Source organism: Indicator indicator, chromosome 2 (assembly GCF_027791375.1).
Source record: "Indicator indicator isolate 239-I01 chromosome 2, UM_Iind_1.1, whole genome shotgun sequence".
NCBI classification, from domain to species: domain Eukaryota; kingdom Metazoa; phylum Chordata; class Aves; order Piciformes; family Indicatoridae; genus Indicator; species Indicator indicator.
In genome coordinates this window covers 24044006-24165549 of record NC_072011.1, presented here as the reverse complement: position 1 = coordinate 24165549, position 121544 = coordinate 24044006, and the positions used below count along the sequence as shown (strand labels likewise).

Sequence of the window (121544 nt, the reverse complement as noted above, 5' to 3'; positions counted from 1 at the left end):
ATACCCCATCCACCTACATCCAGTCTTAGGGACTCAAAGAGATATATTTAATCGCAATTTAGGCACACAGTTTGATGGTTCACTCCTAGTCCACTTACTCTTGTATTCATGAGAACAGCCCAATAATTCAGAACTTACTGGAAACCTCCTGTACTGAACTAGGAGCTTGCTCCATGGGAGAGTCAGGACATACACTTTACGAGATCACTCAGTCCAAAATACCTCTCTGGAGAACAGCCTGTCAGCTGTGCTGCCTCAGGCACAGGAAACCAGAGCATGACCAGTGTTGTTTGTATGGCTAGCCACACAGGTTGTAGGGTGACCATTTGTCCATCATCTGCTCAGTACCTCAAGACCCTCCACACACGCACACTGCCCCCATGTACACATGTGCAGGGACACACTACTTTTCCTCTACTTGAATTTGTGGCTCTTCCTATGAATGCTTCCTTCCCTTTGTCCTTGCTTTCATCTTTATTTGACTTAGAGGCTGAGCTTCCCCAGTCACTTGGTTAAGACACTTAACTAAATGCCTTAGTTTCAGCCCACTGAGAGTGGCTCTTCCACAGTGAGCAACCCTACCTTTACTTAGCCAATTTCTCCCAATTGGAGGGCAGACCCACTCCAGCCCAGCAATATCCCCATTCTGGATTTATGGTTCATCCACACAAAGTGCCAATTCCAACAATCTTGTTTCCTTAGTTGTAAAGTGGATAGGCATTCCCATAGCTATTTCACTCCAAAAGATGCTTGTCAAGAGGCAGCCAACCCAACAGATGCTCAAGGATAACAGCATGATCTCACTGAAGCATGTGGGCAACTTCTTCCCACCCACCATTGCCCCAAACAGGATATCTAATGGTGATCATCACCGTCCTATTGCTTCTTCCACCATGAATATCCACCTGCTGCTTAATTTATTTCACTGAAGGCAATTACCAAAGCACCTCCTGCAGCAGAGAAGGGAGCACTGAAGCCTGCTGGGCAACACATCAGGACAGTTACGTGCTGAAAGGGAAGACTCAACCATAAAACATTAGTCTCTATTTCTGAAGTCCTAGTCTAGATGGCATATATTTGACTTCAGCCTTGCCTGCTAGCTAGTTTCTTTGCCCTTGAATCTGACTTGTTTTAGTTATCTGACTAGCCTCTTTTAGTCTAGCCAATCCCACTGAAATTTCATCAGTCCTGGGGTTAAATTGAGGCAGAGTTGGCTGCATTCATGATGCGTCTGTAGCATCCAGCTCTGATTCTCTACCAAAGATCATCTGCACATCCACGAATGTTTGGTCTGCACATTCTCTTTAGACGTAAACTACTGATCCTTTCTTGCCATTTCTCCTTGACAGCTGTCTATTCTTACAGACTCTGAGAGACTGCATCTCATTTGTAGCTGCAACTAGAAATGTGCCATTATAAGGTTTTATCATTCCACAGAAGTGTAGATAGATGTCAAAAATGTTCAGAAAACAAAACTACAAGATATCAAACCTCAGGTTAAGAAATAGAAATAAAACATGAGAGCTGGAGCTCTCAACTTCTCCAGATGGGAAGACTTAAGAGCAGCTACTGTAATAAGCATTGAATGCCTCCTCCTTTACTGGGGCAGCACCTTACTTGCACTCGTATGATGTCAGAGGCAGCAGACCTAAACATGGAAGCTCACAGGCAAACGTGCCATTTTTCTGCTACAAAAGGGCTGATTTTACAAGCAATTTGAACAGAAGCAATAACTTCTTTCCCCACTCAGCAGAAAGCCCTTTTAGAAGCATAAATGTCAGGGTTAATAAAAATTGTGTAAACAAACACTGACAAACATGCATGAGAGCTGTGTGCATATGACAGTTAACCAAAGATGCAAGCTTGCAGAATATATTTGAACTCCTTTTGCCTTCAAAAAAATATGCTCAATCTCAGAGGCAAAAATACTTTCACTGAATCTGTTGCACTGATTAATCTCCAATTACCATTTTTCTAGGTAATTTTTAGTTGCTTCATTGCTTTTTTTAATAAATGTTGGGTCTGATTCCAAGCCTTCTGTCATGTGAAAAGTAACTTATAACTATGCCAGAAGAGATGGGGGTGTGCTCATTTCACAGAGGTGCTAAAATCGTGTTTTAACTGTGGACCATAAAGAAAATACAAGAATAATCTGCATAACGTTACTGAAGCTAAAGTCTTCTGGCATGGTGTAGGGAGTTCTGTAATTACCCACCATCTCTTGTCAGACCATATTCACACCGGGGATCCTAACAGTATTGTGGTAATACACAAGGAGCAGGGCTGTCCAGATTTCTGCTTTTTATTCTATTTGGGCTAGCTTGAGACAATCCAGCACTCCCACAATGATACTTTCCTTCCTCGAGGATTGAATAGGATTTCAGTAGATGTGACTCCAAGTACAGGAGGAGTTAGGAGGGTCTGCTGCAGATTGAGGCAGGACAGAGAGGTGAGTCCGGGGTCTTGGAAGAGGACCAATTGGTCTCAAAGGACAAGAAGAGTCTCTTATCATGCCTTCCTATTCCTTTCAGTCTTCCTAGAGTCAGGATACTTGATCCCAGTGCAGTCTTGTCTGATGCAACAGAACGTCATCCTCTCCTCTATGCATCCACACATTCCCTCAGAGAAGTACCCTCTTCTCCCTCTCCCAGTCTGACCCCACTGTGTAGGTGCTGCCCCCACTGTGTAGAGGTGGATAAAGGCATCATCCAGGGCAGAGCTCCAGAAATCAGGGATCCTCTGACACTGGAAATAGTGGTGGGATCTGCAGCTTCATTGTCACCTTCGCTCTTCTCATATGCTGCCCACGGCAGCAGCACTGGGATCAGAACCCCCACACAGATGGGAAGAGGGCATCCCCTGCTCTCATCACTGAAGGAAGGGCAGCCTCACCCCTTCTATCATCACTTTTAGCCTGCTCTGAGCTGGGGTGAGGTACAGGGGGTGGCTTCACAGAATGCCACACATCATGCTGTGAGGATGTGATACAAATGCAGTAACTCAATACATCATGACAGCAAAAGCTACCTTTGCCACCAGCAGAAATGTGTTATGCCTCAGCCATCAGGTTCACACTATCCTCACCAGTTTATCAAATCCCTGGTGTAGGATTTACCTTTGCAATACCTGTACTGTTTGCACTGCTTGTTTCATGTTGAGCCCTGCTACCCTTAGAGCCAGTACCAGCAATTCAACTATGCAAAAGAAATAATTTAATACTCAGAGTGTAAGTCCCCTTGAAATGGGACTTGCTCTTTCCAACTCTCCATTGCTGCTCACCAGGAAGCTGATGCTTTGAGGCCTGTGTGCTTCTTAGTCACATTTGCGGCTATTGATGGAGGTTGGATTGAGACATGGAGGTAACTGCAGACAACCTGTGCTGTACTGCTCCAGGGCTGGGAAGGCTAGTCTGGTCAGGTCCAGCTTCTGCTGCTGAATGTATTAACTCTAGGAAGAGTTTTGTGAAATGGATGGGTGGTCAGGCTCAGGAGGAACTTCTGATCAGCATTTAGAAACACTGTGTGTTTTTCTTTAAGTGCCTAGCACACACTCTGGACTCTGTTTTGGTAGTTACAGGGCTGCCTGGACTCCTTTACACCTGTTGGTAATCTATTATCGCTGTCCCCTTTGATAAGAGAGACTGTGCAAATTCCAAGCACATTGTGAGGTGACCTTGCCATCTCCTTGGGAAGTCAGAACAAAGAAACAGAACCCCTGGATCATATCACAGATTTAAAACAAGTCAAGCTGCCCCAGGGGCAATTTCCTATCCCTAAGAAGCACAAGCATAGAATCATAGAATAATAGAATCATGGAATAATAGAATCAACCAGGTTCATCCATTCCAAGATCATCCAGTCCAACCGATCACCCAGCCCTAAGCAATCAACTAGACCATGGCACTAAGTGCCTCATCCAGTCTTCTCTTGAACATCTCCTGCCATGGCGACTCCACCACCTCCCTGGGCAGCCCATTGCAACTGGCAATCACCCCCTCTGTGAAGAACTTCCTCCTAATATCCTGCCTATACCTCTCCTAGCACAACTTGATACTGTGTCCTCTTGTTCCTCTGCTGGTTGCCTGGGAGGAGAGACCAACCCCCACCTGCCTACAACCTCCCCTCAGCATCCCTCATCCCAGTTCAAAGAGCTCATCACACACGGCTCCATCAGTTCACGGACACAAATTCCAGTGGTGGAACTCTTGCCCTTGGCAAAATTCATACCACCTCGTGACTGAAGGAATTAAACATTCAAAGAACAAGCTCCCACAACACACCATGCTCTATGCCACAGCAAAAGCTGAGAGGAGTGAGGACTGCGCACTGAGCTGTCTTTGTCACTGAAGGACATATTCCTAGGTTGCACAATACTGAGTAGTAATTAGTGTTCAATGAGGAAATGAGCTCAAGCTGTGACTTTTGGAACTAGACATTAACTATCAGAAACTAGAGGTTTTTGCCAAATATACTGCAATTATCATCTAAGAAAAATGTGTTAGTAGTATGTGAGCCAACCGTAAAGTACACTTTATTTCCCTCAGCTGTAAAATACGTTCTCATGGTGCAATTAAATACCAAGTGCAAACACATGTTTGAAATAACATAAGCAGCCTAATAACAAGGTATGTAGGCTCCCTCTGTAGTCAGCTTTCAGATATCTAGCACTCAGTTCTGATCTCGAGGGCTGAGATCCCACGATACAAAACACTGGTGTACCACAGCCTCTTTGGCAAACCGAATTTGCTGAAATATTTTTTGACAGCCACCTTCCTCCCAGCAGGATTCTCATGAGTTCAAGTGTCATCTGGCCATCTGTAGTCAGATCTCATTGTAAGCTCAGCACTTTATGCCCTGGTTAATTTCTCAGACACATCACCATGTTTCAACACACTGTTCAGATTAACTGTGTCCTGCAGGTTGCTGCAACTGCTATTAACAGCTTGCACAGATCTGCTGTTAAGCATGTTAAGCACCACTGTAAGCTTCTGCTATACATGGATTTATATATATCACAGTATCACACTGTCACAGTATATCAGATGTTGGAAGTGACCTCAAGAGATCATCAGGTCCAACCCCCCTGCCAGAGCAGGATCACTTAGGGTAGTCCACAGAGGAATGCATTCAGGTGGGTTTTGAAAGTCTCCAGAGAAGGAGACTCCACAACCCCCCTGGGCAGCCTGTTCCAGGGCTCTGTCACCCTCACTGTGAAGAAGTTTCTCCTCATGTTGAGGTGAAACCTTTTATGTTCTAGTTTGAACCCATTGTTCCTTGTCTTATCACTGTGAACCAACGAAAAGAGCCTGGCCCCCTCCACTTGACACCCACCCCTCAGATATTTATAGACATTGATCAGATCCCCTCTCTCAATCTTCTCAAGACTAAATAGTCCCAGGGATCTCAGTCTCTCTTCATAAGGGAGATCAAGTCCCCTAAGCATCCTCGTGGCTCTCCGTTGGATTTTCTCCAGCAGTTCTCTGTCTCTCTTGAACTGGGGAGCCCAAAACTGGACACAGTATTCCAGGTATGAAGATACCTGTCCTTCTCTATTGACTGAACAGGCTTGATCAACACTGTAGACCAGCAGTGCTGAAATGTTCACTCATGCAAGACTTGTAGGAGAACACCTCAGGAGGCATCTGAATGGAAATACCTGCCTGAGGATATATGAGGGCAGCTCAGATGTCAATAACAAAAAACCTCTGGACATCAATGCAGTATCTGAAGCCAGTCAGTGGTCACTTTCACTGTAGGACAACACTTTGCTTACTGGAAATACAAGAGAATACTCAACTGACACTTGGGGTTTTCCAAGTGAAAGAATGTGGATTTGCCTCAAAAGCAGACATAAAACCTTCTGCAAGCCTAACTGGCATATTAACACAATACTTTTATTACTCTCCTCAATACTTTTATTACTCTCCTAAGCATGAATATACACTAGGTAGAGTCAGGAAAGGGAGCAAAACAGATGCTTTATGCCCTTCTTGTTGCATTTAATTTTATTTTGGCTGACCCAAGTTTTAGCTGTTAACGAATGCATACACTGCTGAGTGGTCTGTGCTGCTGGTGGGTGCGAGGTTTCAAAGCTGCTAGCGTAGTGACCTCCTTGAACATTAACAGGGGGAATAGTCCATTCCCTACTTCTGGTGTAGAAGAGACCTGAACAGAGTTGGCTAAACAATTTAGTTGTAAGCAGTCAAAGGTCTGGTGTTTCCTTAGCTGTGAAAAATGTTTATTGCAAAGTAGCAGCCCCATTTGTGATTCATGACAGTTCCTAGGTGTACACTGGTTGTTGCAATTCAGCGGACATGCTATTAATAGCCCTTTAAAATAGCATGTTACTTATCACCTTTGTTTTCCTCCAAGGTTAATTGTTTAGTTTTGTGCTTCATAAATCTCAGAGTGCTCCTCAGGGGAGATTAACTCAGGGGCAGCAGCTTGCTCAAGGGTTCCCTTCAGAAGCACTAAACAAGCTACAAAGTCACAAACTGACAGAATGGTTTGGGTTGAAAGGGACCTTAAAAACCATTAAGTTCCAACCCCTCCGCCATGCGCAGGGACAATTTCCACTAGACCAAGTTTGTCAAAGCCCCCGCCCTGCAAGCTGGCCTTGAACACTCCCATGGTGGGGGGGATCTACAGCTTCTCTGGGCAACCTTTTCCAGGGCCTCACAACCCTCACAGTAAAGAACTTCTTCCTTATCGCTAATCTAAATCTGCCTTTTTCAGTTTAAAGCCATTACTCATTATTCTATCGTTACATGCCCTTGTAAAAAGTCTCTCTCCGTTTGGTTTTGCAAGCCCCGTTTAGGTTCTGGAAGGCTGTCATAAGCCTTAGAAAGAAAGGTAATAAAATATGGGTTTTCCTAAGTGCATCAAGCGATATGTTGATCCCAGACCTGCCGGTCTCAACACAGAGAGCAGAGATACAACTGACAGACCAGTTGTAAGGAGGTGACCCACAGGGTGGGAGAAATGGCCCAGACCTGCAGAGCCGGAGGCTATTGATTGAAACATACATAATGCTACAGTTCCACTTTCCCACAGACTGCCTCCTTGAGCCCACTGATTTATCTTTATTTTAACAGGTGCCTCACTGCCCAGTTGCCTTCCCATGCATTTCAAAGAGGCAACACTTTGTTATTTTTCACTCCCATCCTTTTCTCACATGGTTTGGAGGTACAACATCTCTTATCACCTCCAGGGCGTCACAGACATGAAGGCCATCTAAACATTCCATTATCATCCCCTTTTGGGGTTCCCACAATAAAACCTCTCTGCAGAAAACTTGCAGACAGAAATCTTTGCCCATAGATGGGTTTTGTCCAAATCCATGCTTATCATGTTCAGCTGCACTGAAATTCTTCCAGCCTTCCATCATTACTTACATTGTTTGACAAAAACTAATTGTTTACAGTGCAGGAGATCAGGAAACAACATGAAAAGACCTTATGCAGCCGCAACTATGGGAACATGACATGAATCATTCTCCTCAGTAAAAGAGGCTGAGAATGTCTCCATTGCTTTTCCATATGAACAGTGTCTGACAAATTCACATGAAACAACTGTAAATTGCTGGTGATACAGAGTTATTTTACAGCAGCCTCTACCTGACACCTCCCCAGAGTGCAGGGCAGGAGGTAGAGGGCAAGGTGGGCATGCAAGGGCTGGTGACTGATCTTCAGACTACTCTCAGCTCCTTGGGTTTGGGACAGTCACATTTGAACTTCTACAAGTTCAGTCTGGGCAGTTCTGACTCAAAAGTGTCAGTGCTTACTGTAGTGACTGGATTGCTGCTCATTTGGAGCACAACAGTATTCTTTAGCTGTTAGGTATCTATAATCTGTCCTGTTGTGTCTTCTCTACTTGCAGCATGCAGGTGGTCGCTCAGTGTAATGCTGAGTATAAGCTTCTCCAGTTGTATACATACAAAGGAAAGAACAACAGTGCTTTCATAATATTTATGGCCTTGGACAAAGCAATTCTCACCTACAAACTTTTAGTGACAGACTGAAATGGTAATAATCTAAGATCTCAGTTTGGATGTGTCATATACAAAACAAAGTAACAGGCCAAAACGGGAGAGCCAAGCTGTGTTTAGAAATGGTGTTTGAGAAACAAAGGTTGTGATTCATGACTTGACAATTGACAAAGTTAATTAATTGTTTATGAGTTTTGAACAAACATTCTGGCTGTTATTTAAGCATGCAGTGAAGGGCAAAGCCCTGGAAAGCAACTGAGATATTTTAATGAGTTGCTACATACAAAGATGCCAACCCTGGATGATATTTTAGAGCAGATTGGAGAATTTGGCTTCTTCCAGAAACAAACCCTCTTTGTTTTATGCCTGCTGTCTGCTGCCTTCACCCCAGTATATGTGGGTATCATCTTCTTCGGGTTCACCCCTGGGCATTGCTGCTTCAGTCCTGGGGTGGCTGAGCTAAGCCAGAAGCGTGGCTGGAGCCTGGAGGAGCAGCTGAATCTCACAGTTCCTGAGTGGCACAGCCACGGGGTTGGCTTCAGCAGTTGCTGCAGGAGGTATGAAGTAGACTGGAATGCAACAGGTGTCAGCTGCACTGACCCCCTTGACAGCCTCATGGGCAACAGGACCACTGTCCCCCTTGATCTCTGTCAGGATGGCTGGGTCTATGACTCCCCAGGGACCTCTCTCGTGACTGAGGTAAGACACAGTTTGTCCAGCAAAATTACTCTTGCCTACACACCTTGAAGCTGGGCATCACTGGGTTAGTAAAGTGTGCTTCTGGCACAGAGCGTGAGCAAAGATTTATGTGGATAAATAATGGGAAACTATTGATTCTCCTGGCAGGATAGTACTGCAAGCCTGCCATCAGCTGGACGACAGCTATTCTCATAATTCAGTATTTCAGTCACAAAATTTAGGACAGTACCCTGTGGCCCAAACTGAGGAATTTCATGTTTGGGAGATAAACAGTGTACTGAACCAGACGCAGATGGGGCTGAATTTGAGTTAGCAACATTCTTTTTTTCCCAACTTACACTATTTGAACGAGTTTAGAAAGAGAAAAACTGCAAATTGTGCAAACCAGTATCGACAGTCTAAAAGCTTTGTAGACATCTGAAATATAGTAAGGACTTCAAAAGAGATCTTTTCTACTCCTCCAGTCCCAAACCTGTGTTAATTATACCTAAATCACCTAGCACCTTGCTCCTGTAACACGTTCTTAGTAAAACTGCAATGCTGGCTACTTCACAGCTTCCTGGGGCAGGGTATTCATATTCCCTTGCTTCACTGTCATCAGTGTTACAAAGCGACTTCATCTCACTGCCACCACAGCTGGGTGGGGGCAGAGAAGAGCATTCCAGCCCTCCTCTGCATCAGTTGAATCAGGGAAACCAGATATAAACTGTGTTGTACAGCCCCAGTAAACCCATCCAGGTTAGAAAGAGGTAAAAGAAGCAGCCAGAGACAATCAAGCTTTTTCTGGGCTGAAGTCCAATTACACTGGAATGAATATTTCCACCTATAGAGAAGTTAGTACCATTTTATCTCCCCTTGCTGGGTGATTGTTGGTAATCTGTTAATTGTAAACCAAAACCAAGTAATGGAGTAGCAGTTCACTGAAGACAAAGGTCAACCAAATCTTGGGCATTTTGCCAGTCCTAATGAAGAACAGGACAACCACCTCTTGTCTGGGCTCATGGCAGCCCTACACCTCTCACGCCTGGCACTACTTTCACACAATGAGATAACACACAGCTGGACCTCAGCACCTGGGAAGGAAATGATGCTCCAGTGTCCTCCAAATGTCAAGCAGATGGATAGGGCGGGGAGGAGAGATCTTTCTGAACTTTTTAATTTGTTAGTTTGGAGTTTCTCTCGCTTTCTCACTCTCCTGACAAGTCATTGTGCAATCATTTTCCAGGGTGTAACTTTTCCACAAGTCTGGGAAAATATGGACAAGATGGATTGCAGATGTCAATTTCAGGGTCTAGAGGGTTTTTTTACCAGAGCCCATTTTCCAGTTGTTTGTCTCTGATCTCCCTGCTGAATAGCCATGTTTTGTGTGTTAAGTGTTCCTGTTCTTCTAACTGTGGTTGCCCTTGCAGTTTAACCTGGTGTGTGAGGACTCCTGGAAGCTGGACCTCTTCCAGTCATGTGTGAATGCTGGGTTTTTTATTGGCTCCATGAGTACTGGCTACATTGCAGACAGGTAGGTAGTAGGCAGAGAGGTGTAAGATGAACCGTTCCATCTGGTTATATCTGCTTTCTGCATGCTGCTGAACAACATTCACAAGTCAAAGAGGAAAAAAAAAAACGCAATTAAAACTTGATTCAAAAGGCCCATGTGTCACTTACAAAGGTGTGGATGGTAGTTCCCTGTTTTCAAAGGCTGCTGTGACCAAGGAAGTAACTGAAACATCATGATGGTTTGCTCCACTTTTATGGCCTCTGAGTTGGCTCCATGGAGAATCATCACATTCACTAGCAAAGAGAATTTTTTCTTTCATGGTAGCAAAACACAAAGTGAACTCAAGAGTTTGAGATGAAATTTTAACTCAGGCACAAAGAACTATTTACCCATCTTTGTGGCAAATTTGGTTTACATCAATTTTAGCAGTATCCAAATGGCCCTAAATCAGTTTCAAAATAGGAAAGTTTCTCTCAGACCCAGAAATAGAGCACACAGTCCCCCGCAACATCCTTCTCTTTGAGTCCAGGAGGTGTGGATTCAATGGGTGGCCTCTTCAGTGGATGAGGAATTCTCTGGATGGTCACATTCAAAGGATAGTGGTCAATGGCTCAATGTCCAGATGGAGACAGGTGACAAGTGGTATCCCTCAGGGGTCCATACTAGGACGAGTGCTGTTTAATATCTTCATCAATGACATAGACAGTGGGATCAAGTGCACTCCCAACAAATTTGCAGATGACACCAGGCTGAGTGGTGCAGTCGATATGCCAGAGGGACAGGATGGCATCCAGAGGGACCTGGAAGAGTTGGAGAGGTGGGTCCAGGTGAACATCATGAAGTTCAACAAAGACAAGTGCAAGGTACTGCACCTGGGTCAGGTCAATACCCATTATCAATACACGCTGGGGAATGATAAAATTGAGAGCAGCCCTGCTTAAAAGGACTTGGGGTTCTGGTGGAAGAAAGGCTGGGCACGAGCCAACAATGCATACTTGCAGCCCAGAAGGCAAATCACATCCTGGGCCCCATTAAAAGAAGCATGGCCAGCAGATCCAGAGAGGTGATTCTGCAACTCTATTCTTCTTTGGTAAGACCTCATCTGGAATACTGTGTCCAGCTCTAGGGCCCTCAACACAACAATGACATGGACCCGATGGAGCAGATCCAGAGCAGGGCCACAAAAACAGTCAGAGGGCTGGAGCAGCTCTGCTACAAAGACAGGCTGAGTGAGTTGGGGTTGTTCATCTTGGAGAAGGCTCCAAGGAGACCTTATAGCAGTAACTGAAAGGGGCCTACAACAAACCTGGGGAGGGACTATTTACAAGGGCATGTAGCACCAGGATAAGGGACAATGGTTTTACATTAGAGGAGGGGCACAGCTGTCCTCCATAGCACTTCTGCAGTATCACAGATGGAACTGTGTTTGTCTCACTGCTCCCGGCTTCCACATTTCATTGCAGGCAAATGCATAATTGTTATAGGTTGTGCACACCATCTTTTTAGGGCTACTATAGTCCCAGCAAACCCCATCCTGTCCTTCCACGTGAACACACCTGCTTGTGAGGAAGCTCACCTGTACATGGACAGACCACTTTCCAGTCCTCAGTAAACCATTATCTTACTGCCAGTTAAAAGACCCTTTTTAAAAGCTTTTTGCTTAAATGGATTTTTCATCAGAAGACAGTGTTTTAGCCAAGTGACTCTTTCTGGCCACATCTTGCATGCAGTTACATCTTTGGCAAAAAGCTCTCTCAAATGAAAGACATCAAGTGGCTACAGCAATGCTGCAAAGACCCTACACCCAAGCTTCAGTCCTGGCCTGGATTCTTCTGTCTGATTTGAAGGACAAAGGTTGACATGTTTACGCCAATTTTTGCTTTTCTTCACATGCACTTTGGAAGATCTTGGTTTCTCTTTAGCACTAGAAACATGTGTCAGCCCTCCCTCTACTCTTTCCCTTAAATTCAAATCCTTGTTTTTTGGCCTAATGTTTTTGGAAGTATTCCACTCTTTTCCCCAGTACTCAGCTTGTGGGATGCAAAGGGGAGGATATATAGCAGCTACTCACCCAGGCATGACAAGACATGAAAGAGCAGTGAACAGATCATACACCCATCAGAGGCACCACTCTGCCTTTTCAGCACAGAATTAGATGAAGCAATCATGTTCACTAGCAAAGGCACTGCTTGGCAGCATATGGCTGTGACAGCCAATAGGAACCAGAGCTCTCCCTGGTTCAAAATGCTGAAGGATATTCTTACCAAGGTCTATTATCAAGCAAAAGTATGGAATGACATGAGGGACTAGGATGCCATTGCTGCTACGATAAAGTACATCTAGGGGGTGTCTACTGCTCTGCTTGCTGCCATCCTGCCCCAGTTCACTGTGATCCCTGCACTGCAGACATGCAAGAGCAATACAAAGCCCCATACACAGAAAGTGTTGTGCTTAGGGCAAAAAAAAAAAAAAAAGCCTCAAGTTTAGTAGAGGGACTGAAGAAAAGGCCCACGGACTCTGTGTTTGCTGGATCTGAGATATCCATCCCCTTCTTGTTCAATAGCCTGAGTGCAGCTGAGTGCTACTTTTAGTATGTGTGAGATTGCTGGAACCCACCACACTTGAGAAAACTGCTGTGAATGATTTAGGTGATTCAGGGGAGGTTTCATAAGTTCTTAACGTGTTCCTCTCTGAGGGATTAGATCTACTCATTTACTTAATTTGTCTCTGGACACGTATCTGGGAGCTGACTGACATTCAAGAGTCATAGGTGTCTCAAAAATTGGACTTCCATGTCCCTAGAGAGCTCCTGAGGTCAGTGCTAACATGCAGCATTGCACCTTTGCCTTTCAGAGCTGGGGCACTGGGAGAAAGCTCCTCTCAATGTCTGATAAAATTCTCTTGGGCTGGACTTTAAGGTAAGTAAAAAATGCCTGTGTTTCAGCCTCATGACAGGAGAAAAGTTCAAGTAATGGGATGCTGATGTTATTACAGAGAAAAGAAGACCTTTTTTTGGCTGGCATTTATTGTGCTATTTTTGTTAGTGGATATTGGCTAATACATCTCGTCAGCTAGAAAACAAATGTCTCTCCAGTGTTCCAGCGAGCTTGTTTCTTTTGGAAATAATTTATTTCTGACTATCCGTGAACCGCAGTGATACAGGAATAACAAATAACAGGGAGGTACAATACTCTCTTCAAGAAGAGTTTAAGATTGATGAAAAAATAGGTAAAGGTCACAGTTATCAAACAAGAGCAGTCATCAAGCAAGTCCATCATCAGTAAGTTTGCAGATGACACCAAGCTAGGAGCAGGTGTTGATCTTTTGGAGGGCAGGAGGGCCCCACAGAGGGACCTTGACAGGTTGGATGGGTAGGCAGAGGCCAGTGGGATGAAATTTAACAAGGCTAAGTGCAGGGTTCTACACTTTGGCCACAACAACCCCATGCAGTGCTACAGGCTGGGGACAGAGTGGCTGGAGAGCAGCCAGGCAGAGAGGGACCTGGGGGGTGCTGGTTGATAGTAGGCTGAACATGAGCCAGCAGTGTGCCCAGGTGGCCAGGGCACACTGGCCTGTATAAGGAATAGTGTGGCCAGCAGGACAAGGGAGGTTATTCTTCCCCTGTACTCAGCACTGGTCAGGCCACACCTTGAGTACTGTGTCCAGTTCTGGGCTCCGCAATTCAAGAGAGATGTTGAGGTACTGGAACGTGTCCAGAGAAGGGCAACGAAGCTGGTGAGGGGCCTGGAACACAAATCCTATGAGGAGAGGCTGAGGGAGCTGAGGTTGTTTAGCCTGGTGAAGACTAGGCTCAGGGGAGACCTCATTGCTGTCTACAACTGCCTGAAGGGAGGTTGTAGCCAGGAGGGGGTTGGTCTCTTCTCCCAGGCAACCAGCAGAGGAACAAGAGGACACAGTCTCAAGTTGTGCCAGGGGAGGTGTAGGCTGAATATTAGGAGAAAGTTCTTCACAGAGAGAGTGATTGCCCATTGGAATGGGCTGCCCAGGGAGGTGGTGGAGTCACTGACGCTGGAGATGTTCAAGAGAAGACTGGATGAGGCACTTGGTGCCATGGTCTAGTTGATTGGATAGGGCTGGGTGATAGGTTGGACTGGATGATCTTTAAGGTCTCTTCCAACCTGACTGATTCTGTGATTCTAAGATCCCCATTACACAGCTATTTCATCTTTGAAAGGTAGGCTGAAGAGCCATATTAGAGCATTTCCTGAACTCATTAGCTGAGTCAACTAGAAATGAGCAACAGCCTGAAAACAGAGGACAGGGGATTCCCTTGACCTTCCATCAAGTTGAAAAATATTGCAAAGGGAAGAGCAAATACAGACTCCCACTCAAAATGAACGGAGAAAAGGGAGACAGGGACCATCTCCAGCCTCTTCAAACCATTTGGTTTACCAATCTACCCTACCAGCAGCTAAGTTCGTTCTTCTTTCTTCTTTCCTTCTGCAGGTTTGACTGCAAACTCTGCCTCCTGGCCACAATCTTCATCAATGCAGTCTCAGGGGTTCTCATGGCCTTTGCACCAAGCTGCACCTAGGCAGTGATCTTCTATCTGATACAGGGACTGGTCAGCAAGGAAGGCTGGCTGATAGGCTACATCCTCAGTTACGGCTGCTTGCAATTACACGTTCTGGGCAGCAATCCTGTGCTTTGCAGCAGGGCTGAACCCTGCTTGTGCCATCCCATCTTTAAGGAACTGTAACAAGAGCACACAGTGACACTGTGATTTTCACTGCCAAATTGCACCTCTTTGCTTAAATGTAGTTGTATGAGACCCAAGCTTGCACCAAACTGTAAACATAAATGCAATGATAAGGAGGCAGCTCTGAATACTAGGGAGTGTCTGTACCTGGAGAGGAAGATGATAAAATGAAGGATAAGGCCTAGAGACAAGAAGTAATGAAAATGCTGCAAGGATGTATGACGCTTTTCTGGGAAAGGCAACAAGTGGTGCTGTGAGAGGTAACACTGGTGTTTCACAGCCTGGGTGCTAGAACCATTTTTGCTGTACTGTTTTGTCGCAAGACGGGGCTGCACACAGACCAATATGATCGGCAGAATCCATTTATTGAGTTCCAAGCTCACACTTATATATCCTTACAGTTAATTATGCCTACTAGTCAACTACTGATTGATTTACAGCTAGGTGTCAACCCCACCTCTTGTAGGTTAAACATTCCATTCGGCTTAATCACAACATCCTGTTTTTCTCAGGCCCGTTACTTTCCAGCTTTTCCCTCCTCTGCCCAAGGACACTGCAGCCCTGCAAGTTTGCAAGTCACAATGATTCAGCTAAACCCATCTTGTCCTAAGGCGCTGTATATCTTCTTCAGTAAAGTCCATCAGGCCTTCATGTCCTTTCTTTACCAACCATTCCTCAACACTGTTTCACATGTTTGGCAGGTAAGGAGGTTCTGTTCCCAAGCCGTACAGGAAGAGGGAACCAAAAGCAAGCAAATGCCAGTTATGTATTTCACTTTCCCATTTAGTTCTTAGCCAGAAGGAGTTGGAGGAAGAAAGTAATGTTTGCCCTTTATTAATGGGCGAGAGCCTGACAACCTCGAAGGCAAAGTCCCCAGGTGATCAAAGGAGGAAGGACTTGTCTGAGATTTACACTTTCCCCTCCAAAATCATGTCTGCACAGCATACCACAAGGGCATGGACACACACAGGAGCTTCACCTGTTTCTAGCTGGCAGGAGTTACCCTCCCTTGACTCTGCAAATCCATTTATTTCACTCTTATGATTTGTCTTTGCAGTTGCAGAATTTGTTGGCTCAAATTACCAGGGAGCAGTTGGCATCACTTACCAGCTTGCCTTCAGCCTGGGACTCCTTGCCCTCACTGCCCTGGTTTATGTGCTTCTACACTGGAGGTAGCTCCAGCTCACAGTGACACTGCCCAATTTCTTCCTCCTGCTCTATTATTGGTAAGTGACTGCTCTTAGAACTCACAGTAACAAGGAGCCCAAAACAGGGGACTGTAACTGGGTGCTGAGGCATCTGCTGCGGCACTACATGTAGGATTTTCAAGACTACAGCAGTTCAGATCTGGTATTTTTCTGTGGTTTTGTTGTCCCAGCCATTCATCACAGAATAAGTCCCTATTTCTTGAACAGTATTTGAGCTACTGTGAAATGCAAGTTTTTCTAATCATCAACTAAAAATAGTGTGGGGATTTTTAATGCAATCAACAGAGTTCTGTTAACTATTTGCAAACAAACTGAGTGAAAATATTTGGGTTGAGGGTTTTTGGTTTTTTGTTTTTTTTTTTTAAGTTTGATTTTAACATGGACAAACTGAAGAGTCGTATTTGCAGCCGTTTTGTTTTATATCCACAGGATATTAGCCATTTCTAAAACATGTCAACAAAATGTATCTTAGGATACTGTTACCATATGATTATAAACTGGTTTAGTCTTTAAAAAAAAAAAAAGAGGCTATGTTGTCATTCAAGTGGAGCACAAATCGGAGTGCAGTCACTGACAGAGTTACAATGGAATTCAATACCACCCTTAGATATTCAATACACACCAGGATGATAGTCTGAGAAACTCAGTTCCATTTTCATTTTCTATGTACTAGTAACTTGCATTTTCCCCCCCTGTAGCTGTCATATGTGTTGCAGGTGTCTGCCAGAGTCCCCTAGGTGGCTCATAGCTCAAAAGCAAAATGACAAAAGGGTGCAAGTTAAGTACATTGCAAAGGGAAATAAGAAGAAACTACCTCTCTCCTTCCAGGTGACTGCACTTGCTGCATATATGCAAACCTTGGGGCAAATAATGTTCTGGGTTTAGGATTGGTTTGGATTTAGAGCAGGGAGCAATTTGACAGCTAAAAGCATTGCAGTTCTCTAAAGCAAAGGCAAGTAGGTTTTTCTACCTTTGACTGCCTAGGACCATTGCAAAGCATATTTGGGAAAAGAAGCTTGCAAAAATAGACAACAGAAAAGCAAAATTCATCCTTGAAGTAGTATCAATCAACAGTAAATTTGCCAAATCTCATGTCTGAATATTCTAGATCATCCTTATTCATGTTTGGTTTTTTTTAAGCTGCTTCATCCCATGCAACATATACAGGAATGTACAGATATGAAATCTACATAAGTTTTCATGTTTCCCTTCCCCAAAAAACTCTGGAGAAATTATTTTGTCTTCAGTTCTTTAACTGGCAAATGAAAAATTTCATCCTCCCATTAATCCAGAAGAAAATTTGTTGCAGTGCTCACCACCCCTACCTGCTGTAATCTCTTGTCCCTCTGTCACTTGTGCTCCTAGAGGCTCAGTTCTGAAGGAAAAGATGGAGAAAAGCTGAAACAATTTTTAGACCTGATCAGGACACCTCAGATCTGAAAACATACCTTCAGTTTGATGTACAGTTAGTAAAGGAAGGCTTTTGCAGCCCAAATGAAGGTGTGTGATTCAGTGCCCTAAGTCATCATCTTTGATTTAAGCCTGTTTTGCTCCTGACCAGCTGCCAATCTCAGTTCTTTGCATAAACTCTCTCCCAAAGGGTTTGGCTTCATCTGCACCCTGGTTTCTGCCCAGGTTCACAAGCTCTGTCCTCTACCAGGGGGTGATCATGCACATGGGAATAGCTGCTGGGAATGTGGATCTGGATTTCCTTTATTCTGCGCTTGTTGAGTTCCCAGCTGCCTTCATCCTCATGCTAATGCTGGATCGCATTGGTCATTGTTACCCCTGGTCCATGGCAAACCTGATTGCAGGTGGTGCTTGTCTCCTTACAGTGTTAGTGCCAGACAGTGAGTCATGCAGACCTCCTCTGGCAATTAATTCTATTCCTGTCTCTTGGTTATTGCAAGGAAAAAGGAAACCAATCTTTGCTAACCTGGCCCATGTCGGTATTGTGATCCAATGAAGACAATACCATAAAAGCTAACGTATGTCCCACCATCAGCATTTATACCAGCTAGTGAGAGGCTGGAGAAATTGAATTCTATAATTCTATGATTCTATGATTCTGTGAAAGAATTACGTTTCCCAAATGGCAACAAATCAGATGGCCAGCTTGGACCTGTCAGAGCACAAGGCATGACATGTTAAGACTGCAATTTTTCTATGACATGAAATTTAGATTTGAATGCACAGCTCAGAGTTTTCATCCAAAAATCCCCATGGTTTCTGTTTCTGAAAAGGCAAATTGTATGGGCACATGCACACATTGCAAACACTATCTGGGTGCTTTCTACAGATCTACAGATCAACAGTGCTGCTGCCATAAATGCAGAATGTTGAGCAACCATGACAGGCATTTGGCTTTTGTTTAGCTAAGCATTCTCTCTGGGGGCCTAATCTCAAAGCATTATGCCCCTTAAGGGCCATTAAATGAAATCTTTCCTCTTACTTCATGGAATACAACTATACTGAAACCATAGACATAATAGTGCCAAACAACTATCAATTTGTGGGGGGGCAAGGCAAAAAACCCACAAAATTTTACAGAAAAATGTCATAGATTAAAAAAAAAAAAAAAGAGCCAAGATGTCCAGGCAATGTAAACTTACCTTAACAAGTGACTGGGGAGTGCAGAGTCTATGCAAGGGACCACTGGGCTTTGCTGGGAGAGTGCAGGGGTGGGAATCTCATGAGCTCACTGTTGCTGCCTGTGACAGGCTATGGAGAGCAGCAGTAGCTGGGTGAGTGCCCTGCAGCAGTAGACAGTCATAGCCAATGAAGACACTGCTACCAAGCTGGCTCAGCCCACCAGGCTTGACAGCAGCACCCACCAACAGAGACCCTAGACCTCTCACCAGCCCTGAGCTGAGCCACCCTCAAAGCCCATGGCAGCCCAGCTCTCCACAAAAGGGTTGTTTTCCACTCAGGCTGGCTCTGCAGGGGGCAATAGGGCAGACAGAGCCCTGGTGAGGAAGTAGGAATACTCCTGGGCTCCCACAGCTGCAATTGCTGCAAACCACATGCCACACTGCTATCTCAGCTCTGCCAGCAGGGCTTAGCAGCAGTAAAATACTGCCCTTGGCTGATGCAACCATTAGCTGGTTAAATGAGGAAGACACCATGCTTCTCATGCACTAATAGCTGAAGCAGCTGAAGCCACAATCCAAGGTCAATCTGGGGTTTAAAATTCCACATGGCATGCAATGGTGTCCTGTACTGACTCTATGCAGAGGGCTGAGATAATAATTTATTTACAGCAGCCATCTATAACTGCAGGTGTGAAAACAATTGTCACACAGGGAGACAGGGGGACAATCCGAACTTGTCCCAGCCTGAAAGTCATCAGAAGTCTCTCTGCAATAGTACAGAGTACCTTACTGAGAAGCAGATTTCAACTGCTAAACAATGTAGCTGCCCTCTGTCTCATTTCATTTAAGCATGAAGAGGTTTCTGGCATAAGCATTTGGTTAATGCACTGGATAATTCAAATTATTTTGTATTACTGATTTCTTGTCTCTGTGACAGCAGCCTGTGAAAGTCTAAAATCTTGGTTATTTGCTTGAATCACAAGACAACTGCGTTATAGATTCCTTATTGAGTGAAAGGGAACACCATCATGTGCTGTCCTCTTGACCTTTTATGACAGCAATTCTATTGTTTTCTTAAATTAAATCTTTAATGACATTTTATGTCAAGAGCAAAAAGAAACATGGTTTTGTATTCCAACCTTAATGGGCAAAATGTCTTTCCAGCTCTTTACTTGCTTAAAATGGCTGCAGCTTGCTTGGGCAGAATGGGAATTACCATGTGCTATGAAATCGTTTGTGTGGTAAATCCTGAGCTCTACCCAACATTCCTCAGGTAAGTGCATAACCTGCTGCTAGCTGGCAAAAAACACTGTGTTTCTCTTGAAGAGACCACGAGAGGTCAGCTCAAGGCTGTGCATGCAGCTGAGGAGTCTGTGACTCATGCACTGCCCTGGAAGAGGACTTTGCATGTGTAAGACACGCCTTGCTAAGATGGAGGAGAACTCCTGGGTGGTGCAGCAGAAATCCACTGCTTTCCATGACCAAAGATCCTTCCCCACTTCAGAGCCCAGCGCTGAGGAAGCAGGTTTCTGAAAGGATGTTTAAGCAACCTTCCCAAACATCCTGCAGACTCCCCTTCCAGTGCCATTCAGTAAACCAGAAGTCAAATGTTCATTAATCTCTCTGTCCAGTACAGGGTTATGTTTAATGTCTTGCCTTGTCTAACTCTCTCTGTCCTCACACTTGCATGGGAGAATGCTCTACACTTGCTTTCTTTTGAGTATGTTCACCATGGTAGAAGGCAGGCCTTTCTAAGCCCTAGGGTGTCGTCTGACTTTTTCTCCACGAGGTTCATGATCCATCCTTTTTCCCATCAGCTGCACATCCCCTGGGCAGGGTTCTGACCTGCTCTTTACACCCTGCTCCCAGCTGCTGCAGATCCTGCCACTGCACTGGGCTGCAAAGCTGCGTGAGGCACCTCTAGTCAGAGCTGTGAGCATGCAGGTGTCCAGCTTTGCAGGAACCTGGGAGTCCTTGTTTGCTCATCCTTGTGCAATCTTGGGGGGATCATAACCCCCTTCCTTGTGTATAGACTAGCAGAGCTCTGGCAAGAACTGCCCCTGCTCACCTTTGGTAAGAGCAGTGAGGTGGGTCAGTTGGTCACAGGTTCGATGAGGGAGTTTGGTGAGCTATTTCTTGCCTTTTAAAAAGAAGCAGAGATGTGTATAGACACGTGCCTGTGTACACATGTCAGGCACAGCCTGGCAAGTCTGTTTCATCTGTGGGTGTGTGGAAGTTGTGCCAAGGTCATCCCTTAGCCTTTTCTGCAGCAGAAGTCTTTGACTTCCTGCTGAGCCCTCCACAAGGAAGGAACATCTTTGGATCCTGCCCCTTTTGCGTGCATATGGTTAGAGGACTTGTGGTCCAAGTAGGATAGCTTCCTGTCTTTCTCTGAAAAAGTCACACTCCACCTCTTGCTGCCACTGCAGAGTCCCAGTCTGACAAGGATCCTATGGCAAAGCAGCATGTAGCTCTAATGTTAAGACTATCTATCTGAAAAAAACCTAAGGGCTACCCTGAAAGTTTGCTACTGCACATATTTAGATCACTGAGCTCAAAAGTACTGTCTGCCCTCAGTATGGTAATAGCAGGCTCTTAAAACTCAGAAGGTGAAATCAGGTGAAATTGGCTAGATGGGCTGGTTGCAAACTTTTGTGTGTGTCCTAATCTAGCCAAAAGTAGGGATGACAGTTAGTTAGTGTCATCTCAGTCCCACACCAGCTGGACAACTAGAGCCAAAATCATAGAATCAGTCAGGGTTAGAAGGGACCACAAGGATAATCTAGTTCTAACCTCCCTGCCATGTGCAGGGATACCTCACACTATATCAGGCTGGCTAGAGCCTCCTCGAGCCTGGCCTTAAACACCTCCAGGGATGGAGCCCCAACCACCTCCCTGGGCAACCTGTTCCAGGGTCTCACCACCCTCATGGTGAAGAACTTCTTCCTTACATCCAGCCTGAATCTGTTTCCTTTGCACTGCGTGCACAAAGCAAGGCAGCCAGACCACTTCTGGGACCATGGCCCAGAATGGCTTTCCAAGTCTCAGATGCACCTCAGAAATATGTGCAGATACTGAAAAATTAGAACGATATAGATAAAAAGCCAAAAGTTATTATAAATTCAAGAAGTCCTTACTCAACTGTCCAACAGCTTGGAAATAATCACAGACATGACCATTGTCTTGCCTTTGTGAGCCCTGTTCTGTGTTTGCAGCTGTGATTAGCTTAATTGATGGTGGCTTGGTTTTGCTTCTACCTGAGATGAAGGGAAAAAGTCTGCCTGAGACCACTGAAGATGCTGAAAATTTGCACAGGTATGGCCTTAAGGACTCTCCTACAAAGCAAAGCAACTTTCCTTCACAGCCACAAAATCTGCTAAGAAAAAAATTATTGCACATCTTCGAGGATCTGCTGGATTTTGTTATAGACATATAAATAGAATGGATGGCTGGTGGGTAACTCATCCCCAGGTAGAAAGATCAGGCTCAGGCCTCTCTTGCATAAAATGATCAGAATCCACTAACACCTTACACGGGAGCCAGACAGTAGGTGAAGGTGTGGTTTCACAGGTCAGCTGAAAAGCATTAGTCTGGGCTTTGGTTGCTCCTTAGGCAGGGCATGCAGCCATTCTGCCTTGACAGGCATCTGTAAGCATGGGGAAATGCATCCTTCCTGCCACAGCTGTCTGTCAGCAGCAGCTGAAGGAGACTTTCAAGCAGAAGAGCACCTTGGCACAGTGGCAGGAGCTCTTGGCAGCCATCCTATCTGCTACAGAAAGGTGAGGCAGAGAGATGAAGGCACAGCTTCCCTGGAGAAAGATAAGTAGATTGATGGCCTGGAAATCCTTCTTGAGCTGGCTCTTGTAGCCTGTGCAAAGTAAAGCTGGGGAACACAACCCTCAGTCACACCATACTCCTGAAAAATTAGCTGTCCCATCTAAGCACCTGTGGGTGCTAGGTGCACCCACATGTGCCCCACCCTTGCTCACCACCCTGGTCTTATGTCTCATATGCAGCTGTGGCAGTGAGGGGACTGCTCATATCTCCAGAGATGCTCACACCCAATGAGGACACAATTGGCTGAGATACGGTTTTAAACCTGGGGAAGCAATGCAGGCACTTTCTCCTTCTAGCATGATTCACACCCGCTGAAGCAGTTCCCAGGATGAGGGTACAGCTCCACAGGCACTACAGTAGCTGCTCAGACTTACTGAAGCTGATGCAGAAGCCAAACTGGGTTTTCACTCACCTGATAAAAAAATTGATTGTGGGAGGAGAATGGTCCAACCTGGCCAGAAAGGAATGGCAACATAGCACAGGATAGAGCATGGAGATGTTGCCTCTAGAAAAATATGGAAACTCAATACATACAACCATACACCCAGATGTTACTTTAGGAATCACCTAGAATAACATTTTTTTACAGAAGAAAATATTAGTTAAAGGCACTAATGCTACTCAGATTATAGAATTTCCAGACAGCAGTGCAGCTGCAAGGAGGCCACAGAAAGTCTCCAATTTACTTGTTACTTTGATGCTCTTCAGATTAATCTCATTTGGAAAAGGTGCCAGTGATGAGACGTTCACTAAACTTAGTTTTCAGTCAATATAGGCATAGAGATTACATGCTGGGTCATGGGAGCAGTATCCGCCATTTGCCTCTTCCCCTTTCTTTCCACAGGCAAGAAAGAAATAAAGAAAAAGCAATTTATCTCCATGTTCTGACTTCTGAAGCTGCTCACAAGTAAGGATCATAGAAGCATAGAAGTTGTTCATTTAGGACCATGGAATCATCTAGGTTAGCCAAGCCACCATTAAACCATGTCCCTAAGCACTACATCTACACATCTTTTAAACACCTCCAGGGATGGTGAAGAAATTTTTCCTACTATCCAATCTAAATCTCCCCTGGTGCAACTTAAGGCCATTTTGTCTCGTCCTGCCACTTGTTATTTGGGCAAAAAGACTGACCCCCCTCTTCACAACAACTTCCTTTCATATATATGGAGGGTAAAGTCTCTCCTGAGCCACCTTCTTTCCAGGCTAAACAATTCCTTAGCCAGTTTTGATAAGACTTCTGCTTTAGACCATCATCTTTTTTGCCCTTCTTTGGACACACTCCAATACCTCAAGTACCCCTTTTACCCCAGATCTGCCTTTCTTAGGGCATGGAAGTAGAAGATGAGTGGCAGAGCAGCTGTAGCAAGCCCAGCTCTTGACCCCACATGCAGGGGACAAGCCAGAACAACGTGATGGTCTTTTCACCATTGCACTCTCCCAGCTGCCAGCAGCCTGTGGCTTGGAGACTTCCTGAGCCAGAGGTAATCTGCCTACATTTCTGCTCCAGTCCCTCATGGACCATTCCTCCACAGTTTTTAATGTTTGCCTTCTGAACACATTCACACTTCTGGCATCCCAGAGCAATTGGTGGCAGCAGCTCATATAGTGGAAGTGGGAAATGCATGAAGGAAGTTATAAAATTAAGTTGCTCACTCACAGGTCACTTCTGTAGTGAGTGGGAATGTACTCATGTGGCCAACTCACCTCCACCCAGCTACACCTGATTCTGCATGAAAACAAGCATGTAGGCAACAACTGATTTACTGCCACAATTCCCCTACATCACTTAAAATCTTGGTACTGACAGTTCATCTGTGGCTTCTGATGATCAACAAATTTGCTCTGTGAGACAGCTCCTGCAGTCCAGCAGCAAGCAACTCCACTACAGAACCTGCTTCAGGAGCCCAGGGCATTCAGAAGGCCCTCTTCCCTCTCCTTGATAATGAGAAATAAGTATTAAAAAAAAAAAAAGCACTTCTAAGCCCAGACTGGCTTTTATGATTTGGCATCTCAGAATTTGACTAGGTATTAGACAAGCTGAAAAATAGAAAGGAAGGTGAACAGCAGTTGTAGGCAGTGAAACCTCAGGACCTGGGAGGCTGCATCTAACTGCAACAACATCAGGGATCAGTGGAAGAAAGCCCATCACAAACACCCACTGGGGGTGGCATGAACAATAAAAGGACACTGTGCCCTTCATATTAAACCATATTCATGTTGGTGTTTATGTAGAATTGTTTTCCTTACACCGTAAGTTTAGGTTTCTGCATAACCAAACTCCAGAACAGCTGTCAGGGGTAAGGACTGAGGTGGCAAGGGAAAGATGAGCCTAAGAAATTATATGGGTATGTAGATCTCCTTCAATAGCATACTGGAAAAACACTGCTGTAGCGCTTCTGAAGGTAGAAGGGTCCTCTCCACAGCCCTTTGGAAGCACTTAATTCACATCATATTTATCAATTTGTATATATTCTCTGGCTTGGGGTTCGTCTCCTGACCAGTTCCAGTTCTGGTAAGAGGTCCAATTTCTTCTATAAACACATATGACAGTGCCATAGAGTAGGGGTAGGACTGGAGTAACTTCAAAACGAAATCTAACGTGTTGTTTTGATCACACAAACAGGGGAGCTGAAAACCACATGAGCTTTGTACTGACCTGTAGGATGTGATTGTCTGCCAGTTCAGTAACAATAAGCCCTGATGAGTATCTGATACACTACAGACTCTGTGGCCATGTTTGATGGGATAAAATTAGCACCTGAGTCTCCACATAGCAGCTATGTCGGCGTGCTGGTGTTCAGATGCCAGCACTGACAGCAACAGCAGAGGACAAGAACAGCGCTCAAAGTGCTGCTCCAGATCACAGCTGCATCCAGGTCATCCATCCATTCATCCAGGAGAACACCAGTAAAAGTACAGAGTCATTCTTTCCAAAGCCTAGTTGAAGGTTGATAGCATTGCAAATAGAAGGTAGGCAGACAAAAAAAAAAAAAAAAAAAAAAAAAAGAGGCAAGACTCTTTCAAGAGTATTTATTCTAAACTGTCTTCTACATTAGTCCACTAAAACAGACTGTCCAGAAAGACTTATGCCTTCTTCAGTCTTGTGCTGCTTCTGATGTTTGGACATGAAGATAGATTTGTTTTGTCTTTGGAGCACTTCGCCTGCAAGAATAACAAGATGTGAGCAGCAAACACGGAATTAATGTATTCAGTGAGCACTCGGATTCAAAATTCCTCACCTACTTTGCTCTCCCCCAAAGAAAAGGAGCATCTAATCCTTAAATATTCTAGATTTGCTCTAGCTCCTCGGCAGATATTGGTGCCTCACTCACTGCATGAGTGGCTGCTATTAAAACTGCTCTTTTTCTGATCCACTGTCACGGTTTTTTAAGCACCAATAACATTTGTGACAGTGTTGCTGCAGGTTTAAGTGACTAGTGCAGTTATTCACAGACCAGAAAATTCTGTGTTGCTTGTTTTCAGATGCTTAGGTACACAAGTGGTAAGAGTCCAAGATTTCTAAGCTCGAATCTGGAAATTAACTAGCAGCTTCTTTGAAACATAAGAGGCAGTCAGGTATACAGCCCTGGGCTTCCCCAGGTAGCTCCAGGCAGTGAATGCTGCTAAGAGTTCAGCATCTTGACTCACCTGTGAAAGTTTTCAATATCTTCAACAGTCTCAGGCAAAATTCTTCCTTTAGTTTCAGGTAGAAGCAACACCGATCCACCCGCAATCAACCCAACAACAGCTTCAAATCGAACAGATGCACAAAGAGCTTGTTAGCATGTACACCACTTTCTACTGTCTGACACAAAGGGCTCATAAACGATGTTTTATTTCATTCTTCATACAAGATGTGCACATCAAAGTTCTATAATCAAAACTGTCATCCCATCTCTGGAGGATGTAGCTGCTGCGTAGAGATAGCGATGACCCAAGTTGCAAGTTATTCACTGCACTGGGGCATCTCAGACTGCACAGGCAACCCTTCCTTCACAGAAGGAATCTGTGTGTGTAAGAATCTGCCAGGAAATGCATTCAATTTTTCTACTGTTCACATATGACTAGAAAATACCTACAGAACGTATTATCTCCTAAACAATTTCATTTACCCATTTCACACATGCTTGGCATTCATATTTTACATTCACTAAGCACCTTCTTAAGTGTCCTGTCTGTTAAAAACTGCATATTGCCATTCAACACCTTTTTCTATAAGTCGTGTGCTGATCTAAAGATTCAGAAAAGTTTTGAAGACTCTAACCTAAGAGTTCAGGTCACCAGTCTGCAAACACTCATCTTGCACTTATTTATCAATCTCTTTCCAAATAGCTGGAGAATAGCTAGTTAAGACAGTGTTGGAAAAGCTGGAGCAAGACAGCCATGCTTGTACTCCATTAAATAGACATTTATGTAAAACTCCAGGGTTTAGCTCCTGGACTGAGGCAATACACCTCATGGAAATGCAGTAATCCATCAGATTCAAATCCATCAAATATTAATCTCAGCAAAATGCTTCTCAGCTCTTTGCTGTCTGTCAAAGGAGACATGAATGCATAAACAAGTACCAGCTTGTTATAAACAGAAGGCTATGGCTTGTACAGACAGAACAGGGGTTCTTCAGAGCTTGGAGCACCTGCCTCAGTGGCGTTTCCCTCCCTTTGAAATTTGGGCCCCACTGTTGCACCACAGAAGCGGCCAGCAAGAAGGCACAGTGACACTTACTGAAGACTATCAGCGGTAGATCATGCCAGACTTCCACCAATCTGTAGACAATGAATGGGACTATGATACCACCAATATCACACAAGGAGGAGCAGACCATCACTCCAAGGTTCCTGGTTCAACAGCAAAGGAATGACGTTAGTGTCAGAATACTGCAGATGGAAAAGGATGGATTACAACTCTAACGCTTGTGCAGGAGAAATCCAATTACTACATGGACTTCAGATCCTTCATCCATCATGGCTGTCTCCACCTTTCCCTTTAGTTCAATCATATGAATTTTCACTCCTCCTTAAAGGACATTAGTTCTCTTTACTAAGCTACTTTTTAAAAGCATTTTAATTGTGCTATGTGTTCAGCAGTGTGTGTATCCGTGAATCATTTGAGAAGAACTTCATCTAGCCTAAAACATCACATATGCATAGGCCTCAACACTTTGTTTCTAGGCCAAATGTCAGTGGGGAGGAGGGTACACCTACCTGATGTATGTTGGATACAGTTCAGTGCTTACAAAGCAAACCATTTCAAAAGCCATTGTGATTCCCATTCTCCCAATGCAAGCAGCAGTCACTTTTAGCCAATGTATGTCTGCAGAGAAAATGCATTCAACACACTTAAAAATATCTCAGCAATTTAGCAGGTGTCAGTCAATACACCACTGTTATTGTAGGGGAACCTCTAATCCCATGTCACTTGATGTTTTTAAGGGACTTTGTTTCACCTGTCATAGAATCATACAATGATAGGGGTTAGAAGGGACCTCTAGAGACACCTAGCCCAACCTCCCTGCTAACACAGGTACACCTAGATCAGGCTGCACAGAAACACCTCCAGGCAGGTTTTGAAAGTCTCCAGAGGAGACTCCACAACCTGTTTGGGCTGCATGTACCAGTTCTCCATCACCCTCAAAATAAAGTTTCTCCTTAGGTTCAAGTGAAACTCCTGTGTTCTAGTTTGTAGCCTTTGTCCCTTGTCCTGTCACTTGCCACCACTGAAAAGAGCCCAGACCCATCCTCATGACCTCCACCTTGTAGATATTCATATGTATTTGGACAATCCCTTCTCAGTCTTCTCTTTGCCAGGCTAAAGAGCCCCAGGTGTCTCAGCTTCTCCTCATAAGACAGATGCTACAAACCCCTGATCATCCTTGTGGCCCTCCACTGGACTCTCTCCAGTAGTTCCCTCTGTGAAGGAGGGAATGGGAACAGTCAGCATCGCATGAGCTGTGGCACAGTGACTCTCCCAGTGCAGCATGGGGGACGTGGGCTTACAGACCTCTGGGCTCGGACCTTAGCAAAAGGGAAGGAGAGGCGGGTGCTATTCCTAGGGAGCAACACCATGGTGGAAAGCCACCACATGGCCTATCCCAGGGGGCTCACCTTCCGGGATCAGGGCAGTGACAAGGCAAGCTGCCCCAGCTACCAGGTTTGCCACAGCCCAGGGGTAACGACGACCAATGCGGTCAATGGTGACAATGATGAAGAAGGCAGCTGGGAACTCGACAAGCGCAGAATAGAGAAAATCCAGATACATGTTCCCACCAGCTATTCCCATGTGCATGATGAGCCCCTGGTAGAGGACAGAGCTTGTGAACCTGGGCAGAAAAGAGCATCCTGGCTTTGTTAATCAGTCAGAGAACAGAGGTCTGTGTCCTTATGGAGTCTTCAAAAACAGCTCTCCAACATTATGTTCTTACCAATTGTACATCAAAATAAATGTGTTTTTTCTCATCTGTGGTGTCCTGACAAGGTCAATGAGTGAAGGACTCTGCTTCCCACTCTCTTCCTCTTCAAATTTAATATCCTGCAGAAGAGCCAGCAAAAAGGAGAGTAAGTTTCTACTGGAAGAAACTGATAGAAGCTACCATCATGATGCTTACTTATATGCATGAGCAAACCCTGAACTCACCTCAAACTGGGAAGGCATCTTCTTCTGATTTTTTTTAGCCATAGCACTGACAACTTTCATAGCTTTTTCATTTTTCCCTTGAGATATCAGCCACCTGGGAGACTCTGGGAGGCACCTACAATGTGAATGGATGCTATCATATATCAAAACATAAAGTGTACACACTGCTCCTACATGTGGAAACTGGATAAGGCATTTTAGTTGAGGTGGGGCTTTTGTTTGTTGGGGGTTTTGTGTATGTGTCTTTCCCCGTTCTGTCAAGGGAACCTGATGAAGCTGGAAGAGAAGCTGTGAAAGTAGCTTAAGGCAGAGATGAGTTTGCTAAAGATAAAATGGAAGAGCTCTGAGAGTAGTCCTGTCATTTTATTCAGCCTCTTCACCACAAACTGGCTCCTCATAGGGGGTCATTTTCCAATTGTGCTATCACAGGTTAGGAGGCAGTAAATAAGCTGGACTTCATTTACCAATTTACAAATATGGGGAAGAAAGGAAGACAACAAATGTCTTTCTACCATTCCTAACTTCTCAACCCATCCAGGCTTCAAAGCACTTGAAAAATAGCAATCAAAATTGAGGAGAGAATCCAAAAGAAAGGTCCTTTCTTTTAGTCAGACCACAAAAAGCTGGAACTTTTTGTCCTTAAAAGAATGAGCAAGCAACCTGTTACAGTTAGGTTAGCATTCAACAATCTCTCAGTAACCATCTTTTCAGTGTAAGATATCGAGGCATTTCTTTTCCTTCAGGAAATACTTCATGAGATAATATAGGATATCAAACCACTCTCTCCCAGTGTTTTTCAAAGTTGTGTTTTTTTTTTTTTTAAAGCAGAAGTCAGATTCCTGTTTCCCTCCCCTTTTATGCTGTGTACCTTCTCTTTGCACTAAGAGGAGCACACAACCAAAAAACAGTGCCAAAGGGCCCTCAATATCAAGCCTTGGGAAGAAGGAGGTGATTTCTGGGTGGTGGGCAGAGGTACAATGAAAGTCCATTTACCAGTAGTAGAGCAGGAAGAAGCAGCCTGGCAAGGTGACAGTGAGCTGCAGCCATCGCCAGTGGGGGATGGCATAAGCAATGGCATCAAAGACCAGGAGCCCAACAGAGAAGGCCATCTGGTAGAGGATGCCCACTGTCCTCCGATACTTTGGACCAACGACTTCTGTCACTGAAAATACACACAGAGAGAGGTGAATGACAGCTCAGCCATGACTGCTCAGTGCAGCAGTAACTTGCTTCATGAGGATACTGGAAGACCAATGATGCACTAGGGCCTGCAGACAGGGCAAGACTGAAGAAAGTCCTGGTAATCTGGGCTTCTTGTCATAAAGCTTCTGGACAAAAAATCCACTAATGCTTGCTTTTCTGTCATCCAAAATCTTAGAGGAGAAAACACTGCTCCAGCTCTTAACACTGGCCTAAGCATCCAAGTACTGTCTTGTGGTGTGAAAAATCTCTCCGTAAATCAAACATTCCTCAAGGCCCATGGATGGATTTCAGTGCAAAATGTACCACCAACATACATAATGTCTCCAACACAGTAATAAAATACTATGTTTGTTTTCGAAGTGCAGCCTTTCAGCTTGTATCTCACTCCAAGCATACAAGAAACACTTGTACCACAAGTATGTTATATAGCCTTCTGGTCATGATAGCTTCATAACTCACCTGCACTTTCCAATCGCACATTAAAGGATAGACCCACAGGTGAAGTCTTGATATAGAGCTAAAAGTAACAGCAGGCAGGCACAAGCACACTCATAATTTTTGCTTCTAGTTTTGCAATTTCAAGGCAAACTAATTAGAAAGAGCATAGAAAGCAGTTATTCAGCAAATGAAAAAAGTGCTGTGTTTCGGAGCCATGGATTAGCTAATACTGTTTGGCAAAGCAATGCACAAGAAACATTTCCTCAGGCTGAGCCAAAAGCAGCAGAAGCGTAGACAAGTGTCCCAGGAGTGTGCAATAATGAGGCTGATCTGTCCTAGTAACCTTCTCTGGGCATTCAGAACTGGCCACCCCTAATAAGTTTAAAGGGACTTCAGGGCTTTTAAGGATTCTATGAGACTCTTCTCTCACGAGAGAGCTTCAAGGAAAATCCTGAAGTAAAAAAGTGTAACTGAAGGAAAATATCAGAATAGGGTAAGGCATTGTCCTGTCAGATGCTCTAAAAGGGCATATGATGAAGATTTTATTTCTGACTGGAAAATATTTTGGAGGCCAAGCAAACATCTAGAATATTCAGAAGAAAGAATAATCATAGAATCAGCCAGGTTGGAAGAGACCTCCAAGATCATCCGGTCCAACCTATCACCTAACCCTAACCAATCAACCAGACCATGGCACTAAGTTCCTCATCCAGTCTTCTCTTGAACATGTCTTAGAAGGAGGAAGTCTAGGCTGTGAGCTAGATGTTTTTACTTTATTAATATCAGACATACAGATAACTGCATTAGCAAGATGTCTCCACTAAGAGACTTTGCATTATAGAGTGCAGACATTTACATTTTTATCACCACAACAATGAACTGCATCACTCAGAGCTACTCCCTAAAGCCACCCAACATCCTAATCCAGATAAGGCTCTACTGGGCAGCATTTAAGACATTTAATTTGCTGCTTTGGTGATTGCTTGGAACTGGGGCTTTTATGACAAGCAGCTGAACACCACACTGGAGAAGTCTCATGCACCAGAAAGCTGAGCTGGCCCCAGCTCTGCTACCACACGTCTATGCTTCACTGCCAGACATGACCAATGCAAGGTGCTGGAAGAAACACCAGCATAGCCTGGCTCCTTGCTCTGCTTTGCAATTCCCCAGTTGGCCTCCACTCAGACAAGTGCACAGATACCCAAGCAGCTTGTCTTTTTCTCAGCAAGCACATGCTGTTCCTCAGTTATTTTTAGGCTGCAAACCCTCTGTTTGCCCTTTAGTGCTCTTCGTGTCATAAAAACGTCTCCCATGTTCCCTACCCTCAGCCTGCTCTTTAATGACCTCCTCTGTCCGCAACTGGACTGGCACAGCTGGAGTCTGCCTTAAGGCCATTTCCTTCCCCAGTTGGTACCCTAGGGGAGAGAGGGGAGCCTGGGGACCCACATTTGTGAACAGGAGATACACCATAGAGAAGGGCCTATCTCAAGGCAACAGTCCTAATATACCACTGCTTGCTTGAGCTTTGAAGGCTGCTGTTGCTTCTCCCTAATGACAGTGCTTGAAAAACTCATGAGAAATCAAACAGGGAGAAAACTCCCTGACATCAGCTTGCATATAACTTCTTTAAAAGTCACAGGTGATGTTCTTTAAATGGCTTTTGTTTGAGGTTGTTTTTTTTTATTATTATTCATCTCTTGCAGCCAGTCTTGCTTTTGAAAAAAAGTCTGAACTCACCCAGGATGTAGCCTGCAGTCCAGCAGCCCTTGCAGACCAGCCCTTGCAAGAAGCGAAAGATAACTATCCACAGATAGGTGGGCACGAAAACCAGGACGACTCCACAAACAACATTTGCAAGAATTGTATTTAAGAGGCAAAATTTACGTCCAAACCTGGATTGGAAGATAACACAAGCAAAGCAAAACACTAGTCCTGGAAACAGAGTTGATTTAAAGAGCTTTGTGCATCTTTGAAAAAAAAAAAAATCCAACTTTGCTATACAAGGGATAGATGCATACTGACTTTAATTTTAGCCCATTACTCACTTTCCAACTCTCTGAAAAATTACCATGCCAATTGCTCTGCAATTCCACAAAGGCTTTCAGGCTTCTCAGAGGAAGAACCACTTCCCAAGTTAAAGAGCAGCAATAGTCCCTTATTTACAGATTTGGTCTGTGACTTATCTCTGAATTTCAGAATAGGCAGTTTAGCAATTTGGCTTTTATAAAGAGATGAAAAATAATGATAGGCTAATAACGTGGTTCTGATAAGTCTGCATACACCAGAATAACATGTTTATATACCCCAATCTTTAATATTCAAAAAATCTTATAGGTATGGATCTTGCTGTGATTAAGGCTGCATTTCACAGCTGGAAAAGGTCAGAGCCAGAGCCTGCTGTACTAACAGTCTCTAGGCGGGAGGGCAACAACAGGGACAAAGGGCTTTCAAACATCAGTATTCGTTTCTTTTTAACTTTGGCCACTTGGGCAAGGGTGACTGCCTCTGCTGGCTCTGAACAGGGCTGTCAAGGTGCTAGGACACAAGGATTTTCAAACCAGCACTCCTGCTCTGTATCTGGCGACCTCTGCAGCTGTTATTTCAAAGCTTCTCCAAAAGAAGCAAAATGTTTCCAGGATCTGCATTTCTCCAAATCAGTATTTCCTGGCTTTGGTTAACACACTAAGGCTCTTGTGTGGCATAGTAGGGAGTTTTGGGCATACAGTCCTAAAATAAGTCCTTGCAGGCTCTGCCGGACTCAGAGCAAGAAAGATTTGTGCACACCTAATACTGTGACTGAACATCCAGGTGTTTGACTTTGAGAAAAGCAGAGATGATTCCAGTTGCACAACCATACTCTGCCTTTACCTAAGATTAGCAGCTGAACACTGATAAGGAAGGTCAGAGGGTTTTACTGTCAGCCCACACATACCTGTCTGCTATGTAGCCAATGTTTATGGAGCCAAGAAAAAAACCAGCATTCACAGAAGCCTGGAAGAGGTCCAACTTCCAGGAGTCCTCACACACCAGGTTAAACTAGAAGAGCAACCACAGTCAGAAGCAAGAGAGTGAAATGAGGAGCTAGCTTACATCTGCAAGTCTTTACATCTTTAATCAACATAAAACCTAGTATTTCTCCTGATGCACTGTGTGAGTTCCCATGAGGATACTCTTCCACTTGTCAGTTTCTCTTTGGAGCAAAGTAACATGCTCTACTCTGCTACCAGAACAAGAGAGAACATAACAGCATGTGAGATCCCTCACAGAAACAGTCACATCCAGCAGCAAAATGCATTGTTAAAAATGCACACAGAGGCAAATGACATTTCTGGTTACCCTGCAAAGGAAGCAACCTGCAGGTCTGGGTTTGCACCATTTTCAGATAAAAAGGCAAGACAACTGATGTGAGAGTATGACTCCATGAATAAACAGACTGCAAGTTTTCAGCTTCCCACAATCTCAAGAGATAATAGTAGAGATATCTGCATTACAGCATCTGATCAAGCCTTTTGCAGCAAAGATGTGTCTGCCATACTGCTGTTTTGTAGAGGTCTTGGATCATCTTCAGTTTGAGGGGTGCACATCAGGCCATCTAAAAAGATTTGGTGCCTCATTTCCTCACTTGAATATCACACAGTCCATACATTGTGGAAATAAGTACATCACCTAAAATCTAGCTCAAATGTAAACACTGAAGTTGCTGGAACACTGAATTTACCTGCTCTTGTGTGTGAGATGCATGGGAAAAAACCCCTGACTTCTACCATCTCTAAACATTTGATGTCATCCCAGATGATACCAATATACTTTGAAAGTTAAAGCACCTAAACCCCTAAAGTACTGTAAGTACTTTAAATACCATTTTCAGTTTATTCACACATCTTCTGAGAATGAAAAAAAAAGAAAAAAACAACCAACCAAAAAAAACAGCTTTTCCCCAGTTATTCCTAATTTAAACTTTTTAATTGTGGGAGGCAATTACCTTTTTCCCCACCCATAGCCACTCGATATTTGAAGCAAACTTGGAAAGACAGACTTTCTTCATTTGGAGACCTTCGCATCTGGGCGTGGACCCCAGAATACTGGGAGGTCTGAGCAATGCACCCACTCAGGGATCAGCCAGTTTTGTTTGCAGTGCTGCAAGCTGCTGCTCTTGCAGGTGCTGTTTACACACGCCCACCAATCGGACCTCTCATGGGATGGGAGTTGCATTCAGAATTGGACTTTATCTAGCTGAGGATTTATTTGCTGAAATATGTTCTGCTCCCCACTGGAGATACAAGCCTCCTGAAGCAGCCAATGCAGCAAGGACAGTGCTAAGATGACTTGCAAAGCACCTGGTACATGTTGACAGTGAGAGAAGATCCCTTGTCCAGGTAAGCAGCCATCTTTTTTAAGACTGCTGAGGCTCCATCAACCCACTCCCACATCCCTCAGCTTGCCTGGAACAGAGGTGACAAAGGAAAGGGGGGGTTCATTTTTACCTCAGTCACGAGAGAGGTCCCCAGAGAGTCGTAGACCCAGCCATCCTGGCAGGGACTGAGGGGGACAGTGGTCCTGTTGCCTTCAAGGCTGCCAAGGGGGTCAGTGCAGCTGATGCCTGTCTTGTTCCAGTCCACCTCGTACCTCCTGCAGCGGCTGCTGTAACTGGCCCCATGGGCACTCCATTCGGGAACTGTGAGATTCAGCTGCTCCTCCAGGCTCCAGCCACACCGCTGGCTCAGCTCAGCCACCCCAGGACTGAAGCAGTGATGCTCAGGGATAAACCCTAAGAATACGACACCCACATATACTGGGGTGAAGGCAGCAGAAAGCAAACACAGGACAAAGAAGGTTTGCTTCTGGAACCTGTCAAATTCTCCAACATGCTCTAAAATGTCATCTAGCGTTGGCATTTTGGCATCAAAACCACCCCAAAAACTTCATCTAGGTCTTCTCTGCAACACTGATATATGTAGTTGGCAGCAAAGCTATTTAAGTAACAAAGACATTTGACCAAAAGTCAAGACTAACTCCATAAATTATTAAACTACATGTTGCAAGCTTTACTTTTCAGGTTTTATTTGAAATCAGACCTTAATTCACCCGGGCAGAATTTCTATTTAAGCTCCAGTCAGAGCATATGTGTTCCTTTTCTCCAGAAAAGCCACTAACAGCCCCAGCACTTTGGGTTTCATTAGCCAAACTATCTGGTCAAAGATGAGGCATTTTAAAGAGCGAGTGTTGATGGAAAATTCCAGCAACATGCAAGTAAAGGAGAAGTTTAGTGTAGCAGTGAACAACGCTTATCAGACAGGCTCTATAAAGAGTAGGTAGCACACTGTAAAACAGAAGTGTCTCTACATTAAGGAGCAGCTTTCCCACAAACTCCAGCAAGCTGTCTCTCATCCCTGCAGCCACTCTCACTCTCCACCTTCCATTCCTGAGGAAACCTCTCTCAAGGAATGTAATTTTCACCTGATTACACTTTTGCAGTGATATAAAAGATAAAAAACATTCACTAAGTACACATTGGGAATAACTTTGGGAACTCATATTATAAAATAATTATGGCCAAAACAAGACTTGGAAAAGACCTGTAAGACTAGGTAGAATTCATTGTGAGGCACCCCCCCAACAAAATCCAGTTATATCACACTCCAGTACCTCATGCTTTCTGTGGATTTACATTTGCTTCTCCAACAACTTTTACTGGTAATAGCTGCTTTCATCAGAAAGAAAAACAGAAGTGAAGGTCACATTTTAAAGATGGAAAGGAAGTGGGAAGTACCTTACACAGTTTAGGCAATCGGGAGGCTGGGGTAGGGGGGGGGGGGTGGAAATCAAGATCTCCTTTCAATACATTCCAAAAAATAAACAAGCTTAGAAGGACATTCTGGTCCAGTTCTTCACAGAAGCTATTCTTCACATGCTTCCACTGCACATCAGCCATAAGAGCAACAGTGGCCTCATCAGCTGTGAATGCTGCTTTGCAGAGCAGCACTCTTAAGATCATTCCCTGCATCTCACAGATGAAGTAGAAAAAGGGCAACTCTTCTCAGGCAGGAATAACTGAAGCAAGTAAGAACTCCTCTCCTATACAGCCAGTTACAGCTATGTTACCCTAAGCTCAGCACAGCACCACCTCACACAGATTTCTCCTCCTTGACTACAGGGTCTCCACATGGAGCTGGGGAGGGGAACAACAACACACAATTACACAGCAGGCACCACACTAGCAGCCAGAACACCCAGCCTCCCTCAGCAGGATGCATGCAGTCAGTCAAGGCCAAAGAAACTGAAACCAAAGCCCACCTGGGAATTGGGTGAAATTTAAGCCATTAGGCTGTATCTTAAAAGCACAGCCAGCAGTTCTGTTTAACCAGTTGATAATGGTGTATATTAAGTTCTAGACGAATGAAAAAAGATCCAGTCTGGGCCCTTTTCCTGCAGCTTCCCACACCCAATCTGCAATCCAGAGAGGGGTGGGGGTGGCACTGTGCCATGTGGGATAGGTAACCTTAGAGACTCACTTTCCAGGGAGTTGTGCTATTGACTGGCAGGGTTTCTGCTCCTGGCCAGCCATTTGTACATACTCATGTGGTCCCTACTGTTCTCATAACAGTTCCTTCTCTATGGTTAAGCAGGGTAATTCTACTGGACAAACAACCTGAAGTCACACATCCATCTCTGAACAAGATAAGATTCAATCAGCCTACCTACAAAGCTTAAGAAGTGCACAATAGTTTCAAGATTAGGCACTGAAATCATTCACTGCTGTCAGCAGCATATTAGAAGAACATCACTGAAGTTGCTCAGATAAACATTTCCATGGAAAATACCTCTGTTCTACCTAACCCTCAAGTCACAACAAATAGACCATGCAGTGTTAGGTCAACACATGGGAAGTAATTTCAGGCAGTGGTTCATAGATCAAACAACTCCAAAACGTCAGCCTTAAAAACCAGGAAGGGAAACAGCATTCTTCATCCATTGAGAAAACTGTTGCAATGGTAGCTGGCAGTATGGAAAATTCCACTGTCAAGCCTCTCGTTCCCCCAGTTAGCCTAATGCCAAGTACAAAAAAATGCTGCTTTTGTTACGACAAGATGTGGCCTTAGCCGAATGCATTTATAGCGTCATTGATAACAATACAAGAGGAAGAAAACCCAAGTCTGATAAAAGAAAGAATACACCACTGGGGCTTGCCCACATATTCTGATCTTTGTCATCAAACATTGGTTCTTGTCTTGATTGGCACAGCTAGGGTATTAGCTATTACAGCAAAAAAGCTTATCACCAAGCTGATGAGCAGCATTGCAGACTAGCATAAGAAAGATTCCAGACTTGGCATGTGGGACTTTGAATACCCACTTCATATCTTTTATTGAAATTGCTGAATACTTTATATTACATTATTTTGATTCAAAATGGAGTTTTTATAAAAAGAAACCATTGTTTAAACTGAGTAAGCCAGCCAAGAGGTACAATGAAAAGTTTCAAAAAATTCTAACCAACATACATACTTGTATGATGCTTTGAAATTCCATCATTGCCCGTAATTTATCTAGGAAAACCCTGGAGAAGAGCAAGACTGCTAGAGCAAATTTGACTTGCATTCATTGCTAGCAACTTTTTAAATCAACGACCATGGCCAAGATCTTTGCATAAGAGCTAGAACGTAGGTTATCAGAAAACACTGGCCCAATTTTCTTCCTTGTAATTAATACCAGAGAGAAGTATTGTCATAACTAGGGCTCCTCTAGCTGCTGGACTTTTCTTAGTGATGACAAACTTGGCAGTGCAGACTGTATTATAGGAATTCTGTCTCTATGTCCTTGAAAACCCTGGTTCTCTGTGCAGTCAGCCTAGCTCAGACATAATCTAGGGGGATAAAAAAAAATAATAAAAATCTTTGGGTGCTTGTCAGCTGCTTAGGCAAATACTTAAGTCAGTTATATGACCAGTACCAACAAAACATCATGCAAAAAATAGCAACCATTTCAGGCTAAAGCTACAGAGAGTTGTACCTTTCAGTCAATACCTTTAAACCAATGATCTGTTTAAATTAGAATGAATATTCAAATTTACAGGATAAATTAGACCAGTTCCAAAATTTACATCAAATCATCCCCCAAAGGTACATTTTTCCTTGTCTTACAACAGATGAACCCATATACTATACCCTGCCAGCAGGAAGAACATGTTGCTATTAAGCAAACCTGAGTAGTGAGGATCAATAAATACAAGGAGTTTAAATGCTAGTAGTCAGACAACTTGAGTCTCAGGAGCCAGGGGCTTCATTGAACCTTAACTCTTTTCCTTTTAAAGGTTTCTCTTTTCTGAACAAGCATTTAATATCCATGCTAAGTTTTTTTAATTAAAAAAAAAACAACAACAACAACAACAAAGTGTCCTGGCTAGAGAGAGTCAGTGTAACTCAGCTAACTGGATGTTAGAAATCCAGTCATTACTGAACAGATCATTGTAAACAGCCAAGAACTCTTTCTCATCTTCCCTTTTCAATGGTTTCTTGTTAAAGGCAAAATTCAGGGGAAAAAAAAAAAATCTTTCAGGCTGAAGTCTTCATATTTGGTTGGAAATGTTGTCCCGTTATATATAATCTCTCTTATATATATTTGATTAGGCACAAGAGGAGTTTTTAAACATTCAGCAAGTCCTCATCACTATCATCATGAAACGATACTGTATTTGTAGAGTTCTGTGTCTGCTGTTCACCTGGCTTGGGTTTTGTTTTCCTTTCCTTTCCTCCATTCAGCAAACAAGCTTTGTCATCACTTCCAAGACTGGGTGGCTTCTTTTGTGGGTGCTTTCCCTTGTCTAGTCCTCTTCCTGACTGAATCTTTACTTCTGGAATGGTTAACACTTCATCCTCACTGTCCAGGTCATCCACACGGAGAGAGGTAAAGGCTTCAGATGTAACAGACTTCGCAGTAATGTGACCATTCTCCTGCCTTCCTTTTGTTGTCCTTTGATTTGGTGCTGCAACTTCCTCCATAAGCCACTCTGTTTCATTCTCATTAGTTTCTTCTTCACTATTTATCTACAAGAAAAAAAAAAAAAAAGTAAGAGCCTGTAATATCCCTCCAGACTCTGCCACATGCTGATATCCCTTACCATCACATCCCACACCACAGGTGGCCTTAGGTACCATACCACACTACTCCTATCAGTTTTCATTACATCTGAAACAGGCTTCTTTTCCTGCACATGTGTTATTTGGCTATTTATGGACTGCTCCTCACTTTCTCAACTATTTTCTTTTTCTATTTCACAATATTAACATAGGTACCTCAGCTCTGTGGCTTTCCTGAAGCCACCCATTCTAAGCTCTCAAAGAATTAGGAATTCAGGGGGGTTATTTATTATTAAAAGTTTTAAGAAAATCTGGCAAAAAACAACATCTGATTTATTACCTTTGTGTACTTGTAGGAAACACCAGATGTTCTTCTGCAGCAGTTTGTTATCTTGTTTATTACAATTTCCCTAAAGAAGAAGAACAATACTGCATTAGGATAATTGTACTGCCATTACTAGCCTGCATTTTTCCTCTCTGAATTTTACCGTCAACATAAAGCATTTCACCAAGCAAGATGCAAGCTATCACACAGTGAGACTTGAACCCTGAACCACTCCATAACAGAACTCTGTCCATGATGATGTACATCTTGCCCCTTATCACAGCTTCAGGAAACACCTCTGACTTTTATGTCTAAGAGGAAAAAAATAAATTAAACTTGTCTGGAAAGCAGAAAAATCAGCAGGACTTGCACTTGTTCATTGCTGTTGTTGTACAGTTCCAGCTTGACACCACAAAAAGAGTGACACATCAAATACTAAAACTTGTAATACTGTTTTATGCTCCTTAGTTAGCAGCAGTCCACAATACAGACTAGCCCAATTGTGTACATTGTGAATTCCAGCCCTCTATCCACGAACAAAGAAATTAAAATAACAAAACCCAAAACCAAACCCTAACTGCAAACAAAAAAACCAAATACCAATACAGTTTAACAGTTGATGATGCCAAGTGAAAAACAGAACTTTAAAGCTCACTACTTCTCTTTCATTGAGGCAACCAAGTCCTGTCAAAGAAATTTCTAGAGCCTCACAATGATTTCTTACCTCCTTTCTTTTTTGTAGAAGAGCAAGATTATTAGGCATGCGGTGAGAACAACCAGGAGGACGCTCAGCACAGCACCAACAGCCTGACTTCTCCTTGAAAGGCCTTTATGTACCTGGGCCTCCTGGTCAGTTTGGTGCTCACTGCTTCCTGGATCATTGGTTGATCTAAAAAAAATTGCAAAGAAAAGGATGAATAAGATCTATTGACTAGTTGTATCAAAATCAATTAGAAACATTGGATTCAAAGAAATTAAACACACTCCGCACCATCCTGTCAGTCCTAACACCTTCCTAACACCTATGAAGAATTGAATTCAGGGGATTTCCTTGTAAGTAAAAATCACTGGGCAGAGGGGAAGAAACGTATGTAGTACTGCACTGACATCCTGCTATGCTTTCCAACAGTGCCTAAAACCAACTGCAATCAAGGCTCAAGTGCACAATTAGGTGCTCTGGGCCTTACGCAGCAGCGCTTATGCACAGAAAGCTGCTACATTAGAACCAAACCAGCACCTAAGCAAGCTACAGAAGCTACAGCAATTATTTACCTCCCAGCTGACTATGACATCTCCTAAGTATCAATAGTTAACTGCTTGCTTTAACCAGAATAAACTGTCTCCCTGTGTTTTCAAGCTAGCAGCCACGATGTGAACAGTCACCGGGTCAGTAGTCACCAGTCTCTCCATTCTTTGCAGGGAGGCTGCCTACATGCCAAGAATGCCAGTAAGCACCTAGATAAAGTTCCTCTGCTTTTAATGCTGTCATCTCATTTTTGGATCTGCAGAATAAGCTGATCAACTGCAGAAGTATTTCACTATCCCTCTAAGACCTGTAATGATTTTCACTCTGTACTAAACAATTAGGCAAACAGAGGAGAAGGCCAGTATGCTAGAAGTTTTCAAGACAGTAAGGCAAGGAGGGTGAAAAATCTTACTGAGAAGTAACCGGTATTTGGGTAACATAAAACAATGCATTCTCGTAGCTACAGCCAGTTTTACTTAGTGATAACAACAATATTGAATTTCACCATGCCTCCCCATTTCCCCTGCAAACAAGCAGCTGTTGGGCCAGATCAACCTGGTAAACTTTTGTTTAGCAGTCACATGCCAAACATCACACACATGAATACCAACTCCATCTACCCATGATTTTACTGCTTTTTTAGCTTTTCCACTTTTTCTTTTTTGCAGTCACTGTGATGAACAACTACAAAACGAAAAAAGCGCTGACAAAAGCTGCTTTCAGAAAATGGTTAACTACTCACATTAATGGACACACAGCAGATGTGTACCAGGTAAATAAATACTGGCAATCTGCTGTCTCATGAAGGAATTCAGGGATGCCTTCCTTTGCTTGTAGATTGCAGTGGAAGAAAACGGTTGAAGAGACAAACTTTGACTTATCTTTACCACATTTGGAGTCTGATGAAAATATGACATCCAAGTCATCATCTACAATGAGAAGAAAACCTTGAAGTTGACCACTTCCTTGAGAACACTATTAACACCATATCCTGGAAAGTTACGTTTTTGTTCTGCAATAACAGCTTACACTTTGCAGTATATGCAGATGAGCTTATGCATTTATATGTAGCCACTCCCATCAGCTGCATTGGAACACTAGGTTAAGCTCTTCAGAAGAAAAAGGAGCCAAATAAAGGACATCACTGCTTATGCAGTACAACCACAGTGGAAAACTGGAGACCAAGTCATCTATCTTACATCGTTTCTACTGAAGTCTTTTGACAAGTGTCAAACCCAAAGGCCACATTTGGAACTGAGCTTACACAGTAAGAAAAAATATAACCAAAATTCTGAGAGGCAGACTATGTATGCCTTTACAGAAATAGATTAGCCCAGAAACAGGAACTATTTTCTGATGAAGCAATTCACACAGAATATCAAGCAACTCTGGCTAATGAGCAAGTACTTACCCTCAACATAATACTTAGTTTTAATGGCAGTACCAATTCTCCGAAAGCGCCGTTCATTAGTTTTAACCTGGCAGATGTTTGCTCCAGAACATTCTGAGAAACTGGAGTTTTTTATACCAGAAAGTTGAATTTCATACACGTATTTATCACCATTTGTCCGTATGTCACCAGAAGCTGTGTACAACCTGAGGAAACAGGGGAGATCCATCCTTAAGTTTAAACTCACAGATTAAGGTTATTCCCTAAGACATGACTGCCAATACTGGTAACTGTTACCACTGGTTGATTCCAGAGCAAGTTGGAGTGACAGGCTCAGCAACCACAAAAGATGCAGAACTGAGGCTTCCTCCCTGAACATTACAAATTATTACATTTAGCATAAGTATAGTCTTTCTAAGCAAGCACAAAAAGCAAACTTTACTAGTTATGTTGCTCAGTGAATGTATGAACATGTAAATACCTCCTAAATATTAAGACAAACTGGAGGACATAAAAGCATGATTCAGTAGCACATACACAAGCTAGCCTACCAACCCCAAGAACTGTATTGTGTTGTCTATACTATGATAAATCATATAGCTGAGCTGTTTTCTCCAGAAGGGTAACTAGCTTTACCATAAGGTGTTCCATAAATACCATTTACAAATACATCTTTTCACACTGCTAGTCTGAGTGAGAATGCTGACATGCATAGCTATTTGTTGTAGCCACCTGCCTGAAGGCTGAGCTCACCGAAATACAATTTGCCTTTAATCTCACATTACAACAAGTTTTATTTTTGTCCTGTCTTCCTCTCCTCCTTTGTCCATGCTTGTTTGATTTGCTTTTTCTCTATGCTTGTAATGCTATCACCATGCCTGCACAGCAGTCTTGCCTACAGCACTTCTGCTCAGTCACTCCAGTCCTGCATGCTGGTGGTTTGTGCCCTACAGTGTTCAATTCTTCCCATAACGCTACTATGGGCATTTTCCTTCCATAACTCTAGCACTGGTATTATATATACACTACTTGATAAGAGATTCTGGACTAGGGTTATGTGCACTGTGTACACTAAGTCTAACTGGTCTTCCCCCTGCCTCTCCTGAGTTCCTCTATGCTTGACCATTCCTCCAGAACTGTCCTTCCTCACTTCTAAGGTTTTGAAGCATAGGTTCCACATGGACCATCTGAGCTGGAAAAAGGTGCTATGTAAAAAGCCAAGGAGTATTCTAAGTGAAAAGAAAGAGAAGACAAAAAAAAAAGTTCCCTGGCACTGAACTAATGTCTACACACTATGGAAGAAGCAACTGCCCACAAAATGGAGATCTAATATCAAGGCAAGACTGCTCTAAGGCCTGCAAATTCTTAAGTACACCTGTACATGCTCACAGCTGGAAGTCGAGCTGTCTGCTATGCTATTTATAAGCTCTTTAAGTCAGCTGTTGGTACAAGGTGAATCCAGTGCTATTTCCACTTGACATCTAAGAACTGTTCAAGCAACACAGAATACTCACACCAAGCTCTCTTTGTTTGGCAGAACTAAAGTATTGGGGAGGTTTTGTTGTTGGAGTTTTGTTCATTTGGGTTTTTTGAGGGCTATTTTTTGTTGTACTTACTTGTAATAAACATCCCCTAAAGAGAAGTTTTTCCCAGTTGCAGGATTAATAACTGTTCCATTCACTACCTCCACCTCCTGCTGCTTCACAGCACAAGCTGCACGTGTGTCCCAATATATGTAGTAAGCACAGTTTTCTTCATCAATCCTACCAAACAGACACAATTGATGATTCCAAGAAACAGTAACAAGTGCTTAGTATCTTGAAAAAGAGAAGACACACAGCTGATAACCCATATGTGGAAATGTCTTGCCTAAGCAGCATGCTGAGAGTAAGCTAAAATAGTCAAGCAGCACTCAAAAAACTTTGCTTGAATTGCACTGCACTCTTCAGCATTTTCAAGACTCAAAAAGGTTCTGCTGCACTTGAATTTCCTACTGCGAAGGTTCTAAAAGTCACACAGTCTATCAGTGGGTTTTATCAAAGTATTTTACCTAACAAACATGTCAGGCTGCTCCTGGCAAGTTTAACGTGCTGCACATTAACTAGGACAGGGCACATAAGCTAATCAGATTGTGTTACCTTTGACTCAGGAAGGGCACCTTGCTCAGTTTCCCTACCGTACAAATGATGTACGAGACCAGAAGAAAAAACATTGAGCTTTCTTAGTATTTGTGACCATGCTTATACACCTCACTTTAGACACTTTGTTTATCTGTAATGATGTATATTTCTCTATTGAACAGATTTTGAGCAAAGTTAACAGTGGTTGCACTACAACTGACATTTAACACAACAGCATACCATCCACTGTCAGATCTAATTTGGAAATACAAAGCTTCAATTTTTGCCCAGAAAATAATACAATTGTTTATGGAAGTGAACAGGTCCAGAGCCTCCAGAAGGTCCATGTCTTACAAGTACAGACCAAGGATTACTTTAGGGACTCACCAAAAGAATGGGTAGTCACTGTCCTAAGACTTACAGTTTACTAGAGAGGTACAAAAGAATGAACTATGGAGATCAACGCCATGTTAATTTGTTACTCACCTCTGCAGCATGGGCATGCCAACAGTTTTTGCGCACTTCAGTTGTATAATTGTCTTTACTTTCTTGTTTTGCCTACATTCCTGGCCACTGGAATAACTAATATACACTGTATCACCTAGAAGAGAAAAGTGGTTCTGAAAGCAGCTATCAGAAATTCTCTTTGCTCATTCTCCATTTGTTCAGATTAACTTTTCCTGCACAGGTCATATACCAATTACAGTACTTCAGTAATCTCAGGCCTTCACACTGATCATCATTTAAAAATCACTCTCAAACGCTTTTATATTTCCATCACACCATGTGTTCAGGTCACCAGAATGGCTGTACTGAATGTTTACATTTAAGATGTACTTTTTCAAACATAAGAGTAAATAAAGATACTCATTTATAAACAAACTCGGGCAACACATACCATTGTATATGTACGTAGACATAAAATTTCCTTTCATTCCAAACACTCAGCAACAATTAAAAAAAGACGTTTGAACTGAAAGCTTGAGTAAGGTTGAGAATTGTTAAATTATTTTTCTTAAGTGTGAAGCCAGCTAGGCATCTCTCTCTTGTTGCTTTAATTAAAGAATTTAGTGGACCTCAAACAAGTCTTTCAAAAGAAGGAAAGTAGTTCCCCTTCCCACAATTGGAGAACCACAGACAGGTTGAGGTTAGAAAGGGATCTCTGGAAGTCATCTGGTCCAAATCCCTTCCTCAGACAGGGCCACCAGATGCCAGATGCCCAAGACCATGCCCAGACAGCATTTGAGTATCTCCAAGGTAAGAGACCCCACAACTTCTCTGGGCAACCTGTGCTAATGCTTAAAGTATTTTGTTATGTTCAGATAGAAAATTCACTTCCTCCAGCTTTAATGACAGCACTCTATTTGCTTCAGTGTCTTCTCATGGTTTAAACATCACTTTTAGATTTGATTGATAGCATTTACTGGTCTTGCTTTTAAAAGCAGATCCACTGGTAAAGAGGTTTCAAAATAAACGCTTCACAAGGCACAATTTGAGAACCATTATAGCTAGGTTGTACAATTTTACCACCTCTAGCTCTCCACGGGAACAAAAGTAACTCTACCTGTCACATTCATCTTCTGTGTATGAACAAGTCCAAGAACTTGAACATCACCATTTTCATTCTTCCTGCAAACACTGGCTCTCTCAGGGCAGCCTGTAGGTCCCTCATGTACCCGCTGACAGAGATTCACATAGTACCTATACAGAACACAGTGGACAACGTTTCTTTAGAATTAATTTAGATTAAACCGAAAAAGTGGAACATAAACTTTGGAACCCTCATTGGAAACTATCCAGGTTGAAAGAAGTTAAATAGTTGACAGAATAAAGCATGCACTAAAGTTTAGCAGATTGCTTCTATTACTAAATAAATGTGTGCAAAAAGAACTGATCATTTACCAGATTAAGTCACTTGTTAATCTTGACCTAGGCCGAAACTAGAAATTGGAACAGTCATGAAATGCCCCAAAGGTTATAGTACTACCCTAAAATTTAGTGTCTCCTTGGACCTATACCATTAAGTTTTATTAGAACAGATTAACTAGTACCAAAGTGGTGAACAAAAGAGTTCTCATAGTTTATCCTAAATTTAGGATTAGATGCTTTCATCCTTGCCAGTTAATTTCTATTTGCTAACTGGAGGAAGAAGGCTGGAGATGTTGATGACTTCCTGCTATTCAACTCTTTTCTAGGTTGACAAGGGGAGGAAAAAACCCTACTTCAACTTCAAAGTTACACACTGCAGTCAAAAGACAGCAATGAAATTAAGATTTTTGTTCAGCATGATTAAGAAATAAATTGTCTTTAAACCACAAAATTGTTTCATTAAGGCAGCAGTTTAAATAGAAAGCCTTTAAAAAAATCCTGGTTCAGACTTAGTCATCCTTTTAAAATCAACAGAGGAAAGAAGTGAGGAGTAAGACACTAATTTTCAACCTCATAAAAAAATGGGTTCCTTTTCAGTTTTTTGTCTGTATGCTGTGTTAAGCACTGATAGTCTTCAGACACTGTCAGCAATTTAAAGAGACTCTGAACAGCAACCAAACAGAAGTATTATGCCTTAACAGAACTTCAATTGTATTGGTTGAAGGCTGCTTCCTGGGAGTTACTCATTACTCACGAGTTCCCATTGTGGAAAAAGATCCATGATCCTGTCAGGGAAGAGAGCATTCTGAAGTCATAAGTTCTGTGCTTTTGGACAAACTTGCACTCCATCTTCTTGGGAGGACAAACAGCCTGAGTCTTCCATTCAAATGTCACAGCACAGCCAAGCGTCTCACTCAGAAGGTATGGTCTCCCAACACCAGCATTTTCATCACATGTGAAAATAATAGTAGATTCCCTTCTTGCAGTTGCTTTAAAGGGTAAGGTTGGAAAGAGGAGAGAACATAAAGCAAACCAACCAGAAAGAAAAAAAAAGACAAACCCAACCCATATTTTGTCAGAGGCTTTCAGGCATATATGGATTTCAGTGTAGCATTTTTCACTATCACCAAACCCTCTCATCAGGTATTACTTTAGATAGAGGCATAAATGCTTTACACCTAACCATTTTATTCCTTTGGCTAGCTTTCATGCTTTTTTAGAGAATAGTTTTCCTTCCAGAACAATCAATCTTCATCAGTTATCACTTTTTACTTGAACACTCATGATCTAAAGGCATGAATTTTTTATTTCAGAAGTATTTTGCTCACTTGAGTAGAGTTAGGTTTCTCCCAGAGATTCCTTGTCTTGCCCACTCCAAGCCCTCTACTTTCATTGTATTGTATCAGAGGCCTTCGCCCAGCCTGATAATGGCTACCTCCCCATGTTAGCTCAGATCTTTGTACATGAAGATTAGGAAGTTCTTACCATTTCCACAAAATCCCCATTTTCCATCTCCCTGGTAATTTTCAGTTGTAGCACACCATGGCCTATTCTTTTCTTCCGTAATACATTCCTCATGGGTCTTTCCTTTGTACTTGAAAGGGAAGACACAAAGCTCTCCCTTTTCAGTCACTGAGAAAGAGAGGTACATCCTCTGAACATGCAGTACAACAGCAGGCACATCCATCTTTGGGACCATAGCCAAAGCCTGTACTTCAACACTAAGAGAAGTCACAGGCAAAAGGAAGACAACAGAAATCCTGAAACACTGAATCTAAAACCCAGTTAGAAAGCCAGGATGTACTGTACAATTAGCTATGATCACCCCTCCAGAAAAGTTGCACTCTCTCTTCTAGGAGATGCATGTTGATGTTGCAGATCATTATGGTGCGTGTGATTTAATAGAACTACATGTTTCTATTAACATGCAAAACCCATGTTGCTTCCCTCATATTGCAGCAAAATCTCACATTTTAGAGGTAAAAAAACCTGAGAAATTTTTACATAAAGAATGAGTCTGCTTCACTCTCACCTGGAGGACACCGATCACCTCCTGTATACTGCAAGATGACTGTTTCATCCTGGTGGTTATAGTCCATTCTCATTTCCTTTACGTTTCCAAAAGATGATACTCCACTTGTAGATGTTAGACACACTGCCCCATCTTTGCATTTTCCCTGGAGCAAGTCTGCTGCCTTACTGCATACACCAACATGGTAAAGGTTGGATCCAGAAAATACCTGTAGACATCCAGAAACATCTTATGAAGAGTGACTGAAGGAGCTGGGGCTGTTTAGTTCGAAAAAGGAGGCCAAGGGGAGACCTCATTGCTATCTACAACTACCTGAAAGGATATTGTGGCGAGGCTGGTGCTGGTCTCTTCTCACAGGTAATTGGTGATAGAACAAGAGGGAACAGCCTCAATCTGTGACTGAGTAGTTTAGACTGTACATTAGGAAAAATTTTTTCATGGAAAGAGTGGTCAGGCATTGGAATGGGGCGGTGGTTGTGTCACCAACCCCAGATGTGTTTAAGGGTTGTTTGGATGTGGTGCTTGGGGATATGGTTTTGGGGTGAACCTTGCAGAGCAAGGTTATTGGTTGGACTTGGTAATCCTGAGGTTCTCTTCCAACCTGAATGTTTCTGTGATTCTGTGGAACAATGCTGCCTCAGAGCCTGCAGTCAATATTTAAAAAAAACACTCAGGTGTTTTATAAACCAAGTCTCATACAGTACTTGCACAATGCAGGAAGAAAATAACTCATTTTGCAAGACTGGCCTTATTTGATACGGCAAAACTGTGAACAAAGTACTCAGGACCAAGTCTGTTCAGCAGACTTGTTTTCATGTTCAGGACTCTACCACAGGTAAAGATTTCTCCTTCCCTTCACTATGAATTTCCCTCTCAAAACCATAAAAAAATACTTTAACGTTATTCCATCTGTCAGAGGACAAACATATATCAACATCCACCACTGCTGCAGCACATGCTTTAGTCTCTTCTCATACCCCAGCATGCTTAAAAGAAAACCCTGATACAATTTTAAAACACTGATAGTAATGGGCAATTCACAAATTAAAAAAACAAAACACACAAACAAAAAAAAAAAAAAAAAAGAAAAAAACCAACCAACCAACCAACCAAAACAACCCACACCCCAAAAAAACAAACCCACCCCAATCCTCACACCACCAGAAGGCATTACCTCAAACGACCTTCCAGAAAGGCTGGTCAGGTTAAAAGTATAGTGTAGCTGTTCATCAGTCACAGAACAGCCTAAAGTTTTCACTTTATCAGGACACACAACTGGAGTTTCCCACTCAAACACAAAACTGCAGTCAAGTTTCCTTATCATCTTTGGCTTGCCCTGTTAAAGAACACAGTGAAATATAGTAGGTTTGAGAATTTGTTGTTCTATCTGCGTTTCTCCCTCACCCCACAACAGTTAACCTCAGTTATTACCAAGGCTAGGCTTTGCTGACACCTTTGTATAGCGATCAGCACCAAAACAAGCTACAAGTGAAGTACAGCCTACAGAGCTCTCCAGGAAACAATCAATGCCATATGAAGTACACAGGATTTCTTACTAATTAGGGTTAAGGTTGCAAGCAGCAACAAAAGCGAGAACACTGTGTTTCTGTATGGTAGAGAACACTAAGAATTAAGTTTTACAAAGAACACTTTCTTTTGACATATTTCAAATAAAAATAAGTATGGTCTCTGTAATGCTTAGAGCTACCCAGAGCTTCAGCTCATGTCTCACGTTCATGGAAAATGGTTCCACTGAGTAACTTCAACAAGCTCTAGTTTGTCAAACATCATACTTCAGTGTTTTTGCAGTTTGTTGAATCATTCAAAAAATTCAAGCAGTGGTAGATTCACACCATGATGCGACTTCTATTTAGTGTTTGGGTGTCAACACAAAATAAAATCATAAGTACCTAAATGCAAAATTTTAAAGCTATGTCTTATTATACAAAGGGTTACAAAACAGAAGGAACATTTCACAGGAACAGCTTTACAAACAGTTACACTGGTTCTTGCATTAGCTTGTGGTACAAACTTTTGGACCCAGACAAGGGGAAATAGAGCATTAAGTTTAATGCCAGCAGTAAGTTATTGCTATGTTACTTCGGTGGAATTTGACCCTTGAAACCATCAGAACCTGCTATTCTGAAGCCCAAAGTTCATACACTTTGACATTTTGCTTGGTTATGAATACAAATACTGAGTATACAAGTAGTTAAGAATGTAAATATTAAATATATTCATTGCTGAAACAAGCACATCCTTACATGCTAGAAACAAACCCTTGATTCAGTTTTAACCAAAGCTAACACTGGCTGCATTCCACTATCAGCATTTGTTTAACAGGTATCTTACCAGACTCGTTCCTTGGCTGCAGTGAAATACAATAAGAGAAGTATAGTTCATTTTGTTGTTTATCTGACAAGGAGTAGTACTGTTGTAAGTGATGTAAACTTCATTTCCTGCCTCATTTAACTTGGGAGGTTCAGTAACGCGACCAATATCCTATACAAGCAAAAATACATATTAAGAGACAGAGAACACATGCAGATTTCAGATCAGCCCAGAGATTGATTAGTTCAGCTCACTCTGCTTGGTTTACATGAGAGCACAACTATTGTACTTTTGAAAACTGCATTCTATACTCAGAACAGTTGTTGCATTTCAATCTTAAAGAATAAGTTGAGCAGCTCAAAACGCTCTTTGAGTAAAGCTTGGCAAAAGCCAAGAAAGTTCTACATCTTACAAGTAGATTCTGCTTTAAATCACCATGCCAAAATACCAACACATCACTTATAAACAGTGTAGTATTAACAACAGTCCTAAGTCAACGTGGAAGTTCATGGAAAACAATCTCAACTTTATGTGCATCTTCCACAGCTCACAAACAACATCTCAAAACCTGTGAGCCTCCATCTCTCAAGGTAGCAACAGGGAAAAGCTAACCCATATTATGTCACAGGCTTGTTAGTTACACAGCTGTTAAGGTCTTACATGGAAGTACTAAGTGCATTAGGACACACCCTGCTTCATATTGCAACAGGCTATCATGGGACCGAGCATAAACTTTCTGTGCCACATATGGCAGATTAAGAGGCATTCTGCTTCCCAGTCTCCATATATGGTGCACAGCACTACACAAAAACTCTGCAGTAACGTTTCATATCTGTCATGGTATGGAATCTTCTGACCCATAAAAAAACACTGGGGTTTGGCATAGGAAAATACTTCTTCATAGGGAAAGCAACCCATTTCCAAGCCTCTGGTTCAAATCAGGTCTCTAGGCAGGCACACTGTTTATACTAGCAGGGAAACACACATTTCAGTGATTCCAGGCATAGTACTTACTATTGGTGAGTCATTAACAGGAACCATGCAAACAGCTGCTCCAGGTGGGCAGCCAACATCTTTGATAGGATTGAGAGGCTCACAAATGTTGATGTAGAAGTCTGGAGAAACATCTGTTACATCTTCATCCACAAATGCCTCATAATACCCAGTGCGATGGATCAGAGGAGACAGGTCAATAACGGAACTGCCATTTAATACTGTGCACTTCACCTACAAGAAAACAGGGTTTATTGCTCTTATTCTTGTATTGTTTGCTTTGATTTATCCTTCACAGGACCAGCAGCACTGTAGTATTTAAAAGTTTCAAATCTATAGATACTAAGCACCTACAGACTGCATATGCAAAACTTCAATCATTTATATGGACTCCACTGCATCAGAATGTTTAAGAACAATACAAAGATTTAAAGCTCTGGCACGCATACTCCAGCATGCATAGTCACTATATCTTTGTAAGATCAGTAGATTCTACAGTTCCTTCATCTTTCCATCTCCTACACATTATTGGACCAACTCCCAAAACCAACTTGGCCATAACAATGTGAAATTACTGTACTGCAAGTTGATGGCTTGAGCACTGCATTTCCTCCAAGCCTATTGTATACATTCTTAAAGTGCATAAGCTTACTGACAGCCTGCCTGGCATTTGGGAATTTTATTTTTACATATCAGATAAAGAGCAATTAACAAAATTACTGTTTCATTTCAGGACAAATAATCATCACTGCTACCTATTGATCACCACACTGAAATAGCTAGGGTCACTGTGAATACACTGAAAAGGGATCAGAAATGCACAAATTATCACTGAGCAGAGTTAACAGGCTAGGAAACACAATGTTTTTAGGCACTGTTGATTTGTATTGCAGCATGCCACATGTTACTTAAAAAGGAAACCAGAGCCATATCCAGCAGAACTCCTACAGAAGGAGAGGACATGTGACAACTCCTATCAGGGAAGAAAAACTGGAAAAAATTTTTTCTAAATGGAAGTGAGGTCTGTGGTAGTATTGAGAGGGTGGTAACTAAGAAAAAACAACTTGTCACAGATGTCCCCACTGTAAGTAATCATGACAGCAAAAACAATGATGAGGCAGATTCACAGAGGGTAACGTTCCGGTGTTAAGAAAATATCTGAATTCACCCTACAACTCATTTAGGCTTCTATTTACATTGCTGACTTTTACTCTGCACATCCAATACTTGAGACTAGCTCCAAGTATTGTCTGAAACACCAATTCATCTAGAGTTGAACATGTCACATTATTATAATGTGTTATACAGCAGAGAGATTCTAAATTCATGCTATTAGGTTTTACCAGTCTTTGCACAAAGCAAACATCCATTTGCCTGTAGTAACTTGCTTAGAAGCAAAGACTATCCCCAAGCACAGAGATGCTCTCCATCCTCAACTCTACCTAAGCTCTGATGGGTGGAAGTTCTTAACCATGATTTCCCAAGAAGATATCCTACAGCTTCTATTTAAGATGCACAAAAAAAGCAAAGTTCCACAGAGGAGTTAATCTTAAGTGTTAAAGGTTTCAACTTCATTAATGATATGGAGCAGAAGTTTGCCAGGTACCATTTACCCCTTTGGAAAATATCACTGAAAAAAGCATTTGAGAACTTCTACATGAACTTGTGTTCTGTAGTAACTACAGAAAGAGACCTTTCCTCAAGGAATTTAAAACAGTCCCATTATACTTAATTCCCCTTAAAATGTAATCCCACAAGTGTTTTCCCTAGAAGTAATTCTTACCTCTTCTTCACAAGCCAAGGAAGTATGCCAAGAGAAATAATTAGTGCATGTCTGCTCATCGTAAGACAGAAAGACAGGCAGGCTGTCATCTCCAACGTCAGACTTGCATACAAAGATAAAATAGCTTTTTTGCTTCAGGTTATGGTCCGCAGGGCAAGCATCTCCATTTTCATAGACAAGTTTTAACACCTGATCTTCATAAGTTAAAGTTTTACTCAGTTTTCCCGCATTAATTGATTTTGGACCATCAGTGATGCAGACACCTAAAATAAAAAAAAAAAAAAAAAAAAAGATCAAGTCTGATGTAACTACCCTTCAAAATTGCACCTTACAACATGAACAGCAGGAAACCTAAGGTTTTAGTCTCACTTTAATTTTCCTATGAAAGACAGGCTTTTTCACACCATCCGCAGTTGCCGTTAAACTGAGCTGAACTGCACTGAAACAAAAAACAGATATTGTCTTTAATTCTTCATTAACCAGCAGACGTTACTGCATCTACACCCCTTTAAGCAAGTCTCAGAGCACAGTGCTTGGTTACCACTTCTCTGAAAAATGAAGCAATTAACACAAAACGCCAGACACGTGGATTTATTTTTATATATATAAAAATTTAAGATGCCTCTTAAAAAAAACAAGTCGATTCAGTATTTTCTTCTAACCACACAAAAATAGTTTTTAATTCACAAGCAACACTTCTAACAATTAAGATGCTTAAATATTATCTTATATTCAGTTTGACAGAAAGCACTTCAAACAGCTTAAAATACAAGATCATCTACTGATGTTTTAGAAGCATCCCAAACAGCACACAAAGCTCCAAGGAGGGCTTGCAAAGCATCAGTGTGGACACAAGGCTCAGTGTAGATATATTACAGCAGTACATCACCAGTGAGCAATTTTTGCGCTCAGCTTACTATAGCTAGACAGTTTATAATTTCTTCCTTCTCATGACAACCAAGAGGTGTAGTAGAAGCACCTTCACTCCTGCTTTCATCTCCAAAAGAACACCCACCCACTCGGCCCTGAAGGGATTGGACTGGAAACAAGCTCATGTAAGTTTAAGAATGGAGTTCACTGAGAATACATCACTTCATTTCCTAAAACAGTTTTAGGATCTTTTCCTAGCTAATTCAGACACAGCTGGTCTCTTCACTCCTTCCACATTTACACTAAAACCTGCCTCTTGTATTTTACAATAAGCTCGAGCATAAGTGTTTTCTCTGGGTACTCTGTAGTCAGTGATACAGTATCAGATTGGATAAGGTGCTTACCAGCTCCATCAGAACATGAGCTTTTAGCTTCAGCGCAGACGTTCAACTCAATGTTTCTGTTATGTGCATCAGTGATGGTATAGCCAGACTCTCGCTTCAGTGACGTCAAATCAAAGAGGTGGCCTGCAGGCAGAACAGGGAATAACTAAATCTTTCTTTTTGAGATGTGAAATAAAAAAAACTTTCTTTATATTAAAAGCTTTTAGTAACTCAATTTAGTAAGGAGGTCAACTGGCCTCTATTTCCCTCCAAGCTTAGAAAGGCAAAGATTTATTAATTCATGTTAAGAGAGGCAAAACTAGCTTCAGAATTATACACTATTTATATGTTCAAAGGGACACCACACTACCTCAGAAGATACTTCTGTATACCAGTAAACTTGTTGGTCACTATCCAGAAGACATATCACACTGCTCTTTTCTAATGAAGTCCCTCAAGAACAAAAACCCAGTAATACCTTTTCCATGTACAAAATCCCGAAGTTTCCTCCTCACCTGTTGCAGGGTTGGTGACCCGGCAGTCATCTTGCACGTTGCTTTTAAGAGGACATGCAGCAGCAGTGAACCATAAGAACGTATATTCACAATCCTCAATGGCCATTATAAGTTCTGGCTTTGATTCCTAAACATGCAACAATGGAGACAGCAACAGCTCTACAGAGTGATACTGCTAAGATTTCATGCTAGAGTTATCCCCTGAGTTGAGATCAGTTCCAGTCCTAGGGCTTAACAGACCACCATGGCCCAACATATTAACCAAAGGGCAGAATACTTAACTGTGATGATTTAAAATATACAGCAGTAAAGATTCATTGTAAGGAGCAATAAAATTGTTGAGAGGAGAGATAAAGGCAACAGAAAAACCAAAAGGTGAGGGTAAGACATCTCAAATAGCAGCACACTTAATGGTATGGTATGAAGAACTACACAGTCAATAGCATTATTTACTACTTGAAACACTTCCCAACACAATACATTCACCTTCAAGACAAACAGACAATCTGAAACCATTATAGATAATAAAATCTGTGCTAGCAGACTGTACAAAACTATCTCTTAAAAACTGCTCAGCATCTTAAAGTTGAAGTACTTATAGGCTAGTCTGCTTACAGGACTGGCTCCCATCCAACTACAGACAACTAGGGAATTGTTAAGAACTGCCCATTATTCTCTATACACATGCAGTGGTATGAACAACTCATGAAAATATACAACCCCATCAGAATAAACCCACTTACAATTTTGCTTTCATCACACTTGAGGCGCAGTATCGTCGTTTTCTTGCGAATTTTATCTGGACACGGCTCTCCATTAGTATATTTCAGAACAGAAACATAATTTTCCCACCGGGGACCATCAGCCACTTGCCCAAGACTTGTACATTTTGTACCCTCCACAAGGGCGGCAGCAGCATCAGAAGGACAGGAATCTATACAGATGAGCAAAAACTGAAATGTTACTCCAAACATCACTAAGAGTTACTCGCCTGCAACAAAACTCCCCTACTCTACTTTCAGTTATGTAATGGCTGATCTATCACCAAGTTGCTGTCCAAACCAGACTCATTGGGTTGCCTTTTCTGCTAAAAAAGTCACAAGTAGTAGCAACTGTCTCACTCCACTCAATGTCAGGCAGGGGAAAGGCTGTGGATGTAGTGTACCTGGACTACGGTGTCACTGATTATCTGGACAAGAGGATTGAGTCTATCATCAGTAAGGCTGCAGATGACACCAAGCTGGGAGCAGGTGTTCATCTGTTAGAGGGTAAGAGGGCTCTGCAGAGGGACCTTGACAGGCAGGACAGATGGACAGAGTCCAACAGCATGAGATTCAACAAGTCCAAGTGCTGGGTTCTACACATTGGCCACAACAACCCCACGCAGAGCTACAGGCTGGGGTCAGAGTGGCTGGAGAGCAGCCAGGCAGAAAGGGACCTGGGGGTACTGACTGACAGCAGCTGAACATGAGCCAGCAGTGTGCCCAGGTGGCCAAGAAGGCCAATGGCATCCTGGCCTGGATCAGGAATAACGTGGCCAGCAGGAGCAGGGAGGTCATTGTACCCCTGCACACAGCACTGGTTAGGCCACACCTTGAGTACTGTGTCCAGTTCTGGTCCACTCAGTTCAAGAAAGATGTTGAATTGCTGAATGTGTCCAGAGAAGGGCAACAAAGCTGGTGAGGGGTCTGGAGCACAAGCCCTGTGAGGAGAGGCTGAGGGAGCTGGGGTTGTTTAGCCTGGAGAGGAGGCTCAGAGAAGACCTTATTGCTGTCTACAACTACCTGAAGGGAGGTTGTAGCCACATGGGGGTTGGTCTCTTCTCCCAGGCAACCAGTGACAGAACGAGGGGACACAGTCTCAAGCTGCACCAGGGGAGGTTTAGGTTGGATTTTAGGAAGAAATTCTTCAGAGAAAGAGTGAGTGGCCATTGGAATGGGCTGCCCAGGGAAGTGGTGGAGTCACTGTCCCTGGAAGTGTTTAAAATAAGACTGGATGAGGCACTTAGTGCCATGGTTTAGTTGATTAGATGGTGTTGGGTGATAGGTTGGACTAGATGATCTTGAAGGTCTTTTCCAACCTGGTTAATTCTGTGATTCTGATTCTGTGAACGTTGTAGGTCCCTTCCAGTCCAAACCATTTTACTACCTGGGAAGTAGACTAATACACAGAGTGAAAGGCTACAGTCTGTCACCTGGTCTTCCACTGCACGAAATATGGAATCAGTCAGAAGATACTAAGTAAACATCTTGTGCCAAAAGATTAAAATAATCTTTAAAAGCTGCAGTGGATTTTGCATAAGGATGGGAGAGCTAGGCTGCTGAAGTTAGAGAATATAAGACCTGCTAGTCAATCTCATCTGCCAAGTAGATCGAAATCAGGCCCACAACCCCCTAGTGCTGAAATCACACCACTGTCTCCACATAGTTTGCTTTGGTTTTTTTCAGTCTGAACAATAGGCAGGCATACTGTCCTACCACTCACCCCCGCTAGCTACAGTGAGAATATATTTTATTTTACTCTTACGTGCAGCATTGTATAGCACTAAGGGCCTGCAGATATTAATATAGTATTTCTGTGCTGAAGCAGATAGAGCAATTGCCTCCCAATTTTCTCTATGTCGTGTTAGAGATGAAAAGTCATAGAAGTTTCCTTTGTCGTCCCTGTAAGAGAAACAAAGGATTCAAACTAAGAAGCATTAAAAAAAAAAAATTCAAGTAATTGTAAGTTGCAATTCTTAAGTCACTACAGTAATTCTTTAAACTAATAACTCTATAGGCAGAGTACTGTGCTGGAAAGGGAATGTACACCAGACTTCTGGCAAGCACAAATGCTTTACCTTAGGGTAGAAACCTATCATGATGCCAGATATTAAAATTCTGGGCAAATCATTAGCCACATTTGACACAATTTATCAAATTTAATGAACTAATAATTGCTTGTGACAGAGATGACATTTTGTCTGAAGCTTTGTTTGGTGTTAGTTCCAAATGCACAGCAGTTGCATCCTTCTTTAAATTACCTATAGTTAAATAATAACTAGATACCTAACATACTCAAAGTTCAACCATCAATAATTGCATACCCAACAGCTCATTTTGATGCTAAGCTTATTCCCCAAAAGAAGCTCAAAGAAAGCATTTTTCTACAGTGAAATTAGTTTAAAGTACAGATTGCAAGCTACTTAAAACACACTGCACTGTCGTTGAATGTCGCATGACCTCATTACTACTGTCAACATGCAACACCTGAATGGCAGCATTGCACTGAGCTGCAATAAGGCTCTATTTTTGTTCTTCCATTTTAAGTTTGTGGAAACAACTCACTTGTAGGAGCACTCAGTAGATTTAACAGGTGGGCAAGCATATGGAGTATGCCATTCAAACATGTAGGTACAATCTGGAGTTTCTTTCAAAAATACAGGCTGAAAAACCAAAATACAAAAGGCATTTACTTTCTCATTTTGACATACTGAAATTACCGAAATGTCTCAGCCTTGCTTCAAGAAGATCCAGGGACTTGTATTTACATATATTAGAGGCACACAGCACCTCTGATCAGCTGAAATCATGGCTTCTTCCAAAACCTGAATGAACCACATGCACTCTTCTTTTAAGAGTAGCCATTAGGAGCTTCTGCCTCCTCCAAGAAATAAGGGGAAGAGCAAAAGTAACTATAGACACCATTATTTAAAAAAAGGAAGGAAAGCACATGTACAGAGAGAGACACTAAAAGCAAGTAATCATCCTGTTTCGGCCTGGCTATGTAATACTGGCTTTCCTGTAGGTATGTCCTACCTTTTATTTCTTACTAAGAAACAACTGTTATTTCTGGGAGAACATCCCTTCCCAACATCTTCAAGAGCATTACTAATGGCAGGCATCCTCTAAAAGGAACAACATGCCCTGTCTTTTCCTGAGGCACAACAAAGATGCTTTCATTAAATAGGAAATGAAAAATATTCCTCTTTTTTGTTACCTCACAGGACCTTTCAAATTCCTGCCTAATCTGTAAATGATTAGGCAGTCCTTGAAGGAAGTTCATGTTCTTCTCCTTACCCTCCCACATATTAAGAGGGCAACTCTGGAAGGCAGTACACACAGGCAGCACATTTTGAAACTAACCTCAGATGTAGTCTTGTCACAATAGAATAATATGGCAGTTGATCGTTCATATATTTTATGACATTTTTCTCCACTGGTGTAGTTAATCATTATTAAACCATTTCTAAAAGTCAGATTTTCTGTAAGCAAGCCTAGAAGCAAAGAGTTAAGAAAAAAGAACATAAGTGATCCAGTAAATACACATGACTCCAGTAATGCCTCTGGCAACAGGGTTATAGACAGCAGTAACATGCACAGTAACGTACTGAGAAAGACCTCAGCCTTCCACTAAAACTTGTGACCCTAGTTAATCCTCCCATTATCTAAATTCCTTCCAATGAAGTGCTATACCTGCTACTTTTTTGAAACTATTGTCCATCTTCTTTACTTGACATGAAGACACATTGACAGCCTCTGGTTTGCAAGGTTCTGTTATTGCTCCACAAACTCTGAAGTAGTAGTCATACTCATCTGTACTCACTTTTATGTCTTTATTGGAAAGTGGCTTCAGGTTATAAACATGACCATACCTTGGATCTTCCACCTGGCAATTTTTTCCTAAAAAAAAAAAAAAAAAAAAAACAAAAAAACAATTTAAAATACTATTTAATACCTATGAGCCATGCCAAATGCACTTAAGGATAATTAAACCTTACTGGCATAAATACGGCCACAAAAGTGAGTGGCTGTCACTTTCAGTGACACTGCAGAATCATTTTAGTCCAGCTAAGCATCTCATTTCAGTAAGTCACCAATATTTACAACCATGAGACTAGGCTATAAATGGAACTTTTATAACTGTCACTAAAGCATGATGAAACAGTCGCTGTAGTTCAAAAACCTACTTCAAAGTGGCCTCAAAGGTTTTCTTCAGCTGTGCTAAAGGTTAAGTACAGAACCTGAGACACTAAGTACAGCACTTGCTTAATTATCTGGAAAACCAGCAAGGTCGTAAGGCCAAAGCAAAAGTTGTTGCAGATGTCAGACTTGCATCATCTTTTAACAGCTATGAAGTTTGCTGAGTTAGAAAATGACTGATCATAGCATATGTTAACTATAGCTTATGGGTCTACCGAGATGTACAAAAGGTTTAGGAAAATTCTAGTTTCACAAGTCCTATCAGCTCGTATACATCAGTAATTTTACTGCTGATCAAGTCCTCAGTAAAGTGACTCTGCTCAATATCCTGAAGCTTTTTACAATCTGATGTTTTGGGGGCTTTATCACATGATTATTAGGCTCCCCGAGTCATTCGACCAGTTGGAACTCTTGCCACTGGTGCCCTGCGCAGTTAGCTGCATGCAGTAGCTTGTAAACACTCTCTTCGCAATGAGATCACTGACAGTTTCAGTAACGTCTAGGACTGCTGCAACAGGAAGTCTGGACGTTTCATAAGGCACTAATCTACAAGTTACAGAACAGAGCCAGCAAGGGCAGAGAAGCACCTGTACGCTCAACTTCCCACCTAAGAACCAATTACCAGAACTAGAACCTGTGATTTCTTCTTCTATGTCCGGAGTCAACTGTAAACTCTGATGCTCTCATGCTGGTTACTCTCACATTGTCTAACAAGGGTTAAGTTTATAGTATAGCTTCCTGGCCTCAGTAGGAGACAGGGAATTGCTAGGCCTAGTATCAACCATGACCTCATGAAGGCTCTTGCTTTTTTAAGATTTACAAATATAAGCAAGTCTACCTGTGATTTAATACTGTAGTACTATGATTTGTCAGAGACACTACTGATACTGTATCTTCTTTCCCTACATAAGGAAGTATATTTGCCTGTCATACGAAGATGTACTTTTAACGTTAGTTGGCTTAAAGCTCAGGGGAGACATTCTTCCACAAGCCAGCATCATTTACAGCAAGATTCACAAGGCAAGAAACAAACAGATTCACTAAGTACTTCTTGCACAGATTTGTTTGAGACTTTAAAGCTCAAGTAACTACACTTACCATCTGCTTTGTGAACAGGACATGCAGCCAAGGTTCTCCAAACAAATACAAACTCACAGTCATCCTGTTGGTCAAACACTGGTGATCCCTACAGAATGAGGGATGAATAAGGCTCATTAATGATTACATTTTAAGTCTCAAAACTTACATAAAGAAATTTTTTTTTTAAATTGCAGTTGCACAGTCTAATATCTCTACTATCAAATTTCAGTACCCCTTTTTCAGAAAAGAGCTGGTTTTGGTGGCTCACAGGATTCCCTGAGAGAATTCACTGTTGTGTTCTACAGGCTTTGGAAAGTAGTTCCAAGGAGAGACAAGGGAGAGGTTTGTATAAAAGATGTTACTTTTTAGAACCAGCCTCTCCATTCCACAGGGAATAAAGGTGTTCAAGACCAGGCTAGATGAGGCTCTGGCCAGCCTGATCTAGTACGGGGTGTCCCTGCCCATGGCAGGGGGGTTGGAACTGGATGATCCTTGTGGTCCCTTCCAACCCTGACTGATTCTATGAAATACTGCCTGGTTTGTTAAAGTCTAAGCTCTAAAATCCCCATTAATAGCAATTGGCACAGAAAATTACCATTGTTTGGCCGCACTGGAAGATTATCCGTGTAGAATAGCGTTGCTTATCCTTGCACATGTCACCATTCAAGTAAATAATGCTTAATGACCCATCAGTAGCAGCCTGTGGGTTTATCTGAATGACTCCAAGGTTCTGGCTTTTATCATCGTATTTCACACAAGATCCTATGGCACCACCTACAGGAAAAAGAAAAAGCCTGTGTTTTAGTTCAAAGTTTAGCTCCCAGCTGAGCATAAGGGGAAAATTCTCTACTTCGAGGGTGCTGGAGCAGGAACAGGTGACTGCAATAGGCTACCTACAAAGGCTGTGAATTATCCTTCTCTGGAGTCTTTCAAAATCCACCTAGACATGTTCCTGTGCAACTTGATCTAAGAGGGATCTTAGAGGGATTAGATTAGACCTTCAAAGGACCCTTTCAACCCCTACCCTTCTGTGATTTGATAACTAGAGTTAAGTTTGTGGTAAAATAACACAATGGAGCAACTTTAAGAGAGCTTTGAACATGAAAGCAAACTGTCTCAAACTCCTGAAGCAGAACACAAGAAGTGTTTTCATAAATACAGTTAGAGATACTGTGTGTTTAAGGCTTTTGAGGAATAGAGTAAGTTCACATTCTGCATTTGCTGAAATCTTTAAAACTGCCCTAACTTTTCTGCTCTGCAGACTACAGCAACAGCTTAAATCTGCAACATTGTGTTCAGTTCTGGACCCCCTCAGCTCAGGAAGGACAGGGAACTGCTTGAAAGGGTCCAGTGCAGAGCCACAAAGATGATTAAGGGACTGGAACATCTTCCCTATGTGGAAAGGCTGAGGAAGATGGGTCTCTTTAGGTTGGAGGAGGCTGAGGGGTGAGCTCATTAATGATTGTAAACACATGAAGAGCAATTGTCAGGAAGACAGAGCCAGACTCAGGGATATCCAATGACAGGACAAAGGGCAACAGGTGCAACATGGAGCATAGGAGGTCCCACATAAATATAAGGAGAAACTTTTTCACTGTGAGGGTGACAGAGCACTGGGACAAGCTGCCCAGACAGGTTGTGGAATCTCCTTCACTGGAGACATGCAAAACCTGCATTGATGTGTTCTTGTGTGACCTGCTATAGGTGGTCCTGCTCTGGAAGGGGGGTTGGACTGGATGATCTTTTGAGGTCCCTTCCAATCCCTAACATTCTGAGAAATGCAGTAAGACATAGCATAAGCTCCTCACTCTGGCATCATTCAATTAGGAGGCTTCAACAACATTTAACTTTCTTCTTTAGGAAATAAATAAAAACCAAGGACACCAACAAATACTGTCCTCAATACGTTTTTCCCAAATGCATTCCCACACATGTCAATGCAAGAATTCTGATGAGTATTAAGATGCCTCTCAGGGATGTCATTCTTAATATAAAGTCTTGCATAAAAAGTAGTTAACTTAAAAAAATGCATGCCACTTAACTTACCAATGCATCCAGACACACTGGGTAAAGGCTTGCAGACATTCAGGAAAAATGTTCTCTTCTGTGCTTCCTTTGAAGTGTCTATAGCAACCCATGGCTCACTCTCTTTGCTCAAGTCACTTAAGTCATACTCGTTGCCAGCAGCATCTGAAAAAGATGCAGTACATACAGTAAGCTGAGAGATAATCTATTAGATACTTGCAGCACTGTCAGGTTTGAAATAGGACAAGTCACAGAATCACAGAACATCAGGGGTTGGAAGGGACCTCCAGAGATCAACTCCCCACCAAAGCAGGATCACCTAGGGCAGGCTGTACAGGAACACGTCCAGGAATGGATTCATTCACTGATGAATACACAAAGCAAAGTAATTTGCAGAATCACATTATACATCCCTTGAGACAAAGTACCATTTCCAGTAAAAACACCTTCAGACCAAATATAGACCAGTTTCCTTAGAAGTTACTTCCATACAAGTAACTACTCCACAATTCACAGGTGCATTTTTCCACAGGACAATACTAAATTAACCTTTTTTTTCCAGAGTTGTACTGAAGCAGCATTCATTCATGACAAGTATTGAAGGGTTTCAAAGCAATTATCAGCTCTTATGTTCAATATTGGCTTTTTGCCTGTCTTCCTAAATTAAGTCTGCTTCAAACAAGTTACCTCCTCTTCCTCTCTCCGACTTCTGTGAAGACTTCAAGTCTTACAATGTCTTTACAACAGGTATTCTTAACAATCTCTACAGAAGTTTGCTATTCTGTTAATCCTTCCAACAACTGCTGCAAAGAGCCTACTCAAACTCGAGGTACTTACCTGTTACCTGGCAGTCTACAGGGGCAGGAGCACAGGCCAATGCTGTGTGAAACTCAAAAAAAGTATTATGGATGTTCAGCATACTGTTTATCTCTTCACGCACAAACTTAAGCTCTCCAGGATAGGAATCATTACAAATGAAAGTCACTGTGAATGTGTCTGATGCTCCTGTAAAACAAACAGTCTGCTGGTTCACACAAGAATAGTTTAACCTCAAATTCAAGCTAATGCTTAACTTGAATTTTCTAACACTTTCTTATTATAAATTGCTTCAAAGAAAATATTAACTTATTGTTTATAGGGTTTTAACTGTAAATACACAAGTCTTCTTTAGAAATCTGTCCTAAATCACCTAGCAGCCCCAACTGTCTCTCCAAATGGGAGACCAGAATGCCTTACACATTAAAGAGCGTAATTACCTTCACTCAACTGTGCTTCCTAGGTCATTGACATGATATATTTGAAGAAAAAAAGAGCCTACAAAACATCAAGACAGCTGTACCAGCAACCTCTACATTACATCAGGCACAGCAAAGCACTGGATTCAAGGTTTTGTTTATTTTTAAGAACTTCAGTGTAATGACTGCTGAGAAAAATAATACTGATACTATTTAAGCAGCATGTTAAGTGTTTACTACTCTTTCTCCTGGCCTGCAAGAAATGGCAGAGTTAGGGGGGTAGTAGTATCCATCAGCAGTGTATCACAGAGTTATCAAAATGGTAGAAGCTCACAAAGCAAAATACATGAAATCTCAATCACTTGTTTCCCACTGCATATTAGGTATGAATGCATCACAACTAGGACAGTAAAAGCTGTGGCCATAGCAATTTGTACAGAGAGTAAACATCCAGAAGCAATTGAAGCTCCTGAATGCAAAATCCTGTTTTCCTAAAAGCTTTTTCTTGTTACACAGAAGGTGTTACACAGATATATATAAAAAAAACTCAGTTTTAGTACACTTGCAGAGCACTTTTAAGCTAAAAGTTACACATTTTTCAACAGTCTTATCTGCAAAACAGACTTAAATTAATGAAGTAGGGATAAATGAGATACTAGAGCACTCATTCAAGAAAAACCATTTAGAAGAGTGTAAGCTTACTAAAAAATTACCTTTCAGATATGAAACTATTTCAGAGAACATTAGTCATGAAATTGAAGCTTAAAGCAATAAAAATATAATTTAGAGGAAGAGCTAGAATTTGCTTTCCTTTCTCCATGTGAAGAGCAACATTTTTTGTCTACTCAATAAGGAAAAAAGTCCTATACTGTATTTGGTTTGTTTCCAGCAGGTTTGAAATGTACATTTATTACTGAGAAACTGAGCCGTTACCATTCTGCATGATTTGATTTCTTCCTAAAAATTTAATATGAATTAGGTTAAGTGACTAATGTCAAGCCCATTATCTTTGAGTATATGAAGAAAGGGAGGAATGAAGACCATTCACAAAGTTTGTACAGTATCAGCACTCATATCTACTCCGTATTTCCTGAACTCACCTGATTGCACACGAAAAGGACCTCTGTAGGTTAGAGTTAGAAATCCTTCACTAGACAGATACAAGGTTTTGTCCAATTCCACTAGCCTTACTGATGTTAGATTTTCTGCTTCACATCCAGCAGCTGTTTTGCCATTGATTTCACCACAATCCGGCATGGTTTCACAAATGTTTAGCTAGTTTTGAAAACACATGGGTGTACACAGTGTTAACTGCATCAGAAAAATTAAGTCCACATAACCATTTCTACATCAGTAGAACTCACTTGTCAAGAACTATTTCAAGCAGCATTAAGTGTCCATCGTTTCTTGACTGCAAGGCAACCACTATACTACAGTAACAATATCCTCAATCTTTTGCTTTCAGGTTCATAAATCCTCCCCACTAGAAGTACAGGAGGCGCTTTAGCAAGCTTATTCTTGCAACTGAAAAAAAAATATGTTAGTATCTGTGGACAGCCTAGAACTAATAATATATGCAGACTGCATTAAGAACATTGATAGGGACAGGTTAAATCCCTTTCTAGTCTTCCACTGTTCACTGTGGTATTACACAAGTCCGTAAATAGAAAATCATGCATAGCCTTAGAACTATGGCTACATTATGTTTGCTAAGAACCAGACATTCTTAAGGCTGAGACAAACCAAGTTTACCTTAACTGCTCCTCTCAAACAGTACTTTCCTGACAACTCAAATTTCCTAACAGGAGTCAAAGCTCCAGTTGCTCACTAAGCAAGAGTGGAAAAAAAGCAACAGCAGCATCCATAGGCAACAGATTGTAGTCAGAATCCTTACCAAGAACTTCTTCCCAATGCCAGTAGCCATATAGCCTCTTGCAGAAGCTAATGGCTGCAGATTGAACAGGAAGCCAGTGTTTGGATCTCGTACAGAGCAGGACTAAAAGAAAAAAAAATAGACATCATCATTATCTCCTTTTGTTTAAATTTACCTCTTACTTGTTTAGGGAACCAAAGGATGATTTACACATTCCTAGCCTGCATATCAATTAACCTTAGCCTAAGTTTGGACAACCAGAATACAGCACTGGAAGTATTAACACTTCATTTAATTCTTTTGCATAGTAGTCCATTGGCATTAGCCACGTATCAACATATCAAAGTGCAGTTTAACAGATGACATCTATTAGAGTAGCTAAGAACAAGGAAATTCTGAGGGTTGCCTTCCCACTAACGTGTCTATGTTGAGACCTGTCGATTAGAAGCAATCAAGTCCCTCAATGTAATAAAAAAGAAAGGCAAAAAACCACCACAAAACACCAAACCCAAAGCAAACTAACAAAAACCCACCACACACACAAAAAAACCCCACTAAAAAAGCCTTATTTGATGTGTACACAGCAAGGACAATCTATATCCTTATATATAAAGGCAGTTTTACTAGATGCCTTATAAGGGAATGAAATATTCAGATCCACAGCAAGTAAGATGTCCTAGAGACAGAACATTTGAAAAGTGTAAATTCTGCCCAAACTATTCAGGAACATTTCAAGAAGGCACTAAGGTATCACAAGAGTATATTATGATCAACTTCTGACTTCACTCTAGTTAATTTCTGCCAAGAGCCATTTAAACAAAGCAACCAGAAGTGATAGAAAAAAAAAAAAGAAGTGTTGAGACTATAAATACAATTATCATCCTCCTTCTCACCTGAGAATCATCTTTTGTTTCCTTAATCGGACAAGCAGCCTCGGTTTCCCATATGAACGTGGTAACACATTCCTGAATACCTATAAACTGTGGGCTGCTACTCTGGAAACAGATTGCAGAGAGAAAACCAAATTAAGTGTAAAAGGCATCACCTTCCATTTTATGCAAAACTGTCAGGTTTTCCTAACAGACTTCAATGCAAATGCACACAAGTCCCACTCCCCTCCCCCATATTTATTTTAAAGGACATGCTGAATGCTTTGTCTAGCTAAACACTTGGCATGTCATTAAGCCTCAGCAAAGAACTGAATCTGACATCCGACATCCAAATATTCAGATTAAATTCAATACTGAACCTAGATGTGCACAACCAGACCTTGCCTCAGTCTAAGCTTTGAGTTTGGGGGTATAATGCACATTCCACTAAAAAAAAAAATTAAACCAAAACACAACAAAAAAAACCCACAACAAAACAAACTCTAACAAATAAACGTCTCTATTTCAAGTCCTCAAGAAGTTTCCCTTATCGTGAACCTCCTATAGATCTTCATGAGGCTTCATGTTAAATGATATAGTAAGTTTCCCAATGAAGCAACAACTGAAAGATGATTTCTCCTTACAAGAGTGCCCCTGGAACAGATGAAGTGGATGGTGGTTTTATACACAGAATTCTTTCCATCAGCATCAGTGCACACAGAGCCATTTGCATAGGTTAGAAAAACATGTCCAGGTCTTTCAACTACTAGTTCTTTGCTGGCAACACCAAGATTACTAATAGAGGTGACTTCAGAGTAAGAACCCTAGGAATAAGAAAAAGCACATGAGCAATTCTAAACTCAATTGAAGAGATACAGAAACAGTCAAAAAGAAGAAAATATCACAGTGATCTTGTATATAGAAGATTATCTTGAGTGTTGAAGATAAAGGTATAGAATCATATGATTGCTTTGGTTGGAGGACACATTGAAGACCATCAAGTCCAACTATTAACCTCACACTACCAAGTTATGACTAAACCTTGTCCCTCAGGCACCACATCTATGCATCTTTCAAATACCCAACCACTTCCCAGAGCAGTCTGTTCCTATACCTGACAACCCTTTTCGTGGACAGTTTTTCCTAATATCTAATCTAAACCTCCTCTGGGGTAAATCGAGGCCGTTCCCTCTCATCCTGTCACTTGTTACTTGGGAGAGGGGACTAACACCCCCCCTTGCTACAACCTTGTGTCAGGTAGTTGTAGAAAAATACTGACTCCCCTTAGCCTCCTTTTCTCCAGATTAAACAACCCCAGCTCCCTCAGATGCTCCTTGTAGGCCATGTGCTCCAGGCCCTTTACAAGCCTCACTGCCCTTCTCTGGACACACTCCAGCACCTCAATGTCCTTTCTTGTAGCGAGGGACCTAAAAGTAAGTATCCAAGGTGTGGCCTCACCAGTGTCTAGCACAGGGGTATGATGGGTTTAAGGGTACGCCTTTGATTTCTTCTTACAGAGTTCGAGCAGAAAGGTAAAACAACGTAAATAAATCACAACTGGGTGTAAGAAAGCAAAATAATGATTATTCTAAACACTTCCATTGGAGAAATAGAAATGTTTAGGAGTTAGTACTCAAAACAAAGTATAGGCAGTCTCAGTCTGTCTGGTGTTTCTCTGCTGGGCAGTCTGCATTTCTCTTCTGGCCTTTTGCTTTTTGAAGATATCACACACCCATATACTGACCTTGAAAAGCTAAGTTTAACAACCTCTCTGCTTCTTGGTTTTCTTCCTTCTGCCAGGGGGGGTCTGGGGGAGGCAGGGAAGGAAGAGGCAGGGCCCCTCTGGGGCCAGGGGCCTTTGTTGTGTTTTTCTGTTAATTGTACATATTTGTAAATGTTGTGAATAGTGTATATTTGTACATATTCATTGCATTTCATTTTCGCTTGTAAACTACAGCATCATTTGCTTCCAAATTGAGTTAGCCTGGTTATTGTCAATGTGGGAGGGATTTTTCTTAACCCACCACAATGGGAAGAATAATACTTCCCTAATCCTGATGGCCAAGATACAGATCCCCCTACATTTCTCCCCCATTCTGTTCTTACATGTCATGTATTTAACAGATGCTCCACAAGCAGGTATGGCTTGGAGTTTTGTTGGGCTTTTATTTTTAGTACAATAAAGGACTGTAGTGCCTCACAACAGTCATCCTCATCTCACCATCTTAGGAATTTAGGGAGGCCTATGCCTCATTTGCAGTAATCAGGATTTAATTTGTACAGTTCTTTAAAATACAGTAAGTAGAAGCCTCCAAGTATCTTGGGAATTGACCTTCGGGATCTGCCATGCTTAACAAAACCTAAAAAGCGCTAGCAGAAACCATGCATCAGAATAGCATTTGGTACTACTACCAAGATCCAAATTAATCTTCACTTCTGAAAGACAGCTAGTGTTTCATACTTTTAAACTATTTTATATGTTAGCAACAGAGGAATAAACCTCCAAAACAGCTCTGTCTACAAAGACACATGCCTTTTTTCTTTTTCTTAAGCAAGTCTGCATTTAGGTTGACCCAGTGTGCTCAGTTTTAACTCCAGTATCTTTGGCAACGAAGTAATGAAACCCTAATGTGTCTCTACAGGTAAAGTAGCCTTACCTAACAAGGACTAACACAAGTACAAGGAACTAGTCACATCTGCTTCATGTGCCATGACAGTGATGTACAGATTCAGTCACTCACACATCATCTTCGACTAGATGGAGGGAAAGTGTTCTCTCCATATTTTTAAGAAGGAATTCTGACAAGTTGGTGAGTCCAGCTTTCCCTATAGCTTTAAGTAGCACAGCAGCCAGGCCTTGGGCAAAATGTCCATCCAGCATGTCATAAATTGCTATGCTCCAGTAAAACATAGAGGTAGAAGCCCAGAACCATCAACCCTGCTGTTTTGGTTATTCCTTGCTTGGTAACAGCTGCCTAATCTACCCCCCAAAACCAAAGCAAGCTCAGAGATGAGTGAAAAAACACATTTCTTCCATAGTTCAAATCTAAAACAAGCCAGAATATCTATAAGAGCAGCCTGTTTCTAAAGCAATACTAGTAGTCTCTAAAACCACAGTAGCTCACACAGAAGAGTTTGCCTCTGCAACGCAAGACAGTCATGCATGTCAAACATGGTATGGATGCACTTGTGAAAATTAAAACTTTGGTCTTTGAAGATGTGGACAAAACGTCTACCAGTCTGCAATGATTACAGATGAACAGAACACCATTTTTCACAAAGACACCAGAATTCATATGCCTATCTTGCATACCCCTCATTCTCACCCACTCAGCAAACCCTCTGGGATGGAAAGGGTACTCACATGATTATATTCATATTTCATCTGACAGACAGATGCTCGCCGGTCACATCCTGGGACGGGAATCAGGGGCCGACAGACGTTTATGTAGTACTTCTTGCGCTCATTTGGTCTTGAATTGTCCACGGCATACCAGTTTTCACCTCTCTTCTCAGATTTTGCTAAGCTGAGCAGGAAGAGAAAGTTTTACATTAAAAATATATTTTTCACAGATTCTCTCTAGCTTTCTCTGTCAGCCTCAAGAAACAGAGTGATTACAAGGCATTTCAGAACAGCTTTTTCCCCTTAAAGTGTTAAATATTAAAAAGAATACTTCTAGAATGTAAAGCACAGTTCACAAAGTAGTAAGCTTTAGGCAAAACCATCCAAAATGTCAACTTGCATCTTAGTAGGCAAGTCAATATACTGGAGGGAAATAATGTCTCAATTTCAAGATACTTGCAGTTAGGACTACCACAACAAATGCAGTTTCTAGTGCTGTCTATGCAGAAACCAACTTCTGGCTAATAGCTTAGTACTGGATGAACATTAAACTATAACAGCAAAGTTACGTTGTCTATGTTACTTTCCTACCTTGACAGGTCATACTGGTCCATGGTGTTGGGATCAGTCACAACACATTCCAGTGGCATTTCCGGGCAAGCATATTCAGTGTACCACTTGAAGTTATATGTATAGTTATCTTCTGTCTAAAAAACAGCAGAAGAGGCCAGTGACAGAATATTTTGTGACTCAACTACTCTTTTTTATGTTAAGCTTGTTATTTTTCCTTCATAGAATCACAGAATCAAGAAGGTTGGAAGAGACCTCAAAGATCATCGAGTCCAACCTGTCATCCTAAACCTCATGACTATCCAAACCATGGCACCAAGTGCCACGTCCAATCCCCTCTTGAACACCTCTAGGGATGGTGACTTCACCACCTTCTTCGTTTTGGGATATAAATTCTCAGGCTGATTTGCTGTTCTCAGTTCTGTTTTGCTGTAACACCTTGTCATTTGCTGTGGCACCAAAAACACTCTTTCCAAAAATAACAAAACCAGAGCAACTAGAGCAATGTAACTGCTGACTGCTATGTTGAAGGACACACAGTCCTACAATTTGTTACTTCTCAGCTAGTTTGGGTATTTTTTCAGACAGAAATGCAAGATGATCAAAGGCATTAGTAATTACATGTCCCAGAGACTAAAGAGTGACGTAAGAACCTGGATCTCAGTGAACAGCTTACTGATCAATAGTCAAGACAAGCTTTATGGCTGCAACAAGAGGCAGATATATTAAGAAAAATAACTATTTCTCTTTGTCTCCTTTATGGATACTGGACATTTCCATCCATGTATCTCTGCTTGCACAGGCTTAGCAGCAATTCTTTTTGAGATTTTGGGATGGAGAACGTTCCATTCTTCATATAGAACATCTTACCTGATATTCAGGCTGGCCTTTTCCAGCCTGTCGGTCACACAGGAAAGTTATAAGGGTAGACCGCTGTGTTTTCTTCTCATCATTGTATGCTGTACCATTTTTGTAGGTCAACTGAATCAGACCATCATAATATGAAAGTCTGGAATTGGGCAGTCCAAGACTCCAAAACTTATCCTTACTAGAAAAGAAAAAGTATGCTTTGAAAATGAACAGAATGGAGAATTAATTCTGTTTCTAACAGAAGTCTTACAAATAATAAGCATATAGGTAAGTTTATACAAGACACCATAATAAGACAAAATAATTACATAAGGTTGATTAGATGTAAGTGAACTAGGATGAATAGAATGATGCCAAAAGGAAACTTAAAACATGAACAGGTGTCCTCCTTTGGAAAGGAAAGGAAGTTGTACCTTGCTTAGATATCTAGAAAACTTCAACACTCCCTTCTCTAGAAGAATGACAGAAATATCAAGTTCCTGTTCTCCAGAGCAGAATTCTAACTGCAGACAGCCTAATGCTGGGCTCAAACAGGTTCCATACAAATACATGTGGACAGTGAAGAGCTAGCACGGCATAACAGCAAGGTTTCTCTCGTGGAAGACAGCCGCCTTCACATGCTCTTATCTTGATAACAGCTTTGGTTCAGGAGGGTAAATTGACTTAACTGGCTCTATCAGATCTAGTCTGACCACCTTTTTCTGAAGAAGGGTTTTAGCGTCTGCAGTGAACTCTCCTTGCCTAACTCTGAGCCAACTCAACTACAGGTGCATGTGTTTGCACTATACCACATCTCCAGCAACAGGCTGATCTGGAACCTGAAGCAATTAGAAATTGCCTTGATATGGCTGCAGCAGTCAATCTACAGCCTACAATCCCTATGGGAAACATAAGGGGGAGCAATAGACTCATTCAATCTCAAAAGCTAGCTGTAAACAAGATTACACGTGCATGGACTTTGTTTGAAACGCCTAGCAGCATAACTACTGAACTACCAAATAATATTTTGCACGTTAATTACCTGAATCTATTGCAGGCAGCAGAGTTTTTAATATGCAGATTGTTCTCTCTTGCACACAGACAATACATCATGCAACAAGAGATCTATTACAGACAACAGAACTAGAGTTACTCACCTTTGTGTTACTTGGCATGCAGCCGATTTTGGCCCACAAAACTCATCTGGCACACTGCCACAGACGCTTATGTAAAACAAGTAGTTGGTAGTATTTACTACATAGTACCCACTTTCCTTGGCAAGAGGTGATAAATCAAAAGAGAAGCCTAATCAGGAAGGAACATATTTTATCAGTTCGATTTTTTTTTCTCTCACAGGTTTTGATTCCACCAGTCACACACCTAATTCACCTCCCAACCACTAAATAAATGTCCTTCCATGTAATTATTGTTCCAGAGATATGGATATGCTAAAATCATGTTTTCTTATACAGAGAGACCTACTACAGCAAAATAAACATTACACCTACTTTCATTCACACACACTAGGGGAATAAGCTCATGCTGCTCCATACACAAGTGTTTAAAACTGATATGGGTGCTTAGACTTGGGTTGAATTCATTTTGGTTTTGTGCATCAAAAGGACTCAGCATTGTGACAAGTCCTCTCTCTCATGGCCTTTCAATTTTCCTAACAGAAATACATACCTGCCTGAGGATCAGAGACTTGACAGTTATCTCCTTCAGTTTTAGACAGGACACATGCAGCAGCAGTATACCAATCAAATGCAAATAAACATATACCCTCAGACATCAAGATTGGAGCGCTTTCTAGATCACCTGGTATCACAAGAGCAATGTGTTACATATACGGTCAGGCTGTCAAAAAGAACCAGGATTTTAAGTCTAAGAACACTAGCTCCTCCCCAACAGCAGAACAAGATCAAATGTTCAAGTACCTTGCCTTTGAAAACGTGGACTAAAATAGAACTAAAAATTCCTTGTATTCCCGTCCCCAGAATAAAAGTTCAGCTCAGTACTGAAGATGCACTGTTCAGTCTGTTCCTCAGGACTGCCACAGTTATTGAACAAATGTTTGCTTTCATACACAAACCTGGTGCTTTGCTACAAAGCCACAGCTTTATTAGAAAGTAGTGTGTAACCCAATCCTAACAGCCAGCACACTTGAAGCGTTCAGCTTCTTCATGCTGAAGCAGAGGAATATGAGTTACCTGTTTTCCTGGGAAATTGTTAAACCAGTGGGCTATTATATGGAGAAGAACAACATTAACAACTTCTGCAAATTCTCTTTTTGTAAACTGCAAGCAGTTCAGACACAAAACATGCTCATTGGAAGAGAAGGTTAAAGTATTTGATCTCAGTTCAGAACCAGTCTTTCCCAACAAGACTGAGAATAAGAAGTGCTTTGTATAGCTTCCAGGTATCTGTGAAGCTGTAATTACTTAAATATACTTTCATCATGTTTGGGAGAACCTTAGCTCAAGAGACTTACTCAGGAGTCCTTAAAGAGTACTTGCATAAAAGGTGAACAGAGCTTAATACCTGCAATTACATTATCCTCCTAGTAAACAAACCACAATGCTTCAGCTTTTTCATAAAAGGAAATGAAAGACAAAGGCACATGCTAATATTTAGCACTCATGTCTGGGCATATTAAACAACCTCCAGTTTTTAACTGCATCAGAACACGGCATGTAGGTATTCTTACCTGGTCTGCACAGTAAAGTGATGACAGTCTTGATTTTTTTGCCACCACCACAGCTGTCTCCATTTGAATAGATAAGTTGAATATTTTCTCCAACCTTTTTAGGAGATGATACAAATGTTCCAAGATTGGTAGTCTTATTTTGTTTATCTGTAAAGACAGTAAATAAATTGCTTTTCTTTCCCTGTAAAGAAGTTAAGTTTACAGTATTAGAATAATAACAACGAGCCAAATGACAAGTCTTAAGAATGCTTATCATTAGTTCATTTTTACCTCACCAAAACCATGCTATGAAGCCTAGAGTTCTTTAGTTACAAAAGGTTACTTGCATCATTTCTTCTACGGTCTTTAGGAAAACAAAAGATAGATAATTCCTAACTTCTCTTACCTAAAGTAACTCAAGGCACTCAGGGGATCCAACTCCATTTGCAGAGGGAGTGCCAAGGCTGCATACAGAGCACCAAAAAGCCAAAGAAACCCAAAACACAAAAAAGGCAGCCAAACAAAAAACACAAAACCAAAAAAAAGGCTCACCTACGGAGCAGATAGCAGCAGCGTCTGAACAGTTGGAAGCTCCTCCTCTCTTCCATACTTTATGGCAGACATTGATGTAGTAATGTTTCTTCTCTCCTTCTGAAAAACTACTGTCAACAGCTTCCCAGTTCTGGGCTAACTCTGAAACAGAGGGTGGTTAAGAGCAAGTCATTATGCTTAACTGTTGTAGCCTCTCCATGCCAAAATGTCCTTTATCACAGGAAACCCCACATGTTTAAAAACCACTTAAGATGACAGCAAGCAAGGCAGTCATGGATACAGCTGCTTTCATAAGACACTCACTCCTTTTGGAATGAGGGAACTGAACATCAATACCCCCGTAATTCAAGAAAATCAAAAGCTGATAAATGTTCAGCTAAAGAATTGCACTAGAAATAGTATGTAAAATCAGGACAAAAGTAGCTGAAGGTTACCTGAACTGCGGATCAAAGGTGACAAGTCATAGTGTTTTCTCTTATCAGTAACTCTGCAAAGGAGATCTTCTTTCTCTTTAACACATGCGTATTTTGTATCCCAAGTGAAAAAATAGGTGCAGTCCACTTCACCAGTAAACACTGGAGATCCTCTACCATCGTCACCTTTACATTGAAGATGGATAAACAGATGTTAATTGGGTAATGGGGAGAAAACGAGACTTGAAATCTTTTTTGCTGCACAGGACTTGCATTTGTGGTTTGTGTTTTGGTGGGTTGTTTTTTTTTTACAGTTGACTAAGAAACAAGGCTCTTTTATACCTCGATATTCTTGATCATCAGTGCAAATTTAATAAAACAGCGTTACCACACAGCTTACAACAATCCTGGCAGGTACTGAAACTTGTGTTCACTCTAACAATACTTATTCCTTGTGCCAGCTGTGGCTCAAAACATGCATTCCTTTGAACATAAGGTCTACTAGCAAGCACAGTAGTCAAATCCTGAGCAGAGTCATCACACCTTGTAGAACTCACCTGCTGTTTCATTGCATTCAAAGTTTATGACAGTCATTCTCTGAAATCCGGAACTACATGCATCCCCATTCGGATAAATTAAAGTGATATCCCCATCAGAGTATCTGAGTAAAAAGTCAGTTTTAGATAGAAACATAGGATCAGACACAATCACACACTGTTCTTCACGTAACAGAAGTCATACTCTTACTTGTCTCACTCAAAGCGAAAATGCTTGTTCAACATTAATAGTGACATTAGGGCAACAAAGGCTTGCATCCACTGATTTACTTTTCATGAATTTGTTTAAAGTTTATAGAATGCTCTAAAGCAATTCTAGCTGTGGTGGAGTATCTGTTCCCACTAGTCTATGGCATAGCTATTTTTGCAAGTAGAGGAAGTCATATTTTCCAGAAGACCACTCCAACAAGTCTGTCACATGCTCAAAGACAGAATGGAAGTTCATATCCAGCTAAACAATTTCTGCTTTGCAATCTCATGCAGACTGTTATTCAGGATTTCCAGGTGGCACCTGGGGATATCTTTAAAAAAATGAAACACGTCAAAAAAATCCTGGACTACAGCAGTCTTGGATATGACTAATGCATGCTCTTGCAAAGGAAGGAGAGATCACCTCTTACTGCAGACAGCTCCTAAAATATCTGATCCTGATGGCACTTTACATGCAAAACTCAAGGAGGACAAGAGGTAGCACAGGACAATCTGCAATTCTGACACCAGAGTTTCCTTCCTATCTAGGCAATTGAATCTACCAATACTACCTGCTCTTTTGTTTGCTAATGCTATCCTTGTATACTGCTAAAGTTTTCCTATAGAAACTGAGCAAAATTACTTGCATTTTATCAATGTCAATTACATGAAAAATAAGGGCATCAAAGTAGGAAACAAAGATCAATCAGACCAGTTATAACAGGGATAAAGAGCCTCTACACACCTTAGGGTTTGATTCTGAAATCTTCCTGCCACTTTTTGCTGGTTATTTGAAGATTTTACTTGGCAAGATGAAGTGTATCCCGTTCTGTCCTTACAGATACCCCCATGGGTTTTCCCACATACATTCAAATAATAGTAATACTCCTCTTTGTCGTCTTTGGCTCGATATGGTATGACATAATCTGAATGAATAACAACAGGAAAAGTGTTCTAATACACAGCAGAACAGATATAAAAACAACTATCTACAGAGCCCACTCTTCCTGGTTCCAAATATGGAACTGCAAAACTGGCTAGTAACATCACAAACGCAAAAGAAAAATAGTGATCTTACCTGGAGGTTGAGTAAGTGGTCTTAAATCAATGGAGATATCATGTTGCTCATTAGTCAGAAGACAGCTCTTACTCTCCAGGTAATCCCTGTGACAGGCATACTCAGTAACCCACTCAATTTCATACCGGCAATTTGTTTTTGCTGTGAGTTTGGGACCTGCACTCTAATACAGAAGTTAACAGAATCTAAATTACTTACTTGAAACACAATCTTGAAAGCAACAATGCCACATTCCTTTAGGGTCAGTAAGGATGAACTTCACCTGTAAATTGCTCGAGAGGTTCAAACATTGTCTCTGGCCTCTCTGATGTTGAAAAGAAATATAACAGCTCTTACTAATGATGTGGTGAACTATTAGAAGTCTAAACAGCAGTAAAGTATACGGCACTAGCAGGAGGATAGCAGAAGTAACAGTACTTTAAAAAAAAAAAGGGCAGTTTTCCATAACATGTTGGCAAAATCAGAATACATGAGCGCAAATTGCTAAGCACAGCTTGCATTGTGTTTGCCTCAAGAGGTGTTGACAGAGGGGAGCAGAAATCATGTGCTCTGAGGGCAAAGCAGCCTCTAGACACTTGTGTTTTAGTAACTTTGATTCCCTTAGTCCAAATCAAGACTGAAATATGTTTGAGAATTCTTTAGCCAATATTTCCGTCAGATGTATTTCTGTACTATCTTTGCACCTCTGGGAGAGGTATCTTAGTTTTTCTCTTTAAAGTGAAGCATTTAGAAATCCTTTTTGTTTCATAAATCTGTATTTCTATCCTTCACTAAAACAACAGGCAGATACACAGATATGTATCTGATAAGTTCAAGGCACAAGTAACATTAGGAATACTACTCACATTACAACTGTGCACAGCTGTAGTGATGTATTGGAAAGTGACAGCAGAGAAAGGCCTATGTTTTGTTTCTGCAGCAATGAGTGAAGTATGGTACCTATCTAGGTCAGATGAGAGATGGAAGATTAAATCAAAAATTAGCCAGACAAGAACTCCTCCTTCACTAACCTGCCATCAAAAACATCTCAATGTCAAATGGCAGAGCATTAGCAATAGCCACTCTGGCTATTCAAGGAGTGTGGGTTGCTAAGATTATCCAAGCATTGCATCAAAATGATCACTGAAGCTTGGCTAAAACTGTGTTCTCAAAAAATTGAATTGCTGCCTAACACTAGATTTAACTTTTAGTTAAAGTTCAGGAGCCTGTTTAGTAAGTGACACTTTTACCATGGCTGTTTTTTTCCTGAAGAAGGTCAGATCAATAAAGAAACAAGTTAAAGAAAACAGCTGTAAGCATGCCCAGCCTGACCGAAGATGGAAGAGTGCTCATTAGCCAGTAAAACTCTGTGACAAGTTCTTAGAAGACTTCTTGAGTGTATTTAGGATTTTGCACTCTTCACAAGCTGCAGACCAGGAAAGTTTCTGTTCTCTTCAGGCCTGAATAAAAATGAAAGCTAACGCAGACAAACTGAAACAACAAAGTTACCTCTTCTCCCCTCTTTGATGGGCAAACAAAAGTGATCGTCACTGCAGGGTTGTGGCCCAGGCAGAAGTCTGGCTTTTCTTCATCTCTGTATGTTTTCTCATAACTCAATACCAGCCTAGAAAGAGAAAATGGCAAACCAAAAATACAAATTAAGACACTGTGCACTGTGAAGAAGGATATTCTTGAAAGAACATGCACTCTTAGCAGAATATACTAGAGTAGCCATGCTCCTGAAAGTAACTTTTATGAAGGACCAAGAACTTAACTTGTAAACTAAAAGAAAACCTTCAGCCTTGTAACTGATAGGTCAGAACCTTTGCCCTTCCTGTTATTAACCTAGTTTATTCTGCTTCTTTTCTTCATTTTGCATCCGAGATAAAAAGAACACTGCAGAAATCAGTAGGGTACTATTGACCCTACAGACAAGGTAAGCAGGCTCAGATGCCCTGAAGCTCAGAAAGATCAACGTGCTAAGTAAGTCTTCTGTTTGGATGTTTGTTTGGTGAGTTGATGTCATCATTTTAGTCCTCTCTGCAGACAAGTCCCACACTCACTGCTCACACTACTGCCCCAACTCCTCCCTTCCCCTGGTAGGATGGAAAAGAAAAAGCAGGAGCAAAATGTAAAAACCCTTCAGGTTGAGACAAGGAGAGTTTAATGGAACAATACAAAGAATTAAGAAAAGAACAGAAATAACAATGATAAAAAAAATTAAGTAATATATAGAGGGAGTGATATAAGACAACAATGGCTCATCCCATGCTGCTGATGCTTGCCACCGATACCAAAAAAACAGAGCCAGAGCGTGTCATGCACATTATTGTGTGGTATTGAATATACCACTAGATAGTTCAGCTGGCTGTCCCAACTTCTCGAAGAACATTAACCGTATCCTAGCTGAACCCAGGATGGTTGGTTTGTCCTGTTTGTTTAGGTAGCTTGTTTTTCTTTCAAGCTATATTTCCAGCATGAAAGGCAGCAAGTAGAACAGAGGCAGCATCAAGGAAACACTTTCTCCTAGTTCCAGCTCTGCCACCACCAGGAACAGTCTTGTATTGTTTATCTATTTCTTCAATTAAGAACTCATCAATGCGAAAATACAGAAGGGTAACATCTGGCCCCATTCTCAACATTTAAAATATTCCTAGGCAGTGGAGTAAGCCCAATACAGTGCATAAACCCACAGAGAGGCAAGTGCATTTATAGGCCCTCAGACAGTAGGCAGATGGGGTCAAATCTCACTTTCCTGCTTGTTGGCAAAAACCAGCAATCATCCTATGTTTCTGAGAGCTCTGCAGCTCTGTATAAAACTTTATCTCTCACAATGAAGACTAACACTTGATCTGTTATGGCAGTGCAATAAGATACCTGAAAGAGTCTGCCTTGACAGTACTTGAAGAAATCTTTTTCTGCCAGTGCTTCAAAATTGAAATGGTATTGATGATAAGATTTGGAAGACTCATCTATTACCAAGACTGTATTTTTTTCCAGCCCAGATGACTGAAGTGTCCACACAAGTATCAGCACAAAAAATTACATACCTGTCCTTGTCATGAAGTTTAAGCTGTTTGTTTGGATGGCCAACATCATATGCCTGACCTTTGTGTAACAAGCAAGCAGCACTCCCAGCAGGGCAGTTTCTGGTCTCTCCACTTGAACTTCCTGGATAGCAGAAGTACCGAAAACAAAATACAGGACTCAATTTCTAAGCTCTGCTCTACCTGAAGTATCTTCCTATTTTATCTGTGGGTTCCCTCACTTTCTTTACCCTTTTCTAAAAATACTATTAATACTGGTTCCACTAAAATGTGAACCCAACAAGTCAAACCTGAAGAGCTTGTGATAGGCTCATGCTGCCCTGTTTATGCACAGCAAATTCATCCTTCCTGATAGTACAGCTGCTGGATGTGCAAGGCTTTGAGAACCTCCAGAAGCATGCCAAGTATTTTCCATTTTTTCCCCAAAACACCAAAATGATACCAAGTAATGGGTAGGGTTTTTCCCTCTCCTCTGTTTTCTTATAAACCATCTTATTCAAAGTTGTCAGAAAAAAAGAGTTTCAGACTAGTGGAATTTTTAAAAGAACAGACTCACCACTGGAACTTGAAATCATAGAATCACAGAATGTTAGAGGTTGGAAAGGACCTCCAGAGATCAAGCCCAACCTTTCTGCAAAAGCAGGATCACCTAGGGTAGTCCACACAGGAATTCATCCAGCTGGGTTTTGAAAGTCTCCAGAGGAGACTCCTCAACCTCCCTGGGCAGCCTGTTCCAGGGCTCCATCACCCTCACAGTAAAGAAGTTTCTCCTCATGTTGAGGTGAAACCTTCTATGTTCAAGTTTGTATCCATTGTTCCCTGTCTCATTACCACACCCACCCCTCAGATATTTATAGACCCTTAACAGGCACAAAATACATATTTAACTATAGAATGAAAAACACAGCAGGAGTATACAGCTAAACTAGGCTTTTCAGCAAGCTTCAAATGAGTGTTTCTGCTGGTTTAATTCCTTAAGTATACAGCTCCCAGCTGACACGAAAGTGCTAGCTAGGCACCATTACTTACCCAAGCACCTAAACACTTGTTTTAGATTTATCTCAGGACATTCACTTGCAACTAAACAATAGCCTGAGCTGAAGTCCAAAGGACTCAATTTCAAGCATAAGAAGTGCTAGGAATCTTAGTCCTATTTGGTGGCAAACAAAAGCAGCTACAGACAAGCTGCACTCTTCCACTCAGTCCAGTTAAAGTCAACTTTTCTAAGAGTACTTGCCCATCCAGAGAGGTGTATCTCTGAACATCTCAAATGGCTTCACAGAAAGCATTATTCAAAAAATCAATATAGCTTGAAATTATAGTGCAAGCACTAAAATATTGATCTTTGGTCATAGGACAGCCTCAACTGAGGCACTAGAAAAAAAATTACACTACTAGAAATTTATATACCAACAGGTGACACAAGGAAGCATTCACACCTAAATCTCTGCAGATATTTATGTACAAGGAATCATCATCAGAATCATCCACCAAGTAGTGTCCTGAAACTTGGATGAGAGGATTCAAGTCATGCTTCTTCCAGTCCTCATCAAAAACATAGCAAGGGACCTAGAACAAAAAGAAAAAATTACCTGCAATCCATGCTATACAAGTGGGGAGACATTATACATAGGCATACTTAAAACCAAATTAATTAACCAAATTTACTTCTGGAAGCTCAAATACATAAAGCTAGACTTTTAAAGCTACGTATACCCACCAAAATGATGCATCCAAAGTTAGACTGTTCTGCCTCAGCTTTAGAAGAGTTTTGCTATAAACAACCATCCAGATCACAAAAGAGGTTGAAGAGTAATTTAAAATTCTCAGCTCCACCAACTTCCAACAGATGCTTTATATGACTATGAAAAAGTCAGGTTTGTGGAAGTTGTTGGTAGTCATTTTCAATGCAGGCAGGCAGTTAGAGTAAAATTGCCAGGTGTGTGAAGAGTAACTTCTGCATGGGTAGGGTAGCACATAGATTACCTCTTTCACAGGTTTAAACAAGTCTTTTTTGCAAGCCACAAAGGTCCTCCATTCAAAATAGTGCACACACTCTGTTGCCATTACAAATTCAGGGGTACCCTATTTAAAGGAGAAAAAACAATTCTTTGAAAAAACAGACCATTTTTTACATCTGTAGACAGCAAGAAAGTCATTCAAGAGATTAAGAAAAGCAGAAGGTACTATGCCCTTTCTGTGACATGCTTTCTTAACAGCACATTTATTTAACAGTGTTGTTGGTAAACTCAGGATGCAGGGTACTAAATTCTCAGTCTGCATTTGTACCAATTCTCAAATTATCATGTGCCAATCCTAATATGCAGTAATTGTACTATAGCTTTTAGAAACGCTCACTAGGCTAATTGATATTGGCAGAGCACCAGTCACATCTAGATACCAGAAAGGAAAACACCAATACAAATGTGTACAAAAGAGATGAACAGCAAAGCAACGCACTGTTTACCACTTCTGTCTTTCACCCTACAAAGAGTGATTAGCAATCTCTTCTGCTGCACAGGAAGAACACCTATTATCTCAGCTACTTATTTTTATGTGCTCACCTTATACACATCTGTAACTACTTCAAAATAGGGGTTCTACCATGATTCAGGGCTGGATGCTCATCTGAACATCCCTTAGAAGAAGACAACAATTAGATTTTTCATTCTCCTTCCATCAGTTCAGCTAGAAGCATTTTAGCGTATTTAAACTGATTCCTTCCTTATTTAACCCTGCCATAAATGTGCTGGAAACAAGCTGTCCAGACACTATTACAGAATCCTTCAGTTAACTCACATGAAGAAGAGGTGTTAGAACTATGATAACTCAAAGTTTGAAGATTGTTATGATCTGGTGTTACAGCTGGAGTTGAGCAATATTTTTTCATTTAAAGAATCATCCGCTGAAACAGAACAGGCAGCATTTAAATCTGGGCTGCACTGGCATTTTGTTTGAATTGGCTAGATTTCAAGTAGGGATGTGCACCAGCACCATCAGTGCCAATAGTTACACTAATCCCTAATACACAAATACATCAACTGATCAGTCTGTACATAAGACCAAGCTGTGGTACCAGTTAAGTGCATGGGAAGCGTAACTCCAAAGATGCACGTGGAGGTAAACTCCATACACACGTGCCCCAAAGAACTTTTCAGGGATCTCCATTCACATTTAAAGTAGATTCTCAAGGACAACCACTTTCCCAGAAGCCCAGATGGACACATACCCACTCTTAGTTCAACTACATGCACACAAAATCTAACACTACTGTCAGCTTCTAACACTACTGTCAGCTATACTGACCCGTTAACAGAGATCACTCATTTTCTTCAGTTGTTTTATTAAACAGGACAGCTTGGGCACTGTCAACATTTAAACAATAGCTCTCATTGTTCTTTCATTCCTCCATATTACACTATTAAAAGACTACAGTGCAATCCCCACAAGAACATTGAAGAGCAGAAGAGCTCATAGTCAGAGCTAACCTGCAAATCTCCAATTAATTTTGGTACTAAGACTTAACTGGTACTTCCTTAAGCTATGAAACTCAGTAACTAGTACATCCACAAGTACAGCAAGTCTCCTTAAAAACCAAGTTAGAAGTTCATGTCACCTCCACTGAAGATATGAACATGTGATTTAGACTCACCAGTGTTTTCCCACACAGGAAGTTAATGTTGCTCTGAATTTGGTGTGGACTGCCTTGCTGCAAGCACTCATGTGTAGTGTTGAGTTCCACAAGGGTTTCAGAAACTTTTTTCAAGTTTACGTCACCTGGGTTTAGTGTTTGGGTTTTTTACAAGGAGAAAAAAAAAAAAACAATCAGTTATAATCCAGCACCTTCACAGGCTCCAATTTCAATCACTGATCAGCATATTACATATCAGCCTACTTGAAGACAGTTTTTGAACAGAGTACAATCAAAGACCTTCCTTGCAGTTCTTGTGATTTGTATGACTAGATCCAAGCTAAGATAGTGTTTGACATCTCTAATTACACATCTACTTTCTCAAAGGTTTTTAGCAAACACTTTAAATTTTAAAAAGCCCAACAGCATGTGCCACTACAAATTAGTCACTGTCTTAGAAGCAAGGGCTAAAGGACTCCATCAGACAACTGTTATGAACTTTTTTCAAGTACCACAATTCATTCCTTTCCATCAGCTTCTATTTATCAGCTTCTCAGCTTTTATGCCATTAATATAAATAGCATCAGCACAATAAAAGAGAGCCTATCACAGTCGTAGAATGGTTTGGCTTGGAAGGATCTTCAAAGAGTATCTAGTCCAACCCACCTGCAATAAGCAGGGACTTCAATTAGGAAGTTGCTCAGAGCCCTGTCCAAACTGACCTTGAATGTTTCCAGGGACGAAGTTTCTATCACCTGTTGTTCTACCAACCTGTTCCAGTGTTTCACCAGCCTCATTGCAAAAAATTTCTTCTTTATGCCCAATCTAGATCTGCCCTCTTTCAGCTTAAAACCATTACCCCTTGTCCTATTGCAACAGGCCCTGCTGTAAAGTTTGTCCCCATCTTCCTTATAAGCCTCCTTTAAGTATTGAAAGGATACAACAAGGTCTCCACAGAGCCTTCTCTTCTCCAGGCTGAACAACCTCATGTGTGCTCCCTTCCCCCCTGCATGCTTAGAACTAATTTGGGAACTTGCTAGAAGTTTCAGCAAGAACTTCAGTGGCAGGTGACTTATCCCATCCCTGCTCACAGAGCAAGTAGTCTCATCAATCATCTCCTCACACCAATTTCCCATGAGCTTCTTTCCAGAGCACCAGTTCTGCAAACACCTTTACCATAATATCAAGCTCCCTCTTCCATGATCACTGATGTTTATTCATGACTTCAGAAATGTGTTCTTTTCACAAAGTAACACACTGCAAATCTGCTAGTACAGCTCACAAGAATTAGCATCAGATACTTCATATTGCATGCTTATGCTAAAACGGTACCAAAGGCACTGTCCAGAACACCTTTTATTCAATGACTCCTTCCTAACAGCTGAACAGATGGAGACAGACAATCATGGAAGACATCCAATCAGTCATCCAGAAGAAGAGGGCATTTAGGTGGCAGTTATTATTTCATTTCCTATCCTTTTACTGCAGCTGGACAAAGCGTACATTTCTTCACTGAGATTAACAAACAATTATGAAAGTATTTCTGCTCTTCATTTTAGTAGTAGTCCAGCTAAATGGCATGCAAGTCGCTAGGCATAACACTAAAATGAGTAAGTACCACACTGGGGAGAATAGACTTCAAGTTCACTCAACCTGCCACATTCCTGCCTCACTCGAAAAAGCATGTTAAAACAGATGCTGCTTCCTTTTCCAACCCACAGGCAACTGAAGTCTCAACCACATACAAGTTGAGACCCATACTAGCAGAAAGCAAAATTCTTGCTGTATGCTTTAGAAATGAAACACATTAACAGCCCCATGTAGCCTGAGATGCCACACTCCCCAGAGCAGAAGATACTACTATATGCAACTGCACTTTGTACTCAATCATAACCTAACCACTCATTCCAGAAAACCTTGGAGTTTGGAGATATACTGCACTACATAAAAAACCCAAATGCAGCCAGGAACTGAGATAGAGCTTTGTAATATCATTAAGTGCATGAATAACCCTGAGCAGCAACACTAGCAGTTTGTTTGAAACACACTGAATGACCACAGCATGAAACCCAAGTATTTCTGCAGTTAATGGAGAAGGCTAGGGAGAACGGAGAATGATTAACTGATGTGCATCTGAATACAGGTTAGCACCATCCTCCTCCTCACCATCTTACAGCAGTTCAAGCTCAAACACTGCAGACTCTCAGCTTTCTATAAGAGCTGTCTACCAATAGAAAGCAACACTAACAAGCATGTTAAATTCAGACTTCAGATCTGCAGGTACTAAGAAGCAGTCTGAAGAGATATTACTCTTTAGAAAACTATTGCTTTATTTTATTAGAATTAATTGTAAACTATCAGAAAACCTCTTGATCAGTATTTGTATCATTATTTTATTAGTGGAACAACACAAGAAACCTTGAAAGTGACAAGCATCTATGAAAACAGGCATACAAATATTGGCTAGAGCAGAAGGTGCTTCAGACAGACAAAATAATGTGCAAGCATGTGTATAAGAATGTGCCAGTTTCATATTTAGATAAGCTCTCAGAAGTCCACCACTCCTCAGAATACCAAGAACATCTGTAAACTACCAAAGCAGCCATTAGATTTGATAAGCATAACAAAACGGAAGACTGTATATAATTGACTTCCTCTCTCTGTGTAACGACTTAAAGAGTGTATCACAGAAGCTTAGCAATACTTCAGGATTGCATTACTGAGAGCAACTTGACTGAAGAGATGATGTTACATCAGGCTAGGCTGTGGTAGTTTAGAGCTGTAACTCAAGCTTCATCCTGTGTTCAGTATCAAGCTTCAAAACAAGGCTATGTACAGCACATATCTTGTCACAGGTAGATGCACATATTCCTATTTGAGACAGCCTTCCATAGTTCCATATTGGATTACAGTTAACTAAATCATAAAATAAGTTTCACTGACTTCTAAAGTGATTAGATCATGTTTCCCCAAATCTCCCCAGTAAACCTACAACAGAATAGTTTTACACTGTTCTGAGAAGAAAAAAAAATATCTTTGCTAACATGTCCAAGTTTACAATAGCTAAGACCATTCATTAACATAACTGAACTCCTTGTGAGGAAAGGCAACTACTTACCTACGGACTGATAGGTATTCTTATTGATGTCATATGCGCAGATTGCACTTGATTTTCCACACTCTTCAACAGGAAAACATAAATTAATTTGATAAAGGACCTGTTTATCCACATCAATTGCTTGCCATGTGTAACTGCAAAGACAAAAAAACTCCATCAGTTGGTATTCCTATTGTCTGCACTGCCATGTTCTAGACATCAGTCCTTGAAATAACCAAGTTACATAGCTAAGAGCACTACTAACTCATGTTTCTTATTTATGTTCTATATCCATAAATACCAAGAAATAATTGTTAGTGTCCACTTGAGGAGCATATAGCAGGTCCATCCTTCCCTTTCTTGAACACCCAACTGCACATTCTTTCTCGTCAAATCTCTTTGAAGGCCATTTGACTACATACATACCAGGTGGCAAATCTTTTTCTTTGAGAGTCCGATAAAATTCTCAAACAAGCAGGCTACACGTTACTGCAATTTAGCAATACCCAGTAACAGCAGCAGAAGCTACAAATTTAAGCGGAATACAACAGCCAGTCTCATCCAGCAGGGGAGCCACCTAGGTTCAGTATCCAGCAGAAGCTCAGAATCTCACAGCATTCAGACTGAAAGATGTTAATAATGCTTATTAAGAGTCTAGCTGCACTTTCATGCATTTTTTTAATATATATACACATATATAAATATTGAAAGGACTGTTTCTGAATGGTGATGTCAGAAGCTGGAAAGCAAGCAGAGCTATCCATGACAGGCTTGGAGAAAGATCACACTAGCTAGGTATAGCCGTATCAAAAAGTCAGCTGTTTAAAAACTCATATGGGAATGTGAAGTTCTGGTTAAATACAAAGGGAAATAAAGAGTAACAGGAAAAAAAAAAGTGGCACAGTTCAGAGGCAGAGCATGGATTCATTTCCCTCATAGCAGGTGTTAAGATGGCACTGAGATGTGCATGACACAGCACCATTCAGTTTCCAGGCAGGCCCAGGTCAGCTAGTTTGGAGTCAGGAGCTCTTTAGACAGCCTGGCTTACTAGTACAGTTCTGTGGCCAAGCTCTGCTAAAAAAGCACAGCTCAGTAAACAGCCAGCCTGGCTCAGCTACACTTCTCATTCTGGCAGCAGCCATCATCCTCTGGATGATATTGATTTTTGTTTCCCTTCTATCCCAAGTGGAAACCTCAGTAGAATTTAATACCGAGTCATACTCAAACTGAGGACAACAGTGATTTATTAAGATGTTCCTGGTTTTTACAACTCATATAGGGTTTAACACATCTATCTGACCTATAGAAGCATTTGTTTGAATCTACAGATTAGTACCACATCCAGCAAGGGAGCACAACTCCCTCCTCTCACCTATCAAGAAATTAAAAGTTTGACCACAAGCTCCACCCATAAGGTTTGTCTGCCTTCATCTCTGTCTCATACGTGTTACATAACTTGGCATTATAACAACTCAGACTCCTCCAGGAGGAGAACTCCTCCTCATTCCACTCTGAAGCCCAATCCTTGGGTGAGGAAGTGGCAACAGTTCAGCTACTTTAGTCTCAATTTTGAAAACTCCAAGAACTCTCCAACCTATTGCATCTCATCACTAATCAAAGAGCCTGCAATAAGATGATACACAATTTTCCATTAAATTACTGACTACAAGGTTCTTGACAGGCATGTTAATTTCAGTCTGCTAATGTTTGGAATATAGGGACAATGAGAGAGTTGTCTCTGCAAACTGAAAAAATAAGTGTATATCCTAAGTACACTGGCATATAAAGGCTCGAATACAATAAGGCTCAAAAAACAACTTACTAAGTACTAAATCGCACCTAAAACACCAATAAAATTACTTTTTCGTCAGATTAAAGGACTTGTGAGACCTGACAAACACTTGCCATTATTCTTTCCTCATAAGTAAACGGAGCTGACAAGAAACTAGCTCAAAGAATCAATCAGTGCATTTCTGAAGTGGACAAAGGCAATCCTGACGCAGGATGAAGTTGTGAATTAAACTACAGCACAGAATAATCAAAGTTCAGCAATAAAAAAAGCTTGACAGCATACAATTGCATACAAACAAAAACAACAACAAACACCTCCCCACACAATTAAAAAAAAAAAAACATCAGAAGAACCTTACTCTGCTTTTAAAGGCTCTTAAAACAGCAAGAGATTAGGACCTCACAAGGAAGCCCCAGAAAGTTAGCATTTAACTGAAAAATTCCCAAGGGCTCCACTACTGCTTTTTGACTAGTTTTAAAAGACAACAAAAAGGAAACATGTAACACCAAGACAAGCTAAAGCACTTTTCTGTATGGTTGGTGTTGTGGGTGTTTTTTTTTTTAGAGCATTTGCAGATTAAAATGTTTGTGAATTAAATGAGAATCTATGTCCTTCACACGACAGAATTATCACTCAGGGATTAAGGGATCTGCTTTCCCAGTTCCAGGTTATGAAGCAGAGGAAATCAACATCTTCAAGTCAATTCTCCCACATACCAGAAGCAAAAGAGAAACAAGATGAGTATGCTTCAGCAAAGCAGTGACTGAAACCAGCCCTTCCCTCCACCCTTTCAAAGGCCTCTGGACAGGGAGGGCAGACAAGTACTTCAAAACAGTCCACAGAAAGGAAATACGAAATTCTATGTTTAATCACATTACAAATCACAACTTCAGTAGCATTACAAAAATGAAAATCTAATGCAGTTTCAGAGCAGTATTACTTCCAAAAAAGTTCAAAGGACTTTTTTTTTTTTTTTAACTTGGATAGGAAAAGCAGAGCAGAAGTTATTCATTAGGAGTAACAGCAAGCTAGATGTAGCCTGAGCAGCTGTTCTCAGAGAGATGCAAAATACACTTTCACAGCAAAAGCATGAATTATTTCTCTCATGAGTAAATTTTTGGCACAAAGTCAGTGCCTGGGAATAGTTCAAGTTGCATGTGCTCCACTTTCCAACACAATACAAGCTGACATCTCTGCTGTATCCCATAATGGAAACAATCTGTTGGCAATCACATTGCCCATCCTGACCATGGCTGAGGCACATGGGCCAGCTTCCTCTAGTTGCTCAACATTTACCTCCACCAGTGTGGATGCCTCATGTAATTTCCCCTTCACTAGGGCTAGCCTAAGCTATCTTGTTTGGAGGGCTTAAGCTATCTCAGACTCAATGCATGTGAGCTTCTTTAGGGAGCTATTATACCAACAGCTTTAAAAAGTGATAGCCTTGGTCATGGAGTGGGATGCAATGCACCCTCTATCCAGGGGGCTTAATACAGCCACTACAGCACAGATGACACCATCCAAGCAGCTAATTCTGGTGCAGTTCAAGATCTGGGCTCAAAGATGGTGTCTGCCCTGATTAAAACTGTTGGTTGTTTTAACAGTCATATTGCAATTTCAGCTGTTTCCAGATAAACCCAACCACGGACTTTTGCACAGTTAGAGGCCTGAAAGATACACCCATGTCAACCCCCACCCAGATCAAGCTCTCCTCTCCCCTCCCCTGCATGTGGCTGGCCTCAGCACCTGACACAAGCTAGACCTAGGAACAGCCCTCTCTCAAAATTAACTCAGCAAAAAACAGGTGCATGCACATATGTGTGGAGAGGGCACTGAGCCCAGTCACCTTGCAGTTTCCTGGCTACATGCCACTGGCAGCAGGCAGGGAGGATCCTCTTCTGGAAGCAGTGCCAAACCAGGCCACTGTCAAAAGCAGCTGTGCAACCACGGTCCAAACAAGTTACTGGGAATAACCTTGCCTGCAGGCCAGCCTCTCCAGCTACCTAGCTTTGTTTTTAAGACACTGAAGCAACAGCATGAAAAAGAAAATTAAACTACTTTTCAGAAAGTTTTGCATTTTTTTTCAAGTTCAGCTTTGCATTTTTTAATAAAAAAACTCGTGAAGAAAGCATGAGAAAGGAAAAAGGAATATGAACATTAGCAAGTCTCATTTACTAACCAGTAGCTCAGTCACTGAAGTCAGAGAAGGTGCAGCTGGCTAACAACTATCACAGCACAGAAGTACCCATGCCAGAGCTACTTTGAGCACTAGTAAACCACCTCAAATGCAACAAAGTACCAGAAAGACTACTACTACCATTCTTATAACCATGCTCAAGCTTTTAGTTCTTAAACTCTTACCCAAGGAATGACTGCTAGGAAGAAGCTGCTCCAAACAGCTCTAAATCATGGTTAGAAAAGATGATGTTTGCTCTCCAGGGAACGCACTGAAGTGGCTTATTCTGCTTAAGGCATGTTACATAGACCAGCACAGAGAAAGGGTAACATACAACCATAGACTTGGAAAGCAGATCTCTGTATGATCTGTGGATGCATACATCCACACAATTTTGTGCCCAGCAGCTCCTCAGTTATCAGAACACTGCAGAGATGAAACTAATACCTGAAGGTATTTATGAGCAGGTTCAACCAGCATGATCATAGGTAGACAAGCTCAGGAACAATTGCCAAAATGACCACTTCAAATCTGAAGCTGGAAGCTCAGATCCACTTGTAGCCACAAGAAAATCAGTTAGATGTGACTAACATATTAGCACAAATATGTACGGTAAAGAAACTTATGTCAAAGCAAGTCCTCCTTACAGAAAATGAGAGCTTGAAGGGCACAAGGTACAAGCTATCACTATACTTCAAGAACTTTTTAATGCCCTATTCATGATTTGCTCTGCTCTAGGTTACCTGACACTTATTCCAACCATCACACACAGTGAATGCCTTCAGGCAAGCTTTCTTGCATATGTATCATGTACATAAGCTCTTCAGCTTTCTCCATCCCAAACACATTTGGTCTTCCATGCTACACCATAAACCATCTTAAAGAACACAAGAAAAGGGACAGAAATTTGAAGTTCAAGCATGCAAGAGCTACAGGAAGGAAGCTCACATGCTGAGAAATATTTAAGCCTTTACAATGGCAGCTTCCCAGGTATGTGAAGCAATCATACACATATGCAGATAAATCCAGTAATGACTTTATGACATCTCCCACTTAAATATGTCAAAGCACTTAACACAGTTGCACAGGTTCACCTAAAGGTCATCTCTCTCTACTCAGCACACACTTCTTCACCGAGGCTAAGCTGAACACATACAAACAGAACAGCACAGTTGTGGTTTCACAAAAAAAGCTGAAAATAGTGTTTGAATTAACTAAACTGTACATACAGTCAACTGCAGGAGTTGTCTTATTAAGAACTACAGCATTAAATGTAAAATTGGCTTACATTCCCAAATTGGAAATTCTGCATAATAGCAATCGTGATGAACAGCAAAACAGCAGGCAGAAGCAGTTAGTTTCAGGCATTTGTTGCTCTGTCATCATACTCCAAGTGTTTCCTGGAGTGTGTTTACAGGAGAAAGAAAGTTGTAACTTGCCCTATGTTACCTGGAAGGTGAATTCAAATTGTCAAGCTTTGTTTGGCTTTTAAAGTAGAGGCATTTTAAAAACAGTTCATAAAATTCACTAGCTCCTGAAGTTTCTTCTCCTGTGTTGTCACATGAAAGATGCAAAGGGAAGAAGTTAAAAACTAGGGAAAAAGAACAAACTGGCTGGTAACTTCTTTCCCAGGTGCTCATCATAATGCAGCAATCCTGGAAACACCTCTACACAGAAGATAAAAAGAGATTTCTGACTTCAAGTTATGCAACAACACAGAGCAAAAAAACAAAGCAGAAAGCGTGACAAAACAAGTCACTACAATCCATGACATTCGACAAATTTTCAGAAAAGGAAAGCTGTTCTTTGACTGTCCAAGCATACTACCACTAAGCTTAGCTACACAAAACACACTCCAAAACCACCAACTCAGGTTTACATAGCTTTATGCCACAGTTCTTCCACAAAAGAGTTCTGACATCTTTCCTTCTCCCTGCAAGACAGCTGTCCTAACCTTGGTATCACTCTGCTCTTATTTAAAGGAGAGTCAGTGCCTCTTCTGATCCCCAACATTTTCCTTCCTTGCTCCATTTTTGACATTCACACACCAGAGAGGACTGGTGAAGCTGCAGCAGCCTCTGTATTAGGCCACACACAAGTTAGAACTATGTTTTCTTAACAGCTGTAAAACAAATAAAAGCCGTAGCTTAAGGCAGTGCAAAAACATGTTGGTCAGGGACTTGGCCGGCATGCCCATGTTATATCTTTTGGCTGAGACATCAGACAGTAGCATAAGCATTTGTGTTACCTAATCACATCACAGTAGCTTTTCTGCAATTGTGCCTGCAACGACCTCCATGGAGTCTTCCCACTTGTCGGACTGCAAGTTCTTCTTTTCCACTTTATACATTCTAGACTGCTAGTCCTTCAAGGCAGTTTTTCCCAACATGGCACAGCTGCAAGTGCATGTTTTTTGAAGCAGTTCATCTTAGAGAACTGCCAGTTATGCTATCTATTCACAACTTATTTTTCACTTGCCAGCAACAAAAGAAAACTGGCTTAAGTAAACTGCATCCAAAAAGAGACTATATGTCTCACAATGGTGCTCCCAAACACTGCTCCTCACAGATATGCAACAAAACCAAGACAGATAATGCTAGGATCTGACGTTATTCACAAAACAGAAACAGCTTGAGAATCAAGTCATTAATGATAAGGCATTAGGAAAAAAAAAACAGTAATTTGAGTCAGAGGAGTTAAATTCCCTCCAGAAGAGTTCCTTATTTCATTCTCAGGCCTACAATTATGGTGGTCATCGGACAAAACTATTTTGCCACACTCAGGGCTTAACCTTGCAAGCAAACCCACTTTTTCCATTTTTTATCATTTACCAGTATCAAATTTCGAACCCACCAGGAGGGGAGCCCCTTCCTTTCAGTGACTCAAGCTCTGCCTGCAGTGCTACATTCACTGTATTACATTGGTGCCTGCCTCATGTTGTTGATTGCAGTAACATATTCCCGTAAGTACTGCTGCATGTTTGAGCTAAATAATGGAAGAAATTAAAACTGACAAGATATTGTTGCCAGACTAAATTCAGAGTAGGAACATGCCAAAACATGAAGAATAGTGCTATTTCCACATAGCAGTTCTCATTTCTCAAAGCTTTCTTAACTCAATTTTAAGTAACCTAATGGCGTTTGGCAATATCCTTAGTAAAAAGGAAACTATCAAGTGATGTTTCTTCCAAACCACTTGAGATTTTTTCACACCAGAACCAACACAGTAACACAAACCAGCAGTCCTGACCACAGGCATCTTGAACAGAGCAAGTCACTCGACTTTCTCACATGAAGACTTCCTATATCTGCAAAGCTTCACATGATGAGGTCCCACAAAGAACTGCTCGACGGCGCCAGCCTGCTGACACCCCTTACTCTACTGAAGAGCTTCAGAGAGCAGCTTTAGCTTCAGAGAGCAGCTTTACTCACCTCCCAGCACTGCAGCACGATCGCTACAGACCAGGCTTGCTCTCGTGCTTGGAAAGACCTGCACGCCCAGCCGCGGCGGGGTCTTCCCACAACGTTCCCGGTCTGACCCTTATAGGAACAGGGGACCAAAAGCCCTGCTCGGGCCGCGGCTCGGCGGGACAGGCTCCTGGATTGAATTCCCACCCTTCCCAGTCGTTCACATGCGTTCCCGCGGAGGGCAAGAATGAGCACAAGCACCGGATCTCCCTCGCTGCGCACTCAGCCGGTTGCGGTCCTTCCCGCAGAAAGGCCCTCCACAACAGCCGAGTGTTCCACCCCACCGGCCACCCCCACTGCCTACCTGCACAGGTCCCGGTATGCGACGCTCAGGGCCGCGGTGGCCCCTCCGCCTCCCCCTGGCCGGATGGGCAGCGACAGGAGAATGAGGAGGAGCGGGCCGAGCGCCGCAGCGCGGGACCGGGCCGGGCCCGTGATGGGGGCAGCGGGTGCCATAGGCGCGGGCCGGGCCGGGCCACGCAGACACGGCTGCACCGGGACGTCAGACGGCGCCGGCGATCAGCAGCGTGTCATGTGACCCTCGCGCGCCCACTTCTGGTCATGTGACTACCGTCATGTGCAGACGCGGCGCTCACATGACGCGACACTGTCCCTGCCGCTACAGCCGAGTGGGCGGGGCCTCCCACTACCCCCTCCTCCCCTGTCCCCCACCCTTTCGCCCTGCACTTTCTGGGCACGCTCACTGATCGCCTGCCTCCAGGGGGCAGGCCGCGGGGGCGTTCCAGGGAAGTGACGCTCTGAAGCGGTGTGGCCTGGCCGCGGTTACCCTCGGGCCGTCCGTCCGGGCTGGCATAGATGCGCAGAGATGCAGGCGGCACCGTAGGCCCCGCCGTCGCAAGGAAAATGTTACTTGACGTTAAATGAAAGCAAAACACCAGAAATTCTACTTTCATCTGCAGTACTGGTACATATGCATCAACTTGTGAATCGAAGTCGCAACACAGCAAGGATGGCCATGGAGTTGTAGAAATACTGAAATACACATTGTAAATACAAATACCTTTAAAATAACATTATAAAGTAAAAGTTCGCAGATTCCAGTCCCGTGACTTCCATTTCGTGTATATTTGCCTTTCATAACTGAGGGATCCAGTGGTTCTGTCAACATCACAGAATTTCCTCTGTGTTTAAAGCTAAATCCATGGAGAAAAATCATCAGGAGCTGTTTATCAGTCCATTTTTATGTTCTAAATTACATTTTGCAGATATGAATGTTTCCTTCTGATTAACGATACTTCTCAGCTAGCAGAATACTATGGGACAGTGTTAAAATATTCTGAAATGTCGTAATTTAAGCTTTTTCTCTGGAGAGGCTGAGCATGATGACTGCTAGTTACTGCAATATCACAAAAGCACAAAATCATTGGGGTTGGAAGAGACCTTAAAGATCTGGTTCCAACCAGACACCTTCTGCTAGACCAGGCTGGTCAAGGCCCAGTCCAACCTGGCCTTGAACACTTATAGGGAGAGGGTATCCACAGCTTCCCTGGGCAACCTGTTCCATTATCTTCACTGTAAAGATTTCTTCTTAATACCTAGTCTACATCTACCCTCTTCCAGCTTATAGCCGCTCCCCCGTGTTGTATGACTACAAAGCCTTGTAAAAAGTCCCTTCCCAGCTTTCTTTTAGGCCACCTTCAGGTACTAGAAGGCTGCTATAATTTCTCCCTGGAGCCTTTTCTTCTCCAGGCTGCGTATCCCCGAGTCTTACAGGCTGTCCTCCTTGGGAATGTGCTTCAGCCCTCTCATCATCTTCATGGCCCTCCTCTGGACCCACTCCAATAGTTTGATGTCCTTGGTGTTGTGGGGGCCCCAGAATTGGATGCAGTACTACAGGTGGCGTCTCACAACAGCAGAGTAGAGAGGGAGAGTCACCTCCCTCAGCCTGCTGGTCATGTTTCTTTTGATGAAGCCCAGGATGCGGCTGGCCTTCTGGACTGCAAGTGCACGTTTTTTGGCTCATGTTGAGTTTATCATCAACCAACACCCACAAGTCCTTCTCAAGACTGCTCTCAAGCCATTCTCCATCCAGCCCCAACCCAGTTGTAGGGTTACTTGGGATTGCCCCAACCCAGATGTAGGACCTTGCACTTGGCCTTTTGTTGGACTTCATGAGGTTGGCATGGGCTCACCTCTCAAGTTTGTCAAGGTCCCTCTGTATGGCATCCCTTCCCTTCCTGTTTGTCAACCAGACCACACTGCTTAATGTTATCTGCAAACTTGCCGAGGGTGCACTCAGTTCCACTGTCCATGTTGCCAACAAAGCTTATTCTGAAACAACTTTCCTTTTTCTGATTCAAGAGTTATTTCACCTAATGAATTAGTACTGTGTGTGGTGGTGAGTCGTCTGCTCCATCTTGATCATCACAAGGTAACTGACGAATTTATAGTTTGCTTGTTTTTTCCTTTCTCTGCGAATTATGACTTTTTACCCTTGTAACTAATAGACACCGAAGTGAAAATGCCTTTTTTTTTTTTGCATCCCACTTAAAATTTAACAAACTTCATACACTGCAGAGAAAATACCAATTTTATTGAATGTGTCAAGGCTCAACCTACAGTTTCTTTCTTCATATTCCTTTTGGGGGAAAGAAATTATGCAAGACATTTCTCACATAATGTACTATTTGTGGAGGACTAAAATATTCAGTGTGCTTTATTCAGTTAATTCTTCTATCACCCTCTCTTGCTGGAATATATTTATGTATTCTGTCCATTGTACACATTTGTTTTCATAGATACGTTCATAAATATGTTTGGGTCTACATTGAATGTCTTCTCAGTATACATTTCATTTTCACTACATTTGTCTGTAGAACATTTTATGACATATGAAGTAGACAAATCAGAAATAAGGTTACATATAAACTAATTTAGAAGAAAAGTAACAATCTGTTTCTTTAACAATTGGTACCCCATTTTCCAATATGTTTTATATTCACAAGTTGCTGAAGCAGATAGCAATATATATGTGAAAACCCAGTTAAACTATTGCAGGATTAGTGCCAAAAAACTATATTGTATAAGTGAGTCAGTTAGAGATTTGCGTTAGATAATAATAATAGATCGGACACATAGATCACAAGACAAAAAAGAGGTTGCCTTATTGCACAGTTTTTAATCTGCAGTATCTCTACCTGAGTCAGTGGAAGTAACCTAGATTTTCCTTTCCATTTTCTCAGTCACAACCTGAGTTAAATGAACAGAGCACATGTAAATACAATAATGAATGTGCTAAGAAATACACATCATATTGGCATGGAATGACAACTGTCTTGAAGAGGTTTCTGGCATTTTCTTATGTATACTGACAGGAAATTTGAAGATACAGTAAATGTTAACATGGGCAAGAAAGTCTTACAGCTCAGCCTTACTGAAATGAATAAAAGCCATTGTGAAAAATTCACTAATGATAAATATTTACATTTCCAGACAATTTCCTTTAGCAGCTGAAAAAATAGTGGGGAATACGATGTATGTCCTATCTGAAAATAGGGTGGAAGGGTTGTTCCATAGAAGAGTGAAAATAGTTTTCTTTGTAAGTTATTTGCCTTAACATTCACCTTCACAGTGTTCTAATCTGCAGTTGAGCCTCAGAGCATGTGCACTGAAATAGGTGTTGAGGGAGCTGCTGCTTTCTGATGTGCTATCACTAATTTGTCTTTAAAGCTTTTGGCAAAACTACTTGGAGGCATTTTCTGCATCTTTTCCTCTTGTCGCTCCACACAAGGCAATAACAGGGAAATAGACCAATAACAGGGAAATAGACACTGTGTTTGATAATGAGCAGTGGCACTCAAGGCTTGTTCAATCCTCTTGGCAGTGTTTTGCTATCCCAGTGCTGCAGTAGGTAGGTATATGACCTCATGATCATGACCAAGAGAAGAATATAATGGCTGCAGTGGCTCTGAGTAAGCAGGGTACGATGCATCCAATCTCTGCAGAATTTTACAAGTCTTATGCTAAGGATCAAACTGGAGGGAAGTAGGAGTGGAGTACCCAGTACAAAACTCAGGATGGATAGAAAGATGAGATTTGCAGCATATATTTCACTGTGACTCCAAAGACTTAAAATAGCTGTGCTGTAGGCATAACGTTTTCTGCTATAGGGATTAAACAAGGTAGAACCCACAGGACGGCACAATATCGGAGTGATACTTTGGCAGGTGATACCAAATCCATACAGGGAAAAGTACACATAAAGGTTTTTCAGTGATGAAAGCTACTAAGAGAGGCCAGTGTTGTGCTCAAAAGGGAATACACAAGGAGATAAATGCACCAAAAGAGAGCTGGTAATAAAGAATACAGTTGGCAAATAGACCTCTATTTACAGAGGATCTCAGCTGTGTCAGGGTTAGCAACAGAGACATGGTTCATCGCCTCGACACTGATCCAACAGGACCAGCCTGTCCCCTGGCTAGGTCCTTGCAGGCCAAGTCCATGGAAAAGTTAAACAAAATTAGCTGAGGGGGAAAAAAAAGTTGGTTGTGTATATTTCCACAAAAATAATTACACTTAATTACCTATGGTGAGCTTCGATAATGTGTTCATCTGAAAATCTTCACTTGGAATAGAGAGCTATTTTCTCTATAAATAATACTTTTTAGCTGAAATGCATAGTCACTCTTCGAATAAAAAATAAATCCAGATAGACCCAAGTTAGCATAGAACATAAAACACCCTTCTCCATTGCATCTAGGCAAATGTTTTCTTCTTCTGAGATAGAACAGAGGTATTCTCTTAACACCAGGGTGTTCACTCCATCTTCTGCACACAGCTGTTAAAGATTTTACATCTCTTTGTAGACTCTTTATACATAAATAATTCTTTACCTTAACAATGTTACCTTTTATCATTCAAATGATTTATTTGCTATAATATCCAATTGCCAAGGCCCATATTTGTTATCAAGTAAATTGTTAATTGGATAAATAAATACTTAATTTAAAGTTACTCCTATTCCAGAGACTGACTATGTCCAGCTCTAATTTAGTTTCTTAGAGTCACTTCTTGCTTAGTAGTGTGAGAATGACAGAATCCAAGCAAGAATCCAATTCTGATGCCCTTGAGGACAATCCTTTGGGGTGACTATGGAATACTAAGGTATGAACTATAGAGGAAAGATAGTAGACAGTGTCAGTGGTGGAATAATTACAGCAAATTTAAAAAAAAACATAGGATAAAAATAATTCTAACAAATTAACATGTTATTTTAGATTTCAAACCTATGAACTAAAATTCTTAATTGGAATAAGAAATTCATTTTTGTTTTACCGAGCAAGGTGCTAAGGGAGATTGAAGATGCTGTAAAGGCAGAGAACAGGGCAGAAATGCGAGGTGGGGGCTACCCCATGGTAGAGTCAGATTGTGGGACCACAGCAACTGTTGCAGATAATCAGTGACTATGGAGCAGCTGGTGCATGGGCTGGTGAGAAGAAAAGCATCCCCTAACTTGACTAGGACATGGTTCAAAATGCAACTGTCAAAATATTGCTGTGCAGTAGCTACTGTAATACATCCAGATCCTTGGAGAAGTTAAAAAATGTGGACAGTTGCACTCAATGTCAAGAAAGGAGCTCCTTAAATTTGAGGAGATTTTTTTTTTTAAGAAAGAAGTTAAAGGGGAAATAGCTGTTGGGAGGTACAACAGGAGTATATTCAGTCACAAGTGGCACAGACAGGCTGGTCAGAGCAGCTTGGGGTTTTCCCAATCCAAGAATTAGAGGCATTATATCTTGGAATCCATCCACCTGGCCCATGTCATCCTCTCCACTTAGAAGGTAGATACAGCAGCAAAAATACCTGTGTAGTGTCAAGGGATGTGGCTTTCCACTGCATTTCAACCACACTTTTGTATCCCACAACATCCATTGGTATCAAGTAGAACAGAAGTGTAAAATAATATAATCCTCATTCTGTTCCTTAGGCAGGAACAGAAAGATTAAATGCCAAGACTGCATTAAAACAGAACCCATATCTCTAAACTCCATGGCTAGTCCTTTACCCACAGGATAATCTTCCCTGCTCTGCATCACTGTGAAATGCCTATTAACATCATCTGATCTGCACAGCGTTATTCCACCCTCTCCCACAGATGCAGAAAATGTTAAAAAATCCAAGGTGGAGAATCACATTCTTGTTGTGCAAGAATGCAGAACAAATTAAGTGTCACGTTTTCCCTGCTGGTTTTTTGGTGGGGTTTTGTTTTTTTTTTTTTTAGTAGTGGAATAATGTGCTTATCAGTTCCCCTTATGCTGCAGCCTGTCTGTGCAGAGAAGAGTCATCAGGTGCTGTGATAAAGAAGAAAGAACATCCCTAAGATATTTTTACCCATGGATTGGGAAACATTAATCATTTTTCAATTACTTGCTGTTCATTCTTATTCATCCTCCTGGATGTTCATCTCACGAATGCTGTTTGCTCTGTGAACTGATCTATGGACAGTTGTCCAAATTCTGAAACATATGAGGGCATGGCCAGACAGGGTCAAAAGGGGTAAGAAGCCAAAAATCCTAGAACACCTATTCAGCTCATGAGCATCCAGATTGCTTCTTCAGATCTACTGCACTGTCTGCGTGCAGCCAAACCTGTCATAATAATCTATCTATGTTTAAGCACTGTCGATAACGAAAGAACTGAGTTACACATGTGGTTACATGTAACTTTTCCCCTCTCTCTGGTTCTCAGTGTGATTATTGTAAAGGACCTTGAAGCAAGGGTAGGGAATGGCTTTAGGGAAGAGCCTGGTTATTTTTTTTTCTGGGCTAGATCTACCCTAGTGTTCAACTTTATGGCATTTGTCAGTGTTGACAAATTCCCCAACAGCCCCCCAGTCTCCATTCACACACATGCCACATGTATGTGTGCATGACATCCATGCATTGCCCCAACCCTCCCAGGGTTCATAGTTACTACTTACTGTATCTGTCACCATCAGCAATGGGGAGCTGCTCTGCTGATTTGTCATATCAGCAGTATCACTGCCCTAGGAGAGAATCAGACTGCAGTCATCTACCACCTGAATCAATAGCAGTGACTGTCCTGTGACTAGAGATTTAAAAACAAAAACTGGGACAAGTAGAGGAGCTGTCACAGATAAAAGTTTTGATGGAGTGAGGAAATTAAGAAGGTATAAAGGTAACCTCTTCCTGAGTCTTTTCTGTAAAGACACACTGCAACACTTTAAGGAGAAATAAGAACATTCATAGAAGGAATATTTATCCTTCTGAGATCTCTTTTCTATGTGGATTCCCATCCAATCCTCAGTCTTAACCTACCATCTTCCTTATTCCAGGACTGGCAATCTTTCAGCAAAGGAGGGGTAGCTTGTATTTTTCTTTCCCCAGTTATCTACTAAGTGTGCCAACGGAAACTTGGCGGGAAGCTGAAGATGCTGCTTCTGTCTGTGGCAGAAGATCTCAGTTCCTGCTGAATTTGTTGCTCCGTGGAGGCCAGAAGCAAATGTAGGTCCCACATGTCTCTTTGAAAGCGACACAGCTCTCTTACTGCCCAGACCTTCGATATTCCATGGCCATGTGATGAATCTGAGTTAGTCCCATCCCCTCCTTGTTATTGGTGAGCTAGTTCCATCCCCTCATTGTTGTCTTCTTCTGCACACTACACTCTGCTGCTTGGCTGTAGTTGGGCAAGTGGTCCTGGGAATTAAACTCCACAAAATACCAGTTCCAGTACTCTGGCATACAACAGAGGGAGGCAGTCAGCTGGAATGGTGTGGCTGGGGCGTAGTCCCAGTCATGCATTAGGTAAGTGCCAGGTTCTACACATTGGCCACAACAACCCCATGTAGCGCTACAGGCTGGGGGCAGAGTGGCTGTAGAGCAGCCAGGCAGAAAGGGGCCTGGGGGTACTGGTTGACAGCCACCTGAACATGAGCCAGCAGTGTGCCCAGGTGGCCAAGAAGACCAATGGCATCCTGGCCTGGATCAGGAATAGTGTGGCCAGCAGGAGCAGGGAAGTCATTCTGCCCCTGTACTCAGCACTGGTTAGGCCACACTTTGAGCACTGTGTCCGGTTCTGGACCTCAGTTTAAGAAAGATGTTGAGTTGCTCAAATGTGCCCAGAGAAGGGCAACAAAGCTGGTGAGGGGTCTGGAGCACAAGCCCTATGAGGAGCAGCTCAGGGAACTGGGGTTGTTTAGCCTGGAGAAGAGGAGGCTCACCCTGAAGGGTGGTTGTAGCCAGGTGGGGATTGGTCTCTTCTCCCAGGCAACGAGCAACAGAACAAGAGGACACAGTCTCAAGCTGTGCAGGGGGAAGTTTAGGCTTGATCTTAGAAAGAAGTTCTTCACAGAAAGAGTGATTGGCCATTGGAACAGGCTGCTCAGGGAGGTGGTGGGGTCGACATCCCTGGAGGTATTTAAGAGACTGGATGAGGCACTTAGTGCCATGGTCTCGTTGATTAGATAGGGTTGGGTGATTGGTTGGACTTGATGATCTTGAAGGTCTCTTCCAACCTGGTTGATTCTGTGATTCTGAGGCATCTTTTTTTTTTTTTTCTGTTTATCAAAACTGATTGTTATAAAGCGGAGAGACCACATGGGGAATACACATTCTCCAGAGAACAGCTTAATACTAAGTAAGTGGATGGACAGCAAGTGTTGGGACTGACTTTCCCGTAGACTTTTTGAATAACTAAACCTTCAGGAACATGGACATTTTGGAGATAAGCCAGCCCACTCTACATAATTAGGGCAAAAGCCTTATGTGAGTTAACAGCATCCTTGTATTGCTGGCTAATCCTGTGTGTCAGGTACTGAATTATCCAAGGACCTAGAGAAACGTTGATGGAAATTACTCAGCATATGCTTTGAAAACAGACTCTGGATTAGTTCCTTAACCACAGAGGTGCTTGAACATTTAATATATACCCAAATGTCTTGCAAGACCAAGCTACACCATATGTTTTGGGGTATGTATAGGGACTTCTGTGTGGAATTTTTCCTCTTTTCCCCAGGGAGCAACTGTTTTGCACAGTTAAACAAGCTGGAAACAGATGAAACTAAATCCCAGTTTGTAATGTGAATCCTCTGTTTAGTGTGTTTGACTTTTCAAAATGTGAATACACATGGGCCCTGATGACTTCAATAGCATTTATGGGTGCTCAGTGCTCATATAAATGTCACACTATTTATAACATATTTCTGTGTCCTTTTTTGTATTCTCTGATGGCCCATCTCTTTTCCACTGTGGTATCACAGTAGTCACATCAGGATGTAGCATGTGTTTGAATAATTAAGAAAATACAAATGAAAGTTATCTTTATTCTAGTCTTTTTTTTTTTCCATTGCTCGAGCCACCAAGGATAACAGTACCATTTCACCACTGCTTTTTACATTCTATGGAGGAAAAATACTCTAGTTTTGCAGTGGTTTATTAAAACCATCTAAGTCCAATTATTTGTCCCTAGAGTTTCCCCAGTAAGCTTTAGAATATTGTTTCAGCTATATCCAAACTCATGCCAACTTCCTGGCTTCTTGGCCGCAAACCATCCGTGAGTGCTCTACTAAGAACCACTTTGAGACTCTCCTTGAACCTCTTCTTCTTGCTACTTCCTACGAAGAAGTAGACAAGGGGGTTGATGCTGCTGTTAACTGTGGAGAGGACAACGGTGACGTGATTCTGCTGGCTGAGCAAAGATGACCAGTGGTGGTAATTCAGAAGATACAACAGCCTCATAGGCATGGCAAAGATGAGGAAGACAATGACTGTGGCCACAATAATGATGTAGAGCTTTGATGAGTGAGGCCTCAGAGAGTTACGATGAATCCTGATAACCAAAATCAGGCTGGACAGAATCATTAGAGGAATGAAGATCATGAAAGTCAGGATCCATGTGAAGATGAGCAGTGCTTGGCAGTGTTTGCCATCGTTGAATTGTTCCTTCACTGAATCAGCTTTGCATGTGAAGTATTCAGCTATTGTCATCAGAAAAGACAAAGTCCACAAAATTGCACACACAATTGCTGATTGATGTCGTGACCGGTGGCATCGGTACCAGATAGGGTAAACAATAGACAGACATCTCTCAATACTGATGGCTGTCAGGAGATAGAGACCAGTATTATATCCAAGAAGGAAGACAATAGATAGTGTGATGGTTATGTAATAGTAAAAACCATATGCGAATCCAAAACCGGCAATGTACTCAACTGACAGAATAAATGTACAAAGCAGTAAGGAGATATCAGCAATGGACAGGTGTGTGATGTACGCAGTGAATGGGTTTCTTTTGATCTGGAAGCAGAGGCACCAGAGGACAATTCCATTTTCACAAAAACCCAGGAAGGAGATGATCATAATTACCCAAAGTGGGGTCAATATCTCCCAGACCCTTTCCTGTGTAGAAACGTTTCTGTGCATTGAGATGTTCTCTGTGCCTTCGCTGGGATGAAACGTTATGTTTGAGTCATCCATGAGGAAAGCTCAAGTTTGGATAGCACAGCTCTTCCTTCTGTAAATATGTATAAAAATATACTGTGAGCTTTGTGTGCTCTTACCCTCCCCCTTTTATTTCTGTTGTGTGGACCCTCCATTTCAGGTCATATCTGAAATCCTCAGCAAAAGGAAAACCATCTTTTACATACTGATGCTATGTGAAACTCAGTTGGAACTGCTTTTGGCAATGTTGAAGATTGCTAAGCCCACTGTGCTAGCAGAAATTCTGAGATTTCTTCTCTGTGGGGTTCAGCACATGGGTACTAAACCACAGCTCAAGAGATACTCTCAAAGTGCTCTTGGACAAACAGTGTGTCCAGCACATTGCTAAACTTCATGATATATTCATGAATATATCATGATAGTCACAGATAGCATTGGTGGTTCTTGCTAGAGCCCTGGATTTTCCCCAGATGGGTCTATTCAGCTTCCATTAAAGGTTATGACACTAATTTCAAGATAAACATAGGTATTTCAAGTGAATTTGGCTTATAAGTTTCTTGTTGGTTTTTGGTTGGTTGGTTGGTTTGTGTGTTGGGGTTTTTTAACAAAATAAAATTATATCCACGTCACTTTTCCAGGAAGGGCTTTAATCAAATAAGCAAAAATAATGTGTAAGATACTCAGCACTTTATTCCCTCCAAGTACAGAGATGAAGGGAAGGCAAAATGCAACTATTTTGAGACAGTCATTATTTACCAGCTTCAAGTGTCATTTATCATAGCATAACATAATTTAACTGTATTTACATACTCTGAAAACTTAGCACGACTGCCAATATCCTGCAAACATTACAAATCCACACATCACAAGAAGTAGTTGTTCAGGTTCACTGCCATTGTTATAATGGTTCTGACTGTTGTTTTGCTGAGTTCTGAAACAAGTTCTCCTTTGGCTTGTCTCCTTTTGTTTCCTAAGAGAGTTAGCAGCAATGACTTCATCTGATTTTCATATTAATATTTCATGTCGCCTTCCCTGTTTACTTTCCAGCTGCCCCCATGATGATAGAGAGTCACATTCAGGACCCTTGCTGATTTACTGATATTAAGAGGGACTACCTGTTTGCAATAAGCTTGCCCAGCGGACTTGATTCGTCTGTGTAAGCAGCCTTGTTCATTAAGAACTCACCCATATGCTCAAGTATTTAAGAGCATTAAATGCAATGTCAAGAAGGTTTAGCTGGGCAACTTTTGCAATGATTATTTAAACAGAGCCATTTACCCCAGTGATAAAATTTCTTTCATGAGCCTTGTGTTTCCCAGGTTCAAAACAACTGCTGAAGACAGGATATCACGATCTTTAAAAGAGCATTTGGTAAATAGCCTGGGAAGCCTCTGGGCTTGCTGGCATTTAAACTGCACAAAAATGTTAATGATGATCCCTCCTGCACATTGACCTTGCCAATGTCTGAAAAGCAGTTGAAGAGAACAAATAATATAGCTGGAAATGTTGTAGGGGAGTGTGACTGCGACAAGTAAATGCATTGACCAGAATGAGTGGCAAGCCTTCCAAAAGCAGGTTATACAAAAGCTGAAGAGGGAAAGTGCTCCAACGCTGTTTTGCTGGCAGTGTAGTAAAGCTCCATAGGAGAAAAGGAGAGAAGAAGCTATCTACCTCAAGAGTTTAAAACAAGTAGGAAAGGGGCGGGGGGGGGCAGAATGAAAAGACTCAAGTATCTAAAAATTAAAGTATGAAAAGCTTCAAGAAAGTGTTTGATTCAGATCTCTGTATAAATGGAGTATTTCTTTTTGGGGAGTTAAACAAAGAGGAAAAAGTTATGGACTTACTAAGGTCATTCCCACATGAGAGCATTCAGAGATGAGAATGGAAAGAATCCTCTTCTTCCAGATACATCCATGGTTTGTTCAGATTGCTCTGAAGTTGTTGAAGAATTTCCTTGAAGAAGCTGAAGGCTACCTTCCACAAACATTTGCATTTGGTATGAGAGGGAGCAAATAGTAACTCTGATTCTGACTCCTTCAAAAAGAAGTATGCAGTTCTCCCATTGTTCCAGATGTCTGAGGCATGCCAAATAAAGGGCCTATGGCTCATCATCTGAGACTGCTTCAAATGGCATCACTCAGTAACAGGCATGTCATCTAGCTGTAGCCTGGGAGTTAACTCTTGTGGGAACTGAATGGCAGTATATAGAAAGTTGTCCTGAGCTGCTACAGTGCCAAGAGACATAGTTCAAACAAACATTAAGTGAGTTGGAAATCTGTTTGGATATGATTAGATCTGAAGGAAAAATCTCAATTTAGAACTGTGCCATCTAAAATAATATGAGGTGAAAAAAAGTTAAAGATAAGGAAAGAAAGAAAGGAAAAGAGGAAGGGGAAGGGAAAAGGGAAGGGGAAGACTTAATTCACAGAATGAAGAAAATATAAAGAAAAAAACCAAAGACTAAAGAAAGTAGCCATCATCATATTAGTCTCACACATTCATTGCTCTTGGTAAAAGCTGATATTGATATTATTCTATTAAAAACAAACCAACAAACAAACAAAACCCATCAATGTGAACCAAAAATCTATTCTTGAGATTTAAACTGTCTCCTCTGAAAAGTTCAAACAAGCATAACCACAGATAAAGTCCCCTGAGGATGTCCCCTACTTTTGCCTCAAGTATTAAATTGATATTAGCAGAACAAACATCCCTAGCCAAAAAAGGAGAGAGTTTTCTTGGTCTTCACCTTTAGATGTTTCACAAAAACTACCAAATCCCCATATGTGAAGACCCTTATTTGACATAAGAATAAGGCACCTCATGAGAGATTGGCAGTTCATGTTTGCTATTGGGACCATACAGGCACTTAAAATTGTTTGGTAAAGCTATTTTCAGATTACTTCTCTTTGTCAGAGATGTTTTTCAATGATTCGTGCATTTTACATTCTGCTCTGAAAGGGCTGATAAGGACAGGGGTTTAATAGTGGATAGAAAGCTAGGGGTAGATGGGCCTGAAAACAGTGTACAGAACTCTAGAAATCTCTGAAAGCAAAGTGAGATGTCTGGCCCATTCCTGCATTGCCCAGACTAGTGACAGATTAGAGGAATTATTTACATGTGCCTCCGTGGACTGACTGTCAAGTGAGCATGGGAAGATTTGGAGAAGTTCCTGCTCCTGACTTGTGCCACACCTTCTTTCCACTTGCAGAACTCTGAGTTGCATGCCAGGGCTTGACACTCAGGAGCAATGCCACACAGCAGAAGAGCTCCAGTTCCACAGTGCATGGGGCATGTACATGTTTCTGCTGGGGGAAGGAGGACAACTGCAGCCTGGTTCCACTTGTGTAACCGCACAACGGGAGAGTAAACCAGCCAGTTTGAGTACAGAAGCTGTACAGACAGATTTGTACAATACCAGGTGGCCACATTTAGCTGCCTGGGTGCAGCACATGTGGCATTCTAGGTCTGAGCTCATACCTCTGTGTCCTGTCACAGGAGAGGTGAGGTGAGGAAGCAGCCAGAGGGCAATTACAGGGAGTTTCCCAAATCAGAGAAGGGTGAGAGCAGAAGGAGGGTACCAGGAAGCAATGAGCTCTTAGTGATGCTATGATCTTGGTAGAAGCTAACATTAAATAACAAGGTTCTGATTGCCATCTTTTTTTGGTTTTGTTTGTTTGTGGGTTTGGGTTGTTTTGTGGGTTGGTGGGGGGGAGAAAAATACAATGGTTTTGAAGTTCTGAAAAATCCCTGGGCAAGGAATAGAATGCAGATCTTTACTAAAACAAATATGTGTTCACTTCTCAAAGAACGTAACTTGTCTCCATAATATATTTCTCTATCTGTTGGTAGATGAAGTGTCCTTTGCAAGTGGAAAAGTGTTCCTGTTTTTCCTCCCATCAAGTCATGGAGAGGATGTTTTAATGAAGTACAGAGCAGCTGCCTTCTTTCTTCACAAATCGGCCTCAAATCTTTTTGCATTCTGATCTGCTTTTGGCTACACTTTACTGATCTGAGTCTTTGGTCATTAGCCAGCAGTTCCCTGCAAAGCTTCACCAATGTTTTGATCCATATCTCCCTCTTCATGAGAAAATGCCATGAGTCCTTCACAAAACAGTGCTTATTCAGACAGCTGCTATCTTCAGCCATGCTGAATGTGAGGAGGTCTCTATCCTTGAGACGATCCTCTACCATCAGCTGCCTGTAAACCTACCCGTTAATCCTAACACACATAGCAGGTGACAGTGCTTACCTTGAGGACCATGGGATCTGTCATCAGTGGAAACCTACCCTTGCTAAAATCATTGTGTCTTACTTCCCTCTTGCCCCAGTCACCGATGACACAAACACTAGCACTTTGTCACACAGCAGAAGAAAAAAACACTCTTCTCTGCTGGCAGCCCACCAGCTACACCACTATGTAGTGCAAGACAATACAGGAAACAGTATTTGCATTCTACATTTTCATTTTAGGTATGCAAGACAATACAGGATACCACTGGGGAAAGAATAGACTAAGAATGGAAGTAATAACTTGGCATATATGATTCAGTAGTACAGGCATTTTAAACCATTTTAGCCCTAGATGTGCAAAGCAGAATTTACAGGACTAGAAAATACGAGAGGCACATGATAGAGATGAGTCAGAGCGTTCCATGATAAAAGGTTGGAAGAAAAAGTGTAAGTGCCAAGTAGCCAGTAAACTTTGCTTTTACTTTGTTTAGGTTGAGATAAGATGGTATGGTTATATCCAGTTACCTCATACAGGTTAAGATATTTTGTATTACTGATAAAGATAATGAAAGGAGGGTCGGGTACCATGGTGCTCTATCCTTCAACTTGTGTTGTTTCTGGAGTTTCAAATCAATAGATGTCCAAAATCTTGAAACAGAGTTGCTGATCAGATTATGTGAAGTGCCTGCCCTAGTAAGAAAGACTGTCCTGAAATAATCTTTACTCCTGATTAAACTAAAGTGCTATCTTCTTTCTTTTGCCACTCTTTTTAATTTTCTTCAATATCACATATTCATCGTTTACATACATTTCCAACCTATCACAGATGTTTGATCTTTCTTTGCTCTCTGAACTGCAGGATTAGATGTTAAATTAAAATCCTCGATGCTTGTTACAGTGAAACCTTAGTTTCTTTGTTTGGGTTCACTGAACACTGATGAATTTTCAGGTGAACTCTGGTGGCTTACTTATCTCCCTGCACTCTGCTGCTACACACAACACAAATGGCTATGGTGCTGAAGACCCCTTGTACTAGAAAATTATTTTAAAGGATGGCAAATTTTGTAGGGAGGCACCAGTATTTAAGAAAAAAAAAAAAAAAAAAAGGTAGATGATACAGGAATTGTTGACAGCCTTTTCTCACCACTCTTTGGACTTGGCCAGGATAGGTCAGTGACTTCTTAGGCCAGTACCTTTACAAGTCATCTGATGGCATGCTTGCAAATGTAATTACTATGTATGGATGTAATCAGATAATAAGCAGTAAATAACAAGAGCTTTGTAGTTACATGACTGAAAGACATATGTATTGCTATATGACGCTGGGATTTAATAATGGAATTTCCATCTGAAATTATCTAAAAGTCCATGGATTCATTCAGTGTTCTAAAATTAAATTTTCATTGTGGATAACACATTGTGGTTCTGCGAGGATAGTGTAGCCCACTTTTCTCATGTCTTATTTCTCCTTTATTGGAATGAGCCTCCCACAGTGTAGCATGGAATAGGAATTTGTGATACAATTATCTTTTCTCTTGTCTAATTGTGAGCCTGACCGACAGAGATGAACAAGAGCACAGTGCATCAAAACATCATTTCAGAAGGGAAATACTTCTACTTCAGGATTTTTTCCAAATGTTGATTTTTTTTTTTTTAAATGAAGCATTTCAAGTAGCCAAACATTTTCATTTGAGTAGTTTTTCTATTATTTTTAAACTCTTTCTAATACTAGCCTCTTTTCAAAGACAAAATAAAGACTCAGAGATAATTTGTATTTTTGAAAGTGATCCAGCTTGAACACAAGTGCAAAACAAACTCATACAGTAGGTTTGCTGTATAAAGACAGAAGGTCACAGAATGAAAATGCTGAACTATCTCTTCTATCAAGTGTATATACCTGGAGTGAATCTAGAATCCTAAACTATCCAAATTATCCAAAGATATTTTTGAAGTGTAGGAAGAATACAAAACAATGATTCTGAGAGTAGAAATCATGAGGCCTGTATACTGAGTCTTATATTTTCTCAATCATCAAAATTCCTCCTCTGCAAAATGAGAGTAACAGGGAGCATGGGAGGATAACTTGAAACCTGTGAGATGCGTAGCTGGCATAGTAATATAAATATTAAGAATAAAAGGAATTCACTTACTACTTCAACCTCAATAACAAATTAAGAAACATGTTTGATTCTACTACAGTAAAAGAACAAAAATGTGCTCTTGTGGCCAAGAGAGCCAATGGGATCCTGGGATGTATCGAGAAAGATGTGTCCAACAGGTCTAGGGAAGCTCTTCTACCTCTCTACTCTGCCCTAGTGAGACCACACCTGAAATACTGTGTCCAATTTTGGGCTCCCCAGTTCAAGAGAGACAGAGACCTGCTGGAGAGAATCCAACGGAGAGCCACGAGGATGATTAGGGGACTTGAGCATCTCCCCTGTGCAGAGAGACTGAGATCCCTAGGGCTATTTAATCTGGAGAAGAGAAGACTGAGAGGGGATCTGATCAATGTGTATAAATATCTGAGGGATGGGTGTCAGGAGGAGGGGGCCAGGCTCTTTTTGGTGGCTCACAGTGATAGGATAAGGAACAATGGGTTTGAACTAGAACATAGTTTGAACATAGAAGATTTCACCTCAACATGAGGAGAAACTTCTTTACAGTGAGGGTGACAGAGCACTGGAACAGGTTCCCCAGGGGGGTTGTGGAGTCTCCTTCTCTGGAGACTTTCAAAACCCACCTGGATGCATTCCTGTGTGGACTACCCTAAGTGATCCTGCTCTGGCAGGGGGGTTGGACCTGATGATCTCTTGAGGTCCCTTCCAACCTCTGATATACTGTGAAACTGTGTGAGATACTGTGGCAAGTGGTCTTGGCTTTTTTTTTTTTCCTCACCTTTTCCAGCTTTTTCCCTTATACCTGTGACAGAAATGAGGCAATATGCTTTGCTGTAGTAAGTCATTACAAAGCCACAGAAATCTGTATCAGTACACCAGGTAACAATTAAGCCCCTGCACATGAGCAAAGGCTGCTTTTGAGATCTTCAGCTTCAGGATGTCGAGCTCCCACAGTGATGTGGTGGTATACCTTGCCAAAGCTTCAGCATGTACATCTGTATTGGCTGTGTCATCAGTTTGCATGCAGAAACGGTATTGACATATCCTCTCCTATTCATATGTTGGTTTTGTAACAGCGTTTGCCCTGCACAATTGAGATAACACAAAATAAGTTAGATAGTGAACAACAACTAACCGAATTGCAGTTGGGAAAAGAAACTAAAGTTTTGCATTTTTCAGGACAAAACTCCATTCTGCTGCCCATTAACAGGGACTTCCAGCAACTAAAATGTGTTCAGATTCACTTGAAGTCTCACTGGTTTTTTTAGTAAAAAATATTTTCCTCAGAATTGACATGCTCCGGGGACTATTGCTGCCTCTGTTTCCTGCTGAACACATTTTTTAGGACTGCTTTTCCTTCCTTGTTATGCACTTCCTTTATCTTTTGATGTCAAAGACACATGGTTTTACTTTCCTCATGCACAACACACCAGCCTTTCTGTGTGGCTTTTGGCCATGCAATATGTGCTGCTGACCACAGTGGAGACAGAGTAGAAAGGGCTTCAAGGCATGCCCCAGGTGGTTAGTGTGTCTGCTCATGCACCCATGGTGGAATGGAATGGGGCTGAGCTGGCAGTGCAGAGGAGAGCCAGGGCAGCACAGAAATATTCAGGCTACCACCAGCCCCCTAGCCAACACAGTTCCAGTAAAAAATACAGGATATAGCCCTGGCAGGGAAGCACTTAACTGCATTTTAACTGCTCACAAGACACTTAGGTTAAAAAGCTAGAAGGTTGGCAGCTCTGTGTCATTTGTCCTGTTTCTCTGCTTCACTGTCCTATATTATTTTCTCTCTTGTCTAATCTTTTAATATCTTCTTGTGGTTTACATGCACCTACATTCCCACTGATAGGGATATACATTCTCATTTAAGAGCTGAATTTACATGCATGACTCAAGGCACACTTAATACCCATAAAAGATTGAGTTTTCTCCACCTATATTGTCATGTGGACTGTTCTACTATGGTACAAAGTCAGACTCTGATCGGAGTCCATTTTCAACAGTAAGGCAGGAGGACTTCAGGATAACTGGCCTCCTGAGCTGGTCGATGGAGTCAAGGAGCAGTGTTGTACTCCTGAAATCCATGTGGAATTAGTTCGAGACTTGTTGAGTCACTTGGATATTCACAAGTCCATGGGACCTGATGGGATTCATCCTAGGGTGCTGAAAGAGCTGGCAGATGATCTGGCCAAGCCTCTCTCCATCACTTTCCACCAGTCCTGGCTCACTGGAGAGGTCCCAGAAGACTGGAAACTGGCCAATGTGACACCCATCCACAAGAAGGGACGGACAGAAAAACCTGGGAAGTACAGGTCTGTCAGCCTGACCTCAGTGCCAGGGAAAATCATGGAGCAGATTGTCTTGGGGGCAATCACTGCACACCTGAAGGATGGCCAAGGAATCAGGCCCAGCCAACATGGATTTAGGAAGGGCAGGTCCTGCCTCACCAACCTGATCTCCTTCTATGATCAGGTGACCAGCCTGGTGGACGTAGGAAAGGCTGTGGATGTAGTCTACCTGGACTTCAGCAAGGCCTTTGACACTGTCCCCCACAGCAAACTCCTGGCCAAGCTGTCAGCCTGTGGCTTGGACAGCAGCACTCTGTGCTGGGTTAGGAACTGGCTGGAGGGCCGAGCCCAGAGAGTGGTGGTGAATGGTGCCACATCCAGCTGGCAGCCTGTCACTAGTGGTGTCCCCCAGGGATCAGTGCTGGGCCCCATCCTGTTCAATATCTTTATTGATGACCTGGATGAGGGGATTGAGTCCATCATCAGTAAATTTGCAGATGACACCAAGCTGGGAGCAGGTGTTGATCTGTTAGAAGGTAGAAGGGCTCTGCAGAGGGACCTTGACAGGCTGGACAGATGGGCAGAGTCCAACAGGATGGCATTCAACAAATCCAAGTGCCGGGTGCTGCACTTTGGCCACAACAACCCCATGCAGAGCTACAGGCTGGGGTCAGAGTGGCTGGAGAGCAGCCAGGTGGAAAGGGACCTGGGGGCACTGGTTGACAGCCACCTGAACATGAGCCAGCAGTGTGCCCAGGTGGCCAAGAGAGCCAACGGCATCCTGGCCTGCATCAGGAATAGTGTGGCCAGCAGGAGCAGGGAGGTCATTGTACCCCTGTACACAGCACTGGTTAGGCCACACCTTGAGTACTGTGTCCAGTTCTGGGCCCCTCAGTTTAGGGAAGATGTTGAATTGCTGGAGCATGTCCAGAGAAGGGCAACGAGGCTGGTGAGAGGCCTTGAGCACAAGCCCTATGAGGAGAGGCTGAGGGAGCTGGGAGGGTTTAGCCTGGAGAAGAGGAGGCTCAGGGGTGACCTTATTGCTGTCTACAACTACCTGAAGGGAGGTTGTAGCCAGGAGGGGGTTGGTCTCTTCTCCCAGGCAACCAGCACCAGAACAAGAAGACACAGTCTCAAGCTGCGCCAGGGGAGGTTTAGGCTGGAGGTGAGGAGAAAGTTCTTCACAGAGAGAGTGGTTGGCCATTGGAATGGGCTGCCCAGGGAGGTGGTGGAGTCACCATCCCTGGAGGTGTTCAAGAGGGAAATGGACGTGGCACTTGGTGCCATGGTTTAGATAGTCATGAGGTTTAGGGTGACAGGTTGGACTCGATGATCTTTGAGGTCTCTTCCAGCCTTCTTGATTCTATGATTCTATATATTCTCAGCATAGTTATCTCCTTAGTACTCCTCCATATATGAATTGATGGAAGCAGATAACAAGGTGTCAGTCATAGACACTTAGTTTCTGATGGTTTGGGGGGGGGGGGGACAGGGATGGGGGAAGAAAGAATCAATAGGAAACTAGAATATAGTTGGTGATGTAGAAGATGGGTTAGTCAGAATTAAAAAAGTAGGTAAAGAGATCAGTAAAATAACTAGATGAAACATACCTTTTCCACAGGAAAGTTTTAGAGAGACTGTGATGGCTGAAGACCAAAACAAGAGCTATTTTTTGACACCATATAGATACTGAGTGCCATACTTCAGAGCTGCCAGGTGACTCCAGGGACAGAGTCCTGAAACAATTGTTGGAGGGCTGGCAGGCTACCTCCTTTAAAAACAAACAAACAAAACCCAACAACATATGTATTGGTATTAATAGTGGAGGAGCAGAACTGCAAAAGCACATAGCAAGGAAATGGTCTCACAGCAGTCAGCCACTGGCAGGTCATCACAGTTCTGAGCCTGCAGCACCCTACTGGCCCTGCAGACAAGGCGCAGGTGTCCAGCACCAGCGCAGAGCTGCTGTGGCATCCTTTGGTGTGTGGAGGCTGCCCTGCCTGCTAGTGCCACGGCTGCCTTGGTGCTGTGGACCATGCAGAGGAATGAATTTCTGAAGTTGGTGCTAAAGAGTCTACCAGCAGTCATATCCCTGCATAGCAACGATGAGGAAGGTCATGGCACACACCCTCTCCTGCTTCCCTATGCTGCTGATGATCTGTGCAAGATGGGGAGTTCCAGGAGAGCCGTGAAGACAGTGGGCAATTATTCTGAGTGCTACACACAGTATCATGCCGGGATAAGAAGGCAGTAGGGTTCATCCCTCATGTGGCAGACAAGTCTCTGGAATCCCTGTCTCCTGGATTGTGAGTGTCAGTTTGATGCCTAAGCTATGTCAGAGAAGGCAGTATGGGAGATTGCTGGCCAGGACCTGTCAACGTGCATCTTTTGCTTCTTTCACCTGTAATAGTCTCCATGTGTATCCTGTTTTGGCAGAGTTAGACTACAGTACAGAATTTGTGAACCCAACAACACGAAATGAGCCTCTGACTCTAGAGTGCTTCCTGATAGCAGCTAACTAGTTTTACAGATGTTTCTTGCATCTTCTCAGCTGCTCAAGCAAGATAGTATGCCTGCCTGAGGATGGGATCAGGGTGGAGCCTCTTCAAAGGCTTTCTATGTTATAGAAGCCAATAACTCTTCTGAAAGGCAAGCTCAGTTCAGCATGGTGTGAACACATGGCTTAAATCACATCACCTAAATGCAAGCCTGTGTTCAGACACTTTCTTCAAATCAAAGCTTAAATGCTTCAGTCTTCACATTCTTATCACCTGGGAAGAAATAGCTGAGAGGGTGGCACCGTCCATCCCATAATTGCAAATGTAAATCTTGGTCCTGATTATCATTAAACTGCAGGTGCAGGTTTCCTGAAGGCATGTTGTGTCAGGCAAAAGAAGGTCAGCCTTTCAAATGTTCATCTCATTGTGTCAGTAGTGAAACAGATTTCCCTGGTGGAAACATGTGGTTGAGTAAGCCTAATTATATATTTTGGCTTCCAAGAACAAGCCTTTATGTTAATACAACAAGAGATACATGCTCTGCCCTACTTTACAGCCAAGAGCATTCCCCGACTGCAGTAACCAGCAGGATTTTAAGAGTGGCAGTACTCATGTTTTACTTGTTCCTCACATATCTCAAATACATCCTTGTGTGACAAGCAGATCAGCCCCTCGTATTGCTCTCAGACATGGCTGTTGTAGCAGCATGAGGCAGATTATACTTCAAAAAGTGTTTCTTTCCATACAAAATGTTGTGTAACAGACAAAATCCTCTGGGAATAAGCACAGGTGGCCCCTCCCTTCCAGGGTCATTTTTTTCTCATATGCCAAAGCCAAGCTGTTTCTCTTACATGAGGATTTAGAAATACTTCTGGAGAAAGGAGAGGAAGCATTTCCTTTTTGAGCATCTGTCCCAGTACCTTCTTCCATTGGCTAACTTCATAATCTGATGGATATAGAAGCCAGAGATGCCTTCCTGGGACTAAGCAAGGGCCTGGGCTGACAAATATGTGTTTGACAGCTGATTTAAAACAGACAGACTTTAAAATGGTATTTCTGGCATTGCATTGCCTTTACATTTCCAGTCCTCTGTTGAGTTCTACAAAGCAAAAGGATCAGAATAAGCAGCACTAAAAGGACTTCTGTGTCTCCTTTGTCCTCCATATGACTCCAGTGTCCCAGCTGTTTTTTAATTTCCTCTTCCCTTTTGCCTATTTCTTGATTTTGTTTTTCTTCTGGCCTTTCTGTCATCATCTATGTGCTCTGCTGCTTTTGCCTGAGATGTTTACTTCGTTCATGTGGCCACTTGAAGTGCAGACAAGCCTAGAGATGGGGAAAATGAAAACAGAAGAATGATGTAAAGGAAAAAAAAACGTGACTTTTTTCTTAACTTCAGTGCAGACAAAGCCCTCAAAGCATAGGTAAAACTAATGTGGAGAGCACCCATATTCAGCATTTCCCTGCAACATCCCATCATTTGCATTTCATAACCTGCTTCATTCCCTTCTCCTGTCAGATCACCATCAATAAAAGCTCTTCCCTCTCCACAAGCCAATTCCAAAATCACCTGCTGTCTCCAGGGGGCTTTACCTTTTCTTACAACATGCTCCTTCTACTCGGGCAGACAATTTATTTTTGTCTGATTGCTTACAAGAAGCCTCTGTTTGGTACAGGTCTTCTAGAGCACAGAACACTCAAAATGGAATCTCAGAAGTTTCTTTGCTTTCCTAATTTAGGCAGAAAAGAAAACCTTCTCTTTCATGCTAAATCCTTAGATTCACTGAGCATTGAGGAAATGTTACCATTTTGGAGGCTTTGTGCTGTCCCCCCAGTTATGATACCAGTCCTGGAGCTTGCACAAGCACATGTGGTGACCTGCCTCAGCTTTGCCTTTTGCTCTTCCTCCCACAGGGCTTATTTACAGACTGTGGAACATCACTAACCTGCTTGGCAGCGAAGTTGTGAGCCGGTTTAGCTGGGATTCCCTGCACCACAAGCAGTGGTGGTTGCCACTGAACGTGTGCAGTTCTTCACATGCACACCTACCTGTTTGCCACGACAAATTAGCATAGTGGCATTAAAGACAAAAGTAGTTAATTTTAAGCATACATCCTTAACACTGTAATTACCACAGCAGCTCCCATCAAACCCCGCAGCAAAGCTCACTTCATGGCTTCACTGGGAACAGGACTCAGCCTGAAACTTGCTTGATCTTAGCTTACATCTTCTGAAAAACTGATGAAAATTGCCTATGAAGCAACTTTTTTTTTTTACTCCAGTTAGGAAATCACAGAATCATAGAATTACTTCAGTTGGAAAAAAAACTCTTAAGATCATCAAGTCATAACATGGTTACTTCTACCAGACATTACCTAATAAAGTGTCAGAGCATCTTGGCCTGACTGACAAGATCATATCACCTCTAGGATAATAGTGCTTCTGGGCTGGAAACTGATCTGGTCATCAGAGGACTGTGGTTTCTGGAAAGCTGGGAGAAGAATGGGCAAAAAATCCTGAATACTTTTAGGAAGTATGATCATCGTACATATGGGATTTCATAGTCTCATTTTTAAAGACTGATAATAGAGACTTATTTATATACTTTTTTATGCCCCTGGGCATTCCCTGTTAGCTTTCTAAAAGCAGACTGATAGGGCAGTGCTTTGCCTTTGTTGACAGGAGATAGCCCAGAACACATTGGGGAGGGTCACAGTGACCGAGCTGAGTACCCAGACCCCCCTCACAACGGGCACATTGAAGCTGTGAAGCATCAAGGAACACAAGCCTATGACACAACCTCCCACCTTTTCTCTTAGATATAGAGAATTATTGAAATCAGCACACCAGACCTGGAGGGATCAATGTAGCACCCTGGTTAGGACCTTGGAGACAAACTACAATGAAGTTCATGCCTTGTGTAAAATGTAGGCTCTAGTCATACAAAGCATTGAAAATTATCAGCTGCTACTACCATAAATGGGGTAAATCAAATGATGCCATGAGTTATGCTTATATACTTGTGTATATTTATGTATTAACACTATGCATTGTCATTTTAACACAGAGCAACACAAATAATTCTTTCTGTGCTCTAAAAAGTTAGAAATTTTTGGTTACATATACAAGACTTTACTTAGCTCTGGCAAATTTTCTTCCCTAATGATAATTATGATTTTCTTGGACTGGATTCCATGGAAAGTACTGAGTGGCTAACAAAGTGCACTGTCATACAAATAATTTCCTAATATGGCCACATTTGCTGGGTCTCTATCACAAGAGATCCACAAAAGGAGGATCAGTAGGCCCATATCATATTTATGTTTTCTAGTTATTTCTTTGCATGCAGTGCTATTTAAAAGAGAATCTCTGCTGTGCCATCAGCTCAATACTGTCAGCTTGGATGTTTGCATAACTCCCAAATTTTATTTCTAACATTTTCAGAAGTCTTCTCCAACAAGCAGCTTTCTTCCTGCAAAAAGAGAGAAAGCTGCTATTTTTACCTTCCCCTTTTCCTCCCTGAGTTGAGATCTTTGTAACCCTGCTGTAACAGGGAACTGGGAATCACTCAGTAAAAGAGCTGTGATAGAACATGCAGTACAAAATCTGTATTGGCTTTAACTCTGAGGTGTTTGATAAAGCCATTTCTTCTTTGGTTAATAATTGTTTAATTAAAGTAACATTCAAAAATTATTCCATTCCTAATACAATGGACACATGAGAAATTTAAGCTTCCCATCAGTTTTGGTAATACAAAGCAATGGCAGACCATCCCCTGCTTGCTGACAAACAGCTCTTGTTTCAGGTGACACCACGACAGCGTTGAACACTGTGTTGTCCCTTACTACAAACCCAGCAAAGCCTAATGAGATCAAATCCAAGGACTGAGGAAACAGCACATTATTTCTGAAGGCAGTCAGAAGTGGCTGCTTCCCACTGCTACTTTGGGATTCAGTGGGAATGGTATCATTCTCTAGTTTCTGTGCTCCAGAAAGAAGAAAATTTACTCTGTGTGTCCTAAATCTGGCCATCACTGATGTAACCTCCATGCCAACACTTGCAGTTTCAGGGCAGCTTCTCAGCTGTGCCAGCTTGTGCTAGGTGTCATTTTCTCTGTGGGGTTACAACATCTGCCAGTGCAGCACACTGCCTGAGGGTCCCATCCCCCTCACAGCATCAGTGCAATCATAAAATCATAGATATATTTTTTTTTGGTTGGAAAAGACCTCTAAGATCATCAAGTCCAATCATCAACCTAACACCACCATGGCCTTTAAAGCCATGTGCCAAAGTGCCATGTCAATATATCTTTTGAATGCCTCCAAAGACGGTGACTCCACCACCTCACTGGGCAGCCTATTCCAATGTTTGGCCAATCTTTCAGCATAGAAACTTTTCAGCATAGAAACTTTTCCTAATATCCACTCTAAACCTCCCCTGTTGCAACTTGAGGCTATTTTCTCCTGTTCTATCACTTGGTACTAGGGAGAAGAGACCAGCATCCACCTCACTGCAACCTCCTTTCAAGTAGTTGCAGAGAGCAATAAGGTCTACCCTCAGCCTTCTCTTCTCCAGACTAAAGAATCCCACTTCCCTCAGGCAATTCTCATAAGACTTGTTCTCAAGACCCTTCACCAGCTTTTTTGCCTTTTCTAGACACCCTCCAGCAACTTAATGCCCTTCTTGTAATGGGGGCCCCAAAACTGAACACAGTATTCAAGATGCATCCTCATCAGCGCTGAGCATAAAGGCACAATCACTCCTGCTGGCCACACTGT

The 121544-nt window shown here is 41.9% G+C and overlaps 3 protein-coding genes and 1 pseudogene across 3 annotated transcripts; 1 reads left to right on the top strand and 3 right to left on the bottom strand.

Moving 5' to 3' along the window:
* The first annotated feature begins 8274 nt into the window (after positions 1-8274).
* LOC128978673 (solute carrier family 22 member 2-like) lies at positions 8275-23444 on the top strand (annotated as a pseudogene).
* Positions 23445-25599: 2155 nt separating this feature from the next.
* LOC128980054 (solute carrier family 22 member 2-like) lies at positions 25600-35705 on the bottom strand. The gene is made up of 11 exons (XM_054398497.1): positions 35295-35705; positions 33743-33846; positions 32548-32702; positions 30163-30331; positions 29170-29284; positions 28958-29064; positions 28641-28855; positions 27741-27849; positions 27262-27374; positions 26185-26284; positions 25600-25698 (listed from the first exon to the last, which is right to left on the bottom strand). Exons 1-11 carry the CDS (start codon positions 35703-35705, stop codon positions 25632-25634), a joined length of 1665 nt encoding a protein of 554 aa, XP_054254472.1. The 3' UTR covers positions 25600-25631.
* Positions 35706-38176: 2471 nt separating this feature from the next.
* IGF2R (insulin like growth factor 2 receptor) lies at positions 38177-95668 on the bottom strand. Its single transcript, XM_054396617.1, has 48 exons — positions 95517-95668; positions 87799-87932; positions 84702-84826; positions 83036-83134; positions 82489-82618; positions 81053-81173; positions 79512-79626; positions 78024-78186; positions 77691-77871; positions 76757-76860; positions 76221-76385; positions 75787-75927; positions 75256-75402; positions 74235-74366; positions 73706-73853; positions 72570-72747; positions 71721-71836; positions 71151-71313; positions 68431-68610; positions 67811-67912; positions 66939-67040; positions 66145-66319; positions 64647-64814; positions 63831-63974; positions 62380-62558; positions 61803-61890; positions 60198-60404; positions 59868-59998; positions 59070-59167; positions 58270-58406; positions 56487-56677; positions 55744-55870; positions 55250-55372; positions 53976-54238; positions 52214-52426; positions 51221-51370; positions 50043-50204; positions 48869-49076; positions 48322-48468; positions 47591-47825; positions 46532-46668; positions 45454-45568; positions 44464-44610; positions 42869-43053; positions 42200-42386; positions 40936-41100; positions 40227-40296; positions 38177-39853 (listed from the first exon to the last, which is right to left on the bottom strand). The coding sequence occupies exons 1-48, from the start codon at positions 95666-95668 to the stop codon at positions 39452-39454; spliced, it is 7452 nt and encodes a 2483-aa protein (XP_054252592.1). The 3' UTR covers positions 38177-39451.
* A 9008-nt stretch (positions 95669-104676) lies between these two features.
* Positions 104677-105666, bottom strand: MAS1 (MAS1 proto-oncogene, G protein-coupled receptor). Its single transcript, XM_054399195.1, has one exon. The coding sequence runs from the start codon at positions 105664-105666 to the stop codon at positions 104677-104679; it is 990 nt and encodes a 329-aa protein (XP_054255170.1).
* Positions 105667-121544: the final 15878 nt, after the last annotated feature.

Excerpts from the sequence above, each read along its gene's own strand:
- LOC128980054 (XM_054398497.1), bottom strand. The coding sequence starts at position 35,705 with ATGCCAACGCTAGATGACATTTTAGAGCATGTTGGAGAATTTGACAGG. Across the intron at positions 30,332-32,547 it reads GACTGCAGGCTACATCCTGG|TGACAGAAGTCGTTGGTCCA; the intron begins GTGAGTTCAGAC and ends GTGTATTTTCAG. Across the intron at positions 29,285-30,162 it reads TTCTTCCTGCTCTACTACTG|GTGCCTCCCAGAGTCTCCCA; the intron begins GTAAATGGACTT and ends TTCACATTGTAG.
- IGF2R (XM_054396617.1), bottom strand. The coding sequence starts at position 95,668 with ATGGCACCCGCTGCCCCCATCACGGGCCCGGCCCGGTCCCGCGCTGCG. Across the intron at positions 75,928-76,220 it reads ACCTTTGATCCGCAGTTCAG|AGTTAGCCCAGAACTGGGAA; the intron begins GTAACCTTCAGC and ends CCTCTGTTTCAG. Across the intron at positions 68,611-71,150 it reads TGAAATATGAATATAATCAT|GGTTCTTACTCTGAAGTCAC; the intron begins GTGAGTACCCTT and ends TCTTATTCCTAG.
- MAS1 (XM_054399195.1), bottom strand. The coding sequence starts at position 105,666 with ATGGATGACTCAAACATAACGTTTCATCCCAGCGAAGGCACAGAGAAC.